A 144,179-nucleotide genomic window follows, 5' to 3' on the forward strand; every position below is an offset into this window, starting at 1 on the left:
GTGTTTCCTGAGGTCATCTCCCAAATAAACTATCTACACCTGAACCTGAAGGGAGGGGCAGCTTTTAGAGGAACCTAAACTAACACACCCAAGTTACAGTTGTTGGTCACAGGGCCAGGGCTGCATAGACCAAAATATATGATGTTTACCAGAACGTACAATGTTGTGCTACAGGCTCAATATCACATTGTGCAATACAGGGGCCCTGAGGGATTACCATTTTTTCCTACGTTGCTTTTTGAAATGACAATATTCTTAAGAGACTTTTAATGTTAGAGGTGCAGACATTAGATGTTCTGCATAGTGCTGCTTTACTAATATTGTCATAGTAGAGTATGTTTTCAAATTCCCCTAATTCAAATTTATAAATAAAAATTCAGCTTCATTCTGTGTGATTAAAGTGAATTCACATATTAGCAAACGGAAGAGTTATACAATAAATAGTGCTAGGACAACTAGGCAATTATTTGGATTAAAATCAAGTTATCCTAACTTTGTATTCACAAAAGGAAAATAAATACCAAATTTATCAATGAATTAAATGTAAATAAAATAAAAGATACTCTAAAGCAACTAGAAAATATTGCCAAGTATTTGTCTTATCTTGGGGTGGGAAGGTGGGAAATCCTTCTTTAAGCATAAATGCAATGAAGCTACAAAACCTTTGTTAGCTATTACCATACACAAATGAAACATTGGTGTCATAATTAATATAAACAAAGCTCAAAGGCAAATTATACAGTGGAGAAATGTTTTAAGAAGTTTTGACAAAAGGGCACTAACTAAAATATAATATTAACATTGTGAGCTTTAGAGATACAAATGAATGAACTCATTGATTCAAGATCTATTTTCTAGCTATGCAACCTTGGGGAAATTAATCATTCTAAATCTTGATTTCTTATCTATCATATGAGGATAATAATAATATCTACCTAAAAGGTTGTTTGGAGTATTAAATGACATTATCTAGCTAAAATACTTTGCAGAATATCTGGAACATAGTAAGAATTCAGTAAAATCTAATTTAAAATATAATTACCTTTGCAACTGGTTTATAACTCTTATGCATGGTGATTGCTTATAACATTATTTTTTTTAAATGACAAACATGATACAGAGAAATCAAAAAAGAACATGAACAATTAAAAAAAAGGAGATTCAAATGATTAGGTGAAAGTATTTATTCTAGGTACCTTAAATGCATTCACTATTTTAATCTTTATAATATCCTTATAAAGTAGGTACTATTATTATTTTCATTTTTATGGGGAAAGGAAACTGAGGCACAAAGAGGCTAAGGAACTTGTCCATAATCACATATCTTGTAGTATAATATTTATTTCTCAAAGAATTTCAGTGAGTATCAAAAAATATAATTTAAAACTGTGTTTGCATATTGTAAAGTACCAAAAACTTTTCAATTACTTTATTATTAATGATAAAAATATTAGCATGTACTGTGATGGAAATTGACTAAATTGTTTCCACTCATGCTCACCAGTCTTGGGAATAGTATAAAAATTACATTTTGTCGAGTGACTTGAGTCATTCTATTTTCTCTAATTTCTCCTACTCAAGAAACTAAAGACATTTGGTCCTTGTGAAAAAGGGAACTGGTGACTGGGGATAGCAGAGGAAGGAAGACTTTCAAGAAGTTAACTCTTTCCAACAATGGTCTAAAATAGCAAATTGTTTATGATAAGATAGTCAAATAGTGGTAAATAAACAAGTTTTTGGAACTGAAATTTTATAGTCAACTTTTAGTTTACACAAAAGGGGAAAAAATCCCTTTGTGAAGTTCAGTTCCACTACTTAGATCAAGATCTGTTGATAATGACTTTTATCCCACTCCTAATGTTCATAGAGAATCTACAACATATGAATTTAGAAATCCAGCTTGCAGGTGACATGTCATTCTTTTCCCCAAAAGAGGAAACATTTTCTTAACTGAATCATACTTAGAAACATTAAATATGCAAGAATCCCTTGCCTTACTCTGCTCCCTCTTGTTGGGTACATGAATTTCCTTCTGATGAACTACCTGTGTTCAGTCAAATGACACTGATCAAATTATGGAGCAAAAAGTATGCACTCTGTCATATTCCTTTATTAGAGAGCTAGCAACTTATTTAATTCTGTTAATAGTTTGGGTTTGGTAATGATAAAACAAACCAAATATAAGTAAACATGTAAGTACACAAAAATAAAATAATAAAATGGAAAACTGGCAACTAAAGATAATAAAAGAGTGGGAGATTCTGCAAAGAAAATTAGCCTACTTGTCTTTAAAAAGTCTCAAGTATGGAAAAGGCACTTCATGCTTTAGGGGGAGAGAAGAGTAAGAGGCTATAAGTGTGGGGAGCTTAACAGCATCATCTGGATCCTGTTGGAATCTTTAGCCCTTTGCACTCGGATGTCGAGTATGACTCTACACGGTTAGCATCTATGTCGAGCCACACTGGACACATAGTTTCACCATGGGGGGAAGGAGGATTTTTGTCTATTTTTCCAGTAGCTTTTCTTGTTTTCATTAGCATGAAAGGACAAGTAAAATGTAAATGCAGAGATGGTACACTAACTTCCAGGGGTAGATTATTATTCAATTAACTTAAAGCAATGTTTAGATGGAAAGCTCCATATAATCACACCTCGCCCTAACAAAAAATACAAAGATTGTGTTGTTTGTTCTAACAGAAAAATCAAAGGAGGAAGAAGAGAGACGATTTATATTTGTGAAACACGTGAATGTGAACCAGGTCTTCATGTGGGTGAATGTTTCAAAAAATATCGCACCATGAAAAATTATACAGATTAAAATTACTCTTTGAATGTATCAATAATTTGAAATATAAAAAAATCCAAATAAATAATTTTGTATGAAAAGATACTCCAGTTTTTTATTCTACTGCTGCACTTTGTAAAATCTGGGGTATTTAAAAAATTAAATCCCGAGTAGAATAAAGGAATTGAGAAAAAAAGCAAGCGAGTGCAAAGGGTTAAATGCCAGTCATCATTCTGCCCCAACCTCAACAGCAAGGCTGAGAGCCAACACTGGAGATGGTGGGGCAGGGTGTTATAAGAAAATGGGAAACGACCTTGGTGCCATGGTGGCTTCCAAGTATACAACCAGACATCCTCAAGGTCACAGAACAGAAAGACTCAGAGACCAAACTAAAATCATCAAAGCTTGTGGTTAATTAAATCAATGTAAAACAGAATGAGAAGCAAGAGAAAAGAGATGGAATGGACTAACATACATAGGAGAAGTTGGAGGATTAGAAGGACCAGGCTGTGGGAATTCTGTGTCACACGAAGTGTCTAGGTCTTATCTTTTGTTGTACCTTATCAGCCCTCTCCACTGTCTGTGTGATTACAAGGACCAGACCAGAGTTGAGGCTGAGCAAGGGACTCAGCAGATGGAAGGTGCTCGCTCAACCAATGGTTGTACTTCTTCTGCCTGGCCTCAAGCTAATATTTCCACAGTAGCTTACTGAGCAACTATGTATTCTATCTGCATGTCTCAGGCAGAGGACACCTGGACCAGAATGGGTGTCACCAACGGGTGGGGATATTTAAAATCTCATGCATATTCAGTGTTTCATGAACATTATACTTGGTATATCTCTTAGCTGATCAACATTTCTTTTTTTTTTAATTTCAGCATATTATCAGGGTACAAATGTTTAAGTTACATGTATTGCCTTTGCCCCACCTGAGACAGAGTTTCAAGCATGTCCAGCCCCCAGATGGTGTGCATTGCACCCATTATGTGTGAATATACCCATCCCCTGCTCCCCGCTCCCACTGTCCAATGAATGTTACTACTATATGTGCACATAAGTGTGATCAACATTTCATAAACCACAAATTTTTGGTGTCTCTTGGTCTTTCCATTCCACCTAAGTTTACCACATTTATGCTCTTCTTCATTTTATGTCTGATACAGCTCACAAGTCATTAACTTGCTATCCATGCCTAGCACCTACTGTGAATTCCCCCAGCATCTCATGAGCTACTTTTATACTTACTATTTATATTTAATGTTTCTTATCAGTTTGGACAGTTCCGTTTGCTTCTCTATTCTTCTAAAAAGGAACTGAATATTTTTCAATAATATAGCAAACACATCTTAAAAAGAGAAAGGTATGAACAGAGACAGAGAGCTTAGGGAATTTGCAGAGGGTGGGTATCTGTGTGTTTGTGACTTTTTCCCTGGTGTGATGTCACTCTGTGGGAGCTGGCAGAGGGTGGGAAAAGGCATTCCCCTTCCCTTTGTGTTTTACCTATGCCCCCAGTGGACTCTAATATCATGTACAGTCCCTACTGGTTTTCCACGATGATTTATAGGCAGACACCGAAGAAAGCTCTTCACATAGCTGAATGGTTCAAAAACAGTCCTTTTATACACTGTATTATGCTGCTTCTTATTCTACCGTTACATCTTCACTAGAACTAATGAATTATTTACTTTATGTTGACAAGCTTTCATGAGAAAAACATACCAAAAATCTGAGTCCTGGAGGACTGAAGAGGGGAATACACAGACTTTCTCAGGCAGATGGATCCTAAATTTTCAAGGTAGAATCAAGATGTGCATGCAAAATTTGATTGTGGGAAGCACTGGGATTCAAGTATCTGAGCCTGTAACACCTAGTGCAGCTGACTCGTGTTTTCTGTTTAAGCCGTACATTTGATTCTGACCATACAATCATGTAAATTCCAGCTGAACTTAGCTGAGTTTAATGTGAGGGAGAAAAATCCCCACTATCACTTACAGTATAAGACTTTCTTCTTTGTTTTTCATCTTGGATCATGGAAATCACCAAAGTTTTACTGTTATGTCTTAAGATTCTGATCCGAGGGAGGGTAGTGCTAATCCAATATTTGGCAATTTCTATTTTTCCAGGCAGTTACGCTGTAATATGCTTGCCATACTAAAACAAATTTTAAAAAGAAATATTTAGCAATTTGAAAAGCCTTACTCAGGTAATTTAATAATCATCTGGAGAGTGTTACTAAGGCTAAAAGCTGAAGCTGTACAAAAGCATAGGTAGCAAAATGCTTTCATGATAACATGCTTTTGTGAAAACTGTGATGTCAATTTCATCACAGGAAATGGTGATAACGCCAACAACTGCACTGTTCAGGATTCCAACACTATTTTAATTCTAAAAGCTAGTTTTAACCAAGATGTATTTCATTTTTTTTTTTTTTTTTTTGAGACAGCGTCTTACTGTGTTGCCTGGGCTAGAGTGCCGTGGCATCAGCCTAGCTCACAGCAACCTCAAACTCCTGGCCTCAAGCAATCCTCCTGCCTGAGCCTCCCAAGTAGCTGGGACTACAGGCATGAGCCACCATGCTCGGCTAATTTTTTCTATATGTTTTTAGTTGGCCAATTAATTTCTTTCTATTTTTAGTAGAGACAGGGTCTCACTCTTGTTGGGCTGGTTTTGAACTCCTGACCTTGAGTGATCCTTCTGCCTCGGCCTCCCAGAGTGCTAGGATTACAGGCGTGAGCCACCATGCCCGGCCTGTATTTCATTTTTAATTTTTAAAGGAAACCAGTTTGCTATATTAACTAAATATTTCTATTCTATGATTATGAGAAAATATTCAAAAAAATTTTTAAATTAAAGATTAAACTTTATAACTGTTTGATAATAAAGCTGGTTGTGTAAAACTATGCAAAATAGTGCTAAATTGATCTCAATGCATTTATGTGACCAAATATTTTAGTATTTGTGTACCAAATAGCACTTTTCCATGAGTAGAAGGAAGCTGAGAGTATTTCTGGGGTGAAGAACTACAAAGGAGTAGAGATGTCAACACAAAGAATAAGTACATATAGGATGTTAGATATAATTGAAATTCAGAGATGTGAAATAGGTTTTGTATCCTGTATAGTTTAAAAGCTTAGCAAAGTGGCTCACATAAGGTTTGGCTAAGCATTTGTTGAATAAATAAATGCAGCATTTTACCTTATTCTTGTATCCATACTTTTGCAAAAGACTTTGGGAGAAACAGGAGGTTCTGTTTATTTCTGCAGTTCCACAAAAAGAAAAAAAAATGATTACAGTCTTCCAGAATTATTCCAAGAACAGCAAGGGTGAAAGAAGGATTATGAGTGATCATACATGACTGGAATCTCCTGAGAACTAAAGCAAGCAATTTTCTACATTGTTGTACTGGGAGAAAAATACCAATTGAGACACTCAAATATTATTCTACCCGAACTCCTCAGTACTCTCCCCCACCAACTCTTATCTTCACTCTCAGTCTCCCCCACCTGTAACCCTCAGCAATTTCCCTCTCTTCTTGCCATAATAAAAATGGCAAGAAGAGAGCTTCTTGCTCTTTAGCTTCTTGCTAATAAAAAATGGGTTGCAAGAGTGTTCAGGTCCAAATCATTGGCTCATGGAGAGAGAGAGAGTTTAAGTAACTGGAGAAGGCTTCACAGAGAAGGTAGAATTAAAACTAGACCTTGAAGTGAGATAGGGATACAGACAGTTGAAGGAAAAAGAACATTGCAAGTGAAAGGATACACATCAGCCAAGCACACAGGGTTTGTGATTTCATCTCTTGCAAAATATAATGGAATATATAGAGTGAGCTTATACTATGGAGGGTCTTTATCAGTAGGTGGTTTGGATCAACATTCAAAAAATCAATAAATGTAAATTACTATATCAACAAGCTAAATAAGAATAAAAAAATATGCACTTGTCAACAGATCAACATCCATCACATTCAACATCCATCATGAAAGAACTCTCATCAATTTAGGAACAGAAGGGAATTTCTTCAACTTGATAAAGGGAATACATAAAAAGCCTACAGGTAGTAACTTGATTAATGGTGAGAGACTGAATGCCTTTATCCTAAAGTTGAAGACAATGCAAAGATGTCTGCTCTCATCATTCTTATTCAATATTATATTGGAGGTCACAGCCAGAGATGATAGCTAAACAGGTGGTTATTTAGATAGAAAATCCTCAAAACTTTATAAAAAAGCTACTAAAAATAATAAGTGAGTTTAGTAAGCTTACAGGATAAAAGATCAATGCACGAATATAATTGTATTTTTATATAGTGATAATAAAAACTAAAAAATCAAAATTAATAGAATGGTACCACTAAAACTAATATTAAAACATAAAATACTTAGCAATAATTCTAAAAAAATATGTGTCAGCTCTGTTTGTTGAAAGCTATATGTAATTAATGAGAGAAATCAAAGAATAAATAAATGGAGAGATACATCATGCATCAGAGAGATCAATATTAACATCACAATTATCCCCATTTTGACCTGTATATTCAATAAAGTCCCAATCAAAACCTTGGCAGATTTTTTAAATAGAAACTGAAAAATGCATTTTAAAATGTATATGGAAAAGTAAATAGCCAAATACATTTTGAAAAAGCAAAACAAAATTAGATGATTCATATCAACTGATTTTAGGCTTACTATAAAGCTAGAGTAAATAAGCTAAAGCAATATTTGTAGAAGGATAGACAGAGACCAAAGGAATTGAACAGAGTCTAGAAATAAAAGCAAATGCAGCAGGGCGTGGTGGCTCACGCCTGTAATCCTAGCACTCTGGGAGGCTGAGGCGGGCGGATTGCTCAAGGTCAAGAGTTCCAAACCAGCCTGAGCGAGACCCCGTCTTTACTATAAGTAGAAATAAATTAATTGGCCAACTAATATATATAGAAAAAAATTAGCCAGGCATGGTGGTGCATGCCTGTAGTCCCAGCTACTTGGGAGGCTGAGGCAGAAGGATTGCTTGAGCCCAGGAGTTTGAGGTTGCTGTGAGCTAGGCTGACGCCATGGCACTCACTCTAGCCTGGGCAACAAAGTGAGACTCTGTCTCAAAAAAAAAAAAAAAAAAAAAAAAAAGCAAATGCATGTAGTCAACTGATTTTTAATTTTTATTTATTTATTTATTTAACTATTATGGGTACATAAAAGTTGTCTATATGTATAAGGTACATGTGATATTTTGATAGAGGCATACAATGTGTATTAATCAAATCAGGGTAATTGGGGTATCCATCAACTCAAGCATGTATCCTATCTTTGTATTAGGAACATTCTAATTCCACTCTTTTAGTTATTTTGAAGTATACCCTAACTTATTGTTAACTGAGTCGCTTGTTGTGCCATCAAATGTTGTTCATTCTATTAACTATATTTTTGTACCCATTAACCATCTCCACTTCATCCCCCCTCCCCACTATCCTTTCTAGACTCTTGTAACGGTTGTTCTACTCTCTGTCTCCATGAGATCAATTATTTTAATAGTTAGCTCCCACATATGAGTGAGAACATGTGAGATCTGTCTTTCTGTGCTTGGCTTATTTGACTAATGTAATGTTCTCTGATTCCATCCATGTTGTGGCAAATGACAAGATTTCATTCTTTTTTTATGGCTATACAACATTCCATTGTGTATATGTACAACAATTTTTTTATCTTTTCATCCACTGATGGGTACTTAGGTTGATTCCAAATCTTGGCTACTGTGAATAGTGCTGCAATAAACATGAGAGTACAGATATCTTTTTGATATTCTGATTTTCTTTCTTTTGGATACATAACTAGCAGTGGGATTGCCGGGTCATATGGTAGTTCTATGTTTAGTTTTTGAGGAAACTCCAAACTGTTCTTCATAGTGATTTCACTAATTTACATTTCCTCTAACAATGTATGGGGGTTCCCCTTTCTCCACATCCTCTCCACAATTCATTGTTGCCTGTATTTTTAATAAGTCATTTTAACTGGGGAGAAATGATACATTATTATAGCTTTGATTTACATGTCTCTGATGACTCATGATGCTAGACCGTTTTTCATATATCTGTTGACCATTTGTATGCCTTCTTTTGAGAAATGTCCATTCAGATCTTTTGCCCATTTTTAACAGGACTATTTGATTTTTTCCTATTGAGTTGGTGGATCTCAAGCAAATATAATTTAAATATTACGTTAGCGTTCATGTTTTAGTGTTACTATGAGAAGAATAGGTTTGGATAAATGTCAGGTGAGAGGCTATTATTCTAAAGGGGATTAAAATGAGAAAGCTGTTCAGCTATGGTAAGAGAAATCAGTGATTGCATGGAAGGGGAGGTATATTAGCATTCTCCAGAGAAACAGACCCAATGGGATGTGTATCAGTAGGGAAACAGTTCTCATGTGATTTAGATTATTGGTATGTCCAAAATCTGATGGGGAGGACAGCAGGAAGAGTTGACATTTGAGTTCAAAGGTAGTGTGCTGGAAAATCAGGGAGAGCCACCAATGCAGATGAAGTCAGAAGGCAGTCGCGTTTGGAGAATTCCCTCTTACTTTGCAACGTCAGCTCTTGTTCTGTGCAGGCCTTCATTCAGCTCATTGGATGATGCCCATCCACATCATGGAGGGCGATCTGCTTTATGCCAAGCCAGCAGATTCAAATGTAAATCTCATCCAAACATATCCTCAAAGAAACATCCAGAATAATGTCTGACTAAATATCCAGGCTCTAGTGTGACAGCCTAACTGCTGGGAGTAGGAAGAAGCTGGAAGCAGAACCTCTGAGCAAGGCCTCTGAGCCAAAAGCAGGGCCGTGAAGATGGCGCCCCATCCCACCCAGAGGGCAGGGGCAGGGCCAAGTAGGCAGTAGGCAGAGGATGGAGTCTGGGTGAGCAAGAAGCTGGCTGCTCTGTAGGTGTCAGATTCCCACTCACGCCAAGTCAGGTGGGCAGTTGTTGGTTCAGGTGGCTCTGAGACTGTGGGGCTCTCCCCATGTTCCTCTCAGAGCCTGCGAGACAGCCAGCCCAAGCGTCTCAGTTCGGAAAGCCCGTTTGTTTTTTCCTGCATGAGAGCCTCTGAGCCAGGACTGGAGTGGAGCCGGAAGCAAAAGCCTCGGAGCAGGGCCTTCGTGCCAGAAGCTAGGGCCATGGCCTACCCGATCTGGAGGGTGGCGCCAGGGCCAGGCGGGAAGGAGGAGTGGCCGGAGCCTGTAGGGTGGATTCCGGGCCTCGCAAGCTGCAGGCTGCTTCTTAGGCACAAGGCTGCCATGGAAGCCAGGTCAGACATGCAGAGGTCATAGCTGTCCATGCCCCAGCCAGAGCCTGCTGAAGCGGTCGCCCAGAGCCTCTTGGATCGGGGCCTGTTGCTCCCTGGGCAATGCCCGTGCCCAGGTCCCGCTGTGCTCTAGGGGCGAAGTGCCTGGCTTTAGGTTCCAGGGTACAGCTCAGTTTGTTACTAGAAAAATGAAACACACACAGTTTACAAAAGCCTAACATGGTAGGTGCCTAGATATTTATCTTCAAGTTGAAGTATTATGGAAAATTAGGTTGGACAAATTTATACTTTCCAGATTTATAGTCTCCATCAATCCAAGTCCCCTCACCCCCAACCTAGTGAGAAATGATCTCCCAACTTTTGTCCTGGCTTAACTTTTCCAGTGTTGAGAAACTTATTTGTCCCCGTGGTTCACTTATTGTTTGGGTCTGATTGACATATGTCAATATATTTCCTTTCCCTTTTGTTATTCAATGGCACTCTGAGGGTTGTTTTCCCTTTTCTAAACCCACACTAAAACAGAAATGCTACCAGAATGAGAGCAAAATTTACCAGAACAGAAGATAATTGGATGTATGCTTGTAAAACAATTCTTTTTTTCAAGATCAAAAACTGTGTCTAGGATGAACATAATCTATATCTTACGGTCTTGTGATGCTAGTTTTCATTGTGGAAGTGGTTTTCAAACTTTGATGGACATTGGAATCACGTAGCTTGTGAAAATACATTCCTCTGCTCCAATCCCAGAGTTTATGATTGAGAAGTTCTGGGGTGGAGACCAAAATTTGCTTTTCTAACAAGTTTTTACATGATGCTGATGCTACGATTCTGGGGGCTAACCTTTGAGAATAATGGACTATAGATTATCCTGTATTTAATAGAGGAAAATGTAAAGAAAAAGTGTTATTAACAATATTTGTACCTCCATAATATGATGAAATAAAAGAAAAAAAATAAAAGAGCTAACAACAACAAAAAAAGAAAATGTGTTATTAATGGTAAATTAAGATTTTCCTAAGTGAATAATTATCTCTCATGACTTTATTCTCATGAGAATAATTATCTCTCATGACTTTATCTCTCAAACTTCATTCTATGGTTAGAATGAAGTTTGTAACCATAATGAAGGAAAACGGCACAAAACATGCCAAAGCCCAATAAAGAAAAAGTTTTCCTCTCACCATGTAGCCTGAAAATTATTTTAGATCTCAAGGAAGGCAACTCACTGGAAGAAGTCAGAAGAGCACTGAGCCCTACATACTAAATAACAGACCAGCCCAGATCAGTGTTAAAGGATTTTCCTGTTGAAAGCTAAGGTGTCATTTTTGTCTCATGCAGCCCACACTTGTTTCTAATTATGACAAAAATATTCATATATAAACAATTACATTAAAAGGGATATTGTTTATCTTTCAAATAGGTTTATTTTGATAACATTTGAAAGCAGGATCATTGACATGATTTAAAATTTCCCAGCTTTAGTTTTGTCTGGTCAAATATTTTGATAAAGTTAGAATTTAGTCTAAAAGTCATGGATTGGCAAGACAATGTGGTTTGTGAATCCAGATCAGGAGGTTTATCCAGTTTGGATTGAAGCCTATAGTGACTTTTGGAGTTGGCATTGGAATTCTCTTTGGTTAAGTCCTTTCCTCATCACCTGTATCTAGCGAGTCCCCAAGTTTTCTCAAATCTTCCTTTCAGCAGCAACTGATATTTCCTCCCTCTCTACTTCTTCATGAAAAGTCTTTATGTTCATTTCAGTGACTCTTCTTTGTCACAATTTGAAACGTCTCCCCATTATACCTTAGAGTCATTGACATTCCCATCAACATAAGCATTTCTTTCTACACTGGCTGCTTCTCCTCTGCATTACAAATGGGCACGTCTCTCCTTTTCAAAAACAATTTATTTAGCCAATCCCCTCTTGTTCAATACTGAAGTTGCTATCAGTGTTTTATATTTGGTGTCATATCCTGCTCATTTTTTTGTCAGTGAATATAAGAGCTTTGATTGTGGCACATTCATGGATGGGATAATATTCACCTATTAAAACAGGTGTCAATCTTGACATGGAAAAATGTTAGATAATGTTTTTGAAGAAAAGCTCTTTATACCAGGCTATAGCATACTTCTTAGTTACAAATTGATATGTATGTGATGCATATATATGTATGTATGTGTGTATCTGTGTGTGTGTGTGTGTGTGTATACATATATAATGAAAGTCCCCTGGAAAATATATGGCAATGATAAACTCTGGGTGGTTGGATTAGAGTAATATTTCTTTTAAATTTAATGTCTAGGTATTTTTGATGTTTTATAATAAATATGCATTATATGTATAACAACAGTTACAAAGGGCACAGAAAACTAAAATGAAAATGCACTGCATATCAAAGTGATTGCCACTAGGGGCTTGGAGTTTGAATTTTTTTTCCTGCTTTTGTATACTTGCCTTCAGTTTTTTTTATAGTAGTGTTAAATAGTACTTAAATTTAATATTAAATAGCATTTAGAATTTAATGGGGTTAAGTAGTATTTACATTTAGTATTAAAGAATATAAAAATTAATGTTTAAACATTTTATTTAGTTTATGTAAGTACATGCCAGCCATGTTTAATTCCAATAAAATCACTTTTCTACATAAATACTCTAAGACTTTGCTCTTTCCTAGTAACCAAAGCTCAAAATTGTTGGCCTGGAACTCAAGCTCTTTACAACATAGGACCTGCTGGTTACTGCCTTTCATTAATCCAAAGCTGTATCTCAAAAAGATTTCAAAGTTCTTGGATGGAGCCTCCACTCTTTTCTGCTTTTGATCATGCTTCACCATTCCCGAGATCTCCCTTACCTCCCTTCTCTGTGTGTCCACTTGCACCTTTCCTACAAGGCCTAGGCCAGATGTTATCCTCCCTGGCCTTGTTCCTATTCTAACCCTCCTAACTCTGGCATCTCAGAGCACTTTGTATTTTGTTTGTCATTTTTAAGGCCTGTTCACTTTCTCCTCTGTAGTATTTGTACACATATGTCAGCTCCTCAACTTTATTACATATGCTTTGTAGGGCATGGGGACAAAGGTTAACCTCTGATAGTTAAACTGGTAAAATCTATCCTCACATACATATGATCAGTCACTTAGGGAGAGAAAAACAGATCTGCATATGAATCCTGCAGTACACTGTGTAGCCACTTGTGCAGATGATGTGTCATAATATCAAATACAGTGGTTTGGCTAAGATTGTTTCTCTACAAGCAACCACTTCTAAGGTGAACAGTCAATGGCTAATAGGAAACTCCGATAATTTCAGCACAGGGCTTCCTTTGCTCCAGTTGTCCCAGACAACAAAAAGGGAGAAAGAGGAAGTGAGGCCTAGGCTTGCATATATCACTTCTTCCCTCATCCCACTGACCGACATTTAGTCCTGTCACCACAATTAGCTGCAAAGCAGTCTGGGAATTTCAGTCTCAACCGTGTGCTCTGCTAAAACTCAGGAGTTGGGTCCTATTATTGAAGGGAGAAGGGACAATGGGGTCAAATAACACTCATAACAAAGTCAGGATTATCAGTCTGAAACACTGCAGTCCAAACACAACTGGGATGAGTTCTTAAAAAGAAAGATCTTGTGAGACCTGCTGATAGCTTCTGTCTGGTCTTTCTAGCACCGACCTTCCATGGAAAGGTGTGTTTCACATTTCTTTTCCTTCAAATGATTAAAAGCTACTTTAGGACAGAGAATCTGTCCACATGTTTTATTTAATTTTGAATGTATTCCTCACCTTCAGCTTTATTCTCTCCTGTAGGGAAATAAAGGAAAGTCCCTATACATAGGTATTGTGTACATTTCAATTGTTTAAGTATGATTCTTGATCATGTGCAATTGAAGTTCAGGACTATGTTATACTTGTACCAAGGTGATAGCAGAAGTCCATGGCGGGTAGTAAACTCCTGCCTTAACATTTGGCTAATTGTTTCAGTTTTTGTCATTAGGATATTCCCTCTGCTTCTACTGCAAACAACTATCAAAAGGGAAGAGGGCAATTGGGATGACCTCACCTCTTTATCATCAGCCCTACAATTTTCTAGAAGTAGTATCTTTTTGGAATTATGTAATGTCATCTGCCAATGATAGTGTATGAATGTCATTACATTTTCTCATGTGGCAATGTACTGTTGTCTGGAAGCTTTGAGGGCCCTGGAGTACATGGTAAATAAAGAAGCATTCTGTGTATTCTTAGATTTTTACTTTTTTATTTTAAAACAGAAAATTTCATATTAACATCTACTTTTAGACAGAATGGTGCATTAATTAAATGCCTTATCCTTACTGTTATAAGCTCTGTTAGAAAAATAAACATCTCACAACAAACTACAGTGTCAGCTTTTTAATAAATACATAAAACAGAAGTTAGTAGTCAATCAGAGTTAGATGAACAGGTTCATAATATGTGAAATTATCATATTCTCCAATCTTCTGTATCATTTAAGGCAATTTAACTTTATGTATATTTTCAAAGCCAGAAATAATAGAAACATGTTCATTGAGAATTTGTCTCTTTCTTAGAGCTATTTTATGTTCAAATATTTTAATTTAAAAATATATTTTATATTAAATTTATTTTTACAAAGGCAGTACATGTTAAGTGAAACAAAATAAGATCATGTTACTGATAATTTAAAAACATATCTAAATTTTTTTGCAAAGGTTTATAAAACCATAATGAAGTAGCTAGTGAATGCAAAATAGCTTTAAAGCTATGTTAAATATACACAAAATGAATTTCTGTATTAATATGTGCAAATTTATATTTTCTTATAATTTAGAATTAAAATATTTTACACTCAAACATTCTTAATAAAATCTATGTACCATGTATCATACTTGTCATTTTGTAGAATTTGTATCAAAATCACATTTGTCTGTGAGACAGTGTAAAGTTGATAAAAGTTCTTCACAAATCACACATTTTCCATCCTTGATGATAGCAGTGGTTTTTTATATTGTTTATTACACAATTTTAACTGAAGTAGGCTGTAGAGTCTAGAAACCTGATTAATAGAGTTAGCTTACAAAGATAAATTTTATGCCTAAAAATATTCCAGGTAGATAAAAGAGTAGTGTTATTATTCTCGGGTATTATATTAACAGCTGCCCAAATAGCTGAACGATTGTTTCATTTAATTCAAATAATTTAAATATGCAGTTTACAACAGTCAGTACATGGGCTTGAAGGTAAATCGATCAGAGCCAAGAAAAAAGTCAAAAGAACAGAAATGATAAAAGAAGAATAAAGTAGGAGGAGCCAGGAGGAATGCTGTTTTCCATAGCACTGATTGGTTTGATCAAATTTTTCTCCTGCTATTGAACATAAGACATGTAAGTGCTGTAAAATCTAATTATGATGGTTTTATGTAATATTTTTTCCAGTTAATTGTTTAAAAGTGAGATGATCTCTTAAAAAGGAATAGAAAGAATAAAATTTTGTTCACAGAACTGCGAGAAACCCACCCATTCTTATAAGTTTGGGTTTGCTGAAATTGTAGCCACTAGCATACAGTGTAAGCAGGAGCCTGAAAGAGCTTTTGTAACCTAAAGATGTGCAGAAAATCTGAGCTAATAATCAGTTATAGGCTCCATACTGAGTTGTATGTGATTCAGTTGTTCTGAAAATTGGCTTCGCATGTTATCATAAATGGGTTCTCAAATATTTATAAGAAAGGGAATGCCCCTATACCCATGAACATTTGAAGTTGAGTTAGTGTAATATTTATTCAAGCATAATTTTAAACACTGCATCTAAGATGCAAACAATTGCAACATACATCACAATTTCAGAGATGTTAAACTGAAAAGGTGGTGTCTTAGAATCAATAAAATATAAATATGGATATGTATAATCAGTTACACATAATAAATTGCTATAGAGGATATAGAAAAGAAAAGGGTCATTATTTGAAAGACTGCTAGTTCTATATTTCTTTGAAAATACATCTAATTTGCATTGTATGAAATGGATTTCTTAAGGTCAATATAAATAAAGATAGTCATAAATTAAATTATTGAAAGTAAACAAAACAGAATATAATATGCACATGATTGAGCTCCCAAGTAACTGTGTTTCACTTGCCAGTTTTATGAAAACATATATCACAAATACTTTAAAATGGAAAGAAGTTCAAACAGTTTTGAAAATTTAAAATTCTCTGTTTTTAATGAGTCAGTCTCTGTTCAGAAGCATAGATTCGAATAAGCTGTAAAATCAATCAGAGATGCTTGGAAATGAAGAACTTCATTATACCATTAAGTTCAGTTATTTTCCACAATTAGACATTGAGCTTGAAGCTGTAAGGCAATCTTTTGGGAAAAGTGAGTGGAAAATACAAGTATAAGGAAAGGAAGAAAAACCTTTGAGTATAATTTATTCTACCAGGTGTCAGAAGAAATATGAACCCATAGGGAAAATTTTTCATACATATTTCAGTGTCTCATGGATGCCTATTATCATATATAAGAATATCTTCAATGGAGATTAAGTAAATATTAAAAATCCATTTGGGATTTATTCTTTGGTTAAGTGTAGCATCTGATGCATCCACTGATTTTAATTTTGAGTTTTGAAAAATTTGGCCTCCGGGGATATCTATTCTGTTTAACCTTAGATTTTTTTCGTTATTTTTATAAACCAAAGGTAAACTGAACATTTAGGACATAATCAAATTTTTAGTGAATTTTCAAATCTTCCAGAGAATGTCTATGGCTTAATAAATATTAGAAAATTTCCAAAAATACATCAAATGCTTATAAATACATGTGCACGGCAGTGTAAAGTTGTCCCCAGAGAAATAAAATGCATATGGTTATGCTGTAGTGTATGTATATATGGCACATTTCTAAATCATTATATACTTTAGGGCACAAAAATTCTGCTTTACCATAGTGGTGTTCAAGTTCTTAATTTTGTTAACAGTTTAAAATTCATTAATCGTGTTTAATACCAATGAATCTCAAAAGGCTCTTGTGGCCATATTAGTTGAAAATAGCCTCTATTTACATAAACTATTTAATCTAAGAATACCCTGTTTTTCCTTACCTTTTAATTAATTCTAACTAGTCAAATATTAATTCTCTTCTCACGAACCATTACACAGGAAAAAAATCAATTATTCAAGTAAAATATAAGCCTAAAATCTTTAAGAATTAGCTTTTTAAGTAAAAAATAGAAAGCACGAGACATCACAAGCATAATCACAATCATCATCTAGCACTGAATTGCCTACAAGGAAGTTTGTCCTTTCCTGGGATAACAGCCTTGGTCCACTATAATGTTAGTGCAAACTAGTGAGCGTATGAAACATACAAACTCTTGATTTTTAAGGATTTAATTTTGTTATGGTGTTTCAGATAATTAATTCCAAAAATTAAGTTATTGTTTATAAACACTGTAACATTCATTTAAAAAACTGACAGCATTTTCATTAATGGATATCTTCCACTTTTTCCTTTTGGGGGTTTGCGAAGCATCCATGTATTTGCCTTGTTAAAAAGGATGCTATGTGTGACAGGCTACAAAATATAGTTTTTACACAATTCTTAGTCATCAAAGGTTTCTGACACAAGTGAGTCAAAGGATTGAATTATGTCAATCTCTTATTTGGGAAGGAACGGTAGCTCCAGTTAGCATCATAATTTCTTGGATGTCAAGGACATCACATGTAGCTACTGTGTTTGTTGGCTTCCAGAACAACTTACTGTAGGTTTTTCAGTCCTCTTTTGGGTAGAATACAGGATGGAAGTTAGTCTTCATCAAAATGCAAGTATGTAGTACTTTAACCCAAGTGCTAGAAAACAGTAAATCTGGGAAGTTAATTATAAGAAAATATTTTAAATAAATTCTTTTGTTATCATAGGCAAAACTCTGCACTGCACACAGGACTGTTGGACTACTGGCCAATGCAATCAGACTAAGTCCATAAGGAGATGGTAATTATGAAAACGTTTCCATTGGGGAAGATAGAGCTCACAGCCCTTATATCGAGATCTTGAGGTGGGCATTGAACAACTCCAGGGGACACTGTTCATACAAGTTATGGTGTGAAGTGATTCCCCTGTGGTTAGGCCATGATGCTACAGTATCTTAGAAGCCGATTAGCAATAAAGACTGGAAGTCGATTAGGAATAATTTAGTTTGAATTATTCTTTTCTGCTTTGCTTTAGAATAGTCTCATGCCCATATAGTTAAGATTTCAGTAAATCACATTTAAAAATACTTGCCAATTGAATATTTTAAAGATTCAAGAGGTAGCATGACATGTGCAATGAACACTGGCCTGGCAACAAGAAGAGGAAAGCTCTTTTCTAATGCTGTCACTTTATCACTTGGGTGTATTTTAAGAAATCATTTAAACATTCCGAGCCTCAGTTTCCTGACTCACTAAAAGGAAAAATTAGCTTATTTCTAAGATATCACCTACCCTCTTCCTATTTTATAGTTTTATGAATTCTGATGAGTTTGGTTGGGATAATTTAGGGAAAGATGTCCTTAGGCTATATTTAAGGGCAAAAATAATATAGCTTTTCATTTGAAAATGCTGATATGTATTTGGAGTTAAAAATCTAAAAAAAAAACAAAAAACAACTCATTCAAAAGCACGGTACTCTGCTTGAGGCAGAATTTCTAAATATCTTGTGAATCAATGATTAGACAATAAATGAAATGGCCAAACAATCCCTCCAGTTTACCAGGTAAGAAGGTACAAAACTCTACATCTGCAAATGATGAAGCTATTCATGTTGTGATGATACTTTACAGTGTCCCTTATTAACATTCAGCTTTTAAAACTAGTATTCTAATAAAGTGACATTGTATTATTAGGTTTTTATGGCAGTAGTAACTTAGCACTTATTTCATCCAGTCATCTGTGACATACATAAATGTATCCTGTAAGGAAGAAAAACAAAACATAAAGGCAAAGAGGAGAGAATGCTGGAATTAGTTTCCACCTTGTAAAAAGAAGAAAAACCGTAAACACACATGCATAAAACTACATAGTTTCAAAAGCAGTATCCTTAATTAAGGTTCTATCTGTTCACCTCTTAAAGGAGTGAAACACTATTTATTCATCTAGCTGCTCTTGTCTATTCAACTATCAATGGTTGAAGTGTTTGGCAACATTAGTATATAACTGCTGAATTATTTTTCTCGTCCACATGTTGGGTGCAGGGATTATTGTACCCTTGTAGTGACACAATGCCAAACTATCTCACAGCATTGTCTCTCTCTGGGAAACGAAGGGATGGCAGGTACCTGTAAAGTGTAATCAGTGCTCTTCAGATGATCTACATTCTATGCTGATCTAAATAAGTTATATATTACAGTAAAGTGCTACAATGACACTAGTCTCCAACAGTAGTAAGACACATTTTTCTCTGAAAAATTCAGCAGCTACGTGAGTCACATGGTGATGAGAATGCTTGTCAGTCTTCATTCGAGTACACAACCAGCAACTGGCACGATCGTGAGCAATTTGTCTCCTCCTGTGACTTTTAAAATTATAATTTTTAGGAGCAATTACTTAAAAAATCCAGTTTCCCATAAAGTATTTTAAAATGTTTTTTAGAAGTTGCACCTGAAAGTTTCATGAGCATTTAATTTGCTGATATCCATTTTTATTTCTTCGGGTTTCTCACGTCGGTAGGTTACTGCTCTTGTGCAAACGCTTTGCAGAATCAAGTTATCCTGGAGGGAGAAGAAATATTATTATTAATTAAGGGCCTAAACTATTGTAACTAGACAGTAACACATGGATAGTAATTCTTTATTAGAATTCACTGACCTTTTTTGAGGCTGACACTCTGTAATCTGAGGAGGACTTAATTTTATTACTATTCCATTGTAGTATCACCTGTCTAATGATGAGGACTTTAAGCAGCCCAATTAAGAATGTAACTATGAATATGATGAAAAATATTCTCAAGTAGCTTGGGCTAGAGAAACATTCTGTAATGAAGCAAACAAATGCATGCATTAAAAAACTGGAATGAGTAAATCAAAGGATTCTATCAATTAAATGGTGTTCACATTTTAATTAATAGGACCAGAGATATTTGCAATCTACATTTTCAAAACAGGGGATTGAAACCACCATTGACTCAAAAAATTAAACTCTCTAATTTTTATTGCATATTTATTATTACAATATTTTTAACAGAAAACTCTCCTTTGGAGACTAGCAATAATTAAGGTATTTAATAATATTCTTTCTTTCTTTTTTTGCGGCTTGAGTTTTAATTATATTAATTGGAATATATCCCTTAGTAAAACATAATTTTCTCCTTGACAGAGAGAGAGAGAGAGAGAGAGAGAGAGAGAGAGACAGTTTTTTGTAGTGTGAAATGTTGATCACTAAGTGGAAAATAGGATTTAAAATATTTAACAACTTCTGGGCATTAACATACATTTCTCTTGTTATCATTTGTTGCAGACCAGTAATGGAAAATAAAGTAAACATCTGCAGAAGCTAAAATCAATATTACTTTAATAGATAAATAAATATTTCCCCTGAAATTGTAATGCAAGTTTTCAATATTATTACACATGGCTTCTCCAGGAAATAGGAGTGTCCAATTTGGAACAATATGAAAATCTCTTTCCTTACTTTTCATCAATTAACTCTTTACATATCTGTTAACAAAATCTATTCTATTTGCCCCTAAAATTTACTGTGTATTTTTCTAAGAACAAATATTACTAGCTGGAAAAACAAATGCCATGTTAAGAGGAGGGACATGCTAGATCTCCATTTTAGCACCAGATCCTTGCCAAACTCTTGTTGGAAAGTCTACAGGCGCTGTTGTTGCCAGTGGTATTACCCTAATATAAGAGGAACACAGTTACACAACAGGCAAGTATTCCACAGAACTCACTAGCTGCCCTGGCTTCATAAAATTACTTTCTGGCCTCAAGAAGAATGTGTTTCTCTGCCCATTCTGCAGACTTGGGGGACCTTACCCAAATGTTTAAGGTCTCCTTGAGAGGGCCATTAGGGGACACTGGCCAAGGCTTAGAACTGTGCATCACCCAATTATGGGACATTTGTTTCTGAATTACCAGTGATGACCAAGTGTGCTCTTGAATAAAGCAAGAACTCAGTGATGGAGGGCAAGAGTTCCTCTCCAAGTGGGAAGACTTAATTAAGCCCCATTTTCTTTTGGTCAGTTAGAAGGCACCTTGAAAGAAAGGTCAAAGGGAGACCCCAGGGCTACAAATTGGAGTGAAAACACCAAATGCCAGGGAAAGTCTCCAGTCATTACAGGTCTCTCAGAAGGAAAATCCAAAATGCTCTGTTTCAAAGGTGGTGTTCCACCTTCAGGTTCACATCACACATGCCCTTTGTTCTGACAGACTGTCATTTCCCTTGGCTGATTAGGACTACTCAATCAGCTACAGTAGATCCTTAAAGAGGGCATATGGTTTGACCCACTTACTGGCTTCTTGCCTGGCAGAAGTGTGGCCAGAGAGACTAAAGAACAGCGTTTAAATGTGATGGAGTGGCCAGATAATAGAGGTGCCTAACAAATGCCCTTTCCCTGGCCTTGCACAATGGTTGTGAAGGGGAGGGGAGCCCCCTAGCTACTGATGCATTTAAGAAATGTTTCTAATAGGTTAGGATAGAGGACATTTTCAGGGCTCAAATCTGCATGCATTTTTAAATATTGTTATGATGATAAAACATCCACCCCTGGCTCATGCCTTTCTTAGTTTAGGTCAGGCCAGGGCTTTTCCTAAGGAGCTTTAAGGGAATACTTTTTGTAACAACACTTAAGTCAGAGTAGTATTTACTTAACATAACAAATGATATGTTGATATTCATTAGAAAAGGCACTTGGCTTTCTGGAGTGATTGCTGCAGCCCCAGCTGGTAGCACATGGGCTCCTTTCAGAGCCAAATTCATTACAGGCTAAACTCAGTGTGGATGCAAGGGAAAGAGGAAACAAACTCTGCAGAAAGTTAATTCTTCTGTACAGTGTCTGTAAGAGCTAAAATTTTTCTTATAGATTGGAGGAGAGATTTGAAATAATAGCAGCAATAGGAATGTTTTCAATGAAGACATAATTTCAAGCTTAATTTCTAATGCATGTGCAGTCCCACACCTTACACCTGTATGAAGTAGGGTTCTGGAGTTTTGGGTTCTCACAAACTTTTTTTTAAAAATAATCTTTGAACTTTGGGAGGCTGGAGTGGGAGGATCCTTTGAGGCCAGAAGTTTGAGACCAACCTGGACAACACAGTGAGACCTCATCTCTACAAAAATATAGAACCATTAGCCAGGTATGCTGGTTCCCCTTTAGTCCCATTTACTCAGGAGGCTGAGACAGGAGGATCACTTAAGCCCAGGAGTTTAAGGTTACAATGAGCTATCATTGGCCTTATCATTCAGACTAAAAGTTCCATACCCTTTCCATTGTGCCACATTTATGATCATTCACCCCTAAACGATATTTATGTCAAAATGCAAAGTACTAGGAGGCAATGGCCCTTTTCAAGTTACGTATTTTGCAAAAGCAGAATTCTAGAAATTTTTGGCATCACCTGAAACATGAAAGTAAATGTTGATTAGACATGAAGAAGTTCACAACTAGAAGCAAGTTTGAGTTATGAAGGAAAATGATGGCTCTATAGACCTTATCTCTTATTGAAATGAATCTACATGGGGACTCATACTTTTGGCTCACTGAGGCCTCTCTGGATAATTTATTGGCTGCTCTTCCATGGAGGTGCCCAACACAGAAGTTTATTAATAGCTGGGCAGAGGAGATGAGAAACCTAACCACTCAACCACATCATGGCAAGCCTACTCTGTTGCTCTGTTGGTTAAGAGTAACACCTCTGGGAGATTTAAAAAATTGAATCACAAACTCATTAAACTGTATATGTTAATATGTGCAGTTTTTGTACATAAATGATACTTCAGTAAAAAATAAAGCAATGTTCTGTAAAATGTATATATGTTAATATGTGCAGGTTTTGTACACAAATGATACTTCAGTAAAAAATAAAGCAATGTTCTAAAAAATAAAGCAATGTTTCATAATTTAAAAAAAATGAAGCCATTAGTACTTTCCTTAGCATAGTTAATTATGGGACCTTTTGGAGAACATAATCTTCTCCAGATACTCTTCATTGCTTTGATTATTGTGCTTTGGTTTACCTGATGTTTGGTCCACATAATGCTGTTCCATGAGAGCACATGATGTTTTACACTGATCAAGTACAGCTTGAGACAGATTGTGAGGGTGAAGGCATTGTGCACAATTCCTGGAAGGGGAACAGAAGTGAAAACATTTATTTTTTAAAAAGAGAGTAGATGTAATATTTTCTGCAAAAAATAAAATGACAAAATAAAAATCACCAGACAGTTCAAATTTTCATTAGGTTCATTTAAAATAACTCCATCACTATGTTGAAATATTTATTTTCCAAATGATTGAAGTAAATGACCATGCATAATTCTAAAAAACTTAATCTACTGATCTGAGAAAGTGAATGTTTTAAAATTTTGAATGAAACAGATTATTTGGATTAGTGGTCTTTGAGCAGATCTCAAATTGTTATTGGAAATTAATTTGGCACAAAACAATATCACTTTCATTTAACATGTCACTTTTCATTTATATATCACTTGTTTCTAGAGTGCTTTTTAGTCACCATTATTATCATTAAAATATTAAACATTAAAGATAGTAATAACAGCTAATATTTATTCTATGATTGCCATGCACCAAGTACAAAGGTGTTTTTTTTTTACATGAATCGCTTCATTTAATTCTTTCACAGAACTATAACAAGGTATTATTGTTATTATTATTATTATCCTCACTTTTGATATCAGGAATCTGAGGCACAGAGAATTTTAACAACTTGTCCTAGATCATACTATTACTAATAATAAACTGGACAGCAGGCAGCCTCTATTTTTAAACACATGTTTCGAGATGTGCAACATTTGGGGGATGGACACGCTTGAAGCTCTTACTCGGGGGAGGGTGGCATGGGAAATATATGTAACCTTAACACTTGTACCCCCATAATACTCTAAAATAAAAAAAAAGAACAGAAAAATAAACAACCATGTTTCAAAAAAGCTAAGGTAAAGAATGTCCAGATTTACTCTGATGCTTCCACAGCTACCTGTGGCCAAGGATTGGAATCCAAGTCTACTATTAATAATTGCTAAAATTTCTTATTTAATTCTTTTTCAGCACGATGGCAACAATATATCTGGCAGCTTTTAAGATTAAAGAAAGAAGAGCAAAAAAAGGACAGAAGCAGCTATCATGAGGGACTGCTGTATACGTGTCTGGAAATAGGGGAATCCTACCAGTTTTCCTTGCAGGCCGCCTGGCAGGTGGGGCAGTGTTCACAGAAGCGGCCGAGGCTCCTGGGGTCAGTGCACTCACACCTGCCACACACACATGTGCCTCTTCCGCTGCACACTTGGCCCTTTGAGTTGACACAGTGCTGGGCGGACGCTGACGGGCACTGGCACCGGTCCCCTTCCCAGCCACTGAAGCATTGGCACCTGCCCGCTTCACACTCTCCATGTCCTGCAACAGAGACACCCCAGGACGTAAGTTATTGGGACCACTGACTCCGCGAAGAGTTCCCAACCATGGTTGGCCCTCCCATCTCCATGGAAACACACTGACAGGCCAGTGAATGGAAACGGCATCATTTTCTACTGGTCTGATGTAAACAATGCCAGGACTTAGGAGTGTCTATTTCCAGAGCTGTTCTACTGCAGATAATCTCCCCACGCCAATATATTGTGCTAACAAGTGTGAAGGGCACCCCTGCTTTGGTGGCTACGTGAATGTCACGGTACATTCAGTGTTAAATTAAAAACACACAAATATAAAGATCCTACAAAGGCTGAAGTAATGTTAACTTTCTGACTTGAAAGCAGAAAAATAAGGGTTAGTTGATTAATGGCTTCCAAAATCTATTCTCTCAGTCTTTCATTATTGCTAAATGCCTGGAGTAACTTTGAAGGACTGTGAGGTAAAGCTACTACTTCAGAGCTGCTGGTACCATGTTTAAAGATAAGATCTCCCGAGAAGTGGAACTAACCTGTGCACATCCTTACTACGTTATTTACTAGGCTAGTGGGGCATACCCTAATCCATGCTGTGAGCTGTTATTAGGTGGTAAAAGGAAGAAAGAATGAATGATGGGGTGTGTGTGTGTAGGGGGGCATATATGCAGATAAATAACTTGAATAAACACTGGCTACACATAATTAAATGAATTTTAGACTGCAGAAAGTGTCCAACATTTAACATGCCCATGTGAAATCTTCAAGAGTGGGTACATTTTACTGTTTCCTTCCTTCCTTCCTTCTTTACTTCCTTCTTTCTTCCTTACATCCTTTCCTTCCTTTCTTCCCTCTCTCCCTTCTTTTATTGCTAAGCACTGAGTAATTGTTCCACAGAGTCTACCGTAGGATCAGCTCAATTTGCTAAGTGCAAAGCTAATGAGGTCCAGGCCAAACAAATGCCTGCCAGACCCCGCTCCAATACGCAGGCTGCACACTGAGTCCCAGCCAGGTGACCCGTGCACATGTGTTTTTACTCCCAAAGGAGACTGGTGGAGAGAATGCACGTCAGCCCTACTTATACTCAGCTCATACTTATACACAAAGAATTCAAAGCAGATTCTCAACTGCCTGTGGGTTGTAGTCACATAGAAGGGCCAGTATATTGATTTTTGTTATTTCACTGCAAACAGAAACTTGCAACAAATATTTGATGTATTTGAAACTTCTTTGACAGAACGACAGCTGTATAAAATGATCTCAGAAAATTCTTTCTTTTCTCTGTATTTCTCTTCTCTGTAAAATATAGCAGACAACTGCTTGTTCATCCTAAAGTCAGCTATAATGCCAGTTACTGCTGAATAAATGTTTGGAATAGAAAATATCTTATGCATGTAATAGAATAAAAAGGCAATTTGCCATCACATCTTTAGCTGATACAGGCCAAATTTTTAGCTTACTCAAGAATAGAATAGTTTTTATAGGTTTGTTACTTTCCATATGCTTATGGCAATGAAAAATTTCCATTCCTCAATAATTTAATAAATATTTATAATATACAAGTATTACAAAGGTGTTCTCACGATAAGTGAATCTAGCATGTTGTCAAAGAAAAATTATCACAGAACTCAAATGACAGGTAATTTAATTAATTTAAAAATAATATTTTTGTTAAAATTTTCAAATGTTGAACAGATGTTCTGAAATCTAACCTCTAGGTGGAAGCAAACTGAATTAACCAAAGTAATCTTGGTATTTTTATTTTAATTCATTTCAGTTTTTCAATTTGGCCTGTCTGTGGCCTCCAGGACAAATCTTTTAGATTACTTAGTAAATCAGTATTTTGTTGACAAATGCTGTCCTTTGTCAATTTTGTTGCTGGTGGTGTTCCAAAAATAAACTAGAAAGGTTTAATTTACTGTAAACTTATAATAGCATCTATAATAATGCATTAAGAATTTTCCAGTGAGTGAAAAAGAATACTTTTATAGCTCACTTATCATCCTGACAAGAATAAAACCTTCTGAGCAAGCTGGAGGGAGTTTACCAGAATGAATCAGATCCTTCTAGAAGAATACCCTGATTCTTCTAGAAAATGTATCAGACATCATCAGTAATTTCCTTGTTGGTATATTTCTTTCCAAGATCAAGGAATATATATGAATAACAATTAATCTTAGGTTTTTATTTTGAAGCATTTTCTGTATAAAATAAGTTAAAATACAAATATTAAAATCACGTGCTATATAAATCTGTTGTCATTCCCTATTAATAGTTTCATAGTTTATAAACCTTTGAATAACAAATTAGGATTCAGTATTGTTAATTTATAAAGATGTGATTTAAAGATATTTTAACATATATGCTAGTGTAGTAGTGATTAGTAAAAACCGCCTGCATATATTCATACTTACCAGCACACATACTTCCATGGTGATAGGGACAAGAAAAGTCATCTTTTTCACAGTATTTTCCATACACTTTTCCAAGCTTAATTTTGTGACACACACATTTACCACAAATACAAACTCCTCGGCCACTGCAAACAGGTTGATCTTTGTGTGACTTGCAGCTCTCGGAAGAAAGTTCATCTTCTTCAAAATGACATTTATTTTCATCACACTGGAAACACTTGGAATCTAGAAAAGTTTCATCCGCGTACTTTCCTTTAGGTCTGTTGTTGTCCTCACACTGACAGCTGCAGTTTCTGTGTATATGAATTTTAGTGGTTTCATTGAAACCAATGGGTTTGATTATTGCATAGTTTTTTCCTCCTGTGACATCACATTTTTTCATTGTAACTGTTACATTGAAAAGAACCTAAATTTAGGAGGAAAAAGGAAATACACTTATATACCTGGACTATTTTTATTACCAATATTATATCTGTTAATAATATTTGAATCAATAATAACCCATCTTAGAGAAATTAATGATGATTTAATATACAATCTCTTTCATATGTGAATGTGATATCTTTTTAATGTTATTTATTTCCTAATTAATGAGCTAGGGAGTTAAAGGGTGCAAGTGCTGCTAATTGCCTACACTGCACCACTAAATAAACCTGGGTGCAGGCCTATTTCAAGCACCTACTTCACCTAGATGATTAATTTCTTAGCACACTTGAGAAAGAATAGACCATTTCCTGTATTCAGTCCTTAAAAATGTAGGGTTTTTGAATATGTGATACTAGGGATATATCAAATAAACCAAAGTAAAGGCCTTCTCTCTGCTAGTTTAAAACCCTGAGATGAGATGTTCAAACGAAAAGTTTTTATATTGTTTCTATTTTTTAGGAGCCCAAGTAAAGTTTCAGAGTTAAACTTTAGTTGATACTGGTATCAATGGAGTAAAACATGAGGCTTTCTCTGATGTTACTCAAGAGAAAAAGGTATAGGACTCCTATTCTCAGATCTTAAAATCTCAATACAAGATCATATATTTATCTCAGTGGGAGAAGCTAGCCCAGAACTAAGGACTTGGGCTGCAGGGATTGCTTTTCCCAATAAAACTACTGTTTCTCAAAACTTTTTCTTTTTCTCTATTTTTGCACAATATGACTCATTTAACATATTTATTTTTATTCATCGATTTACCTTACCATCTTTAGGTTCTTTGGCAAATACAATATATATAATATATATATATAATATATATATTCTTTCATATTGTACTGAGATGAATTATAATTTAAAAATAATTGTGCTAGGCTTTTTTGTTGGAATATATATATATATATATACATATAATGATATAAAAGATCTAAGTTTAGGTTTATATATGCATTAGGAATTAGCCTCATAAAAATCAATATAGTTGGTATTATACTTGAACTGTCATTATTTTTAAGAATGTTAAGGATTAACAGATGCATAAGATAATGTGGTCACTGCCAATACTAGTAATAGAGCAAAACTTGGGATTTATATAATTAAGAGGTCATATGACTATTCCTGAGAGTCAAACTATTTATACTACTTGGTTGAAAGTGAAGGGAAAAAAGAAGGCAAAGAAAAAGAAAAAACATAAAAAGCAAGAAAAACCATTCTTCTAAAATTGAGAATTTAAAGGAAAGAACCACTTCTAAGCGGATAACCATTTTTCAGAAAGTAACTTGGTGCTATCTTTTGCTAGTAAAACGTTTTCTCTGTATTTAATGAAAATCAAATGTGTACTTTGCAAACTGGTAGATGATGTCTTTTGAACAAAATCCAAGGAGTGATTATAGAGGAAACTACAGAATTAGAAACTTGCAATAATTAGTACAGCTTGTAGGAACAATTATACTACCCACAGATTCTAAAATTCCTCAGAGGGAAACGTATATTCTAACTAGAGAGAAAGAAAGTTTCTCTTTTATTTGATTTTGGAATTTTCTATCTCAATAACTATTTTTTCTTTTTCTCTATAGCATGACATTAAATAATTAATTATCATAAAAACTTAGAGGCGAAAGGAAGAGGGATTAGAAATCTTCTAGTCCAAGTCATTCATTTAAAAATGAGGCAACTGATGCCTCGAGAGCTAAATGACTCCCTGTAAATCACTTCCCCCTAGAAGGATTCCCTAAGTGCATGTGTGTGTGTGTGTGTGTGTGTGTGTGTGTGTTACTCTGTATTGTGCCAATCGTTGGAGAGTCCCTGTCTTTAATCCTGTTTCCTGATGCCGCTATAATCTGGATCTCTCCCTTACATCTCATGCCTTTACAGAAGATGCCACTTCTCCTTTCTCAATGTTCCTATGAAATTTCCCTCATTAGGAGTGCACTGGGGCAATCATGCAGCGAAAGATTTTGAAATGCATAGCCTTTATCAACTGTTCCATCACTCCCATTCTTCTCTGTGACTAACTACTTTCAATTTCACATGTACTCTAAGAATTTGTGGATTTGAAACCAAAAAAGCATTATCATCATCTTTAAATGTAGACACTATTTGTCTGAGAAGATGTGATTTCCTATTCTATACTGGTGGTGATGCCTAAGTTTAAAGTAACTATTATTAAGTAAGTGTTTAATATAATATACATTTCTTTATTTATTTTAACTTTAGAGTTTTTGAGAATAATCAGTTGGGTTAGCAACTTTAAGAAGAGACAATGAAAGTTACTTTGAAATATAAATAAGATTCTTGGAGTCGATAGGAAGTAAAGTTTTCCGGAACTATTTGATTTCTCTGTGAGCAAGCATGCCAAACAACTTAGTTGATTTAAAATGGGAAAAACGCACACTGACATACTTCATCATTGCTCGTCACGTTTCCACATCCCTCTGTGCCTGGTTTTCTGGCCCCATCTGGACAGATGGCGGTAATGTTAAAATAGACGCCTTGTACCTGGTTTTCCACCTGAACTTTGACTTCTGAAATGAGTTTCTGCAGAGACACATTTCTTGAATTAATAATGTAATAGTTTCAAATCTAAGCAACACAGTAGAGTCAAGCATATTAAATCATTATAGATCTAAGTTTTAACTAAATCAAAAAGTCTGTCTCTATATAAGGATGAATAAAAACAGTGCTTCTACCTAATTACCCAATTCTATTTGAAATACTTAAGAAATATTGAATGATTATATTATCCACATTTAAATTGCCCTATTTTTCACATATTTCCATGACTGTGCATTTTGATGACTTAAATATATTTCTCACTCAGACTGTTACCAAAATAGTCATCTTTAATCTAGTAATACTTATATTTTATGATCAAGTTTAAATAAAACACTGAAAACACATATATCATCACAAAGGGTAAATCTTGCCAGCTTAACAAATGTAGAACATGCTTCTCACATATTCAGCTGCAGAAGAAATAATTTAGTTTCATATGCTTGTGACTATTATGGAAGCTAAAATGCCTTATTCATACAGAGTTGAAAGGTTCATTTTTGGGAAGTCATTTCTATATTGTAGGCACAAGAATTACCTGAAACATATGGTCCTATAAACTTCTCCAAGAATGGCCTAGGATTTTTGCCAAGTCCCTGGGACTTGCTTGTATCAGACAAATTTGTTCCAATCCCTAACACCAAAATAAGGCCTCTTATTGGAAGAAAACCATTCATTCGTTTATTCACTCATTTATACCCTTATTCAATAAACATTTATTTAATGTCACTCATGTAACACAGACACATACTAATTTCTTCCATCACAATCTCTGAGGTCCAAAGGACCTGGCTAACTTAAATATACATTTCAGATATGTATATATTTTGTCCATACAACTAAGAGTTTACTACATGCAAAAATCCTTAGTTTATACTTGTCAACAAAAGAAAGGGAAAAAATGTTGTAAGTACCTAAGGAAAGAGAGTGAGTAGCAGGATATGAAGAAGAAAAATAATTTCCAGTGGCTTCTAATTCTTTACTTGAGTAATTATTCTTAGATGGTACAATTGATAAAAAAAATGTACTTAATGACCGATAATTGATCATGGAATTCTGGTAGTATCTTTTTAGAACAAGATACTTTCTTCAAATTTCTCAGTGTAAATATTATTTGCATTAGGTGAGACTATGTCAGCCACATTTTTTATCTGCTAGAGAGCCCATACCCTGCAACCATTAACTGAATAATTTAGTAAACCAATAGAAACTTCAGTGGTATACAAATGATGTTGATTTGCAAGTCTGAAAGATTATAAGGAAATACCTAGCACAATGAACATTCTTAGTCTGTCCTTCTGAAATTTTACTTCTTTTAAGACCTTAAGCCAATTAGGTCAATGTTTTTCCAGCAGAGTGTGAATACAAATTGTTAAAATTCTGTTCAGTTTTGGGGATTTAGAAATTAAGCTCCAAACATAAGCTTATGCTTCCATTTTAATATCTAATAGGTACAGAGGCAGAATCTGTTTTTTTCCTGATGTGTAAGTCTTTAATGAATTGTGAATTATTTCTGTTGGACTGTGAAGATAAAATGAAATTTCAGAAGAATTTTGAAAATATAGACATATATAAAATAATAACGAATCCCAACTTAAGGAGAGTAGTTAGCCAAAATAAGTTTTTGTTGGATTTGCTATTATTTTTCCACTGTTTAAGGTTAATCAGAACTACAATAGTCTAAGGCATGGATACATATCCTAGGCAAATAAAGAATTTGAAACCAAATGCTGCTGTCTCCTTTGTCTTTGGTGCAGTCTGACTGACCCACAGATAAAAATCTGTTAACTTATATACCTTGTTTGGAGTGATAAACAGGTTCCTACTACAAAAATGTAGGGTGACTCCTAACAGTATAAGCTCCTTTCTTATTTTGATTATTCTCAGGAACAAACTCCCGATGGGAATGCCCGCCTAGTCCTAATGTTCTTTTATAACAGTGAGAAAGAGATGTCATTTAAGATGTTCTTCCTTATTTTACTCAATGTACTTTTTAGACATAGAAAAAAGCCTCTGCAAAAAAAAAAAAAAAAATCTAGTAAGGTTTCTTTTTCTTTTAAAAGAAGAAAGTTTAAACAAGTTCATTTGATATTCTGTGTCTACTTCCTGCCTCTCCCTTTTATGCCCAGGTTTAAGGCAGGTGCAGCCTTGAGAAAATTACAAGAGAAGAAGCCTAAGGTTTTTCACAATGCTTTAGCCTACAACTTACACTATTAAACTCTACATGTCAGGAAGGGAATCAGAGAATCTGGGAAAGTGAGACTTTATAATTGGCCTATAAATTCAAGTTAGAATAAAGCGTATCTTTTGACACCATGTAGCAAATGAAAAACAGGTGGTATCAAACAGGAGGAAGCACCTGGGGCCTAGAGCTGAGAAACACCTGGATTCTGATCCTGCTTCTGCTGCTTATTAACTGTAAAATTTTTGGTTAATTTGTTCAACTTCTCTGAGCCTCGGTTTCTACAAATATATAGTGGAGTACTAACACCTGCCTTATAGGTCAGGTGTGAGGATTAAATGAGGTCATGTATGAAAAGTGATGGATCTTAGTGGTATGGAAGTAATGGTCACTATTATTGCAATGCCTAAACAGAGATTATCATATCCAAGAATGACCCAGGTTGAGGGAGCAGATGTTTCCTTAAAGTCTTTGCATTTAGTCCTTTTTCTTTGTTTGTTTGTTTGTTTGTTTGTTTTGGAGACAGAGTCTCACTCTGTTGCCTGGGCTAGAGTGCTGTGGCATCAGCCTAGATCACAGCGACCTCAAACTCCTGGGCTCCAGTGATCCCCTTGTCTCAGCCTTCAGAGTAGCTGGGACTACAGGCATGCTCTATCATGCCCGGCTAATTTTTTATATTTTTAGTTGCCCAGCTAATTTCTTTCTATTTTTAGTAGAGACTGAGGCTGGTCTCAAACTCCTAACCTCAAGAGATCCTCCAGCCTCTGAGGCCTGAGGCCTCTGAGAGGTCTCAGCCTCTCAGAATTCTAGCATTACAGGTGTGTGCCACCGTGCCTGGCCTAAGCATTTACTCTTTACAGGACTGATGAATGAAGACAGCTATCAGTTCAATAAAATCGCATATCCACTATGATGATTCTTTTAATCAAACCGTTCTGATAAAATTGCTAAAATAATTGGTTGAAACAATCAAGTGAGATACCAATAGAGGCTTCTTAGTAATCTTTCTATCCCAGACAGTTCATTTCCCTGGCAAATTATTGCTCTAAATAACTGTGGATTTCTTTCTTTATCTTTTTGACATATGAAATTATAAAATATCTTGGCAATAAAGTATAGTATATAGTCATGATTTGATGACTTGGTGAGCATTGGATTTGGAAGGAAATTTAGATAGCCACGAGCCCAATCTTAGTCTATTGTCAAAGAGACAAATGATGCACAGAAGGCTGACATGACTCTTTCCCAAGGTATCAAGGCTACTTAGTGGTAGAGCCAGACAAACTCCAAGTTCCTAATTCCTAATTTCATGTCCTTTCTTCCCCTTCTTTCAAGATGATATGGCACTAGTTTGTACCTTGCCACAGAAATGCGGTTAATAAAAATTGGTTATAATATATACATACCTGATAGGCTTCTACGACCAAATTATTGAGATTTGCAGCCTTTGACTCTATTTCACCAGCAATGGTGCCCGGCAAAAGGGGTAGAAGGTCCTATAAAACATATCAGTAGCATTTAAATAATGACAACGGTAGGTGAGGGTTTAGTAATCAACAAATATTAAACGTTTTCGTAGTTATCAGTGGAAGATGGGCCATTACACAAATGAAAAAATATAAGACATAAGAAAAATAAAAGCAACCTAGTCAGGCACTCAGAATGCATACCCCTGAAATGGTAGCATGTTTATGTGCATGTGCATGTGTATTCATGCATCCTGAATTACCATACATGATGACCTAAAAATCCAATCGAAATATAGACCAGTATCTCCCAAAGTATCTTCCATGGACCATAGTCCCCAGAGATTTAAAACATGACAAGGGTTCTGAAGGCAAAGAGGTTTGGGAAGTTTTGCATATGGTTTCTTCCACTTAGAGACTCAAAACGCACATTTGCAAATTAAAAGGTCCAGAGTAGGCCGGTAATTTGCAAACGATTTAACATTATTTAATGCAACATTTCCCAATACTCTTTAGTTACCAGATTTGATTTTCATGTAACATACAGATATTTTATAGAACTACTGTTCCATGGAATATCCTTTAAAACATGCTGGGCCAGACTAGTGGAAAAATCATAGTCACAACTAGAAGCTTCATGGAGAAGGCGTTCATGATGAATGGTGCCTAATAATTATGGAGAAGACTCTAGGTATTCCTGGGGGGGAAATGAGAATGAGCCAAGGATTAAAGCTCTAGAGTTGTAGATGAAGCAATTAACAGAGAAGAAACCAGTCTGACTAGGGTGAAGGGTGACTATTAATGAAGAATCAGATTATGAAAAGTCTTGAAATCCATTTGTTCACAGATCCTTCTATTCACAAGTATCATTAAGATCTTGTTATATTCCAGCCACTGCTTAGACATTAATAATCTGGTATCTCAAGTTTTAAGGAAAATATACAACTTATAGATTTTTAAAATTCATATATCAAACTTTTGTTGAGCACTTACTGTATACCACTTTGGAGAACCTAAACTGGTAGGCCACATAGTCCTATCTTTGGGTAGCTGATAGTATATAAATGACAACTTCACATAACACTGTACACGTGAAGCAACAGAGATATACCCAGACCCTAATGACAGGGACACTTGGCAAGCATTTGAAAGGTGGGTAAAGTCATCAAGGACTGTTTCCTGGAGGAGGTGGCTTATGAACTTTGTCTCAAAGGATGTGTAAGAGTTGAGATCAAGTAATGAGGGAGAAGGGCGTCCAGGCATGGGGGTAGGAAGCAAGAACAGACACAGAGGAAAGAAACAGCCTGGCGAGTGTATGTGCACGGGAAGATTCGAAGTGTGGCTGGTGGGACAGGTGCAAGGCGGGAAGCAGTGGGGAACGAGGCAGAGAGGCAGGCAGAGACCAGATGGCCTCGAATGCCACATTGGAGACTTAGTCCTCTAAATTAGAGGGCACCAAGGGAGTTCTGTGGTTACACTTGTGATTTCAATAGATTGTCCTGGCAGCCGGGTAAAGGATGGATTTGGGAGATCAGTTATGACACCGTCACAACCCAGAAAGGTGATTTCTAACAAAGATCCTTGGGCAAAGTAGGTGACTACAAGAGCATGGGCAGGACTCACAGCAAAGCCTGTCAGGCTTTGGAGCCTGTTGATTCTTACTTTGTGCACAATTCAATTACCATTAATAATAAACCTGGTTTTATGGTTTATTGGTAAGTGACATATTTTATTTATTTATTTATTTATTTATTCATTCATTCATTCATTCATTCATTCATTCATTCGAGACAGAGTCTCACTCTGTTGCCCAGGCTAGAGTGAGTGCCATGGCGCCAGCCTAGCTCACAGCAACCTCAAACTCCTAGGCTCAAGCAATCCTACTGCCTCAGCCTCCTGAGTAGCTGGGACTACAGGCATGTGCCACTATGCCTGGCTAATTTTTTCTATATATATTAATAGCCAATTAATTTCTTTTTTTTATTTATAGTAGAGATGGGGTCTCACTCTTGCTCAGGCTGGTTTCGAACTCCTGACCTCGAGCAATCCGCCCGCCCTGGCCTCCCAGAGTGCTAGGATTATAGGCATGAGCCACTGTGTCCGGGCAAGTGGCATATTTTAAAAGGAGTAGGGAGAAACTGCTGAAACCAATAACACGATCCAGAAATAATAAACAGCAGAGTAAAAGGAAGCAAACTATAGAAAACTGCTCAGTATTTGGAAGTCAACTATCAAGTCAACTATCAACCTTAGAAGTTCAGAACACAGGATTTGGGTTGTTAGAAAACTTTGGGCAAGTATTCAACCTTCCTAAATGTGGTTCCTCGTCTGTAAAATGGGCCTATTAATAAGACTGCCCTCATTATTCTGAGCCCGCTTACAGGATTAGATGAGTTAATGTTTACAAACTCAGTGCCTGACAATAGTTAAGTATCCAATAAGTGGAAACTGTTTCTGTTGTTAATGAAATGGTTTAGGACATTTAATTTGGGCCAGAGCCCTTCTACTGTGAATGTTAATTTATTGTTGAAATTAAGAAGTGGTTCCATGGTATACAAATTTGGGAAAACAGGAAATTAAAGTTTCACCAAGTTTTCTAAGGGAAGAAGTGATAGGCTTAGAGTAATGCTTTCAGATGGCCAATATCATAAATATTAGGGAAGCTGGGGTTCAAGCATTTGCTGAAGCCAAAAGAAAATGTAGTTTCTCTGAAGTATTAAAATAAAAAAAAACTAAAGGGTACTGGAGTCTGGCCACCGAGGAAGGTGAACAGGTAGGAAGTAGAAGGAAGAAGCCAAGATAGCAAAGAAGAAGACAGCCCAGAGAACAGAGACACACAATGAAAATCAGGATATCACAGAATCATGAAAAGGAAGCAAAAAGAGTTTCTAGGAAGAAAGAACCAAAAAGACTGTACAAAGAAGGCTACAGCAGGAGCCTTCTACAGCAACTATAGAAAAGCAGTTCTATGTTGGTGAGTCCGTGACACCTCCAGAATGACACAGCTGCCAAAAGCCTATGCTGGTCATGGGCCTCATCTGGCCCAAAGGACTCTGGACATCACCAAGATTATTCTCATGTACAAAGGCTTTGGCTCAGTCACTTCCATGGCTCCTCTTGGTCCTTTTATTAGATGACCTAGACCTAAGCTAGGTGTGTTGGTGCTATTGGAAATTAAGCTGATGTTCTCCAACTTGTTCTTTTTTTTTTCTTTCTTTTTCTTTTTCCTTTTTTTTCTTTTTTTTTGATATAGGTCTTACTGTGTTGCTCAGGCTAGACTCCAGTGTCATAATCAAAGCTCATTTCAGCCTTGACCTCCTGGGCTCAAGCAATTCTTCCACCTCAGCCTCTGCTGTAGCTAGGACTAAAGGTGGGTGTATTCCTATGCCTGGCTAATTTTTTAATTTTCTGTGGAGATGGGGGTCTTGTTATGTTGTCCAGGCTGGTCACAAATTCTGGGTCTCAAGCGATCCTCCTGCCTTGGCATCTAAATTTGACCTATTATAAGGGTGTGCCCAGGGACCAAAATATAAGCAGGACTCTGGACATGAAAGGTATAAAGTTGGAACATGAACCACTTTTCACCTGATAAAAGTCTTTCCCATTATTGTCACTTTCAGTACTACCCTAAGTATCAGGCTGTGCCCACGTGTATTGAATATAATTCCCAAATGGCATTTAGTGCCCACGCTTGGTTCTAGGTGTTACAAACCTAAATAGAATTTATATTTAAATTCTAACTTAAGATACTGTAAAGTATACTTTAATTAATACAGTATTAAATTTAGATTGTACAAAGTATAATTTCAGAATACTCATCTGTTATCTCTAAAAAGTGTCCTAATTTCAACTACCAATGTGAACATTTTAATTTTTATATTTTGAGAATTAACATACCTTATACCAATGAAATTGTTTTCCTTGAACTGCAAAAATCACATTGATGTTGTTGTCTATTAATTTTTCTGAAAGCTGGCCTAGTGAGGGATGTTCCTGTAATGCATAATGAAACAAAGAAGGGAGCGAAATTTAGTAGCTCTAACCCACACATATCCAAACACCTATTATGAAGAAAATTATACAACTTACATAAAAATGTCGTTGGGAGGAATTATGGTTTTACTAGAGACATTTAAATTCTTCTCAAAATAACATCAATATCAATGTATTAAGGATATTTTATAGACACAATATCCATGAAAATTTATAAGTTAGAAAAATGAAGCAGGCTGAATTGAACATAGTACAAAAGGTGATCAGCCTGTCTTTAACGTTGGACTCAAAGTGATGCAATTGAAATATAATTTAAAATTCAAAAGTAGAGACACATTAGTGACAATCACATTCTGAGGCAAAATTTAGTCACAAGTATTAAAATGTAAATTTATGTGTGTATACATATATACCTATAAACACATACATATATATGCATATACATGTGACATATAACATGATATAGTATAAATTCTCTTTAGAAATAGAAAATCCTCTACTCAAATCACAGGTTTGTCACTTTACGACAAATACTCTCAGCAACATCCTCTGTAACATGTGAATGAGATCAGCCTTCCATGATTGCTGGCAAGACAAAAACGTAGTAGTGAACTAGTATGTGGACTACTTAGTGTAACTTCTTGCATACAGTAGGCACTCAAAAACTATAGCAATTATGATTTGTATTTCCAACTGCTTGTACAAAGTATATAGATCTTTCAACTCATCATTATACTTAATCTTTTTGTTGTCTGATATAGTATAAACGTATTTTACTTTGACAAATAAAACTATGTAGAGCCAACTGTGACATTCTTTGTGGTAGTGAGAAAGCTAGTGATGAGTAAAAGAACGGGAATAAAATTTAGTTTAGAAAATATGAGAAATCTGACAACTACGGAAATTGCTATCAAAAGTTATACAGATGCAGTATTGGTAAATTTTCTTTCTATACATGTTCTTCTAGAATTTAAAGGGATTGTCTCAAACAAGTTCATAACTAGATACCTATCAGAGAAATGATGTCAAACTTCTTTCACAGTAACCTCTGCCTGTTGGTTGGTACCTAATTGCATGAGCCAAAGATTACGTGACTGAGCCTAATTGGCATTATGTGATTCAAGTTCAAATTACTGCATAGTTGTTGCTCCCCACTGCATGCTCCATTGCTAATTGTGTTTTCTTTAAAGGAAAATTATGCTAAGCCATCTTGACGAACATTCCTGTATGTTGGCAACTATTTGAACTTAGTAAATGAGCTAAATTAAATAGTTTCACTTTTAGCGTAAGTTCTGTGACCCACATATGAAATTCATATATACATACATAAGATACAGCTTTGTGTTTAAAAATACTATCACTAACAAGAAGCCATAACAAATATTCTTTTATTTCTATATTGTCTATAATTGCTGTGATAGAAACAAATTTTCATGAGTTGCATTTAAATGTGATATGAAACCAATTTCTGAGGAAGCTTAAAAGCATTACCATATAGGTTTGCATAAGAAAAATTTTGCCCAGAGTAATTCTTGAGTATACAAGTTAAAAGTAATAGAAAAAAAACTTCTAAAATATAAATTCTGCCAGCTAAATTCTTGTTCCTTATTCCTAATAAAATACATAATCTTAAAATATATTCATGACAATTTGCATAATGCTAGTGAATTAAAGAAAACAAATAAAGGCAAGTAAATCTAGCTGTATTGGGAATATTTTTTTAATGGCAACAACTATTTTTTCAAAGAGTTTTGCTTTGACCAAACTAGTCACAGCTTGGCAAGCACTGACCCTTCTTAATTTTTAAAACTATTCATATTTTAAGGACAATTTAATCCATATGTTTTTAACCAGCTTATACTTAATTCACATAAAATCAGCATTTAAAGAATAGCCTAAAATGTAAGGAGCTTTTGAAGCCTTCCTAATCTCTTTCCCTCTTCCAAAAACAGGAAGCCACACTGACCAAAATATACAAAATTTACATCTAGAAAGTTCTAGTTTGGTCAGAAACTTAATAAGGAGGTTAGTTGGATTTTTAAGCTTAAAAGAACACATTTTTTGAACCCTAGAAAGAAACCTATTTCAAAAGAAAATTCAAGTGCCTTGAGACAGATTTTTAAGAATCACAAATGTGTAACGATGTTTAAATGAACCACTGTTGACAGGAGACCTGTGGATTAATGGCTGTCATCAAAGTCCTTTCCCTCTCCTCCATGAAGCGTCCTATCTTTTAAGTACTTTATCTTTTATGTCCTTTATTTCACTAGCAGGAGAACAAACTCCTTCTCAGCCAGCTTTCCCTTTCTGGTGACGTCACTGTTCCTGAAATCTAACTCCTCCTCTCCATAACCCACTACACGTTTCTCTAAACTCTGAAAGTAATTAATTGAGATAACAGGCATTCCAGGGGCAAAAGGGAGAAGGAACGCAATATGCCAAGATAGCTGCTAAGTAATTAGGCTGTGGGAAGTAACTTATAAATGTCAGAAGGAAAGAGGAGGTAAGAAGGATTCCTGGGGAGCAATTTCAGTTAAAGAGATAACCGTGTAGAGACGTACGGTGGAATTTTAATAATGCATATATCTAGGTAGATGAAAACTGTTTAGACTCTCTTTGTAAAAGTCAGACTTAAAATAAAAATTTTTATAAGATAATATAAAATCTGCAGTATTGAATATTGTAATGAGATATAAAAACCCAACAACTTAAATAAAATACTCCATTGTTTGGATTAGTTTTTAGACTTCCCTTTTTAGAGGGGACAAATAACATGGCAGCAATCTGATAGCCAAGATGTATTTAGAGATGAAACTTTAAATGATGTGTTCAGTCCACATCTATCCCGATGGCTGGTTTTCCATCTACAGTGATAACTACATAGGCCAGGGTTTCTCAACAGTGGGCCTATTGACATTTTAGGCTGGATTTTTTATTGTTGTTGTTGGGAAAGGCAATGCCCTGTGTATTGTGGGATGCTTGGTAGCATCCCGGGCCTCTACCCACGAGATGCCACTAGCACCCTCTTTCCTTAGCTATGACAGCCAAAATATCTCAGGACATGAAAATGTCCTCTGGAGTGCAAAATGTCTCCACCTGAGAACCACACCAAGAGCAGAGGCATCAACTCCTGGCTCTGCAATTATAAGCCGAGTGACACTGGGAGCTGTCATAACCTTCCTGCGATCTGGTTTCCATATGCATAAACCAGGTATAAATACTAGTATCTATTATACCTCTCAGAGTTACAATGGAGATTGAATAGGTCAGGTGTGAAGGCTTTTTACCATATCTATCATTCTGTAATTATTAAGCCCAGGTGAACAATGAGTAGGGCCCCATGTCCTGATGTCACACTGCTTGGTGTCTCCTGTAGGCACTGCTATGTAGGCATGTGGAACTGCAGATAAGGTTCTGATTCCTTTAGTGCTCTCTTTTCTCATTTATAAAATAGAAGTAAAGCAGTAAAGCAGTATCTACATCTCACTGGTTTGCTGGTTGGGGTTGCATGACCATAAAGGAACAGACACCATAGGACCGCTTAAGAAAAGACAGTTATTAATAATAGACTACTAATAAGAGACATTTGCGGGCCATTACTAAAGGATAGAAATGTTCTTGATATGCTGTGATTTACTGCCTCCCTTATTACCCCTTTGTCCCTGGCCTCGGAGGTGTTCGAGTTTGTGGCTCCTGCAAACATGGTGTAAGTGATCATCATAATTATTTAGTAAGGAGGGCATGGACTGACACTCTTTGTAAGTTTTTCAATAAGAGTAGCAACAAGAAGTTTTATGCTTAAATATGATTTAGCCAAAACACCTAATTCATTAGAACATTCCATAAATACTTTAATCAAATTTGAATTTCTATTGCATCACTTTTGCAAACTGTCATTTTATCTCATTTCAGAGGCACTACATAAGGAAAGGCAGGCTACCCTGAGCCTGGCACAGGTGATTTCTACATGCAACTTTTGCTTTTGATTAAAAAAATTCCAACTAAATATTGTTTGCAGAGATCATTTCCTGGCCACTTTTCTGAGAACATGAGATTCATTTAAATTAGGTCTCTTGTAAAATTACTATTGAAATGTTCTCACAATGTTTAGAATTTAAAACAATTCAGAAAATAGCAAGCTGAAATCAGGCATTTTGATAGTTTTTAAAAGCCCCATAAAAGGTAATAATACTTTTTTAAAAACTTCATATCAACTTAAAACTTTTTAGTTGTATTCCATGTCTGGCACAAAAAGAATTAGGATTTTTATTAGTCTATTTTTGAGACAAAGAGCCTGAAAAGCAAAAAAACAAAAACAAAAACAAAAACAAAAACAAAAAAAACCACATTTATCACTTTCTGAAGTTGAGGAGGCTATTTCTCAGTCACAGAGTAGCAAAAATAATTGCTTTACTAAAAGATTACAATTATCTCCTTAAATGGAATTATGTACAATATTGACATTAGTTATAAATGTTTTCCAGACTTTGAAAATACCAGGAATATCCCTTTCTGAAAAAAAGAGTGAAGCACTAAAATAAATGTTATAACTTTATGAAAGTTTGTTAACTCAGGTAGCTAAGTTATGGATTTAATTAGTTAAGTGTCTTTTTAAGCTCTCTTCATTTGTGGTTCTGGAAAAATTGAATATAATTCCAAGTAGTTGAGATTCATGGTAAAAAGAAAGCTTCTTAAATGGCATACTAAAAGTCAAGGACATGTTAAAATTTCCTGAAAAGAAGTACAGTGTGGATTTTAGCCATGAGGAAGACAAACTCTTCAGTAATGCTTAACATGCCTTCTGCACTTCTGTCTCAATACTCCAAAATGCTGATCCATTTGGCAACTAGTCTACCCAAATGAGGCTTTAGGGAAAGGAGTGAACTATGAGGCCAGTGGTAAGGGAATTTCAAGGAGGTGTATGATAGGAGTGACAAAGAGTCACAGCCCATCATGTAATGAGGCACATAAAAAGGTTATTTGGGAAAACACCAAGCCTCACCTAGTCAATACGTGAGAACAAATTGTGTGTCCCAGTGCATGCAATATGCATGGATGGAGAGATCTTGCCTTTCTGAATCACTCTCTTCAGGATTATGAGTCACCCCGACATCTGAAAATCCCATTGATAAGGGTCATCAGATGACCTCCACACCCTCACTCTTTGGTCTCCTTTCATTGTTTCTGAAGGTCGTGGTGCTATTCTTGGCTTCCGCCAAGGGGCGGGGTGAATGGTTTCTGGCCAGGCTCTCACTGAGGTTGGAAATAACCCTGGAGGAGCCGGGTGGGGAGACAGGGTGAAATTCCAGACCTTCAGTATTAAGGACCTATCTTCTACACCATTAATAACTTTTGTATCAACATCTATCATTTTAGAAAGAATGCCATACTTAAGAACTATCATTATTACTAGGTAAATTATAAAACTACATTTACTACTCATTTTTTTTTTTATTCTGGCCTTTGATCTTGAAGAAAGAGTGGTGGAAATGTATTTTGTTCAACGGTGAAACATCATTTGCTAACAGCCATATACAAATATGAACCATGTATAAACATAAGTTGTTTTAGATTATATTAATATATTGTTTTGTAATTTATGTAAGCCAAATCACCTGGGTTATATTCCATAAGTAAGACTGCAACTACAAAGTTAGAGCAGAAATTACACCAAGAACATCAATTCTCTATTTCTTCTACTTTTCAGTTGAGATACCATGGCAAACTGGCTAAGAATACAGAATTTTAATATGAGTGAATTGAAATAGATCCCAGCTCTGCAGGCAACTGATTTAACTTTTCTGACCATTAGTCCTTCTGTTTGTTAAAGAAAGAGAGTTATGCCTACCCAATAGAGTTGTTGTAAAGATAAATTTGATACTGTATGCAAAATGTTTGCTACAGTGTTGTCAGTTAATAGATACTCAAAAGCCTGGGGTTCACATTGACCTTCAAGAAATAACTATGTATACCAGCTATAGAACACTGTCCCATGTAATTTAGACATATAAAAGATCTTTTATCAATTATTTTCTTTTTTTTTTTTTTAAGACAGCATCTTGCTTTGCTGCCCAGGCTAGAGTGAGTGCCGTGGCGTCAGCCTAGCTCATAGCAACCTCAAACTCCTGGGCTCAAGCGATCCTACTGCCTCAGCCTCCTGAGTAGCTGGGACTACAGGCATGTGCCACCATGCCCAGCTAATATTTTCTATATATATTAGTTGGCCAATTAATTTCTATTTATAGTAGAGTACAGGGTCTCGCTCTTGGTCAGGCTGGTTTCGAACTCCTGACCTCGAGCAATCCGCCTGCCTCGGCCTCCCAGAGTGCTAGGATTACAGGTGTGAGCCACCGCACCTGGCCCAATTATTTCCTTTTATAATAAAAGAACCAGAGTCTTGAACCAAGAAGCTCAGATACCACTCAACATTACTGGTACTGGCTGCTGGAAACAAAGCCAGGAAGCAAAGTGTTTGATTACTTGTGTTACACAAATTTAAAAATTCCTCCATAATGGCCACATAGGAGAGGATGGAAGTTATTTTAAAATGAGCATTTAAATATACTTAGAGTCAAGGTAAAGGTGGCTTTAGATATAGAAAGGTTTCAAAGCAGTAGCACATCTTGTATACATAAACACATGGCTAAGAGATCAATCAAAATGCTTCAGCTTCTTTTGTTTTAGGGCAGAATGAAAGAGAGAGAATGAAAATTCTTAGGAAGAGGATCACTTAAAACATAGACCTGGGGTAACTGAAATGAAAATATTCTTCTCAGGTACTACTAACAAACACACTATACTCAACACCACAGCAGTGACACGTGGAAAGGTCATTCCTTTAAATACATGGAACAATGTCCAAGAAGGTAAAAGAAGGTCTCGATGTATTGTCCAATTTCCTGATATCCTAAGAACCCAAGCACTGTCTAAAATCCCACTAGAATTATATTTTATTTCCATAAAGTTCTATGACACAGTATATATCTAAAATTATGACAGCATTTCTTTGCCTCAGGAATCCTCCCTGGATGAGCAACAGCATCCTTTCAAATATAGTTATAGAGGGATGATTTCAGTGACTTGGCAAACCTTCAAAAGAATAATGCAATTTGAGAATAATGTCATTGTTATTTCTTCTTTAAAAAAAAAAATAAAAAGCTCTCTTTGTCTCACAATAGAATAGTTCTTCCTTTACTCTCCTCTGCTCCCCAATAAATAAATTAGAGCTCTAGTTCTGACCTAAAGAGGTTAAATAGAAGGAAGAATAGATAAGAAATGACTAAGTAGGTGGGTCTGCCAAAGTCAGATGAGTCTGAGTAGAAGAGCATCAGCAAAGGGGAAAACACCATGGGAATAACACCAAATCTTAGACTTTTAAATTCAAACTTCTGTTATCTTTTAAAATATTTACATTTTGAGACCACTTTCAGGAAACTAAATTAAACAAGGGTTGAACTTGTTTTATATGATAATACAATTGCCCCTCCAGACTTTCAATCAGTCTGACAGGGTATTCCAGGGTAATTGGAGGTCTGTTTAAAATTTGCATATGAGAGTCACACAAATTTTAGCATAATTTATATGCTTCTAATACTGTGGCTCCCAAACTATGTGTGAGGTGCCTTGGAGCATAGGAGCACACTGCCAAGGGTGGCACAAAATAGTTTATATTTTCAAGGGAAACACAGTGACACTCAGAGTATGTCAGGTACCCATGAACTACTGGTTTGAGGTAATTCACAGTTTTAACATTACGATTGGCTCTATTTCTTTAAATGATACCATATCTTTGTCAAGCTGGTCAACTCAAAAACCAGTGTGGAACAGAAAATGAGGGTGGCCACATCTAATCTGATTATAAGGTTTGAAAAGTTCCCATAAATAAGTTATTTACTAAAACTGATAAATCTCTCTCTCTCTATTTGATTTATTGGTATATTTTTTCAACTCATTACTAAATTGTTAGGATACAAATAATTAAGTTATTTGCATCTAATTACTTAAAAAAACAGAACTGTTAGGTATTTCTTTTGGCCTAAAGGCACCAGGGGAAAAAAATCACTGAGCCACTAGGGTCCCATGAGTTGAGAAAGTTTGAGTCCTTCTGTTTTAACACTTGCAAGAATATATAAACGGGTCAACATCAGAAATGATGCTTTGTGCTGTTGATTTTTCCCATCAAGAGTTAACTAATGCCAGGAAAGACATGATTCTAGAAGATTCTATTTAAATGTATGATTCAGAGCTTACACTAACCCTCAGGAAGCAACTCAGATATCTAAAAAGAGGCTCTAAACATAGATAAGCTGCAGAGGGAAGAAGTGAGATACCAAGTAAAGAAATTCTGCCTTTTTTTACTGTTTTTTTTTTTTTTCCTAGTCTCTATTTAGTTTCTACCTACTGTGCTACAAGGTGTCCTAAAGCCAAATACACTTTTCTTACAGTGGTGCCTTAGGATGTTTGTAGATATCAACACTGTAGAACTAGTCTCTTGGTACAAAGCAAAGGCATCCTTTTATCTCCTTTCAAGGTCCTTGAATTACATAAAAAGTAAGATCTTATATCATATTTGTTTTCCAAAATGATACAGTGCTTTGTAGTTCATCAGAGAGTCAGCTACTAGAGTTATCTAAGTATTTTAGCCAAATAGTTCATTGATCCACATTTATAGATTGCATTGTTCCACAACTTCTCTCTCATAGCCTATCCTGGTTCCATATCTTGCTTTTTAAGATAATTTCTTGGTACAAGAACAGCTGAATTGCCAATTCAAACTTGTACTTTAACCAAAAGAGTCATGGCTACTAAGGGGCTATTGTTTCATTACCATGGTTGTTGACTTGACGTAGACGTTGTTTTTCAGATGGCAGTTTCCGTCATTGGGCACCACTATGCCTGCCAATTTGCTATCAAGAGCAAGATGAGATGTCTGATCTGTCATCACCAGCAGCAATCTTTTAGCTTCTTTTCGCCATCCAATGTGACTCTGAAAAGAAACATGCAATTAGGCTTTGTACAATAACATACATCTGTCCTGTGGTCTTTCCCTCAAGTCAACGTTAAGCTTGAGTTGGTGAACATAAGTCAGGCTAGAACAATGTGTATAAGTACTATGCTGCTTCATAAATAGCATTAGCTTTTATTTGTATATCCTCTGTTTCCCCTCAGCCATTTGTTCCTGGCTAGAGTGTTTTCGCGTTCCACTGGAGGAAAAATAAGCCAGGTTACGGAGTAGGACAACAACCCAATGTGAGTAGGACAACAGTCTACTTCTGGTTCTCCCATGGAGTGTGGTGCATGCAAAGAGCAGCCCTTGTGGAAAGGATTTCCACGTGCATAAGCTATTCTTTCCCTTTTATCTTTTCCTATTTATAGACCTTTTCCCAATTTAGCTCCTCTGTCCCAACACACACCAAAAAATAAATAAATAAATAAATAAATAAAATAACCTTGGTCACGAGTAAGAGATAGGAGAAGAATGTATTCTTCTCCACTAAGTTTTCACTCCATAAACAAAAGAGAAAGTAAGAGTTTTGAGCAAACACTTAATAATGTGAAACCTCTTACCTCACAGACAGCTGCCTGAAGCATGGCATCAAAACCTCCTTCTGGCGTATCTATGTTCCCAGAGATCTTCTGTCTGTGAACTGCCTTCTCAAACTCGGTGATGTTCTCCGTCAAAGACAGCACATGGATGTATCCGTGGGGAGGCATGCAGTCCAAATTGTAGTCACTACATGAGAAAAGAAGAAATGCAAAGTCTATTTTGTTAAATTCCTTAAAAGTTCCAGAATGCTACTAATAGTAAAAATGTGTCGTTGTGTGAAAAGAGTGTGTTTATACATATACAGCTTTTACTTTTTTTTTTTTTGGCCAGGAAATTTCGTGGAATAAAAATCTATACTTATACAATTAGAGAGAAGTTCAATATTGGTGACTGTTTTCTTGTAACTAGGAAATAGGACAATAAGCATTTGGTGTTCAAAAAAATGAAGAAGATTAAACGTTTCTTTAATATGGTACAAATAGGGGTTTCAATATGCTAATCTGCAATGTGAGTTTTTAAGAGGAAATATAAATATTTGGAGTGATTTCTTATCACAGGTGATCGTGGAATAACTGAGAAATACTTTTTTTGGAAAATGTTTTGGGGAATTTAGTTGAAATACATTATTGTTTGATCTCTTTTAAAATAATATACTTATTCTTAAAATGATGTTCAGCATAGAATTATTGATAAACAATCAAAATTCATTAAAATTATTTTGAGAACTCCATGATATTCCAGAAAGTGAGAATCATTCTTCAGGTGTTCAACGGAAAGGCTCATGAAATTTCATTAGGGGATTTATCAGTCCTGTCTGGTACAACAGATAACAGAGTTGTTTTGATGAATTGGAATATATATCGTAAGGTGATCTGAACAATTTGTGAAAGTAGGAAAGATGTTAAAATAAAATGTCTTATAATAAAATAACTATATAGATTTATTTCTCTGAAAATTCACAGGCTAATGACAATATTGTGTGAGAAACTTACAGTTTTAGGGTAAGTTCTTTCATGATTGCGCATGTGCTATATAGCATGAGAATTCCAAAATGGTTTTTAAAAAGATTCTTTCTAAGCAGTCGGATTCTTATCTTTTGACCCACTCTCCATGTGATATATGAGCTTTGTTTGCAGTCACATCGGAAAGAACATAATTATACACAGTCACAATATGGTAATGGGAAGACAGATGCAGTATTGGCAAAGTAAATACTTTGATATGTGTCAAATCTTAATTCAACAAATTTGGACCAATCAAAAAGGAAAAATACAGAATTTCCAAAGAGGTATTTATATACACAGAAACCTAATTATGGGAGGTTTGTTCAAAGTTACAAATATTAGGTAGGGTATTTTTGTGTGTGATAAAAACTGAATGAATGATATTTTAATAAATAAAAAATAAAAAGCCCCAATCTACAGATAATCTCACAAGTTTTCAGATAGGAACAAATCTCTTCCCCCAATATTTTTAATTCTTATTGTATAAGACAAAAATATGAAATTTGGTAAGTTCTTTATATAAAAACAAAGTGAAATTTTATGAGACAAAAATTCATTTAGCATTACCACTTCAAATATTAGATACCTGCATTGATTATGAATCCTTTCAGGGTGAATGCTAATGTACGGTGAAACTGTTTTATCAACATATGAGCCAAATCCAAGGCGGAAGTCATGGGAGAAAAATGCCATTTTTCTTGATAAATCATTTCCAACGGAATTTAATTTTTCTATATTATTGTGCATTGAGGCTGAGACATCAACCAAATAATAAAGATCCACAGGATACTTCTTCAGAGGATGAATTTTCAGCATAAAATTAGCTTCCGCTCCTAGTTGAAAGAAGCAAAGACATCATGTAGTCTTCATTTCAAACATTTCAGGATAGGCTGTCAATAATGTAGACACATATTAGGAACTAGCATGATTATCACAAATTTGCACATAATAAGATTTAGAATATTCTGGTATAATTATAAGGCAATTGGAAAATCATACCAATTTATTAGTCTTCAAATTCTACAATGCATTTCTCATTTCCACAGGCTCAATTTAGACATGATAATAAATGGACCAGCTCAATATAAATGTAATAGGGCATCATCCTATGAACATGTGTTGCCCTTAGTAGCTAGAATAGCACAGCTCAAACCAGCCAGCGGCACTCTATCTCAGGAGAGCGGAGGTGGCTAGGCTTGTGGACCAACTTGAGGAGAACCAAAAAGGTTATCTTAAGAAAAATTACCTCTTATGTAGGTGTAAATGCATTCTTTTGGGTTAAGGTGTATTTACATATGATATGGGAAAACTCTGGTACTGGGTACTACATTAACCTATTCTAAATAATTAGTACTTCTTCATGAATTTGTTAAGATTCTTCCCATCAGTTAGCTAAGAGAAGGAACAAGACAGTGGGCTTAAAGAACGGTACCTAGGGCTATGCCGCAGGGAAGACCCGGAGAGTGGAGAGGGCAGCATTTGTCCAAACACACAGTGGGTGTTCAAGAAACGGATGTTGAAGAGGGGTCACAGAACAAGAAGAGAAGGTCACCACAAGGACAATGTCGAGAGCCCCCTTAAGGACAACTATCTGCACTGCAGTTTTATTTAGTTCTCTTTCACATCATTATTTGATACAAGGACCTGGTTATCCCTGTAGCACTCTACAGACTTAGTAGCTCTACTTTTAATTTTAAGTATATGGTGAAAAGTTATCTATTTAAATGTGGGCAATTTATAATTTGTGAACTTTACTTTTTTAAATAATAAAGCAAATGCTTTGCAAGTTACTAATTATTTGTCCATGGAGAATATTTTGAGTGGAAAACATTTTTTTTAATAAACATCAATGTGTACACATAGTAAGCTTGATTTACTTATTATAATGGATCAAACCATATTTTTGGCATTAATGAGCATAAAAATGGCAATATTTCCTTTCAAATTATTTTACAAATCAAATGTTTTTCAGCCAAATTACCTACTGTATGCAAAATAATAAAGTTTTACTGGTATATAATAATAATTAGGGAGAAAAGGGCCACTCATTCCTAATTTGCCTTTATGTGCAGGAAACACTTTTAGTGTAACATTCCTGGCTCAAGTTTGGAGGGAGAAATAGGCCCACTCTCTTATTCCTTCCCTTTAGGAACTGCCTTCAGAGAATAAGTACTGTGTTCTGCCCTGCTTTAGGCCTCTGGTGACAGAAAGCCTGGCCCTATTGGGAGTGTTCTGCAATTGGGGTGGAGACAATAAATTCAGGAAAATGTTAGAAACTGGTACCCAGGGCCAGATCCATGAAAAATAGAAGGAGAACACAGTTGGGTAATGTGGTTCATGTGCAGGGGCTTGAAACTTACTACGTAGGATACACGGGTTACCATTGTTTCTCTTTTCACTCAGATCCAAAGTATCAACACTCACAAGGTGAACTACTATTAATGAAAAATACTGCCATCGTTGCAGATTTTTAAAATTTTATACATTGTGTAGTTGTTTTTTTTAACTGTTGACTTGGGCATATGGCTAAAGGCCTTAGGCACCAGCCGCATGGTATTTTTATCTTGGTGAATCACTGCAGTTTATGGTGGCTCTATCTAAAGATGAATGGCGATCTGTTTTCACGGAGTCGTTGCTAGATGTACCAGATATTCAGCATATTGTGCAGGGGCCTCAGCAAAAGTATGGGTTGGTGACCTCAGCAAACAAGCAGAGTCTGTGTAGCTTCAGCAAAGACACAGGCCTTGGAGGTCTCAGCATTCAGGCTGCTCCAACTGAATGCTAGCCACACAGAGGCCCTCAGATGACTGCAGCTGCTCAAAGCCTCGCAAGCAAATTCTGGTCTCACTTTAGCAAAGAGGAGGGCTGTGGGCCTTGCCAAATGGTCAGGGTTTGAGGGTGTAAGTGGCTGTGGCTTGATTTGGGATTACACAGATACTGACTTTAGCACATACACCTGGGTCAGCTGAAGACCTCAGGATGGCTGATGCCTCAGTAGAGAAGTTTTCAATAAAAGGGGAATGAGAATCTTTCCATACACAGGCCTTTTAGTCATTGCTGGGGAGAACAATAACCACTGCTTTTACACGGCAAAGGCCCTGAACCTCCTGCGAGGTTCTAGTTTTAATTAGTGAACTCAAGGTAGGTAGCCCTAGATAGGCTGACCCCAAATCCTACTTTGCTTGCTAAGGAGGAAACTGAAAGGGTCAAGCTTGGATTTCTATGTTTTGCCCATGAATTTGGGACATTCTCCGTAATGTGCTCTCAAGTTGGCTTTGGATTGTATAATAATACATAAGGGAGGAAACTTCTCTTGGAGGCAGGTTATCTAGGCACCAGTATTCCATAGTACGAGTAAGTAGAAATACCTTTTCATGGCAATGTGGATACTGTGTCCCTAGTTAAAATCTCCACTTAAAGTTTTCATGTAATCTCATTGTAGAACCACTTATAAACTATATTGGACAAGGTGCCTGGGCATCATTTATGTTGAGAAATGGAAGACAGTATGGGACACGGGCTTAGAGTGACCTTGGAAATTATTTGATTAATGAAGTCCATAACCCATTTCATGGTCTCCTGGCAATTCTTCACTTCTCACCAGTGGTTGTGGCATTATTACCAAAGGAAATATAGTTGACATGGGGATGTGGCTACATGAGAGTGACAGCAGAACTGTCCTGATAGACCACTGATCTCTTCCCTGAAGGGGGCAGCACCTTTAGGCTCACCAAGTGCTTAATGGCTACATCCAGTGGTTTATTAATAAAACAGAGTGTGGGAGCAATGGGGAGGGAAGAAAAATGAGCTGATTGTGCCTCTTTTTCCTTTTTCCCACATACAATGAACCCCCTAGAATAACCCTCCTTCCACATTCACTCCTCCGCAGGGATAATATACAACTTACAAAGCAATTTCACCTATTAGGAAGTATTTTATTAATGTTTCACAATCTATGTTCAATGTACTTCTATTATTACTTTAAAACTATCCGGGCTATCTCAACTATCAGATGTCATTAAATTATAGTCAACTGGATTTGTTATCTAGGCAAGAGTAAGCTTGAACCAGAGAGTACTCTCCAAATATTTTTAGTTGTGAGGTGCCATGGGTTAGTATTGATATTGAATATTAATCAAAGACGTAAGCCAATGAGCCCTTTTAAAATTTCACATTAAGTTAATTATAGCTGCTCTTGTCATTTTAGAGGTTTTGGGTGTTTAAGATAAATGGTAATGATTATCTACATTTCTGGTATCTTTCTTTACCAGTCTCAGAAAGTAACCTAAGTTAATTTTCTACAATGGGAAATGAGATTCTGGTAATGACTAAGTTGTTTTCCTGTTCAAATACTTTGTTGCCATGGCACAAATACTTCTTTTCAACAGCTTTCTATTTTTGGAGTACAGGTAAATGTGAAGAATCTATTTGGCTATGCGTTTATATCTTTAAAATATCATCCAATTCTCCTGGATGCAGAGCTAATTTTCCTTTTTTTCTGGAACTCAAATCACATTATCTCACCATTTTAAGTCTTTTGTTCTTGATTAAACACTCAATTCTTACCACTAAACATTGGTGATGAATGGTTAAGGCCAACTCTGAAGGAAATAGCTGTAACTGACTATAATTTGGGGTGGACCATAATATTTCCCCCTTTTTTTTTCTTTCTTTATGGATGTAGAATTTCTAACATAAGGCAGAATCAGGTTAGTTTTAACACTGTAGTTCAAACTCATTACTGTTGACCCGTTAAAGGGTTTAAGAGTGGGGAATTTGGTAGTTTAGTCTTCAATTTCTTTGCATATCATCCATCAAGTTAAAAATTTCAAATTAACTCCTCTGGCATGCCAGAATGTTCCTAGCCACTATAGTCCTTCTTGTCTTTTGCCTGGATGAGTTCCATAATCTCTTCATTTGTCTACCTCTGTAGTCTCATTTTCCTGCAATCATTACCTATGCCACTGAGTCCATCTTTTTAAAACTCAAAATTGCGTATGTCACTCCCTGTTTAATATTTTCTATTAGTATTCCATCAGATGGGTAATGCACAAAGGGCTAAATATGGTGGATTAAAGTGCCTCCACAATCTTGACTATATGCCTTTAGCTCTAGCAAAACTGCTTATAACTGCTTATAAGTTCCTCACATATATCCCGCAAATACATACTCCTATGCCCTGCTATGTTCCTTCTGCAGGTGGTGTCCTAACCTCCTCTTCTTCATGTAATTACCACTTCAAGACACTGCTCAGTAATCTGCTCCTCCCTAGAGTGGGTTGAGCATCCCTCCTCTGTGTTTCCATGGCAACTGAGACATACCACCATTATAACATTTACCATATCATTATGAGATTCTAGGCTAGGCATCTTTAACTTTTGTTGGAGGCTAAGAGCTACTAAATGAGATAATCTATGTAAAGTATTTACCATAGTATGGGGTACACAGTAAATACATATGTATTTGTAATTATTACCATTAGTACTACTATAATAGATTTTAAGCAGCATTAGGGTAAGAACTGTTTCTTCATCTCTGAAGCCTCTGTGTTTGGCACATGTGTAGTCATTCATAAATGGTTTATAACTAAACTATATTTGAAGCACATTTTGGTACATTTCAAAAGGCCCACGTATTTACTGCAGAATGAAGCCAGTAACTAGGAGTTCCTTCTCACAGTGTAGGAAGAAATTCCATAGGTTTTCTCTAAGAGAGAAAGAATATCATGTGGCCCCCAATGTTCCTGCCACCACTTATGTTATCTCCAGGAAAGCTTCATCCTCATACCTTTTGAGATTCCAAAGATTCAGATCCTTGTTCCCTTCTATTAACTTCAAAGGGAAGAAGTGAGTCTGTGACACAGAATTAGAAAGATGAGTTGCAAGGGAGTCTACAACCTGCTTAGAACTATTGCCAGTGATTGGCTTGAACAGCACAAAGAATTAAAAGTGGTAAAAATGAGTTTTTAAACTACTCAACTAATGGTGTGAGCATCTCTGATGTCCTGCTACAACAAGCATGACTGGACACTAAGAAAAGATAACTAAAAAAACGTTCTGCATAAGATGAAATTGAAAAAAAAAAAACATAGGAAAATGTGGTTCCAAACAAAAAGCCAAAGAACCAGGAAAACAACTCCCCCAAATCAACCCTGACAATAAGCCAATCTCTGTTTATTATATTTGAACAGGGGGAGAAGGGTCCCCACAAATGAGCCTAGTTTAGGACAGCAAGGTACAGACTATAGCACAATTCTAAATTTTGTGGGAAAGAAAACAAGGGATGATGCCAGGAGTAGAGTCAAAGTGTGTGAGTTTCTGGTATTTTCTGTTGTGTTTTTTTTTCCTTTTTAATTTTGAAATTAAAGAAAAGTAATATATATGTGAAAATCTTACTAAATCTATACTAAATTAAAGGAATTTTTCTTTCAATTTTAAAATGAATCAAGTTGGAAACATTTTTTAAGTTAGTGAAGTATAGATTAAGCTAATCTTTATCATATATATTTGTATTATTTCTGAATCAGAATTAAAGAATTCCTTTCTCTCTCCTACCTTCCTAAAGATTTAATTTCAGTGTCCTTAGGGAACATCAACTAGGATTAGTAGTCTATTTATGTTATAATTTTTCCATAAGATTGATATGTAAAAGGAAGGAAGGGTATAGTTTAAAAAATGAAAAGTAAAAGTCAGTTTTTTCAGTCTCATTTAAAATATTCAATTTAAAATATAGTCCTATCAGTATTCTTCAAGAAATCTATTCTGTATATGATGTAATAAAAATGTCCATGAAAAGTGAAAAATTCTTAAAAGATACTACATTGAAAGTCGTGAATTTTATCAGATAAGAATAAAGTGATAATCTATAAATAAATCAAAGCCAACGGTGTGCATGTCAAGCCTTCAACTTCTATGTGTCTCATGGTGGGAAGAACTTTTGACATCATCGAGTCATGTTTCTATATATCTGGAGTTGGTAAAATATAGCTTTATATATCATGCTCCAAAGCTGGTATAGCTTTGATATCCAAATTCATTTTTTAGTGAATTTATTTTCAATTTAATTTAATAAAATATTTGCCATCTTTTAGGATTATAAAGTATAGTTCTGCCATGAAGGAGCTCACAAAGATGACTTACACACAATAGATAATTATGCTAATTTGCATACAGGAATTTAAATAGTAGTGAGAAATGTAATAAAATCAGGTCCCATAATGACTGATATAGAATTAAGAGTTTCTCCCTTCACTCTCCTACTCCCCATGATCTCATCCCTACTGCCTTCACTTAGCATCTCCTGTTGATATCTCCTGCTTCTCTTCCAGCCCCAAGCCCTATCTCTTCCCTGAGCTTCAGCCTCACCTAGCTATGCCTCTACCTCAACTTACGATGTCCCAGTTTGAACGCGACACCACTCCTTACACGGGGAGCAGGTTCCTTACCTCTGCAAGTTACTTGAGCCAGATCCCAGAGTCCATCCATAGCCCATCAATCACCATCTTCTGTGGATTCTATCTCCCCATTCTCTCTCAAGCCCATTCAGCTTTCTCCTGCCTAGTTACCAATATCATTGCTTGTCTAGAGCACTGAAACAATGTGCCAACTTTTGAACTGTTAATCTATAGTTTCAGCACATGAAAACATCATTATATCTACAAAAGAGTCGCAAGATAAATTCACTGAAGTGTATAAATTATATGTAACATATCAATAAAAAAGATACAATTTATAATTTTTAAATATCAAGTATTTTAAAAAGATCAAGACATTTTTAAGAATATAGTCATATTTATTAGAGATAAATAATATATGATAAGCTCCATATATGATAAGCTGTTGAAAATTAGCATTCAATTGGAAAAATATTTGCATGGAAACACAAATCACACAAAAAAGAGAAAGATAAAGATGGTTAATAAACTTAGCCAAAAGGTTCAACTCTTGAGTACTAGGAAAAAGGCAAAAGAAAATAACTAATAGGCTAGTTACAGTTAACAAAATGAAAACATTAAAAAGAATGAGCACAGGTATGGTTGACTCATGAAAAGCTAAACTACATATTTTTCTTGTGAATAATATAATAAAAACCTAACTAAATTTACATAATTTGACTTAGCAAATCTACTTTCTGGAATGTATCCTAAATAAATATGCTGTTATATACAAAGATACATGTATAATAAATTTCAATACAGATTTGTTTTAAAAGGTGCATTTGAATTTGATTGGGATTTTTTTTTACATTTATTGATACACTTAGATTTTTTAGATTTATAGAATATGTTTATAAAAAACTGTCATTGTTATTATATTATCTTCCTATTCGGGAACATGAAATTCTTCATTTATTCATGTCTTCCTTTAGTAGCAATGGATCTTATACATTTTTTTTTTAAGTTTATTCCTAGACAGTTTACATTTTAGGTTGCTAAAATTCAGTAGTTGGTTTTAGTTGAACTGCTTGGATTTTCTAGGAATATATATAATAATTTTGCTTTATTTTTTCCAAAATGTTTATAACTTTTATTTCATTCTTTTATCTAGTTTTGCTTATGTAAAGCTTCCAAAAGGATCTTAAAATATATTAAGGAAGTATTCTTCAATTTTGGCTTTGCCAGGAATGGGCACTAAATTTTATTGAATGATTTTTCAGCATCTATGAAGATAACAATATGTTTTATCTCTTTTTAGCAAACTACGATCATAAAAATACATTAATTCCAAAAATCAACTACCTTTGGTTTTCTAGCATAACCCCATTTTTTTGTGATATAATATATTCCTTCAATATTTGAATGAATGTGAAACATTTCTTTCTATGAATGCATTTAGAACTAATGCCGTTAGGGAATATTTCTTATTCTTTTAGCGGTTATAAATATAAACATGTATTTTTTTTTTTTTTTTTGAGACAGTCTCACTTTGTTGTCCAGGCTAGAGTGAGTGCCGTGGCGTCAGCCTAGCTCACAGCAACCTCAAACTCCTGGGCTCGAGTGATCCTTCTGCCTCAGCCTCCCGAGTAGCTGGGACTACAGGCATGTGCCACTATGCCCGGCTAATTTTTTATATATATATATATCAGTTGGCCAATTAATTTCTTTCTGTTTATAGTAGAGACGGGGTCTCGCTCTTGCTCAGGCTGGTTTTGAACTCCTGACCTTGAGCAATCCGCCCGCCTCGGCCTCCCAAGAGCTAGGATTACAGGCGTGAGCCACAGCGCCCGGCCTAAACATGTATTTTTTTAACTTCTTATATATTCTTAAGTCTCTTAACATTCTCCTTCTTCTTTAGTCAGTTTTAGACATATATATATTTCCTGGAAAATTATCTATATTATCAAGATTTAAACATTTTACGATAGATTTTTATGCTTAATATTTTCTTAATGTTTTATTTTCCAATAACTCTTTCTGTGGTTATAGTTTTATAATTAGGTTATTTGACTTTTGTTCTCTTTTTTAAATTAGGTTCACCAACTTATCTCTTTTATTGGACTTTAAAAAAAATCAGCTCTTGGATTAATATATTAATTTTGTTCTTTTATTTCTGTTTTGCATTTCATTATTTTTTTTTAACTTATGAACTCCTTCCCCTTGTTTTCTTATAGTTATTTTGTTTTTGTTGTTTCTCTATCTTCGTTTGGATGCTTAGTGCATCTTTATCCAGTCTTCTATAATAATAAAAGTATTTAAAGTTTTGAATTTTCCTGAGAACAACTTCAGTCACATGTAATATATTTTGATGTGTGTTTTAATTTTTTTTTCTTAAGGCAAATAACTAGTAGCAATGATGTGTGTTTTAATTGTTATTATTAGTTTATGACTAGTGTTTCAATTTATTCTTGGAGATAGAATTATTTAGGAGGGGCTTTTCTGAATTTTTCTGCTATTTGATATTTGTTTTTCCTTTTTCATTGATTATATTTAAAATTTTGTTGCACTGTACCCATAGATATTGGCATAAAAAACAGTTTTTACTCTTTGGAATTGAGTTTTGTCTAAAATGTGATCAAATTCTAAAAATATTCCATGGGCTTTTGAAAATATTATTTTATATATCAAGTGCTATAAACTGAATTGTGAATTGTATCCCCCTCAAAATTAATACATTTATTGGAGCTCTAACCTCCAATGTGACAGACAGTACTTAGAGATTGGGCCTCAGGGATATAATTAGGTTTAGATGAAGTCATGAGAATGGGTCTCTCATGATAGGATTAGTGTCCTTCTAAAAAGAGATTGTGGAGAGCTTACTTTCTCTCTCTGCCCTGTGAAGACACAGCAAGTCAGGAGGAGAACTCTCACTAGGAATTGAATCTGCTAGCACCTTGATCTTGGACTTCCCATCCTCTAGAACTGGGAGAAAATAAATTTCTATTGATTATGCTACCCGATATATACTATTTTATTATAGCAGCCAAACATACTAAGACACTAAATTTTTTAATTAGGTTTAACTGTTCTATTGTATTATAAATTATATAATTCTTATTCACTTCATCTGTATATATTAAATGGTAGGTTATTCAATTTTCCAATTCTGAAAATCGTTTTGAAGGAAAATGAAGAGTAAAGAGGCAAGAATCTAGAATATGGAAAGAAAGATTTGTAACAAAGATGATATTAGCAACTTACCCTCGAATTTAAGTGTGACTTGGGGAATATCTGAGTCAGAAAGTGAAAATATAATTGAGTTACACAGGTGATACTGTTAATATAGCCTGAAAGGGGGCAATGGCCTGGAATAACATCCTCAAGAATCTTGTGGATGAACAATGGGAAAGACTGCAGATGACGGTGCTGCTGGGGATATGGAAATGTATAAGAAATTGGGGATTTTAGCAGTAGTCTCAGAAGACTCAGATAGGTTCATATAGATTAGAAAAACTGAAATAAGAAAACCTATCAGAATAACAGGAAGAGAAAGACGTAGCATTAAAGATGGTTGGGCAACCGTAACATTAAATGGCTTTATGCAAGAGAGAAACATGTGTAATTATGGGTATACCTAAGGGCAGAGTTCAGTGGACATACTGAATTAGGATTAGGTGAACAAGAGCATATAATTTTTGTTTCTCCCTCTCTCTTTCCCTTTTCTCTAAAAAAGAACTCGTTAGCCAGTCTAAATCATTTTTTGCTATAGAAGGTGGCAAGAGCTGTAATCTTACCAACATAATTACTTTCATATTTTTATATCCATTTCCAACTGTTGCTTACATGCATCCATACTGGGCTGTATCATTATTTTATATGGTAAAGAGCACATTTTTAATTGGAAGTTGGGAATGTGTCTAGGGCCAAGAAAGAAATGGACTTTGTTTTTCTGGTAATCAAAGAGTCTGGAAGAAAAACTTAGCTTTGGAATGGAAAAGGGAGTATGTCAAGAATAGTTATTTAAAAAATTAATGACAGGACAGGACCACACACAATGAAATAATGAAGGCTTGAAGACAATTTCATACTGTTCTAAGCTAAATCCATCTAACTGAGTGGTGCATACCTATATATCTTGACTTATTTTGCTATAAGTCGTTTGTACACTGGGATTCTCTAGCACTGGAGGAAAATGAATACCTTCCAGTGGCCTACAACATGTGCCAAACCCTAGAATAGACTCTAATGGAAGGATGAACACAAGAGAAATATAGGAGAAAATGTGTATATTAATCTCAGGGGCCATCACAAAGCTGCCCAAGGTAATTATGATAATCATAAATTGTAGCTTTGTGCTTAAAAGTTCCTCACAAAGCGTCTTAGGACTTTGTTTAATTCACAACCCCTTCTAATCAATCAATCAATCAATCAATCAATCAATCAATCTAACAAATATTTATGGGGTAACTTACTACATGCTAGCACTTTGCTAAGCACTGAAGAAAGACAGTGAAATAAACATGTTCCCTCTCTCCCAGAGCTGGCAGTAGAGTAAGAATACAATATATCACAACGTGATCAGATTATGTAATCAGAACACATAATTACAATGTAGTGCAGTCAGATTTGCAGAGAGGGTTGGAGGACACACCGATGGCTATAGGCACTATAGGCACTATAAAGACTAGAATTCTGATTTCTTGATGATAAGCACACTGTGATTTCTACTATAACAATACTATTTGCCACAAAATATTAAATATGAACAAATTAGAATAAATTGTAATTTCAATTTAAGAATCATCATAGATTTATTTGAAAATCACCAAACCTGGACGCAGCTGGATTGACACTTCTCCTGGTGTCACCTGGGTATTAATTTCATTTTCAGTTGGTATTATTACATGCACAGATGGGGATTCTATTGAATCAACTGAGCAGCCTTTACTTATTAAATTGGAAACAGTATCACAGCGTTCACTCCTTAATCCACCTGAAATAAAATCCTGTTAAAAGAAGAAAAATCATTGATGTTTTTGAATGTATATCATCTCATCTATAACAAAAAAAAATACACAGGAAATATTGCAAAGAAGCCACCTTCTAACAGAGAACAAATTATGTGATTGTTCAAAATAGCTGCATGTTTCCAGTAAGAGTACTGGTAAACTTGTCTGAATTTAAACTTTAATTTCTAAATTTTATTTATAAAGAAGAAAATGAATTATTAAAGAGCAGATTTCAACCAAGCACTTTAAACATTGTTAACTGATCAGGGTAAGATTATACCAACTTAATTCTTTCTAAATATTTTACTTTCAAAAGACTGATCCAAAAGAAAAGTTAGCCAAAACAGACCATTCAGTGGTTCCAAATGTGAGCCTCAGTTCTCAAAGAACCCAACTGGTATGTTTATTATACACTGTTATGTTTGGAATATGAGAGTAAGTCCTTAGAATCACATGCCTAATTAAGTACTGAAAATTCATAAAAGATTAAACTGGAAATCCAATTTTCTTAGATCATAATGTCCCCCTACTTCTTCTATACACAACATCCTATAAATAATTCATTAAACCAAGGAAGATGCTTGTGATGAGGCTGGGAGATAAAAGATTGCATCTCGAATTCTCCTGACTTTGCAATTCATTCTAAAACTTTCACTATCATTCAGTATTGGTTAGCTGATGACTATCTAGGAGCCACCCAAAAAACTTGGAACTAATGGAAAAGCTTAAAATTTAATTTATCCTGGCTGAGGAAAAAAATTGATATTTTTATTTTTCAGGTAACCATTCCGAAAAATAAATTGTTTTTTCCGCTAACAGTGGAAAATATATTTAAAAATATGGAAATATGTTTTACTATATATAATGTTGCCTGAATTATTTGGGATATCTGGTTACACATAAGCTGAATATTTGCTCAGCAATCTTCTTGGCAGTGGCTGTCTTGATCTGGCATTCAATGATTTCTCCTTCAGTTCAGATGATTCAGAGAATTAGATGTCCAATCAATTAATAATTCAGTCAAAGCATGTTGATTGAATACTTATTTGGGGACAATAGCTTGTTAGGTGCTAAGGATATAGAATGGGGCAAGACAGATAAGAGTTCCTGTCATCAAAGTCAACAGACCATGAGTGAATTCAGTCATTAATAAGAAAATGCAATTATCATGGGAATTAAATTTAGGGGAAGCACAGAATATCATAGGGCTATGGAGACAAGGGGATTATCAAGTTTAAGTAGATGTGAGTGTTGAATATGAGATCACTCATTATGAAGGGCAACATCCCTGGCACTGGTGAGTAATTATGTGGGATGGCGGTATGCATACAAAGAAAATATTCATACAAAGACTTTAATTCCTCTCCCAGTTGAGAGCAGGATTTGGCAAACTAGGGTCAGCAGGACAAATGAAGCCTACAGCCTGTTTTTGTATGGTTTAAGCGCAAAAAAAAAAAAATGCTTTTTACATTTTCTTTTTTTTTTCTTTTTTTTTTTTTTCTTTTCTTATACTCAGATACTGGAGTTGTACTTTTTACATTTTAAAAGGGCTGTAAAACAATAAAAGAATGAGCAATAGCGACAGTGTGTGGCCCACAGAAACTATGTGGGCCACATACTTTTCAGTGCTGATCCTGAATTAGACATTTGTAATATAAATATAATTAAGAGACCAAAGGGAATATACCCCTCTTTCCAATCAGGATTTCTAGGTGTCATTTGGTAAATGACTTCGTGGAAATAGAAAAATTAAATTTGCTTTGCAATTGGCCATACATGTAGATTTTAGCTTTAAGATTAAAACAGTTAAAGCCTTAACTTCCTGTCTACTGATAAAACTTGGAGGTACTGAGTGAGAGATTTAATTTATAAACAAGTTGGAGCTCCTCTGAGAAAGGTGGCAAGTAAACTGCTATTGTATATGTCACATTCCTCCAGAAAGCATAAGGCTGGACGGAGGGTCCCATTTCCCCCAAGCGTGGGGTATAAGGACAGTGCAGAAGGCTGGTACAAGTATGCTTGTTCATGACTCATATGACATGCCACAGAAAAAAGGTACACGCAAGACTTCAAATCATGAAAAGGAAATAAAGTACAAATAGCTCTCATTTTTCTTTTCAGCCAGGGAGTCTGTTATTCGTGTATACAGAATAGAGAAGAAGGGAGTGTGGTCGATTCACTGTCACTATACATCAAGCTATGCCATTAGACCATTGAATGCCAAATCGTTTTGCCGAAATCAACAATATAGTCTCCATTATTTTGCAATGTCTGAGTCAGCATGGCTGTTTTTACTCCAGTATGAAAACTAAGTTAGAAGAGCATTGCCAATTTGCCAATTAGGTTTGAAAACGGAAGAAAAGATCATGGCATCAAAATAAAGAATGGAATGCCGTTCCTGCCCATTGTGGCCTACTTTCCACTTTGTATAAAAGAAAAGCAATTTGAAACCACAGCCTTTTAATTTTTGGAATTTTGTGTCATTTTAATTCCTGCTAATCCTTATGTTTTACTTTTTCTATAAGATAAACACAAACAAGATCCTACTTCAACTTTCTGCATCTAAAATCTATTTGCGAATGAAAAGCCTAAAGTTGAAGTTACTCGGGCTGGCTTTTCATCAGTTGTTACTTTCATCCATTCAAAGTAATATTCTGGGCATATAAATACTCAAGGCTTTTTTCTCCTACTCATGTCTGAGTCTTTTTGACTTCCAAACATGGTGACCTGCAGAGAAATGAAAGGATTTTATCATCTTCCTTTTGGCAGTGAATGCCCTTCATATCATATTTTAGTATAATTGTGCTCCACGGCTGCCCTCTAAACTCTGGCTATGCCATGACACCCTGTGTCAGACATTTCAGGCGGGAGAGGGAGGGAATTCTTCAAAACTTACCAAGTATTTCATAGATGTTAAAAAGAAACATGAGGCATTAAACTAGTTGATATTGATGAGGTCCTTTCTATCCTAATTATTTTCCAATTACTTTTATATAGCATAGAGGATGCATAGAGAAAGCAAAGTGCATGGAATGGCTGATTAATGTGCTATATAAGAATGCAAGAAAATTGAGTATATTCTGTCTAAACTTTCTTGTGACCCTTTCTTTTGACTAGTTTTGAAAATTATATAAACCATATTTATTTTGTTACCATTTATCTGTTCTAATCATGAGCAGAAAAAAAAAATCTGCCTCTTCCTTTCTTCTCCCTCCAGCCTTGCTGGTTGAGAAATCATTGATATCAGTTGCATCTATGCCTAAATGGTGGATGATTTTCCAAAATTAAGTAATACATTCTTCCTCTCGATGATGTCAGGTCAGACTGCAGGGCATGGACAGCTCCTTCTGTTAATGATGTGAGTGGTGGCTGAGTCCTAACACTGGTTACCTCCCTGAGGTTGTGTTAATAACACAAGCAATTCTCTCAGTTTCCTAACCCAGAATGAGGTGCTCCAGAGCCTCATCAAAGTTCTATATAGTCACGACTTGCATTTCTTAAGCAATGCCTATGTGCCAAGTGCTTCCCACATTGCTTCATTTCACTTTCCCAACAGTGCGAGGCAGTTACAGTTACTATTTCCATTTTAGAGGTATGGAAAACTGAGGTTCAGAGTGATTAGGTAACATGTTCAAGTTTATCCCATTAGAAACCAGTAGAACTGGGATTTGAATCCAACTCATTCTCTCTTCAGAGCCTGTTCTCTTTCAATAAATGTAAAATGGACTATACTGCACTACATGGAGTATTTGGGGACATGAACAGCCAAGGAAGTGTCTGTTTTCCCTGAGATCCCAGATGAAGGATGTGGCTAATAGTGGACATAGGTTTGCCTCCTCCCTTCCAGCAGCCACCTCTTGTCCCCTCAGCTTACCTCATTCCAACTGACCACCCATTCCTCTGAAAACTCAAAATCCCTCCTTGTGTGGAAGTGCTGGCAGTTATTTCCAGAGCTGTGACTCTCAGATTTTTTTGGTGCCAGTTAGACACATGAGATGAAGAAGGGGTCCTTCTGGAACCTGACTTTCTATGGCTGGCATGTTACATTTGGATGACAACTGGGCTTCTGAACCATCTTTTAAAGGTTCTTCCAAACTACCCTCACTAAAGGACTCAGCAGCTGATAGCAAGTTAGCACAAACTTCAGGGCTCTAAGGATCTTCCTTAGTGATGCAATAAAAATCCAAAATGGAGTACTGGTTTAGGGTCAGGAGATATCAAGTCATGAAACATTCTCGACAGAGAAAAACCTAGAAGTAAATTCCAAATTCAAGGTTTTAGAGATGAGAAAAGGGAGACTCTGAGAATAGAGTAAATTCTGTCTGGTGTTTTGGCTTTTAGGAAGTGATGGGATTAGACCCAGAAACTCTGGAATTGTCCTGTCTACGGCATTGCCTGGTTTCACAGATTCTGGTGAAGCCTTCCTAGTTCATGAATGACATCTGGTTTTCTCACTGGTGTAGCCCAGAGTACATCTGGAAAGCCTCCCAGCTGTGGTGAGAGAGGCTTACTTTTAAGACATGGCTACCCCTTCCCTGCTTCTATCCAGACTTGCTTCTTAGAAGAAAATATTGCTACTTTTCAACTTTCTTTTTTCTCATGGGGGATGCATCAGGGCAAGCAGTAACAATAGTTGGAAAGAGGATGGTAGGTTAAATCAGAGGAGACAAAGGTGAGATATTTATCACCATGTCAAGCACAAAAGGCTAGTAAAGACCTACTTGTTACAATTCCCAGGAGCTATATGAGTAAATGTAAAATTTACTAGGCAATCTCATAAAAGAAGAAACCCCAAATTAGCAGATGGTTTCTTCAATGCAGTTTACTATAGACAGCAGTTCTAACTTCAGAATAATGGTAAAAGATAAAAACTCATGAAACAACTTTGGAGCAGAGAAAGAAGGAATGTATTATAATTGTTTTACTAGAGAATTTTGTTATTAGAATTTCTTTCTCTTGGTAGAAAAAAACCCCACTTATTTGGAACAATGAACATTTTCTGAATTATTCTTCATTCCATATAATTTAAATGGACATAATATCTCATGAACAGGGCCACATGTCCCAAAGAAATGCACTACATTTTCCCTTAAGTAACCAGGGAATTGATGTACAATGTTATGAAATGGAGTACACAGTACCTTCAAATGGAATACCTTCAACTATTCTAAATAAATACAAAGAAACTAGCTTGTTTTTCTTTAATAAGCAAGCACAAGATAATGATTCAACTTGGATATACAACCTAATGCCTTAAGCTCGAGCAAGAATTTCACACCAAAGCCTACTGAACTATCAAAAGCTACTATCTGTGTTTGCCAATTCTCTCTATAGAACAGATGGAAAACATAAAATGGTTTGCACTTCATTTCAAAATTACCATAATTTTCCTAATAAAAAGGTTATACTCTATTTTATATTCAGCCAGATATGCTGTTTCCAAGCATAAAACCAAATAAAATTTTCCTTATGCTCAGCAGTATCTTTCTTTTTCCTGATGTACCTTCAAGGCACAGAATAGTAGGACAGTGAAATCATGCTAGATGGAAATTCAACTATGAGAAACAGGAAAAAAAAAAAAAAAGGCACACCTCTTGAACACACCATCCACATTCTGGACCCAGCGCAAGGCACTTGGTGCACGATGCTGCATTTGAAGATGCACATCTATTGTCTTCTGCAATGAGGATAAAATGAGGTGTTATGGTTTACTCGCATATTAGAAAGTGTATACAATTCTAGAACAAAGTGTATTTTGAAAACTGAAACAAGATGACCTTTTGTTTTACAAACCAGACATCAAATAAAGTTAATTTCTTTGGGGTAAGTTAACCTGCTCATTGCAATTAATAGATATCTAGATAGTTATCATTTGGTTTTATAAGTTTGGGAGAAAGGAAGGTGATTAAAATGTGATTTTGGCCAGATTTGGGGATTTGCCTTGAATTCTGCTGCAATAATAAAGGACCTTCCAAATTTTTTAGTGTGTTGAAGTTTCACTCTATTTCATATTCTCTCAACCAAGTAGGTGCATTTTGTTCCAGAGTTTTTCCTGTAAAAAAATATCATATGCAGACATTAATCTTAACATGTAAATCCATGTTGAGTCATAGTGAATATTTTGAGAAATAATCTTGATAGACACATTAAGTAATTAACTTTGGAATTCTAATTGTGTTAATATTGATTATTTTGGCTTAAAGAATACCAGAACCAGACATAATGGCTTGGTTCAGTATTTTAGCAGTATTTAAGTGGAATGAGCTGTTTTAGTTGACTCAATTTAATTTCTCAGACTTGATCACGTTAAGATCATGACCAATTCACTTTTCTATACATTCCTGCACATGGTTGTAATATTTTAATAATGTAATTGTGCCTGAAATTTATTTACTTTTATCCCTCTATCCATTAACTGCTTAAACAATTAAAATTATTATAGACTAAAATACAAAATATAATACAGAACGAGCCATATATCATTTTATCATGATATTTTAGTGGAGCAATCACATATTTCATATAGTCTATCTTTTACTATGAGATATCCTAAGTACAGTGTACATCACAGTGTGAGTCTATCCATCTCATTCATAGGCACACGGTAAAATGGGGTAGACATCCTAGATGTAGGTATTGCACAGTCCAAGCGAGGAGAGAACTACAGAAGCGAACCATACAACACTGTATAACAAGCACAAGACAGAGATTTCATCGAACTGCTAGGGGAACACAGGGAAGGGGCTTCTTCCTCTGCTTTAGCAGGATGGGCAAGGGTGGGGGAAGAGGGCCTATTTAAGGATAGCTCCCTAGGGGAAGTAATATCTGGTATCCCTTTGTGCCATATCATATTGCTTTTTTTAACCCGTGTTTGTATCTTTTAAAAAATGTAATAAATGTGAAAGAAAATCGTGTGTGCGTATGTACAATCACACATGGACATGGTAGTTTTGGTAGAGACCACAAAATCTGTAGCTGCCGCCATTCCAATTGGTTTCTTTTTCTTTCCTCTCTCAACTGTCCCCAACATTCTGGAAATACAGGGTCAAAACAGTTCTTACCTGGAGGTGGTGGGACGAGAGAGGGAGGCAACGGGAGAAGGGAGGGAGGAACTGCAGGGGAGTAGGCACAGCAGAGAGGTCTAAATGTGGTGGCAGTGACACCCTTCCCTGCACATCCACAGACACCCAAGGAGTTAAGCAGAAAACATCCTTCCCCATCACCCTTAATGCACTATTGATATGAGCTCCTCTCTGTATCCCTTTCTACCTGTTGTCCCTGACTTCATATCAACTTTTTATATACATTATCCAAATCATCTTCACTAATCTTTCCAGACCTGCTCTAGAATTCAAAGAATTAAAAAATAACTCTAATGTTTTAGGCTCCCTTTAACACCAGCTTGGTCACCCAAGTACAAAGACTCCTTACACTAAAAATCTTCCATCTGGCTTAGCCTGCGAAACTCTAAAACCTGCTTACTCCTCAGATGTTCAAAAAAAAAAAAATAACTAAACATTTTGTTCACTTTTTAGTTTTGTTCCCAGAAAGGAAACCAGTTTAGATGTATAAGTCAAGCACATTTGCAAACTGTTATGGTCTGAATGTGTTTCTCAAAATGCAGATGTGGAATCTTAATCGTAAGTGCCACAGTATCACTATTAAGAGGTGTGCCCTTTCGGAGGTGGCTAGGTCATGAGGGTCCCTCTCTTCTGAATGGGGCTTATTAAATTAAGGGGCTTATAAAATTATAAGAGCCCCACACCTTCTGGCCCTTTTCATCCTTCTGCCCCTCTGTCATGTGAGAACACAGCAAGAAGGCCCTCACAAGACACCAAATGTTAGCATCTTAATCTTGGACTTCCCAGCCTTCAGAACTCTAAGAAATAAATTTCTGTTGTTTGCAAATTACCCAGTCTCTGGTATTTTGTTATAGCAGTTGTATGGACTAAGACACAGACTTCATTTGACCTTCACCAACTCTTAGCCTTGACCCAACTGGAACAAACATGGAATCAAGTTTATTTCAGTTCAGATTTGATCGAGCCTTTCACTCAACGGGTGAGCATTGGCCATTAAGACGGTAGTCTCCTGGAAGGGAAGCTACAGAGCTTAGCACTCTACGGGTCTGGTCTTTGTTCCTAACCGTTGTCTGACTCTGTCTTAAATTAATCCAGATTCAAACTCAGGTCAGAATCCTACTTCCACAGCATATGTGGTAAACAATAATTCACAAGCAAAAATCTGTTTTCTTCGCATCCTGATTCTTTTCTTCAAAATCTTCTAGTGTCAACCTCTGTTCTCACACTTCAGACACCTAATGATGATGACAGAGAGGGAGAGAGACTTGAGTCCTGTCAATACATGCCAGATCCCAGGGCTGACATTTCTCAGAGTTTATGTAACTACAGGAAAAACGATCCTATAAATGGGTCTGGAGGAGCTGGTCCTTACGGTTCCACAGAACTGGAGGAAGGCCATAAATTGAGCTGCATGGGAACAGTGTCAAACATTATTTCTGGAGAGTGTCATGGTTACACTGTAGAGAAGACATGCCAGATACACTTTGGCATGCAGTATTTTAAGGATTTTCTTTCTCATTTAAAAAGGTGAAAGTAAAATACTTAACATGCAAATATCATCAATTACAGACATTCTTTCCAGGGAATGGTCCAATAATGAATAACACTCATTATTATGAGTGTTATTAATCAGTGTGTACTGAGAATTTTCTCTCTCGCACACACATACATACATACACACACACACACACACACACAATCTCACATAGCCTTCTAGGAAAGCAGAAATTTTCTCCACGTTGCATATACATCAATGCATGACCGCTGTTTACAGACCCTGGCAGTTTCTCATCAGCCTCCGGATCTTCTCAGTTCATCTGCCCTCCCACCCCTAACACAGTATCACAAGAAGGCTTCTTTCCAGCGGTGGTTTCCCAGCAGCCCTCTGCACTACACTGACACCTCATCAGAGGGTGTGCCTGAGTGGCTCTTCCTCCTACTCTGCCATTGTGGTTGCTGTTTATTCAGCTATTTGTCTAGCGATGTGGTACTAAGCACCTTATACTTTATATTCTAGCATTGCATTTTTATTAAGGATAAATTTTTACTGATCTCAATGGAAATTCTTAAGCCCCCGGAAGCATCATGATAACATTTTCAATCACGGAGCCTCAGATCATCCTTTTGTGTCCATTTGTTACAACCCTGAGTGCCTCATGAACTGCATCATTTAAAAACTGTGCTGCCTTGCAGGGTTTGGTGGCTCACACCTGTAATCCTAGTACTTTGGGGGGGCCGAGGCAGGAGGATTGCTTGAGGCCAGGAGTTGGAGACCAGCTTGAGCAAGACTGAGACTCCTTCTCTAAAACAAAAAAAAAAAAATTAGAAAAATTAGCCAGGCATGGTGGCATGTGCCTATAGTCCCAGCTACTTAGGAGGATCACTTGAGCCCAGGAGCTTGAGGTTGCAGTGAGTTATGATGATGCCACTGCACTCTAGGTCTGGTGACAGAGCAAGATCCTGTTTCCAAAAAACCCCAAAAAACAAAAAAGAAAAAAAAAAAACCAAAAAACAAAAAATGAAAAAATTGTGCTGCCTTGACAGAAATTGGTAAAGGATTTAAAAGCATATTGCCAATAAGTACATATATTCTAAGTAATTGTATTCCTTGATTTATGAGCATGTGCTGCAATTCTTAGTTTTTCTCATTATGTTACAACTGGAGGTTAACAGATGTGATGAGGTAGCATTGCTAAATGGTTACTGGGAAAAAACTTCCAAGCTTTCATAGCACTGCTACTTACCAGCCATGTTCCCTTAGGCTATTTGTTAATCCTTAAACTCTCTTAAGTTTCCTCCACTGTGACACAGTGCTAACTATACCCATATCAAATTGTTGATATGAGAATGACATGAGGCAGAGCATGCCAATCACAGTGTTCAGGGCATTCAATAAAGGAACTGTTGTAATGCTATTATAATTAATATTACAATAAATTATATGTGTATACATACATACACACATGTACATATGGATACATACATATATGTGTTCGTAAGTATATATATTTTATTCTGGGTTCAACAAAAGAAAGAAATACATGATGTGCATTTAAATGTGTTTTAAATATAATTTGCTGTCTTTGAAATGATAGTCCCTTTGGTCATAAAGACAAAGTTTTAAAAATATAGCTAATATATGAAAATAGCTGGTAAATAAAAAGTTATAACATTTATTTTAATTGTTTAAAAATAATTCTTAAAAGCCAACTAAGTTTAACATAGATCAGTCCAATCTATCACAAATATAATTTTGGCAGCACTACTAATGGAATTACTGAAAATCTCTTAGAATAGCTTCCTTTTATTCACACTTTGAACACTGACTTAAACTGAACACTTTTTAAGAATTATTTCCCAGAATTAAATGTTTACGACACATGTGAAATGACCTCTGTAACCGTCTGTCATAAAGTATAATAAATATCCATCATCAACAGGATAGAATACACAAAAGTCAGGAAACCACATATTCATAACACCTGCTTAGGTATTCTTTGTTTTAGATGATGCCATTTATTCATATTATTTTGAAAATATTTAGTTCATAGAAGTAAGCAGGGGAAGAAAATGGACCAACAAAGCCCCACTCCCAAATGAAAAGGGCAACAGAAATTTCAATTTTCACAGTAAGATTTTTTTTTTTTTTTTTTTTTTGAGACAGAGCCTCGCTTTGTTGCCCAGGCTAGAGTGAGTGCTGTGGCGTTAGCCTAGCTCACAGCAACCTCAAACTCCTGGGCTCAAGCAATCCTTCTGCCTCAGCCTCCTGAGTAGTTGGGACTACAGGCATGTACCACCATGCCTGGCTTATTTTTTCTATATATATTAGTTGGCCAATTAATTTCTTTCTATTTATAGTAGAGACAGGGTCTTGCTCTTGCTCAGGCTGGTTTCGAACTCCTGACCTTGAGCAATCCGCCCACTTCGGCCTCCCAGAGTGCTAGGATTACAGGCATGAGCCACCACGCCCGGCCTGAAATTTCAATTTTTAGATTGGGATCTTTCCATAAGCCAAGTGATTAGATCATTGAAAGTTGCCAGGAAATTTCTAGTTTATTTGTAAAGTCTATACAACAAAATCTCAACAAAGTTTAAAGTATGCCCATAGTAACTGAAAGAGGGAGTAAATAAAACTGATAAAGACTGCAGTCCTTGATATTCAGAATCAATTATTCTAGAGTCTCCTGTTAACTCCTAAATACAGTGATTTGTGAGCAATGCATTTTTTCCAGGCAGTATCCCATTCCTAATTGCATTTACTGTCCAAATTAAATTAAAATTTAATAATTGCATAAAGCTATTTCCTTTGAAAAAAACCCAAAGTAAACACTGTTCTAAATGAATACATGTTCTAGTTTGATAACAGTCAAAACCAGATAAATTGAGCACACTTAAGAGTAAAGTTTAGAGTACAACTCTGGGTTTTCCCTGTTGTAGATATATATAAACATAGTCATGTAAATGTTACAGGTATCTTCAAAATGTATTATCTGATTGTCGAAGCTCTCTTTTACACAGAAATGTAATGTATGCTATTGTTTGATATAAAATTAAAACAAAAAAATTAGTGTTCTATTCACTTGCCTTTGGCTATTTATTGCAAGTTTTGAAGTTTCCTTTGGGCCCCTCCAAAAATAAAAAGACAGAATAGGAGGTTAGGCCTACTTCTTTGAAAATCAGGCACAGCAAACAAAATAAAAGTCAGTTACATTTTAAAAGAGATTTTAAGTAAAGGGCATGGGGGAAAAGGAGGAAGCATGGAAACTTCTGGGAAAAAGGTGGATCTGAGTAGGGAAGCTCTGGAAAGCTAGAGGAGATATATTCCAAGGAAGTGCCTGAGATGGTATCTCAAAACAGGGGGAGCAAGGAAATAGCACATTCAGCTGCTTCTATTCCTCTTTGTCTCCTAGGTTTATCCTTGAACTTCATCTGTACATAATAGCAAACTACATTATTTATTAGTATTTTTCAATTTTCTATTTCATTTAGTATTCAAAATGTAGAGAACATAATTTTACCATTGAAATAGACAAGCAGATATAATTAATGAAATTATAATACATCTGTGGCAAAAAACTTTAGCTACTAAAATAATTTCTATGCAACAACTGCTTATTTGAACTATGCACATATAGCATTAGTTGGAAAATTCACTTTAAATATTAGTAGCTTGCTCCTAAATTATGCATTCAGAAAATGGTACTCTCTAGTATCACCCAGCCTAGATTGGCAAATTCCTCTCCTTTGCCTCTATCATGATATTTAATTTGTTAAAAACTTGTAGCAAATAAGCATTTAGCCCATGGAAATGAAAATGAGTATCTTTATACGGAAAATCATTTATCTAAATAAGTTTGCTTCTACTTTCCCTTGAAAAAAGACACATTACTTATGTTTAGTAAACAACAGTTTGGATTCCTTTCCTTCTTGCCTTCTCTGCTAACTGTTCCAGTGATTAGGTTTGATGTTCTGAAGGCGTATTTGGAAGTAAAGGAGGTAGCATGATAGTATCTGATTTTTATACAGCAGTTCAGGAGAAAGCCCAGGGAATGAGGACATTATAAGAAAAAATAATTGTCTTAATTCCCCCAAGGAAGACCTTGGGATAGAGATTCTTAGCAAGGGATTTACTGAAAAAGGAAGTGAGGTAAGAAGGTCAGGAGAGGGCCAGGCACTCAGCAAGGATGTTGGTACAATTGAAGTCTGGCCTCAGTTTTGATCTCACCCATACCGCTGAGCAAAATGACAGCGTAAAAGTGTCCAACCTTGAGACAATGGGGTCTGTCTTTTGTACTCTGTATCAGACAGTCATTGACTGCAGGCAATGCAGTTGGGGGTGGAGTGGGCTGACCTTCCAGGCATCTCTGTAGCTCCTTTTGGTGGAGGGCAATTCTTCCCAGAAGGCAGCAACTGTGAGCTATTAACAACCAGAACTCAGAGCAGCTGGGAGTGGGTGCACCAGCCCTATAAACAGAGTCTGGGTGGGGCACCAGAGATGTCTACCACAGTGATCTCCCCCAGGTGATAAATAATCGGAGCACTATACAGAAATTGCCACTTGCCTGCCTGTTCTTTACTAACCGAATCCTAGTTGAAGATGGCATTGAGAGGAACGGAAGTGCCATAATTCCCAGCTTCTTTGGCGGTGATCATGGACTTGAGACTAGTTCCGATGGTATGGATGCAGGAAGAAGTTGCTGAATGGGCCTTCTGTGAAAATTTCTCAAAAAAGGGGGCGTCGTGCCCTATGCCCATCCTGATCTTTTCTGCCTGGTACACGGATGTGATGGCTAGACTTTCAAGAGCCTTAATCAGATTTGAGGGAAACCATCTCATGGAAGCCAAGGCTGATATGGCAGAAGAAAAGGGAGCCCGGGCATGTCACGGTACTGTGGAGTCACTGTACCTGTTCCAGGTTGACTCTCAGAATTCTGTCTGATGTGAGAGGAAATTGTACCCTAACCTTACTTAATCCAGTGTTTTTAAAGATCCTCTTACTAGCAGATAAGCACAATTCCTAACCGATAAATTTTTATCTGAGTTTTGAAAGATAAAATAATAAGAGTCTTAAACAGAATAATTGTAAATGTTTTAAAAGAATTGCTAAGCATAAAATCACTTGAATGAAGTAGACCATCCCTACATTATGTGTTGTGTGTCTGTTTTTCCTTGGAAGAGTAAGAATGCTAGACTATTAGTTCCTAGAGGACAGATGCTTAAAGAAAATCATTTTCCTCATGTACTCAGCATATAAGCCTGATACTTGGTACACATAATTATATAATGAATAAATGATATTCTAAGTAGAAGTTCATTTGGCAATTTAATTCCCAAGTTTTCATAGCTTTTGACTACTAACATTTTTTATTTTTAAAAATTTCTTTCTCTATATATTTTTAGTTGTCCAGCTAATTTCTTCCTATTTTTTTTAGTAGAGACGGGGTTTCGCTCTTGCTCAGGCTGGTCTCGAACTCCCGAGTTCAAATGATCCGCATGCCTCGGCCTCCCAGAGTGCTAGGATTACAGGCATGAGCCACCACACCCAGCCTTACTTACATTTTTAAATAATCTTTAATTCCAAAACCTATCTGCTGCAAAAGCAATAACTATGTTTGCTCAATGATACACATCTGGATGGATTCATCTGGATGTGTTCAAATGTTAGAAAACAAGCATACTTAGCATAACAATTTTTATTTTGCATTTGGTCTTCTTATATTGTATAGTTCTGATGATTTATTACAAAGTAAGTCCAGTTTCTTTCTAAAGAACTTTGAGGGTATGATGAAATAATACTGAACTGAAATAGCACCTTTTAATGGTACTATCATCAGCTACAAAACCACCAAATTCATTTATTTTTCCTCATGGCTCAGATCTAAACAAAATTTCAAGTCATCAAATGTTCCTTGCCCCTCTAAAGTTGAGTAATTCCTTACTGAGCAGAACTTCCTTATAATGCCAGTGTTAAGAAATAGCTCTAATATCTCTGCTCTTCATGAGCCAGGTTTTTAAGGCTTTTATTATTATATATGTAACCTTTATGTTTCAGAGACAAATTTGAACCTCCCTGTTACATGGTGAGTAAGGCATGTGATTATAATAGGGTTTTATACTAGTATAAAGATTTTTGGAGAGCAAAATGGGGAAAAAAGCCAATGTGCAACCTTGGGCAGGTTAAGAAATGCTAGGGCAATGCTACACATTCCATTGGTCTGCCCTGCCCTGCCCTGTTTGGGGCAATCCCAACATGAGTCAGAGCTTACAGTGGCCTGGGATGGCACAAGTCAAAATTCTAGTTTGTGATGGCATTTACAAGAAGAACCACTGTGAAGTCACTGATGACCCCCATTTGTGTTGAAATGGGTCATCACAAGAAGCCTGGTCACATGGGATCATATCAGAACTTTTCACTATGATTCATTTACACACATAGGGTGACTCTATGATTTATGATCGACACTGGGATCCTTAATAGTGGCGCTATTAAATACACTGGTGCAACAAGTATATACTGGAATTTCCCAGGCAAGCTGAAGCCCAAGGTCACCCTAAATGCAAATTATTCTGGTGGCACTGATTGAGAAAGTAAAAGAATAAACAAGGCAATCCACGCTGAGGTTACAGTAAATGTGAACAGAGAAAGAGAACACCACCAGTTAAAGATGAAAGATTTTCTCTGCATAAAGGTAGACCTGAAGCTGGTTTTGAAGGAGAAATGAAATGCAGAAATCTGGTTGATAGTTATTTGATTATTTTTAGATTACATCCTGGGTATATCTGGACATATTATTTGATGTGGGAAAGAGATGAGTGAGCATAGGGCTTATCTTTCATGTGCATTTGATTCAATGCTGCAGCTACTCATTTACCTGAGCATATCAGTTTGTCTTCTGACACTCACCTGGTAGAGTCTGTGAGAGAGTGAGAGGAACTCAGGCGGAAAGATGGGGGTCAAAACCACAGCATCTCTCCGTACAGCTTTCCTACTTCAGACTCAGAACTTCAGAAAGGATCAAAATCTCAGGATTCAAGGAGGGCTCCTGAGGCCCCTCACAGGCAAATCCTGGTTAAAGCTGCATTTGTCTAACTTGGAAATGCAATATTAGTCATGTGCTTTGTGTCTTGTTTTCACTGGAACTTTTCCATACATTCCAACTGTCCTGTTTATGAAGCACACTCCCTTTCTATAAAAGCCAAAATATTCACCGGTTTCCCACTCTGTTCCTCTAAATAATGTTTTCAATCTAACACACTGGAGTTCCAGGGGCTCTTCCTATATTCCCTTCCAACTCTTGGCAGGTATGGACTTCCTTTCTCCCACTTAAAAAAAAAAAAAGCACACTGTTATTCATGTCAAAAGTTTAAATGCCATGGTTAAGGAGGTTTAAAACATGCTCTAGGATAGTAGGAATGTATTTTCTACATGGTGCCTTTTAAACCTAAAATCACATTGCAGGTGTGTACTTGATTAGAGCATCAAACCAACATGCTACAGTATAAAAAAAATTTTAGTTACAATTAAAAAGAGTACTAATAAATCAAAACTCAAAGTGAATTTTAGTTCAGTTAGAATTTAGTTTTCTTGTAAATTATATTTGAAAGTTTTAAAAGATATTTATACCTTTTGATTCTGCCACTTGATGATCTGTATATGAGGGCTGTCTGGAAAGTATCCAGCCATGGATACAATGGATATATGGATACAATAGATACTTTCTGGACAGCCCTCATCTACTAGATGATAAAATTAGGGAAAATAAAATAGCAAATATTTATTAAGTGATTACTCTGTATTGACATTTTATACCAAGTGCTTTATGTACATTATCTCATTGAAATTTTACAAAAGTCTCATGAGGAAAGTACTGCCATGCCCATTTTACAGATGGAGAGCTAAAGCTTAGAGAGGCTTAATCTCATCCCAAAGTCACACAGCAGGGAAATACAGAGACCAGGGTTAAGTCCAGTTCTGCCCACAGAGCTTTTTCACACAAAGGCTGTTCTAGATGGAATGGAGAATAACATTTAAAAAGACAATTATTTCAGAGTATGACTGAAAATCCCATGCTAATTAGTAGTATTATTAGTCCCTAAGTGATGACTCAAAAACAATTCCCATGTAGCTCAAGATAACTCTTTAATATAAGTAAGGATGTCATTACTTTTTGCTATCATCAGAGCTAAGGTAATCTCATTTTCCCACTCTAAAGAGGAGACTGTTAGATTCTCCCCAGTAAAATTATTTCTTACCCTCTGAGTCGGAGACCTCTCTAATATTTCTGTGCCCTTTTCATAATTCATTTTATTTCGATGCCCAGGGAAACTCTGAGTTTTCGCATGAAAGCCCCAGCCTGAACACCTCACTGAGCGCATGAATCAGACTGGCTGGCACTTGTTCAGCACAGGGGAGAGCTGCTCCTTTTACAACTGTGTTTCCCCAACCTCTTGCCAGGGGACAACGCTGAGCTGCATGCTAATTAGGCAGTAGCACACGAAATGGTGTTCGCAGTTGCGGTTTCCCTTTGTGAATTTCCAGCTCTGTCCTGGAAGCCAAATCTGGAACAGGAAAGAAGGCAACTTGTTCTTGTCCTAACCATTGCCTATTGTCTGACCTTGACTTCATAAATTAACTTTGCTAAGGCTTTGCTTCCTTGCTGATGAGGTAGGGAAAATGCTCCCCCTTGTTCTGTGCTATGTTCATCCAATGAGCTGTGACATTTTTTAAAGTAGAGCACAAGTTAAAATGACATGACCGGCAGAGAACATTTGCTTTATAGCATGTAAAATTCTATCAGTTTATGGGGCTTTTTAAAGATATAATTTATAATATGAAATATTTATTTTAAAAGGTCACCAAAATTCCTATACACAACAGTTGCCTGTAAGGCAGAATGATTATTCACTATTTTATGTTTTAATGTTGTCAGCAAAGAGGCATGAGCAAACGTCTGCAAGGATGGAAGGGTTCAGTATGTTAACTGCAGCAGAATGCAGTTTCATAGGTCTATGTATCTGTGAAAACCCATCCATTAACACTTTAAAGTGATGCAGTTTATTGATGTAATTATATCAATAAAGTTTACTTACAATTAGCATTGTCAATTAACTTAGAAGGAGTATAATTTGTTAGATAAAGGACAATTAGTGCACAGTGAAAAAATACATTTCTTACCTGCCAGTCTATAGAAAAACATTAGACTGAGTTACATGTTTTTTAGAAAGTGAACTGGTGACAACTTATGTAAATATTTGCACTTACAGATCAGTTAGTGGTTAATTAAAGTTGTTTATTGCTACAAGTATTTGATTTGCATATCTTTTTCTATTCAGATTAATAGGGAAATTATTTTCTTGCTCCTTCCTATGGATTGAGTTTAGTTATGAGACAATAGAATCTTTTCAAATTCAAAACTTATTTTTTATATTCTATTTAGACTTTATTGCTAACTCTCAGCAGTATAAGAAACTCAACAGAGTAGGTAGTGAGTGATACCAATGTAAGATTAGGTATCTTAGTAATGAGTGTATTACTATCACTAATAATACTAATATAGTTTGAAGTATAGGTCAATATTATATTTTATATTCTATTCTCTATAGTAAATTCTCCTCTATTCTCAATGCTAAAGATGATTCTAAATACTTGTATCTTTTCTAATATTCATTTTATTTCAGGGCTCAAGCAAAAGGAAATTCTGGATTATAATCAAAAGATTTTAACCTCACTATATCTTATTATACAGATATTTAATCTTCCATAATACTTTAATTATCTTAAAAATTTTCAAATACTATTATATTTGTTCAGTTTAATTTCATTGGCATTGATTCTATTTTTTTTCTTCATACCAGAGGTGGTAAATTCAGGAAATTTAATATGGATACTATGAACTCTAGTTCAAATTTTCCTATAAAATTCTTATTCCATATTCTCCAGACTTACCACAGTGGTTCATCTGCTGTTTCCCCTACATCAAAACTCAGCTTTATTCAGAGTGCAATGTTCAAACACAGCTTTGACATTATCCTTGCTCTCACTGGCTACTGGCAGGATTCTCCCTCAATCTTACCTTCAAACACTTATCAACTTTTATTCTTTCAAAGTTAACAGTTCTTATTTAATATGCCCTCTCTATCTTTGTTATCTTCAGACACTTTTCCAAATTTGATGATGCATTCATTACCTTGCTCAAGGTTTTTCTGCCATACCCAAACCACCCCACACCTTAATGCCTCCACCATGGACAGAGCCATTAGGACTCCCTGGGGCCAGAGACTGAAGCAGCAAATCCTCATGCATTATAGGGACCACTGGATCACATCACAGAACCATGAAAGATTTTGTACACCAGAAAGAACAAAGGGAAGCAGAGTAAGTGACAAATTCAAGCACAGCCAGAGGATGGGACAGAAGGCAGGATACTGATCAAAGAACTCTAAAACATGGAGTTGACAGTAAACAGAAGTAGGTCAGACACAAATGGGGTGATGCATCCTAAGAAATAGCTTGTATCTCAGTATTTGAAGCTGCTTATGGACATTACCATGAGCCTGTTAAGGACTGAATCTCCTCCAAGTTTCTTTCTCACCTCACCTAGCCCCTAGACCCCACTTTTATTCATCTCTTGTTGACTTTCCTTTTTTTTTTCCCCACATTTGCTATTCTAATTCTTTGTCCTCAAATCCCTAAGCACTTCTACAAAGTCCTCCCACTTAAGATATAACCCTAACTTTATATTACCAAGAATATCTAAATAATGTTCTTTCTTTTCAAAATTGTCTTGGTTCTTTTTTTCAGTAAAAGAAGAGTTTTCCTTGCCAAGATTGGTTCCTCTCTCTAGTGAACTGCTCACTCAAAGGCAAACCATAATTTCCTAGGTACATTTAGCAATTAGCATTTAGCAATGTTTAAATGTCCTCTGCCTTTTAACAGTGAGTAGACACTATTCTTCCATTTTCAAACTACTCCTCTTATGTCTTAGGCTATTTTTACATTTTTCTCTAAACTGCACACCTTGATGGCTCTATGAGCTAACAAGACTTTAAAGCTCCCTTCATGAACATGACCCCAATTTAGTATCTTCAGTTCCAAACTCCTGCCCAAGTTTCTCTCTTGAGTTTTCAACAATCTGCTGGACACCAACTTAGATTCCTGTTTTCAAAAATATGTTTCTGTTCCTGATTTGAATGACATATTTCTATTAAGTACATTGTTTTCCTATTTATTCTTATTTCAATCTTTGTGGTTGATCATGACTTCTCCCTCTAACCACAGTCCCAACAACCTGTCAGTCACCAAGAATATTAGCTTTTGCTTCAGTATCTCTGGCATTCCTTGTTCCCTCTTTCCATGCCCCATGATTGCATCTTAGTTTGGGCCCTCATTATTTACCATTTGCTTTACTGTAACAATTTCCTTAGTCTCTTACAAACAGCATCTACCACTAAATATAATTACATACATTGTTGCCCAGATTCTTTTCCTGATACAGTGTAATCACATTACTACCCCACTAAATAATCAAATTAAAGAAAAGAAAAACAAAACCCTTAGATGTTTTGCGCCACCTGAGAAGTAATGTGTCTTAATCCATTCAGGAAACAAAATACTTTAGAATGGGTACTTTATAAACAACAGAATTTATTGGTTACAGTTCTGGAGGCTGGAAAGTCCAAGACGAAGACACCAACAGATTTGGCTACTCATGATGGCCCCTTCCTCATAGATGGTGCCTTCTTGCTGTGTCATCACAGGGTGAAAGGGGCAAACAAGCTCCTTCAGGCCCTTCTCATAAGGGCACTAATACTACTCATGACAGTTCCACCCTCATGACACAGTCACCTCCCAAAGGCCCCACCTTTAATACCATCACATTGAGGATTAGATTCCAACACGTGAATTTTGGAGGGACACAAACATTCAGACCACAGCATAAAGTTCCAACAAATCTACCTATTTTTAACTCTACAGCTCTTTCTTTTACTCCCCCCCCATACTTTATGTCATGGTCAATATATATGCCCCTCTCTGCCTGTACAGCCATCCTGTGCACTGCCTCTGTTGCAATCCTGCCAGTCCTTCAGTGTTCAACTTACCTCACTTATGCAAATCCTTCCTGCTCCCTTCAGCTGTAGCTGATCTCTCCACTTTTGAATCCTTGTAAAATTTGCATTGTGATCCTTACATCCTACATCCAATTACAGGATTTTTGTATGTATGTTGCTTAGTTATTTGTGTTTTGTTTACTTAGCTGTGTATTATGCATGTGTGTAATTTACATACGACACATATGCAAATACATTTAGTAAGAAGCAAATTCCTCCAGGGAGGATACTATATTAGATAATTTGGAAAGTCTTCCCAAACTCCTTCACTGCCAAAGCATTGTTGGTTTGTAGCAACAATGGAATCTTGAGGTGTTTCTGGAAATACACTATGCCTAACAAAGATGTATTGTGTGTATAGAAAAATCTAAGTAGCTGGAACCTTCAATTAATCAGTGCTCTACACTTTAATTCCTTGATAAAGTACAGGAAAAACTAAAACTAAGTATTAATATTTAGAAAAGACTTGGAGGTCTGTCTTGCATCAAGATACATTTGACCTATTTCCTGTCTGAATCAGAAGTCTAAAGCCCTATAGCACTAATGACCAAGCCACGCACCTCAGCCCCATGCCACTATTTTGTATTTTGTGCTTACACTGTTCCTTAGGGCAAGCTATCCCATCTACATGACACCTTACTTCTCTGTCCCCACAGAAACTAGTCCAATGGCAAGTGCAGGAGTTTGTGCTCAAGCAGTACCTTTTGCTGTATTGATTGAACAGCAACTGTGAGGCTCTGCAAATCTGTTCAAATGATAACTGTGAGGCTTTCCTCAAATACCAAAGAAAACTTAAAATATAAGTGATGTACCAGGACATGAAAATGTACACACACATCTTAAAATATTTTCAAAAGCAAGAGTCAGCATATGAATGGCCATAGAATTTGATTCAGTAAAATACCCCCTTTCGCATGCATTCTAAGTAACTAGGGTTTTACTGGAACTGTTTTTATCCTGCCCAAGGATAACTCTGTTAGTATTATTAAGAGCTGCTTGATTAGAAGGAAGAGAATGGGCAAAAATTTAGTGAAAAGAGGAAGGACATTATTATCTAGGAGTAAAGAAAAGAAAATTTCACTTCTTAAGGAATTCTGAAGTTGTTAAGATTTTGATGGCATTTCTCTACCCATAAATGTTTTGGCAACTATTTAACACCTGGGATTAAGTCATGGCATTGTGTAGGGTGTTAGGGAGAGGGTACCTGCCTGTGTGAAGCTTCTAGAGAGTAACAGCAAAACCTGACACAAGACAGAACCTTAACAAATGTGCTATAAAAAGGAACAGCAGGGAGCAGATAACAGAAGGACGGCACCCCAAGGGGAGACAGGAGGGTTAGAGAAAACTTCCTTAAAGAATTTCCCAGGCTCTTTTATTACATGATTGCATCTCTATTGTCCGCTTCCCAAATATATGCTGTCTGGTAAAAATCACACAGTATTGTTAGGTTGCTGTTGAGAGTCAGTCCCTCAAGCTGGATCAATAAAAACTGGCAAAATCGACAAAATTATCCCCCAATATCCAGCACCTCATGTCTAGTCTTTTGATACCTGAGCCTCTCCATTTCCTACTCAGCTTCACCTTGGACCTCAGACCTCTTTTGTCTTCCAACACTTGACCCCTTCTTGGGTCAAACAAAACACTTCTGCTAAAGCCCCCCAAGCTGCCTTTTAAAATATACAATCAACTAGTATATGGATAAGCTACTCTCTCACCATGTCTGGGACTATAGGATGTCTCCTCACCTTGCCAGACCTACATTGCAATCCACTGAGTACACAGAGATAGCTCAAATCATCTGCCCCTTCTGGCCTGGATTCCCAAATAATTAACAACCAAACTCCAAACACTGAGGTTTTAGGCTTATGTGTTCTCATATGCAGCATGAGTACCTGTGGCTCTTAATTTTTTGTCTCCTGGACAACCCTGAGGCACCCAGATTTCTACCACATTTTGCCTTTGCATGCCAATTATTTAGGAAAAAAAATGAATGAAAGATCTTTTACCAAACAAGCCATGGGTATATAAGTTATTGGTGATGCCCTCTCGGACTCTGGAATTTCCTGACAGTCTCCCAGTGTTCATATGGCATCTCCTGTGGTCTTTTGGATAGAAGAGGTCCCTGTTTAGCTAGGAAACACCCAATAACCTGGACTTCCATTACCAACTTGTAAAGTGTTTGGGAGTTCAAATTCCTCCTAGGAAATTCATGCACAAGAGTATCACTAGGCTTAAGAAGTCGGCTTCCAAAAGGAGAGGTAATTTAGCATTTCTTGGCACTTACTGGGTAGTTAGTTCCCTGCTTGTCAATAAGGACCCCTAACAAAGATCCTCAAGTGGACTGACCATTCGGTAGGTCCACTGCAACCACAGCAGCCTTACAGAACTTGAAGGCCCAATTCTGGTGTACTTTAGAGCCTGAAGTTAACATAGGGATAGAAGCATCTAGTTTGTCCAAAGGGCCAAGAACAACTTGGTTCCACACATGGGCTTTTATTGCTGAAAAAAGTAAATTCAAAAGAATTGATAATTATCCAGTGTAGGAGGAAATAACACAAGCCATCTGGGCAGTATTTGAGAAGTTTACCCCGTGAAGATGAGGAGTGTCACATCCAGTGATGGCTCTGACATTTCTACTCTTGGCAAGTAGTTCAGTCAGAAGTGGCACTTGTCGTTTTTAGCTTCAAAATCAACTCATCTCTGTGAGGTAGAATTTACCCAAAAAGTCCTGATGTCTGACTTTCATAATGACTATATGTCAATCTCTGCCCCCTAACAAGTCTATCACCGGATTATCTCACTTCAGAGAGTAGTGAGCTATGGATCAATGCCATGCTGACCTCTTCGTGGACAACAGTTAGCCCTAGACCTGTAAACTAGTACCATGTGCCCCCTACCAGCGTGCACTGGGCCTCATTCTCCAGATGGACATTGCTGCTTGCAGTGGGCCACAGGCATGTTCTCAGGAGCCCTTTCCCCTCTCCCAGGCCATCACAGTCCCATCGGATGTCACTGAGCATCATGTGGCCTTGAATTCCTCACAAGGCATCAAACATACCTCATTAAAACATTCCTGGCCAAAACCCACTGCACATCTCATATACCTAATAAGACATATTTGGTGTGATTCTCCAGTGCTGAAATGTTTCCACTCTTCCATCCTCCTGTGTTCAGTACCAGCCCGTACTCCTACTTCCAAACTCCATCGACTTTGGCTTGAACTAGCCCTTGACAGCTACTCTGGTTTCTTACCCTGTACTATCTAGGGACTGTGAACTTTTTTGGAAATCCTTTAGAATAAACAAACTGCATCAATACTGATCTGGAATTGCAACAGATGCTGTCTTTGACAAATCCAATAGTATCTGTCAATTAAACCAAGCCAAAACAACAAAAAAACACCTGGCAAAGAGATAAATCATTTCTAAAACCACTAAAGCAATGATGGTTGGCTGACTGATAAGGTCAGCATGAAAAGCCACTTTTAAAGGCCTTATGTGCTGTTTTAAAATATAAACTTTTAGTACTTTGAATAACAGCACTCAAAATCAAAGCATCTTTTAAAATCATCTTAAGAGTATGTATCTGAGAACACCACTGTAATTTAACATTACAATTTTAATTTAATAATCCTATTCTTATTTCCTAAACTAATATTAGGTGGAGAGCTTTTTAAATAACTCAGGGAAGATAACTTTAATACATCTGTTTAATAGGAGTAGTTTCTTAGCAAGAATTTATTCTAGTACTTCTGTTGAAGGGTGGGGCTATTTTAATTAAATTATGAAATCCCAATGGAAGCCTTTCTGACTTTCACTGTTTATTTTGGTGTGTGGATTATATTAACTTACTGTGAAAGTAAAAAGAAGGTCACATTAAGATTGATTTTAAATTGAAAAAGGTAGTTCATTCACTCCATGAAGGCAGTGTGGCTATGTTTTTTTCTACATATCCATTCTCTTATAGATATTAAATATTGAATATACGCCAGCTGAGTAATGCGACCAAATTAGGTCATTCATGTCAGTAAAATGTTCTTTCCTGTGACATGTTTTAGATTAATAGAGGAAAATAAATAAAACTCAATTAAGAATATGCACACAGTGGACTCTCACTATAACACTGTTTGTAAGAGAGAATTTGATGTAATCTCTATACATCTTGGAGCTTACCAAAAAGGATCTGTTACTAAAATAAAAAAGCACCTTGACATGAGGTAGTTCTCCTTATGCAATGGTCTCTGGTGCTTTTGTTGTTTGTTTCTCCCCGCCCTCCCCCAATAATATTTAAGCTAGTAGACAAGTCTACCCCTAAGTTTTTCAGGGCCAAGAGCAAGAGTATACACGGCAGCAAGCAGAACAAGACTAAATCTTTAACAGTTACAAACCAGGCTAAGAGACCAGTAGGTAAAATGAGTTCTATCTTCCTTCCTTGACTAATGTACATTTATAATGACCTAGATGGCTAGGTCTGAGTTTTAGAAGTTAGAATTTCCAACTCTTTAGATTTCTGGCTGGAGACATGGCAGTGTGTGAAGTATTGCCCCTCCAGCCCATGATCAGCCCCTCTTCTCTCAAATGTCTGCATTTATTCTGTACCTGTAGTAGTCTGTCATTTACCTGCGTGGACACTTCAGCCTGCATGTCCAAGCTCTGTTTTCTTCTTCAGCATCAGTTGCCTTTGGCCACCCTCACCTGTGGTTTGGCACACAGGTGGCACGGTTGACCCACAGAAGGCAGGCCCTGAGAGTAGTTTGGGCTGTTTGAGCAGAGACTTATGGAGCTGATCTACAGGGGGTGACAGATTCTGGATGGAGGTCCTGCCTGTGGTTGGGGCCATGGCCAGAGAGGCACTACAGCTGGGCCCTCCAAGGATTCCTTTCACTCGTAGGAGGCAGTCTATAAGACTATAATGAGTGAGAATGCTGACCCAAGCCACACAGGTCTGAAGTCTGTGTCCATTACTTATTATTAACAGCTAAGAGATCTTGGAAAAGTTATTCATTCAGTGCCTCCTTAATTGGTTTTCTTGCCTACAAAATGGAAATAACAGTACATAACTCAGAGAGTTGTGAACATTAAAGAAGATATTATATTTTCACATTATGTGTCCAGGAGGGTGCCTGGCCTACAGAAAATACCCCACAAAGTTTAACTATTGTTATTCTTTTAATTCCAGAACTCAGTATAGTGCCTGTCATAGAGCCTACAGCTTTAAAGTACTTTCATAAAGTCTGAATGAATAGTGATTAAATGAGTTAGAATGCTTGTCTTTTTGTTACTTCTTAAAGTATTTGGTTAAAATTGACTACAAATTCCAGTTTGTGTAATCTAAACAGAAATCAATTTTAAAATTGACACTGAGGGGTGTGTACATTCAGGGCAACTGGAATCTATGCTCCCAGATTGAAAATTTAAATATTTAAAAAATAAATAACATAAAACAAAATAAAATTGGCACTGAGGGTAAAGAATCAGAATTATTTTTCATACTTCATTATTAACAATAAAAATAACTGTCACAGAAATTGTGAAAGCAAAACAAACTTAAAAAAATAAGATAAAAGAATACTAAGTCTCATTTTTAATCTCTGCTAAAGCTTTGCCTGCAAGGTCAAGAGAATGCTTTCTGGAGTGGACAGGGAAAGCAGAAACAAAAGTCTTTTATGGTGTAACCCACTTTTAGAAGAAAACTTTATTTCCTCTAAGTTCAAATTCTAGTGAGGATTAGAGCTGATTAGAGCTTATTTGCTTAGCTGCCCAATTTAAAATTGCTCACTATTGTTCTCACGTCATCCATGGAGTCATTTACTCTAAATAATATATCAGGACCTACTGTGTGCCAGACATCAGAGACACAAAAACAACAGGCACAGTCTCTCCACTCAAGGCAGTCACAGGTGGATGCTGACATAGGACATAAGCAAGACAGGGTTGGACCTGGGGTGTTCTGGGAGAGAGTTTTACCCCATGCTAAGCCTAAAGACAATGGGAAGCCATGGAAAGATTCTCATGGAGAGAGAAAATGCAGACAAAGGTCTGAAATGACGGAGACTACTTAGGAAGCTCATATTATGAAGGAAATTTCAGGCTTTCTCTACTATGTTCAAATCCCATCTCTTCTACTTACTAGCTAAGTGACATTGGACAACTTATCTTGTCTGTGCTTCAGTTTCCTCATTTCAAAAACAAGGACTATATTTCTACCTTTTTTATAGTGTTATGATGAAGATTGGGTGAGAAAATTGGGAGTTTGGTTTTGAATGCTTAAGGGTTCATTTTGCCTTCAGATACACAGTGGAGATGCTGCACAGACAGTTTGCTGTACCCTCAGGAGATTGGATAAGAGGTCAGGACCAGAGATATATACCTGGGAGGTGTCAGTACAAAAGTGGTATTTAAGACCCAAGACTGGATCAGCCCACCTGACTCAGTATATATGGAAAAGAGAAATCCCAGGGACTAAATCCTCTGGGATTTAGGACTAAATGTAGCACTAAATCCTACATTCAGAGGTTGGGAAATCAGAGAGAGAGAAGATTAAACCAAGGGAGTATGGGTCCAGGAAGGCAAGGGAAGAATTGTTTCCAAGGAGGGAAAAGTCAACAGTGGCAACTCACCTACAGATGATAGGTCAAGCAGGATGAAGACTAAGAAATAGCCATTGGATTTGGCAATTTGGAGGTCACCCCAGTCTTAACAGAGTGAAACTGCAGAGGTGACAAAGAAAGCCTAGTTTCAATGGATTCAAAAAGACAGGAGAATTGGAGATAAGAGTTATGGAAAATTCTTTCAAGGACTTACAGTAAAGGGGAGTTAAAAATAGTAGATGAGAGATATTGCAACATATATGGATACTGCTATAGATGATCTAGTAAAGAGGAGAAAATCTGATGATACAAGGAGGGGTGGATCCATAAAACTGAAACTTTAACAATGTATACATGCTGTGATTCCATTGGGATAAAGCAATTAACGGGGAAGTATATTTGTGTTATTTTCTTTTCTTCATATATATGCATATATCAAAAAACTCTCACATTTGCATACTCTTTAAAGAAAAATATTTTCAATGGCACCATAATAGAATGGTTGAAACTCTGTCTTTCCTTGCCTCCCTCTTTTCTATAATCCCTCCCTTTCAAGATTGTAAACATTCTTGTTGCCATACATTTCAACTAAAATCATTCATGCTTTGGGATTAACAGTGTGTTCCTCCTCCAGTAGTAATTTTAATTTGGTGAAATATTCTCAAATATGATTATATGAGGTATTTGCTTCAAAATAATTAGTTGGGGAAACGGGTGATCATGGGAGCAGAGTTGAAAGAAATTGTTGGTTTTGAGTTGATAGTTAATGAAGCCACATGACGGGTGTATATAGTGATTCCTTATAGCATTGATGACTTCTTAACTGATCACAAAGTGTCCCAGATACATTAAGATAGAATTAATTTGGATGCTTATTATGCAACTAACTTGGAAGACTGGATTTTTTTTAATGATGTCTTGGTTCTATTAAATATTCAATCACTCTAGATAAGCATAAAAATTCTGAGAACACTTATATGAAGTATGTCTTGTAGGAAAATAATGCTACAGTCACAAAACAATGCTAATCCAGTTGGTTGTCATTTAAAAGAATAAATAGTTGCTAGCTGAATAAATAGAAGGTTAAATTTCATTACTATAATAGTTACCACTTTTTAAAAGAAATTGAGAGTTCTGAAATTTGTCACACATATTGCTATATAAAAATTTATGTAACAAAAGATCTTCTCTTTTAAAAGGAACAACAGTGTCGCTACATTAACTCTTCAAATATTAACCACTGGTATTATTTATGTCTTCCAGTTACTCATTAACCATTTTATAGTGGTCTTGTTTCTCTAATTGTCAGTAATTTCCACCAGGAACAGTTGAAAAACAAACTGCAGTAATTTTTTTATCCATCAGAAATCTTTTGATTTTATTAATATCATCCCCCACTGCTTACTATATATTCATTATTTTAAAAGTGCACTATGCATTTGAGACCTATAAATTCTAATTCAAAAATTTAATCCGAAGTTAAGTTGTTCTTGTGCAGTTTATGGTCTCTTTGCATGGCTTTATTGCCTCCAGCATTTTCTTGGTGTAAACTACTGAGCAAGGGAACAAGATTTCCTTTGTAACTGATACCTAAATTTCTATTCTGCTTTAAGCATCTAATTTGCATTGTAAAGACATATAATTTGAGACTTGTAGCTATATCACAAAAGTACAACAGTTTACGCTGTTCTCTAATTTTCTGAGTCGTACTAGCTATAATTTACATTTTTTGCATGTTTTTAACTGCCATGCAAATCAGTATACATCAGAAACCTTTGTATATTGACAAAGGCTGGGAAAAGGATGCCTTGTTCTGATTTCAGATAAACATTCCCTTTTCAGGTCTGCAGGTGCAAAGGGGCCCATTCATAATATTTGCTTCAAATCAGTTATAGTCTCTGTATGGAAATGCAATGCTATTTCCCAAGGACTTGATTAATCTTTATAAGTACAATGAATATTAAAAAAATTACTATTATTAGGAAATTCTAGAGGCAAGTAGGACTTTTTTTCTTTGCCTATGTAGTGAGGAAAAATATTGTTGACACAAGTTTTGGTCCCTTTAGTAGTGTATGTTTATTACATCTAGAAAAACACTTTATTACTTACTGAAAACAGTATGGAATTATGCTCAGCGGAAAATGTGCTGCAACAAATGCATGTTCTATTTAAGAGATAACTGATAATGAATGTTACTTTTTCCTTTCTCTGAAGTTTCACTAATTTTGAAATTAAAACATAAAAAAAGAACCACAAGAACAAAATTTATTCTAATTGCCCCCATTTCACACAACTGGATAAATCTCCCTGAAACAAATACTGGACAACTATACATGCAACAATTAAGTGAAGTTAGCTGAATGTTTCCATTATAAGCCCTATTTATAAGTTTATGACTTAACTGTTTTAATTAGCTTCAGGCAGAAACTTGGTGCATCATTCAAAGCGTGGGAGTAAATTTTAGTCTACAGAACAATTAGAACTATTAATTAAACTGTCTTGGAGCCTGAGAGGTCACAGAAAGACTCTAATAGAATTTAAAGGCTTGGTGATCAAACAGAGAAAAAGTGAAATAAGAAAAAAAAATATGTCAATAATCATTGCATTGGCAAAAATACATGTTTGGCCTATATTGAAAACAGAACTCACCCTATGTTGATGCTTAGTACTATTAGTTTTATTGTTTGGCAACAATCCAAGGCTACCACCTTTTATTTGATTGTGATTATTTAAATCGAAAGTCCCCAAACACCCTCTCGTGTACTATTTGACTTGAACTTTCCTTTGTGATTTAGGGAAGGCAGGTGTTATTATCCTCATTTTACAGATGAGGACAATAAAGTTTATGAAGAGGTAACCTCTCCAAATCAAGGTAAGTCTGACATAATCTGGCTTGCTTGGACTGAAAGCTGCCCATCCCACTCCAGCGTGCTCTCTGCTTCTCAGTGGCAGAGACCATCTCGGTGAGGGATCAATTAGCTAGGAAAGCTGTTTTCCTTCTTTCTTTTTCTTATCTTTCTTTTTTTTTTTTTTGTTTTAAATAAAGCCAAAAGGACAGTGACTTAAAAGCACGAATGTTGTGTTTAATTCATTCAGATTCAGCACTAGGATAGAAGAAACTCACACGTTGCTGTCTTTTTCTTTTCTGGACTCAAAAATGGAAGACTCACTCCCATCATAACCAGCTTATTCACAACCTTGAGTCAAATGCAAGTTAGGGGTTAGTAGACCCAAATGCTAGAAAGATGGGGAGCACAGTCTGCACATACGATGCCCTCAAGAATGGGCCAGAACTCCTAAACGGCTTCTGTAAACACAACCCCCTCTTCTAAACTTCTATTACTACTTTCCCAACACCCAGGAGCAACACACAGACTCTCCTAGAATGATTAGTTATTGCTGTTGCTCCGGGGCAGAAATGCTTGACACCTGGCCTCCCGAAGGCAGCCTGCGTTGGAGGATCCTGCCACATTTCCGCCCTTTTGAAGTTCCCAGGGCAGAGAGAGGCTGACCCCGCAACTTACCTGGCGGGGATGCTCTGGCGGGGCAGTTCTTCGTGCCAGCCCAAGACCTTCGGGGAAGAGAAGAAAACAAGACAAGACAAAACAAAACAACTTACCACCTTGGCCCAGTCCAAGAACAAGTGAGAACACCCAGGCCGCCCGGAGGAACGAGGCAGGACCTCGCCGGCAGTTCTGCAGGCAGACCAATGCAGCGGTAAAAAAAGGCAGGGCCGAGCCGCACATAATGCAAAGCAGCCCGCCCCACGCCCGCCGCCCGGCTGCGTTCCGGACGGAGGACGCGCGCTTGCGCCTCTCGGGCGCACCTCGGGGCCTGCGAGCCAAGTGTCGCTAGGACCGTTCCCGCAGGCCCGGCAGGCGGACCCCGCGGCGCGGCGCGAGCGGTGCGGGGACGCGGGCCCGGGCGCCGCTCGGCATCTCAGGGCCCCGGCGGCCCTCGCGGCTCGGCACGGCGGGCTCCGCGGGCTCCGCGAGAAGCGCCTCCTCGGACGGCCGAGGGCTCGGGGCGGCGACGGGGCGAGGGCTCCCTAGCCTGCTCCGGGACAAAGAAAAGAGCTTTTGTTTCTCTCCAGCCGGTGGGGCTTCTGCTGCATAAATCAGCTTAGCGAGGAGCCAAACACAATCAAACCCAAACAAAGCCTGAAGCTGGGGGGGAAACCACCCTAATGTACATTCACTGGGTGATGCTGCCTCTGTGGGAGGGGACGCCGGCGAGGCCGAAGGGGAAAAAAAGTCGATGGCGCATCGATCAGCGCGAGCTTCTTCCACAGGTGGGCAGAGAGGCCAACTCCGCTTAGTTGCACTTTTGCAGACTCGTCGGCGGGGCAGCGGGCAACGACAAGGCGGCAGCGTCCTGGCTGGCGAGGGAGGAAACTCGGGGTGCCAGCAGCAGGGGGAGGCGGCTGTGGGAGCGCCCTAGAAGCACCAGCCGGCACCCGCAGGCACAGAGCGAGGCATTGCGGCTCCCTGCCTGGCGGGGAGTGGAGCGCACGGCCGCCAGCGCAGGAGGGGAGGTCCGCGGGGGTGCAGCAGCCCGGCCCTGCAGGGCGAGGGCTTCGTACCCTTGTCCTTTTGGCCCCAGTGCGCGGCTCAGGCGTCCTGCTGCCCAGAGCCTGGGCAGCTGGCGCGCTCTGGGGTGCACCCAGCGAGGACGCGAGGGAGGCGAGGCCGGTGATAGGCGGGGGAGAGGTGGTCCTGCCCTGGCCCCCCGGGGGGCTCAGGACCTGCTTGTAGCTGGGCTCACACCCGGCCCAGAGTTGCTAGGAAACCGCCCCACGCTCCCGAGCGCCTCGCCCCGGAGGCCGGCAGGCGCGGCGGCGGCCCCGGCGGCAAGCAGCAGCAACAGCTCGGAGCAGCGTGGGCGGGACATTGGTGAGGCATGAAGTCACCGCGGCCCACACTCGCTCTTTGTTTTGCTCACTCTAGCTCTTTTTTTCCCCCTTGGCTCTGATAGTTGCCATTCCTTCCCATGGTTCAAAAGAACTGATGCGTAGCCGCGCAACAAGAATGGCACGCTGCGTTCCCTTCTCCGTCCTCCCCCCGATTCCTTGCACCCCAGTGCTCGCCTAGCGAGTGTGGTGGGAGACTCGCTCAGCACAGGCGGCAGCTGCGAGCAAACCCCAATCTCTCACCCCCGCGCTGCGTGCTGCTTTGTTCAGAGATACTCACTGCCCCGCAGCTGCTGCATACAAAGTGGAGTCCTGGGGCCTCTCCCCGCCCCCAACACCCTCTGCTCCGGGAGTGCGCTCTGCTCACTCCGCTTGCAGAGTTAAGAGCCCGTGCTCTGCTTCATCGTAAGGCTGCCCGGCGGCTCCCCGGCCCTTGGAGAATTGGACCAGTCCGCAGGGGCTGTTCCCGGAGTTACTGGCCCAGATTTCTCGCTGTTCCTTCTCCAGTCGGAGCCTCAGTCCTTGGGTGAACAGTCCTGCCTTTCCCCCAAGGTCTGATGGTGGCTGCGAGCCTTTGCTCCTGACAGTGGGTCTTTTGACTTTAAGCGTCAGTTTCTCAGTAAACGGAACAAAGAAGTTACAGACGGCAACAAAGCGGGAAGGCAGAAGCCAGGGAGAGGAGGTGGGAGGGCATTTCTGCCTGCTTTGCAGCTCAGACATTTAGGTGCAAGCGGAGGAGCAGCGGGTGTCAGGCTGGGCAACTGTCGGGGAAGCGGCGCGCCTCCTCGGGTCCTGTCACTACCATGCTAAACCGAGGGAGGGAATCCAGTCCCCCGCATCAGAAACAAGGCACTCTTCCCGTTTGAAACATAGCGATGGTTCTCTTTTTCCTCTAGGGGCAGGAGTGCTTGGGCTCCCCGTGGTGAAGTCTGACCTCTCATTTTTCCCCTGACAGCTTACCCCACATCTTTAATGAGCACCGCCTCTTACAGGCATCAGACCCGTCCAGCCAGGTCAAGGTGAAATATGTGGGAGTTTCCCTCCTTCTTATTTGTTTGATAGGTTCCGTCTCCTTAATTGTAGTAAAATACCAAGTAGGAGTCTCTCTCTGTCTCTCTTTTTTTTTCTTTCTGTTTTCTAATTGTTGACTGAGTGAATGGAAAGTACCTAGTTAATAAACCACAACATCGAAAACTCCCCCCCTTTTCAGGTGTGGACTGCACATTGAGGCAATTAGCTAGCAAACCAGGAACCCAGTTGGAAAATTAAAAGTACCCTGTATCTACAATGCAGGTCTTTTTGAGAGAGCAAAGGCATGACTCAAACCTTAATTTATACTTGTGAGCACATTCTATAGGCAGTGTCCCCTTATATAGAATTAAATCCAGTTCAGCTTCATTTTCTAATTTTCTTGCCTTAGTTCCGAGTTTGAACAGTTATGGTTTTGGTTTTGTTAGTCTTAAAGGAAGGGCCTAAAAAGTAATTGGGATGGGTGTGAAGACTTGAAAATTTGAACACAAAAGTAACATAATCGAGATATGATTAGTGACTCTTCAATTGGGCAGCATGTTTATGTTCCAGACATTGTCACAGGTCTACAGAATGCAGCCCTCCTTAAGACAGTGCAGTGCTGCAACAAAGAAAAAAAATTAAATCCCTGATTTCCATAAGGATCCATAAGAGTTTCATGACATGTTTTAAAATCTAACTCTTGATGCAGTAATACATAAAGTATAAACTTGCACAAATAAGAAAGGATGTAACTTTGTGAAACTGATGAGATATGTACTAATTTTTGTAACCCTACATTTTTGGGTGTTGATATGTTGTACATACTAAGCCAAAACAACTGTGGAGCAAGAGGAATAAAATGAAACTCATAAATCTGTTTCAGGAAATTTTCAAGCCCTTTAGAAAGAAAGATTTCTACCTTTTGTTATATGAAACACTTGCAAAAATATATGCCAGGATGCCAGTTTCATGGAGTTGTCGAAGAATAAGCACAACATTGTTTATTGCCATTTCCCAGTGGTAAAGAGGTTATAACTCTGGTTATCAAAGTAAAATAAGACAGAATATCCTAGTTGTGAGACTGTGATGCCTGCAAGTTATTTACAAGCAAGTTGTCTGTACATTTGGGCTGTAAAGATAAAAGTAAATTATCCCGAAACCCTGTGAATCATCTGTAGGATTTTCTTACAGTAAATATAACTAGTGGCCCAGGAACAAAAAGTTTGCTTGTGTCCAATAAATGTCACTGGTCCCCATAACTCATCTTTTTTCTTGTAAGAAAATGTACAGCATATTGTAAAGAAATGTAGTATTGTTATCTTCATCTCATTACCTGAAGAATTCTAACAGAGAAAAAGTGTTTTAGAAGATGATGACTTGATTAATTTCAGTTTTTCTATCATGTTCTGCTGTCTTGCTTTGAACTTTCTGACAGCTAATTTTTCATCATTTGTGGTAATGAGAGAAAATGAAATTCACAGATAGTCTAAAAATAACATCTTAGTTATTCATTCCAGCCTTCCTATCATCAGATTCTTTGAGTTGCTAATAAGTCACAAAATTAGATAACTTAAATTTCTTTGTCACTCCTTTAACCTTGACTTCTCACTAAGTCAGTTTATGGTGAGACTGAATATAGGTAGGTAGCAGAAGTAAGAGAGACATCTGAGAGACTGCTCCTTTTTTTTTTTTTTTGACTACTTTTTCTTTTTAGGGAGGGGGTCTCTCTATGTTGCCCTGGCTGGCCTCAAACTCCTGTGCTCAAGCAATCCTTCTTCCTTAACCTTTGGAATAGCTGAGACTATAGGCACCTGTCACTGTGCCCAGCTGTGACTGTTCAGATTTTAACTAGATGTTGTGTAAATTATTGACCTCAGAGTTTCAGCTAAAGCCACATTCACATGTTAATGTTACATATTTCTGAAGTTGGGATCAGAGCTATTCAGTAAGTTTTGAGGGGATGTTTACACATTGTCTGTGAACTTGCTTCATCTATAACTTTCAGATGATGATGAATGGTCTGACCAGTGGGATATATTATTGTGACTATGACTTTTTGCTTTTGCCAATGATAAAGAATATAGTCCCCCTTTCACTGATAAAACAGAGTTTCTCATACTATAGACTGAAGACTGCCTACAACATAATCACCTGTGGAGTAATTCTGAACTCTAATTCCTTGTCTCCATTCCAGAAGATTCTGAATTGGCAAACCTTGTGTGATGCTCAGCAACCTGCATTATGATAAGCTCCTCAAATGGTTCTTATATGTCCTGAAGTTTAAGAACACCCTATTATAATGGGTTAATTCAAAGACTCCTCAAAGGCCTCAGGAGTGTTTATTGATAAAGTCCAATGTCAGGTGCAAATTCAAAGATAAATGAACTGATGGATCCAATGTCTCTTGCCAAAATAATCTATGATGACTGAGTCTATGAGATGTTAATGTTTTCTGAAACAAGACTTCTGTGATTAAGCTTGGGAAATGCTGGGTTAAAGTCAAATTAAATCATTTACCAGAGGAATTTCCAGAAACTCTAATAGGCCAAGTATGCAATTAGATTCTCCATAGGAAGAATCTTTTATTCAGGGAACATCTCACAGACTAATTTCCCTTGAAGCACACTGCTAAACTAGTCCCATTTTACAATTGGGAAAACTGAGACCAAGATTGGCAAAGAAACCGACCTCACTTCAAGGAAATTACTGAATAGGGATGAATCAGAGCTCTGATTCTTCACCTCATATCATGACAACTTTTGGTTTCCATTAATAGAGTCAGATTGTGGCTGTCCTAAGTAAAAAAGGAAATTATTTGGGGGAAAATGGGAGCTTACAGAATCAGCAGGAAGCTGGGAGACCAGGTGAATAAGGCCAGAAACCAAGGGAGACATAAGCAAGTACCAGTAAGTGTCTTAGTCACGAGAATGAGTTCTAATCATCCCTTCACTTTGGACCACTTGCTGAAGATTCAGAATCCTGGTTGGGAATATCTAATTTTCTGAACTTCAGAACTTAATGTAAGTACCCTGGCTTTCTGGGGATGGAGAAAGAGTAGGAGGAGCTCATCTTTGGCTTTCTTAGTAGAAAATGTGGATACTTTTGAATGAAACATTTTATCTGTGCATAATCTAATCCTAGACTCCTGTTATCCTTTTTTAGTATGCAGTAAACTAATGCTTATTTAGCTTTTTACTCATTATCAGAATGATTGTAGAGATGTAATGGTTGAATTAATTTCTTAGTTTTGTGAAATTCTTTATTGACCCAACCCAAGTCTGTAGCAGACACCATCAACGACCTCCATATGTCTGTCCCAGCTCATCACTTTATTGCACACAGCTAGAAGTGTGTGCTGGAAGTGCTGGGAATGAATATTCCTGGATACTGTTTCAACTCTGTACTGACTAGATGGGCGGTGACATGTAACTACCCCAGTTCCCCTTGCTCCATGTATGAAATGATTTGGGCCTTGTGTTCTACACTTTTTTGGACTACTTTTGCCTTTTTTATTTTTACTATGTCATGGATTGATACTTTAAAAAAATAAGACAAAATGAATTATTAAAAAAATGTATGTCGCAAAAATGTCATAATAATGTATTTATACTATTAATTTGTATGCATTTTTCATCCTGGATCAGTTTCAAACAGTAGAAGGACTGGTACTGTTACACATCCCATTTTGAGGAGTATGGAGCACCATTGCTTCAAGTTACCCTGTAGGAGTAAGCTTTGGTTGCCCACAGTGATAATTGGATTCAAACATATCAGTCGCTGGCTGCCTTTCCCTCCCTAATTTCCCCTGGAGCCTTGGTTTATTCATTTATGACCCAAATCCAAAACACTGACAATATCAATTGCTGGTGAGGATGTGGGGTGAAAGTATTTTCATTGCTGGTGAAAATGCAAAATGGTACAGCCACTTTGGAAGACAGTTTGGCAGTTTTTTACAAAACTAGATGATCCAGCAATCGTGTTCCTTGGTATTTAGGAGTTGAACACTATGTTCACACAAAAACCTGCATGTGAATATTTCTAGCAGCTTTATTCATAATTGCCCAAACTTGAAAGCAACCAAGATGTCCTTCAATGGGTGAATGGATACATAAACTGTGGGACATTCAGACAATAGAATATTATTTAGCACGAAAAAGAAATGAACTAGCAAGCCATGACAGACATGGAAGAAGTTTAAGTGCATAGTACTAAGTGAAAGAAGCCAACCTGAAAAGGCTATATGCTGTATGATTCCAGCCATATGACATTCTAGATAAGCAAAACTATGGAGGCAGTAAAAAGATCAGTGGTTGCCTGGGGGAGAACAGGATGAATAATACACAGAGAACAGAGGACTTTTAGGGCAGTAAAACTATTCTGTAGGATGCTACAATGGTGGATACATGTCATTATACATTTGTCCAAACCTATAAAATGTACAAGACTGAACCCCAATGTAAACTATGGACTTTGGGTGATAATGATGTGATAATGGTGTGGTAGGTTCATTGATTGTAACAAATGCACCACTGTGGTGTGGAATGCGGCTATGCATATGTTGGGGCAGGAGGTATAGGAGAACTCTTTGTACTTTCCCCTTAATAAGCTAAGACTGCTCTAAAAAATAAAGTGTGTAAAACATAAACACACACAAAACTACCCAATAAGACCATTGTGAAAATCAAAAGAGAGATCATGAATGAAACATGCTAGAATTCATCATATATTATCCCGAGGGGTTTTGCAATGGTAATTGGGATTATTTTTAATTTCATAATATAAACAGCATTAAAAATACATGAATACTTATTTCAAAACTTGCATATTGTCATAAAAATAACATCAAATATCTTTGGATTTGCTGAATACATAACTTTCCTTTTCTGGTAACTATACAATTCTTTACCCACGTTAATAGATGTAGTGAGCATGTCTTTATATAGAAGTCTGTAATCCTAGCATTCTTTATGACAATCTAGTTTTATGTCTCCTTAATCAAACAAAATTGTTCCGCAATCTTTTCGGCCTGAAGTCATCCTTGTACAGTTTGATATACAACTACATGAAAGCTTCACTTAGTTGTACATGACAGGGTCATGTATATTTAATATTGCCTTTTGTTTTAAATTTAGCATGTTTAAACTTACATGTAGTTAGGAGGGTAAATGAATATGTAATAAGCATTAAATGTTATTGCTTTATTGCTTAGATTTCTAAAATGACAGCAGTGTTAAGGGCCCACAGCTGGTTCTCTCATGTAGAGGTATCAGCAGACAATATAAAGACAACATTTCACCATTGACATAGTTCATCTGTTGAGCCACCGTGGTATGTGGACTGATTTGCACATCATTACACAACTAAAGGACTTTCTGAAACTTCAATAACTCAGAGTGAGACCAGGACTAAAATTCTCCCTCTCAGCATTTTCTCATGATCACATAGCCTCTGGAGAGTGAAGTCACTACAAAATTTAAATTATTCTAATCAAATTCACATGGAATTTTTATATTTGGAATACTGCCATTCTCAGCCCCTTTCTCCAATTTCAAAATTACTTCATGTTTCACCTTGAAGAATGTGACCTTTTAGCATAGTAAGGAAATTCCTCGTAAATCAGGCACAGGATATTCAATTTAAGCATTCGTTTATTAAATATATAAACATTAATTGAACATTTATTATGTGTAAATTGATAGGCTCTATGGAAAACGCAAGCATCAGTAAAACAAACCCCTTTTTCTCAAAGATATGTTAACCTGATTTGGTAATAATATGTAATAATAATAAAAAAAGATGACTCAGTTGGTAAATTGTTAATTGGGACAGTTCAGAAGTAGACCCTAATGTCAATAATAATTTAATATAATGTAAAATATGTTTTAAAAATCAATTAAGAGACGATAGTTTAATAAGTTATGTTGGGAAAATTGTTAGCTATTTGGGAAAAATACTTAAATTTATACCAAAATGCATTCATGATGGGTGAAAAGACTTAGTGTAAAACTACAATACTATACATGTATTGTTAATAAAAGTTCTTTCTAAATGTAAAAACAATTTACCCAATTTCAAGACAGCAAATCAAAAAATTAGATGATTTTTTTAAACTTTAGGTATTTGTAAACATTGCAGAAAAGGGTAAAATGCATACCATTGAATATGCTCTTACAAATGGATAAAAATATTTAGTCTACAATAGATAAATGTGTAAAGAAGATAGCGAATATACATACTTAAACACATATGGGAAGACTCCTGTTTCACTAGTTATCAAAAATACTAATTTAATAAATGAAAAACCATTTTTACCCATCAAATGCTCAAGGTTGAAAATAGGCACCCATTTATAATAGAATTATAAATTCTAACTTTTTTTCAGTCAGTTGGCAAAATGTAATAAAATATTTAAAATATTTGAAATGCTAATTTCATATCTGGCAAGTTAATTCTTAAAAGATTTATAAATATAAGAAATTTATTTATAAAGATATAAATTTCAGCATAATATACAATTGCAATTAAAAAGGACAATAATACTTTTGGTCATTTGAACCCTTTTCAAGCTAAAGTAGCAGAGAAGATTATCAAGTTTTTAAGTATACCCAAGATACTATAACTCCCTTATTTTGTTAGTTTACAAATTATATTAATCCCACCTGACTGAAGTGTCTACAATCTTTTCTTTTCTTTTTACTGTCTTCCTTCCTTAATAAAACTCCTTAGTTCAGGCTTTATCATTTTTTTCTTCTGGAACTCTCAGCCGTTCCTTTTCTACAGTGCTAGAATAATTTTTCTTCTAAAACAAAAATCTACATTTGATATACTCTTCTTAAACTCTTGTATGGTTCATTTTATGCCAGTCCCTGACCTCTCTCCCAGACCATGAAGAGACCTTTAGCATGAACTATGAAACCTTGGACATTCTGACCCCAAATCACATTTCCTGTACTCTTTTCTACGAAATCCCCTACCCCTTGTCAACTCCATCTAGCCAGTGTTCTGCAGAACAGAATCCTGGTTTTCTGCACACACTTTCACTTGCATTTTCATAGGCTTCATTTTTAGCCAGACGTGTTTTTCCCCTTTTTCTTCTCATTGTCCTACTTGATTGTCAAGAATAATTTCTAATACCACTTCTACAAAGTATTTCTAGATTTCTCCAGATATGATCTACAATGTCCTTCACTTTTAAATCATTTTTTTCATTAAAATAGTAATTAATTTTTATTATAGAAAATTTAGAAAATTGATTCCATTTTCATGATGAATTTTATTTGCTTTATATTTATGTGCCTGTGTTCATATGGACTTACCATTTTTTGTTGTATTATTCATGAATATCTTTCTAGGATATATATTATTCCATACTGAGTTTGTTGCTCAGTATACTTGTTTTTTTCTTTCTTTTTTAAAAAATTTATTTCAGAATACTATGGAGGTACAAATGTTTTGGCTACGTGGATTGCTTTTGTACTGCTTAAGGCAAACTTATAAGTGTACTCACCATCCAGATAGTGTACACTGTACCAGTTAGGTATGATTTCACCCATCTCTTCCCTCCCCCTTCTACCTGCATGATTTTCGTTGAGTTTTAGTTCCATCTGTGCACAGGAGGGCTGTTAGGTTAGTTCTAATATAATAGTGAGTACATGTGGTGTTTGTTTTTTCGTTCTTGCAATGCTTCACTAAGGAGAATGGTCTCCAATTCCATACAGATTGTTACAAAAGGAAATAATTCATTTTTTTTTAATGGCTGAGTAGAACTCCATGGTATACATATACCACATTTTATTAACCCACTCATGAATTGATTGGCACTTGGGTTGATTCCACATCTTTACGACTGTGAATTATGCTACAATAAACATTTGGGTACAAGTGTCTTTTTGACAAAATGACTTTTTTTCTTTTGGGTAAATACTCAGTAGTGGGATTGCTGGGTCAAATGGTAGGTTCACTTTTAATTTTTTGAGGAATCTCTGTGCTATTTTCCAGAGAGGTTGTACTAGTTTGCAGTCCCACCAACAGTGTATAAGTGTGCCTTTTTCCACACATCCATGCCAGAATCTATTATTTTGGGACTTTTTGATAAAAGCCATTCTCACTGGGGTTAGGTGGTAGCTCATTGTGGTTTTGATTTGCATTTCCCTGATGATTAATGATGTTGAGCATTTTTCCATATGTTAATTGGCCGTTATATATCTTCTTTTGAAAAGCCTCTGTTAATGTCTTTTGCCCACTTTTTAATGGGATTATTTGATGTTTTCTTACTGATTTGCTTGAGTTCTTTATAGAGTCTGGTTATCAGCCCTCTATTGGATGCATAGTATGTGAATATTTTCTCTCATTCTGTAGGTTGTCTACTTGCTCTGTTGACTGTTTCCTTGGCTGTGCAGAAACTTTTTAATTTAAGCAAGTACCATTTATTTATTTTTGTTATGTTGCTCAGTATACTTAAATATATTCTGTAATTCCACCAGATTCTTGGCAGTGAAACATATTTGGTGTACTCAAATTGGGTAATTTAAGGAGAATTTGCTAATAAAGGGACTATTTATAAACATGTGATAAGGTATCAGGGATAGTGCAGTATCCCTGAGTTAGAAACAGTGGGTGGTAGGAAGGATCAGTGTCCTTAGCTTCAAAGGCCAAAAGAAGGATGCATCACTGGACCCCAGAGAGATTGAGTTGTGTGAAGAGGGTCACCTGACAAGCTCTTTTACTTTTATTCGAGAGTCACAGCCAGACTGAGGTATTGGAGAGAGAAGCTGGTGGGGCAGACAGAAGATACCCGGCATTTCCCTATGATGGGATGTGGCTTATTTATAGTTTTTGACAATCATATTAATAAACATATTTGCATACATCTTTATCCAAATTTTTTAATATTTAGGGTTCTTTCCTTAGGAAAAGTTTCCACTATAAAGTTACTGGGTCAAAGGTTAGATACATTCTTAAGACTCCTAACACTACCAAATAGCTTTGCTTCTCCAAAAGATTGTGCACATTCATCTTCCAAACAGTAAAGTATGAAAGCATCTCTTTCATTATATCCTAAACCCTGGGGGCATGTAAGACTCAGAAAAAGCTTTCTGACAACTAGAGGAAGAAGGAAAGGGTGACTGTGGTTGGTTTGGCTGGGAGGAGAGTTGCTAGTCTATAGGTAAAAGAAGACAGGGCAAGCCAAAAGACTCAGAGAAATAAGAATTAAAGGACTTGATGAAAGGCTCTTCCCAGTTAAGATCCCAATACTGGGAAATGACTGTACTTTTAAATAGCTTTTACAGTTAGGCTCCCAGCAGGAAACAGAAAGCAGAATCAAGCTAAGTAATTGAGGCCTGTAGGCCAGGTTTGAAGTAAAGGAATAGGTAATGGTATAGTTCCCTGGGACTTGTAATAGTGGGGAGGCTTTAGTACCCCTCGCTTGAGAGGACAATAAAAGAGGCAGTATTTCAAGGGACGTGTACATACACTCAGACAAGAAGGGATGAGGAACTCTGTAAAGAGGCCCTACAAATAGAGAGAGGGAGTCAGTGAGTGCACCAGCAAGGAGAAAGCAGGGCTAATGCATGCCTGATTTCCATTCCTTCCTGTCCTTCAAACTCCTGCCAGTGCCTTGCCCACACATGGGCCAAACTCAGTGGAAGGTAGAGGCAAAGTAGCCACTCAATGCAATCTGCACGGGCCAGCTTCCTGGGGCACCCAAAGGGTAGAAGGGAACCAGAAGGGCAAATGGAAAATATCCAACACATTTAGCTTTAAAGGCCAAGGAAATTTGGCCTTATTCAGATAACCATAATCTATCCTTACAAGGTTAGCAAAAGAAACATACAATATGCTCCTTAGTCTAAATTTCATATATTTGTGTAATTATTAAGTGTTCTTATTGTTGCTAACTAATGTCCCTTTCCTCCTCAATATACTTCCACTTTTTTGCTTGGACTTTCTTGATCTTCTTGATTGACTGGGAAATACAAGTCTCAGAATCAAATATGAAGAAAGAAAGAAAAAAAAAGCTATTGCATAGTTCTAAAACACTATTGTGGAGACCAGCAAATTAACAGCCCATGGACCAAATGTGATCTGTAGACTTTTTTTTTTTTTTTTTGGCTCTTATGGTATCAGCCCATAAAGTGGTTTAAAAAAATTAATGATTGTTTTTTGCTAAGTTTTGAAAATCAGGAGATTTTATAAAATCCTATTTTCAACTTTTCTTAAGCTATCAGGATATTGGGCATATATAGGCCTGCATTTCTGCAAGGCCAAGAGCTAGAGCTGTTTAACTTCTGCCCTCTGAAAAAGGGGTCCAGGTTCTCCAGTTTGCCACAGTCCTTACCACTCTCTGTTGTCTCCTCAAGAGTTAGTTAGTTACCATTTCTCATTGTGATCATGTTATTGCTTTTCATATACCCAGGCTAGGTTCACTTATAAATGTTACATGCCCAAATCGTAGGCATTTAAGTTTGAGATATCTGCACTAGTGTCTCATGGACAAAGGGGAGAGGGCACAGCCTCTGATTCTTTATTTCCTTAGGATCAACTCAGCAATTGACATCAGTGCAGCAGGAACATCATTATGGCCAATGGAATGTGGCATAACTAAAATTACCAACAATCTCTCCATAATTCCTTTTCCCGAAGAGAAACACCCTGTTGCCTGTTCTGTGTATCAGCCCTTACCTCTTTCCATTATCTATCTTTTCTGTGTGTTTTATTTGGCCTCCAGGAAGAAGTTTCAAATAATAATACGTTCTCTACTGTTAAACTGGATTTAGTTTTATGCAACTGAAACTTTACTATCACTTGAGAGCTTTCTTTTCCTTGATGTTCAATTAATATTGAATCCTTCAAAATACATTTTCCCTATTGGACCTTAAGATGACTGATGTTTTCTGATTTTTAGAAGGTATGATTTATTGAATTATTAATTTTCCTGAGAAAAAACATTGCATTTCTGCTTGTGAATAAATATCACTGAATCATGTTATGACATCTGTTTTTAACTTACTAACTTGGCTTACTTAGCCTAGCAATAGCTTCCTGATGCTTATTACCTACCACCAAATTTTTATCAAAAAAAAGGCCTGTAGTCCTAGACCTTGCCCAGTTGGTTTTGAGTCTTGAAACTAAATAATAATAATATGGCTTCTCCATCACTCTATCATGGATGCTGAAGATAGTATCAGATACTCAAGAGATGATGTACCTATACCTAAGCAAAAGCAAGTTTTGTTATTTTCAGAAAATGTTTAGTAAGACATTAGGCCTAGCACCTTTGAGAAACTATTAAAAATACTCTTTAGAATATTAGAAACATTAAAAGAGAATAGGGTTTGAAGAGATAATGGGGCCAATTAAGATACATTAGACATTCTGTTTCGTAGCAAAAATTATGTCTCTACAGAAAGGAGAAAAATAACAACTTGAAGCATCATTGCCATACAGCCTTCTTTTAGATTGATGTCAGAGCTTGAAAAATCATTCCAAAAACTTTACTCTGTTTTGGTAAAATAGCATTAGAGATCAGTTTAGGAGTATATGAGGAAAACTAATATATTCTGGGGAAAATAATTTAGAAACGGCTTAAGTAATTTCAGATGGAGATATCTAAAACGCAGTTGAAAATATAGGACTGAAACTTAAAAAGAAAAGTATGAGCTGTCAATACAGATTTTAGAGTGAAAATATGTTTATTCATTAAGTACATCTTACGTGTCATGGACTATGCTAGGCATTTTCTATTCATTGTGTCTTTTAGTCCTCAAAGGTAATTAAAACTCTGTGCTATCATCATCACGAATTTTTAGAGGAAACATATAAAATAATATGCACACACCACATTGCAAATGGAGGACTTAGGATTTAAACTTAGGCAATATGACTCAAAACCTATGCTCTTAAATCATGACTATCTTCTAGCAGATAATGGACATACACACTGCACAATTAGCATTCAAAACTATTAAAAAATATTCAGCTTTCTTTTTATTTATTTTTTTAAACATATATATATATTTTTTGGAGACAGTGTCTCGCTCTGTTGCCCAGGCCAGAGTGCCCTGGCATCATCGTAGCTCACAGCAACCTCAAACTCCTAGGTTCAAGCGATACTTCTGCCTCAGCCTCCCGAGTAGCTGGGACTACAAGCACGTGCCACCATGCCTGGCTAATTATATATATATATATATTTTTTTTTTTTTTTTTTAGTTGTCCAGATAATTTCTTTCTATTTTTAGAGACAGGATCTCACTCTTGCTCAGGCTGGTCTCAAACTCCCCTGACCTCAAGCAATCCTCCCTCCTCAGCCTCCCAGAGTGCTAGGGTTACAGGCATGAGCTACCGTGCCCGGTGTATTCAGCTTTCTTTTTAAATATAGTGAGCATAAATATGATATTAAGGGTTCTCTCTGGTTTTGGATTTAATGAGAAAGAGTTAAAATAGTTACAACTTGATAACTATTGAAAAATTTATTAAATTGGTGTTTTCCTTTGACAAATACATTTTGAAAAGAAAAACAGTTTTGATTTTTTTCTTTTTACCACAAATGTAATACAGTAATAACATGTTCAGGAAAAACTCATTGTCATGATTATTAAATAACACATTTTGCTGAGGTAATTGTTATAATAATGGACTATTTCATATTTTTTCCCTTCTCCATCCAAATCATTTTTTTTAAATGAGCAGACTTTTATCTGCTTAGCAAGTGAGACGATGGCAATGCATTTGCCTAACTGCAGTTTTGTTTTGCGGGGAGGGGCAGGCAAATCCTATTTAGAAAAAGATCAACCTCAGCAGAATAAGATCCTATCAGCAACATTTTTCATCATCTTAAACCATGTATATATACATAAATTATTTGATTTAGCTTGACATTCCAGTAGTAAAATTCTAAAAATATTGAGTGATGTTTTTTATATCCATCTCAGTTAATTAATAACAAGTCTAGTAAATAGAGCTGATTTTATTGATGGAGAGGTGCACAGCAGACCAAACCCATTATGCCAGAATTGGTTGTTCTGCATTCACTAAGTGGTACTACTTACTGGCTTAACACATTAACTGCCATGTGAGTTGTATTTAACTCATGCTAGTTTTGAGCCCGGGGCCTCATGAAGCATATGAAACTCACACATGTCCTCACCTCAGGAGCTGTGAGAACTATTTTTCAAGTTGCAAATGGCACACACAGAAAATAAAAAATAACAAATATTTCATTAGAAAGTGTAGTTTTATTTTCAAAGTTTTTGTTCTATTTTCATAATAAAACACCATGGTCCCAAGGACAATTTTTTTTCCTAGTGTGACAGTCAATGTGTTAGCAAGAATCAATTAACTCTTAGGATTTGCTTCTGCCTCCAGTAAGTGTGAAAGAATGAAGGAAAAGTCTGCCTCTGGTCTTTTTCTTGCCAGAATACGGCAGACTAATGCAAAGGAGCAAGTAGGGTGACAGTTTTCAGTGGGGAGGGGGGATGGAGGGCCAGGAGAATCACCCATCAGGATTTTCCAATTTCACTCTCTAGGCTTCCCCAATGCCCTTCTCAGTGACCTAACCTGGGACACATTAGGAGTCACAATCTTCAGGTAAAGGGATCAATGCCTCTGTTTCTCCTGTTGGTAAAAATCAGAATTTTTAAATCAGAATCTCTAGAATTGGTGATTGAGGATTGATATTGGGTGGAAAAAAATAAAAACATTTCAAGGTATTCTAGTCTATAGCCATGGTTGAGCACCACAAGCCCACTTGTTTTAGTCTGTTCAGGCTTCTATAACAAAAAGTACTTAGACTGTATAATTTACAAACAACAGAAATTTACTTCCCACATATATGGAGCCTAATAAATGCATGATGAAAGTTCTAGCAGATTCACTGTTGAGGGCCCATTTCTCGTAGATGGCACACTCTCACCCTGCCTTCATATGGTGAAAGGGCAGTAAAAGGGCTCCCTCAAGCCTCTTTTGTAAGGTACCAATTCCATTCACGGGAACCCTCATGACCTAACACCTCCCAAAGGCCTCATCTCTTAATACGGTCACGCTGGGGATTAGATTTCAACATAAGAATTTTGGAGAGACACAAACATTCAGACTTCAGCCCTGGGCAAGTTGCAAATCCTCATGGTTAGTCCTGATATCCCAATCCTCCTCATTACCCCCCAACACACACCATTTCTTCAATTCCTGATTCAGAACCCTTGACCTACATGATGGCAAAGAAAGTCATGGGTGAAAACTGAGCACCTCACTGCTGTGGACCAGATCTAGGTCAGAATTTCTCAATATTGGCACATTGTTAGGCTTGATGATTTTTAGTTGCTGGGGGAGGGGCTGTGCTGTGGACTGTAGAATGTTCACAGCATCCCTAGCCTCTACCCACTAGATACCAGTTGTACCCCTCACCCCAGCTGCGGCAACACTTACATGTCTCTAGACATTGCCAAATGTTCTGTGGGGAGCAAAATCACTCCTGGTTTTGATCTGAGCAACTACCTAAAGCAGGACCCAGTAAGTGGGTCTGGGCTGAGGGTGGATCTGGCTGGGTAGAATAAGAAATCCTTAAATGCAAACTGAAATGCATGAAGGTTTGTATGAGACCTTACATTTTATCTGAAAAGGTTGTAGAAGTGTTTGGAATTTGTTCTGATTACTTATTGCTGCATAACAAACCGATGTAAAACTTAGTGGCTTGGAACAGTGATGCATTAATTTTATTCCCAAATCCTAAACTTGACCAAGACTGAGTGAAAGAGCTCATCTTTTGTCTACTGGGGTGGTCTAAAATGTGGGGGCTAGAATTATCTAAAGGCTCACTCACTCTCATGTCTGGTGGTGAATGGCTGGCTGTAAATGGGTGTTTCAACTGGAGCTACGGCTGAAAGACCTACATGTGGCCTTTTCATGTGGCTGCCTGCCTTTCCCACGGCTTGGTGGCTAGATTCCTAGGGCAAGCATCCCAAGTCAGCCAGGCAGAACCTGTATCACAGTTTATTAATTGGTCTTAGTAGTCACATAGCATTACTTCCACTGTAATCAAAAGTCTTCCCAGATCCCAGAAGAGATAACATAAATCCCATTATTTGATAGAGAGATGTCAGTGTTAACTTATAGGAAGAAAACATAGAATGGTATGTACTGGCATAGTCATCTTTGAGAAACACAATCTACCTCAGAGTTGAACAAGCAGATCATGTAGGATGGCTTACCTGGGGTCTACCACAGTGGTCTCTAAAGACTGTTCAAAGGAACACCTGTAGCAATCAGCTGGGGAATGTTTGTTTCAAATGGCAATTTCCTGACCACCCTCTCAAGGATTCTCACTTGGCAAATCAGCTGTGGGCATCTGGTATTTGACTTTTCAATAAGCCCTCAAAATAATTTTTATTCCTGTTAAGAATGTTCTTGTCTTTATACTAATGCTTTAATCATTGGCATATTTTTCTTACACATTTCCACATTTTCTTCCATGAAACAAAGTGGTGATACAGAGATAGCTTTGAGTAATATAGCTATTTTGAAGAGCCACTTCAAACATTGCTTTGGATTTGTAATATGCACATGTTATTTGTCAAAAGACACTTTGAAAATAGTGTTGCTGATTAGGGTTTTGTGGACGTTCGATTTGTTTTAGTTTCCATATCATGTCAAAATGAGTAAGGGAAAGAGATAACATTATAGTTCAAGACAAAAAAAATTTGGAATTTTTTTAGTCTGGTTTTATTGTTAAATTTTATATGCTTTTCTGCTACATCAGAAAACTATACTTTAGGCATCAAGTAAAAAATCAACATTTATAATGATATAGCTGTAGTTGTATCATAAGGATCATTTATAGAAACTTAAAATTATAATGTGTATAGCAATGTGAATTTCATTTTCAAGGAGCATTATGAAAATGTGGGAAATAGAATGCTAGTATAGGGACATTTTCCTCACTTGAATGTTGCTGATCAAGCGACTTCAGTGACCTAAAATATACTTGAGAAATCAGCATGTATAAAAGACCTGGAGCAATCAAAATAGAAAACAAAAGTTCATAACCTTTAGTTGGAGTCTAGTTACTATTAACTTGCATGAAATTCTCATAGTGGGGTTCCCAGCTTTCAGCAAAGGAAAAACAACATGTTAGAATGGGTCAGAAGTTGATGGCTACAGTTAGGCACAATGAGAACTAAGAAAAACTGAGGCCACAAAATATACATTTTACTATTTCGAAGCAGGGTAGTTTTCAGTTTTTCACAGTGGGGGAAATCCACTTTTGTATCTCACTATTACTAGGGGTACCACTATGCTACAGAGGTATAGTATTTTTTTGTCTTGATATGCCTGAACTTTTGACAAGCTTAACTTATTTTAAATATATTCTGTTTAAGAGATCAAGGAAGTATTGAACAATTGAAGTCTTTCAAAATGGGTAAAAATAAAATGAGCTTTGATGCTTTTACTAGATAAACTGTCATTATCTATAAAATTATTGTTTGTGGGTTACTTCATTTATAGAAGACACTAAATTTTAAGTGTTTCTTTCTTGATGTACAAATTAGTCACTCTATTAAGATATTATCTTTAAAAACGTTTAAATTAATAGGTTAAGTGTGACATAAAATCAAACATAGAAACTTTAATATGGAAAACTGTCAGCATAGCTGGGAAGAAACAGCAGAACCAAGGGGTTCTGCCTCCAAGCCCTGTTGAGTCTAGCTCCAAAATTCATCTCACATGTGTTCCTTTCTCTTTGCCTCCTCTGCCAGCACCCTTGTGCATGTCACTATCATTGTGATCTCTCTCACTGTATCTCTGGGGTAGACTTTTGTCTCCCTCTTCTCTTGGCTGTCTCCAGTGGCTTGTTCCTTCAGCCATCAGATTGGAGTGACTTTCTTCTTTAGCCTGCCACCATGGCTTTCCGTGCTCTTTCTAATGAAACCCCAAGTCCTTATGATGGCTTTCAAGGCCCTGCATGAGTTGATTCCTTCTTCTCTAATCCCATCCTATGACACTCCGTCTGTTCCCTGGGGTTAGTCCCTTTGGCCCTCTTTTAGTGTTTGAGCTTTTGCATGCACACTTCCTTCTGCCTCTTTCCCTCTCCATCCTTTGCAGAACTGGCTCTGTATTCTTCAGGTCTCAGCTTAAAACTTTCTCCTAGGAGAGGCCTTTCTTGATCTCCCTATCTAATGAAGGGCTGTCTCTCCCCAGTGTTACTCTCTTATCACAATACAGTGTTCAGTTCCTTCGTAGCTAGTATCATTAATGTGTTTTGATTATTTATTTGTTTTTTTTTTTATTCTGTCCTCTTCAGGAGCTCTATGAGGACAAAGACTAGTCAACTTTATTGAACACTTACAATAGCAGGCACCTGGCACATATTAGGTGCTTAATAAATAGTTTTTGAATTAAGCAAATGAATGGTGTTCTATAAATAAATCTAGGACTAAATACATAGTCTCTCCCATGGCAAGTGCATGTTCTAACACAACATGTCTATATGTTTAACAAGAAGTTGGGTGATTAGTAGATGCTCTATCCATATGAGTTTTCAAATGAGAAGTTTGCAGAGGTCATAACTAACTTTTCACTATGGTATTATAAATGGCACTGACTCGATTCTCCAAACATGACTTCATCAGAGCCTAAGTAGGAGGTTGGAGGCATCTGGCTTGATTCAATAAACTATTTCTTAAGAGGAGAATAAAGGGAGTGAGAATCAGATACGGAGCAGGGAACCATTAATTCTGATATCTCATTTACTTTCAATCATAATCAAGAGATTATACCTGTTGTTAATATTCTTTATGGAATTTGAGGAATTTAACATAAACATTAGACTCAAACATGGCTCAGTAAATATGGATTTAATTAAATTCACCTTAGAAAGTTGGAAATGTGAAACATTTATCTTTGTTCAGGCTTCTCCTAAATTTACTTGGTGCATCCAATTAATGATAATTCTAATACAGATTATGACAGAAGTGAAGCCAGCTACCTACATCAATAACTGGTACATCCTTCTCCTGGTCAGAGACCATGATTTAAATATTTTTCTATTTCTGGCCTAGGAGTGAAGTGGTACACTAAAGACACATTAAGTAGTTTTGAATTAATGAAAAATTCTCAACTTAGACAACCTATTTTAAATTGCTTTTTTTGGACCAAATAAATTGAAATATCAATGTAATTATATATGTTACTAATTCAAATACATAAAAGTGAAATAAACATGCTGAAATAAGTCTCTTTATCCTATACTTACATAGAAACATGCAATGATACAGGTAACAATTTTATTATAAAAGGAATGCACAGGTCTTATGTAAAATGAAACAAGAAAGAAACCTTTAGGTGGCGGCCAAGAGCTATGATTATGAATTCCTTAGTCTGCATTTATGAGAATTTATGATCGTGTTTGAAAGTTGTCATGTAAAACAGGCTATTTAAACCACAATAAATTCAGTGCAGAATTCAGAAACAAAATTAGGCCTGGGAAAGAAATGGATTTGAGTGTTAATGTCATCAAATAATCAATCTAATCTTAAGTTTGATTTGATTTAATAACTGGTATCATTATTATGAATATTAGAGAACCAGATCTCAGAAGACAATAGTATTGCTATTGAGTTATGGGACAAATTAGTCTTCACACTTAAGTAATTGTTTTAATCTTTAAATAAATCATCTTTAAACAAAATGGTAGCTTTTTAGGAACTCAGAGAGTATAATAAAGATGTCAAAACTGTCTAGATGCTCATTATGCAATTGGAAACTGCATTCAAAGTTGACACAAGGCCCTAGAAAAAAAGGCCAATTATCTCATTCATTCTTGCAACATCTGGCAGAAGCTATGGCTTCTTGGAGTACTAGCATGTTTTTCCTCTGTTCTTTCATTGCTCTGTCAAATAAAAGTTCACAATCATATCTGCCATATGCCCTTTCAGTTCTAGAAAAAAATAAAGGATAAAATATTTAAGAATAGGCATCAAGATTTTGTGATGGCATGCACTATTTTTAATTCCCTGTTTGTTCTCCTCATTAATATGAATTAATCTACTAGAAAAAAACAATTTTAAACATCACTACTACATACTATTTTATAGTAATTTTTATTTAAAAGTTTTCTCTTTAATGATGAATTTTGTTAGCATGTAGACTCATGATATACACCTTTTGATAAGGCTTTTTGTCAATGTAGACTAAATTTGGGTATTTGCTTCCATTACTCAGGGCTCTTGTGATGAAGTGTCTCTAGTTCAAATCTTGTCTCCTTACCTAACACACAATTAATATTGGCTGTACACACAGCCAACATCAGGGAGGAAAGAAAACAAGTAAATAGAAACTTAGTATGCTAGGAGTTGACAAGCTCTCTAGATGCAACAGGAGAAGAGAAACAAATTAAAACACTACAGCAAAAACCATACATTGGTATTAAGTAATAAAAAAGAACAAAAGGGAAAATATGGGTTGATATTAATAAAGAAAGATGATAACTAGAATCTATATAGAACTCAGGAAAATCAACAAGAAGAAATCAAACAACCCCATTAAAAAGTGGGAAGAAATTTTTCAAAAGAAGACAGACTAATGGCCAACAAACATGAAAAAATGCTCAACATCTCTAATCATCAGGGAAAAGCAAATCAAAACCACAATGAAATATCACTTAACTCCAGTGAGAATGGCCTTTATAAAAAGGCCCAAATCAACAAATGTTGGTGTGGATGCAGAAAGATAGGAGCACTCATACACTGCTGGTGGGACTGCAAACTAGTACAACCTCTGTGGAAAGCAATATGGAGATACCTCATAGAGTTATAAGTATATAGCAGCACAATTCACACTTGCAAAGATGTAGAAACAACCCAAATGCCCATCAATATATGAATGGATTAATAAAATGTGGTATATGTATACCATGGAGTTCTACTCAGCCACAAAAAACAATTGTGATCTAGCACCTCTTGTATTATGCTGGATGGAGCTGAGCCCATTCTACTGAGTGAAGTATCACAAGAACGAAAAAACAAGCACCACATGTACTCACCATCAAATTGGTATTAACTGATCAACACTTATGTGCACATTTAGTAGTAACATTCATCAGGTGTTGGGCAGGTGGGAGGGAGGGGAGGGGATGGATATATTCACACATAATGGGTGCGGTGCTCACTGTCTGGTGTATGGACACACTTGAAGCTCTGACTTGAGTGGGACAAAGGCAATATATGTAACTTAAACATTTGTCCCTCGTAATATGTTGAAATTAAAAAAAAATTAAAAAAAAGAAAGGCTCCACAGAGAAGATGAATAAACTGGTGTAGTTTCCCAATGCTGGGAAACTAAACATTTCAAACATTCCTAAGTTTAAACATTTTAAACATTCCTAAGAAACTCTATTTCCATTGCTTAATGTCAATATTCCACAATTATACTGTAGTGATATAGATGCCACAGTACCATTGAACAGTTCCTTTTCTAAATATTTTCCACTGCATTAGACAATGAAGATGGTGACATCCTTTCTCAAAACACTATTTAGTATGTTATTGGATTACACAGAAAGTTGCACACAGAGAATTATCCCGAAATTATTTCAGTCTTCTAGTAGTTTGCAATATAAAATTGTCTAGGAATAAAATTAGGCCAAAAACCTAGAAGACCGTATCTATAGGATGTATATGGTAGAAATGTAATATATTCTATGTCACCAGGAATGTCTTCAAAATGATTTTCCTGATGCTAGGAATCAGGAGAGCCAGCTTGAATCCTGATACTTAGGGTGTATTTGGTGATAAAATTGTGGTCAAGATATATTATTCCTCTGGAAGCATCTTCCTTCTTTATAAAATGGAAGAGGAGAACCAGATGATCTTGAAGTTTCTCCTCAACTCTATCTAAAATGTTACATTTCATGATTTTTAGAGAGTAAAACCATGTATAATTCAATATTATCAGAGTAGAATTTTTTTTCCATCTGATGAGAAAACTCATGGCATAGTTTCAGAGAGGATTGCAAAATGAATCCAACTGTACACAAGGCCCCACACAGCTTGAGAATGGCTCTTTAGGACTGTGCCATGCTCAACCCACATGATTGTGTGGCCTCTATAATTATGTCAATTTAAAAAAAGAAGATGCAATTTCTCTCAACTAAAAATTTTATATAATAATAAGTTAGTTTCCAAATCACTTCCCCCCCCCAGAACCTGGGGTCTTAAGCAAGATAAAAACTATTAAATACAAAGGAATAAACTAAGAAAAACAGATAGAACAGATATCTTAAGTGTGGTAGGTGAAATTGATTGCCTAAGGCTCTGAGTATATGAAAGCAGTATATATTACGAGGCATCAGGTTTTTTTCATAAACTTAGAAGAGATTCTAAAATAGTGGATGAATGTCCCTTTTAGGTAGTTAATTAAATCTAAATTAAAATTTAACTTCAAGTATGGCAAAAGCATAAAGAATCTGCCACTATATGAAAGTACATATATATCTATATGTATATATCTCTCTCTCTCCAGGAAGAATTCAGATATCAGAATATGTATCTCTTTAGTTTAAAGCAATGCATTTAAACCTTAGTGGACCATTTACCTTCCCATGCAATCTATTATTGCACACTTTTGAATACTTTTTGAAATTAGGCAAGAAAGATGAACATTCAATTTCCAAAACTTACAAAACCAAAAAGCAACTGAAAGTGTATGCTCATTTGATAACAGGGGTCAGAGATAAACTGCATATTGTAGAAATTTTAATTATTCTATTTCTTATGTGGAATAACTGGTATAAAATGGTGGAAATGCCTTCTGCCTTCAACATCCATATGAAATTAAGTAATAGAAAAAACGTGGGTGTCTTGTCTTTCTGTAACTATTGCTCCAGTACTACAATTAATCCAGGCCATACCATTATCCTGCTGTTTGCTAGTCCACCATACAATGTGTGAAAGTTATTTCATCTTGAGTGGTGCAATTCAGCAGGATGGACTTAACCTAATTTGAGTCCTTCTCTTCACTACATGATTGATTAAGGTGAATAATGGCTGATGTAGACGTGTAGGAAATAGCGGATCTCATTGATTTTATTCCCCATGAAGCTATAGAGGGAACAAAGAGAGTGGTTTTTAAAAAAAGGCAGTCTGGCATTTAGGATGTGATTTTCTAAGGCAACTCTTTCTTCTCATCTTTCATTATATTAAAGAAATACTTAAAATTGCCTCAATCATAATCCTCTGCACAAACTCACTGGGACTGGGATTTAAACAATCAGGGAAAAATAATACATGAAAGGAGCAAGGAAAGGAAGTCATCCAGAACAATACATTAAAAAAAAAACCCAAAAGATGAACCAAACGCATAAGCTTCTAGCAGAGGGGGTGCAAAGAGAGGAAGAAAAGGTGGTAAGAATGAAAATAGACTAAAGATGGAGAAGCATACTGAAAGTAGGGATTAGTACAAAAAATGCGAAAGATTGAAGCAGGAAGAGAGTAATGGACAAGAGTGAAGCCTGACAAAAAATGGCAAAATGTAGAACAGGAGCAGCGGAACAAAATAGAAAACAGAAGAGGACAGCAAGCAAGGAAAACAAAGAAGTAGTATTAAATGGAAAGGGAGCAAGTGTCTGAATTATAAAGTGTGTGTGTGTGTGTGTGTGTGTGTGTGTGTGTGTGTGTGTGTGTGTGTGTGTGTGTGTTTGAGAAGGGAAGGGCAACATTAGGGGCCAGGGAGAGTCCTGTGTGACAGCACAGCAGAGAGCTGCCAAGCCCAACCATCTTGCTTTGTCTTTTGCAAGTGAAGTTTATGCCACTCTACTGGAGCTTGCAAATAGATGTGAATTGTTATACTGGTGTTCAAAGTCCTGCCATAATGTTGTTAGGAATTTGGCAGATTAGTGTTAGCCTTAACTAAGGCACCAACTTTCCTTCACATTAAACCAAAGCAGCTAAATTTACATGCTTCTGCAGTTTGCAAGCTTTTTTCACATGGCATAAACTGGAATTAGGTGTGCTAGGAAAATTCTGGGCATTTAGAATAAGGAAGAAAGAAAGAAGAAAGGGAATCTGTTTTTATTTTTAAAAGATCTTATACTAAAACTATCTTATTGTTTCAGTTTGTAGTATTTTTTTTAAATCGAATCTACTTAAATTTAGGCAGTTTCATGGAATTCCAAAAAATTTTCAAATATGAAAATGCAAATTGCTCTTACAAGGACCAAATTGCTAAAATAAAATAAACCATCAAATCACCAGCAAAAAGGGCCCTTGTCTAACTTTGGAAATTGCTTTTTGGAAGAAAAAAATTCTGCTTAAAGTTGCTTCTAATGATACCAAGTATGACTTGTTACTTAGCAGGTCAAAAAAATCAGAAGTAGTTTCTTAGCTTTGAGCTAGAACTTGAAACATAGATATATCTTCTGTTTTTCTGTCTCCTCCATTTCCTTCTTAATAGTCTTTTGAGTAAATTATCCACTGAGTGAAGTTTTATATCTTCAAGTTCAACTCTCGTTAGGTGTTCAGTTTTGTTTCTCCATGGGAACAAACACATTGCCATGGAAACTGGGTAGCATAAAATATAGACAGTGCAAAGGTTTATAGAAAGAATCAAGCTCATAACACAATGTTAACTACATAATTAGTACTAGCTGGATATTCCACTACCTAGCATATTATGGCATCTCCAAATGAATAACTTGCTTTGTGCCTTATCAAATTTTGGAACAATAAAACAAAAGGAAACTATATTATTTTCTCAGTAAAGAAAATGCAAAGCCTTGTTTTTCATCAAAACAAATTTAGAAATCACAAAACAAATTAATTGTGGTGATTATTTACATTGATTAAAAAAATGATACATTAAAGATTTCCTTCATGTATTGAGTGCATTTTGTACACTGACATTATCTTACATACCATATCTGCTTTCAGATATGCTGGGCCTTAAGTCAGGGAAAGAGAAATAAGAGGGGAAAAGCAGGTTGAGATTAAAGGTCCAAAAGTGGGGTGAGTCACCAGCATTACAAATCATAATATCCCCTGGGAGTGGAACTGGATTTCTGGGCCAGGAATGACTTAGGGCTGGGAATCTGGTGGGGAAGATATGATAATAGTAATTCCAAGCAGTCCTGGGGTTTTACCTCCATGCAAGGGAAGGAAAGAGCTGAGCCAGCATCTAGGAAACAGGGTGTGAAATTCAAGGCCAGATACTTGTCAGGGATAGAGTTCCTGTTCAACAGGTGGTGGTTGAGCTTAGGGCACCAGTCGCAGTATCACAAGTAGAGGATGTCGGCAATGATAGTCATCCAAAAGTGAGGTTCAGGCAACATTTTTGTGTGGGAAAGTGGCTACAGCTTGCTGGACACTCCAAAGGACACTCCAGATACTGGGCCGAGGAAGACATGGGTATTTCCAGACTCTGATTAATGATTGTGGCTAGAGCTCTTAATATATTGTTGCATTAGGAGTGACTCTGAGCATGGATGATGCTGGCACACACAGCAATGGAAAACAAAAAGGGGACTTGATTTGCCAAAAATCTACCCACAATAAGAATTCTGCATTTATTGTTTAAAAGTTGGCACAATTGGACATAGAAAGAAGCATTTGCAATTCAGTGGCAAAGGAAGAATGCTCATGCGGGCCCCACATTTGATTTTACATTCTTAATAGTATGCTATCCTAGCAATCATTGTGTGCTACCTTTAAGTGAGAACATGTCCAATGTGACACCAACCTCTTTAATAAAAACAATAAATAAACTTCAGTGAAAGCACTAACATTATTAAAGAAAATGTGCCTATCTGCCATCTCCTTATCTTGTGTTTTTCAGTCCTGCAGTGGCTGTTTGGCAGAAGCTGAAAGCTACTACTGCAGGGAACCAATTTGAACTGAAGTTCATGAAGTCTGAGATCAACGGACTGGCAACTCTTCGGGCTTCAGAAATAATGTGGTCATGCTGTGTGTGTCTCATTGCACTTCTGGGTTACGGTTCACTTAATTCTATGGGATAAAATAGGCCTCTGTTTAAAATAGCATTTTCACCTGCAAGTTAGAAACAAATAAAACAAAACTAATTTTGAAGTAAAAACCCTGTCTCTCCTATAACTTGCCTATAAATTCCACATGCTAAAATTATAGAAATGCTTTTACTAATACAAAACAGAAAATATGAAAAAACAATTGACAGTTGTTATTTTAAAAGGAAGTGGAAATCCAAAAGAGGAAGACGTGAGGCTTAGCAAAACACTGGACTTAAAAATGATGCAAACAAAGCTAGGAGAGAAGGAAAGTAAACTGGTAAAGAGTTTTACAATACTTGTACACTATAAAATGTAATGGAATGTGTGATGTCCCTATTATGATTTGGAATTTAAGACAAAAACGAAAGCAATGCGTTAGATCCACTCCCCATGACCCTGTTCATAGTAGTCATATAACTTGGTGCTCCCTTTCTGTGCACGCAGGTACTTGAAGATTGCTCCTAAGAAAATGCCACTTCAGTGGTGGACGGGTATCTTTCTGGCAAAATATTGTTTAATTATTTTACCTTATTAACCTGCGAGTGAAAAAGAATGTTTGCCATTTCTAATACAGGGACAGATCTGGGCACTTGGAGTACAGAAATGAGCACAACATAGCAAGCGAGAGTGATGGTTAAATGGACGATGACAACGCAGTGCTTTAGAAGCAGGTGTGAATGCTGTCAAAGATAAACCAAGTTGCACACTATTTAAAGTGGTAAGGATCGATTTTAACTCATCATATATTATTGCAATAGGGAAAAGAGTCCGGTGTGAACTGCACTCAACTTCGATCTGTACAGAGGGGACCAGGTGTTTTAAAGGGAGAATGAAGGAGTAGAGAGAAAGGTAAGTGGGGACTCAGTAAAGTTTTTAAAGGAAGTGAAATATTATTATAAGTAACAGGAAGGGGGACTGGTGCCTGTGAAACTGATCTAGGTTTGTTAACTGGTGCTGATCAAAGTTCGGCTCCTACCCGCCCACAGAGACTGGAAAACAGTGGTTTTGTCTTCAGGTGTTGGCTGGAACAACCATAAATTCTTTTGGCAGTTCTTGAGTTTTCTCATGCAGGTACTTTAAGGGGGGACAGGGTCATCCTAACTGTTAGAAACTGTATTAGTGTTTGTTTGACCTATAAAAGCCAGACTTGAGGCATAGTAGAGAAGAGAGCTCAGAGGGGCCTGCCTGGCATTTGGTCAAGGAGAGAACCTTTGTCCATATCATGGAGAAAGGTGCCTGGCTGGGGTCCCTGAAGATTTCACACATAAAACCTCTGGAGAGAGGCCTAAGAGTTTTCCCAGAAGACACAATGAAGACGTGTGGGGCCAAATGCCACATCCTTTGGCAGGAATGTAGTCAGGACACACAACGTGTAGGACAGCAGGCAAGGTAGTCGGGAGAAAGGTTACATCAGCCTATTGAGTTTGGATTTTATCCCATAGTCTGGTGCTTCCCCAAATGTGGGACTTGTTTCTGGATAACATTTTGGTGATACAAAGATGAAGCATTAGATCATATTAGGTTACATGATTAAAAAAACACACCCATTTTCCTTTCAGTTATTAAGTCCTCTAATTAATTTAAGGAGAAAGTCTTAGGCTAAAGCTAATCTTTATCTTAAATGGTATCTGCTAATCATCCTTTTTAACAAAGAGGGAGCAGATTTTTGTTAAAATAAAATGAGATTACTTTATTTTCATTAATTTTTAAAAAGTTGGTTCTTTTCCTTAGTAACTGATAATCATTTTCCATTTCAATAAGTAATGTGAAGTTTTTTTCCAGATATATTTGTTTAAGTAAAGCATACTGAGTCTATTGAAAAGCAAACATTTAAAAGCAAACCTCCAGGAGGAAGAGTCACGATGACTCCCTTGTTTCTGGGTTTCTCAAAGAGGGCAGTGGTAGTGTCACTACTGAGATAGGAGTTACATGAAAAGAGCCGGAGGAAAGGAAAGGAAAATAAAAATCAAGAGTAAGAAATGTCTTGCCTGTTATTACTGGATTTGCAACAAACATTATTTAAACTAAGATCCCATAACTTTAAGGACATACCCAACACACCCTCACAGCCTCTCTCTGATATGGCCAATAAAAGCATGTCATAAAACAACCTTGTCATTTGCACAACCTGCCTTCTCACAGCCTTGCTTCACCCCCACCCTGCTCAGGTGACTATTGGTTCTGCCAGAAATTAACCCTAGGTTGTGTTTTTGGTTTTCAGTGCAATTTCGTTTTGACCTTGAACGTCAGAGCTTTCTTTGATCTTTATTGTATTGCTTTCACTTCTGAGCACTTTTGCAATGTGCCAGTCAGCCACGATTTTGGATCCTTGTGTCTCAGATCCTGACACCTGTGCTCCTTCAGTAACAAGCAGGCTTATACCTGTGTTCTCTCCCTCAGAGGATGATCCTCCTCCACCCCCCTGCATGGGGGCTTATTAGTGAGACTGGGTAAAACATGGCTTTTTATGTGTTGCACATTAAGATAGCAGAGGTCAGGAAAGTCAAAGTTTCTTTTTCGAATATCAACCCATCATTCTCCTTTTTTTGAAATTATTTAAAACAAATTCTTCTTTTGGAGCAAGGCCTTCGACGTTTGTTTCTTTCATTTGAAGTAGATTTCTTTTCCTTTTGAGCTTCTTTTTGAGGCATGTATCAGAAGCTATTTTCCCTGTCTTCTGAGATGCTGTGCTTTGTCATATTAAAAAATGTATGCTGTGTACTGTGTAGCATATCCTTGAAAATGGTTTTTTCCTGCTTAACGTTCATGGTGAAGTCAGTCTGCCCTTTAATAATTTCAATTGACGCTTTCAAATTGAGTCTTAGAATAGCTAAATCTTTAAGTACAAAATTAGGGTAGTCACATTTTCAATTAATCATACTTTATTTGTAATCAAATATAGTACATACTTCTTTATTTGTATATTTGTATAGTACTTCTTTCTTTGCAGTCAAATATAGTACCTCTTCAACAATTATGAGAATTTCGTTCCATTTTGGAGATATAGTGTTACAATATGTTTAAATAAGTAAAGTTTTAAAATTTCATATAAAACTTGTAGATATAATTAAAGCAAAGAACAGGTGTTCCTTTCTGTTGATAATTTACTTATTTTTCAGTTAAGGGTTTATTTTACTGAAATTTTGACAAAGAAACTAAAAAATTAAAGTCCTGAAAATGGATTAGATTTATAAAAAACACAAGTTCATACTTCCTATATTATATATAAAGAAATATTTTTGTCATGGAATATTTCATATTAGCTTTAACACTTCCATTTTTTAAAAAAGATGAGTCATTTCCTCTGTCTGGTGGATGACTATGAGAGGTAAAAGTCTGGGTACATATGTTAAGGTCACAGAAATTTGTGTGTGTACAGGATCCACATTCAGTTTCAAATTTCATCTTGACTTTAAAATAAAGTAATGATGTTACAATAAATTGATTAAGGGATGACTGACTTAGTAGACAGACATTTGACTGTTTCACCTGTTATTATCTCGAGTAGGAATAAGTGATATCCCCCAAGCCTTGCACTTTGAAACTCTCATCTTTGGGTCTATAATAAACCCAAATTCTCATTAAGCCAAATTCTTCTTACCTAATTTTTGATCAATCTGTGCATGCAAGAACAGGAATTTATGTTGAAGAGTGATGCCATAGCTATAACAAAAGAGATGTTTAGAAACACTTATCTGTGCCAATCTTTAACTCAGCATTTTAGCAGAATAAATGTGGGCTCCACGTAGCTTACTCAATAGCTGTTACTCAGCCTCCTTCAGCCTCAGGATTCCCATTTGTAAATGAGAGATTATAACACTTACTTTATTTCTTGTGAAGACTAAATTAAAAAGCTCATTAAATGTGGTAATAATTGCAAAATGCCTAGGATGTCACCTAGTATATAGTTTGCTTGTTCCCAAGCCTCCCAACTCATTCCCTCATCTTTTCTTTCTTGGAAGACAGAGAAATGTTTTTCTGTTGAGTGTCATTCCCTTCTTAATGGAAGATGACATGTTCACTCTACGAGGATACATGACAGATAAGAATGAATATTGATAGTGACAAAGACCAGATTATGATCTGGGTAAAATACCGACCCCATTAAGCAAATTGTTTTCTGCATTCACATTTAGTACGCACATGATGTGATACAACAATTTTACTTGCTTAGTAGATGGAGAACAGAATTTATTAGGAAAGCTCTTGATAAATTTCTCAGATGAAGCAAGTCTTTGCAGGTATGGTGTTGGTCACCTAGGGGTTCAGAAATCACTGTGTATGTGCCATCTTGATGTGGTTGTTTGCAAACAAGGGAGAAGAAAAGGACAGAATTAAGAGATAAGATGGATGAGAACAGGAACAAAACAGAGAAAGCAGGAGTTGGAAGAAAGCTGTTCTGTGGATAACATTAATTTCCCAGGCCCACTGAAGTTACTAGACTGACAGAATGTTTCTTGTGAGTAGGTTCTTACGGATACCAGAAAAGGGACAGTTTCAGATCTAGATCTATGCCAGGTTAACAAACAACACTGATTTTAAAAAGGAAATAATAGGGACCGAAAAAAGCATATCCTAATAAATTTATAGACCTCACAGGGAGGATTTGGAGCATCAAGCTCAATGTGATTGTTTGAGTGACACTCATGTCTATCTCTGAGAGTGAAGGTCTTACATGACATTTGCATTATACATGGTCACATGACATCATTATGTAGAGTGTTTGGGTTTATATTACCACATATATGACACTCTATGATGTAACATCCTCACTGGAATAATTTAAATATAGAAATGCTCAGCACTTACATTTTTCATAGTAAATATCTTTTCCATAAATTAAATAAATAAAGCAAAGTCCTTTAATAGAGTTCTAACTCTGAGTTACACTATAGGTCAAATTGTATTTTCCTATCAGGACAAGTGGAAAGCTCACCTTGTTCCTCGTCACCAATATTTTAACAACTCTTGTCCTTGGTGTCATCATGAAAAGTCAATTCTATACACTGACATTTCTTGGCTCACAAAAGATTTTTCAAGCTTACATATATATCTGTAAAGACAAGGATATTCAAATGACTAAAAAGCCTGTCAAATGGAAAGAAAAATAGGGGAGCAGGGTGAAAAAAAGCTGTTATGGATGGTGACGTTTGGATAAGAATAAAGAAATGGTTGATGTTCAGTGCCATGGTGGTTATTGATTTGATATGTCATTAAAGATATTTGACTAAATTTTAAAGAAATATGCATTTTTCATATAATACTTAAATCAATCCAAAGAACCCTAGAGGTGTCAGATTCTTACTTTGAATCTTAACAGTTCCACATGGCAAAGGCATACTTTTTAGAAAATGTTATACCTTCTTTCTCACTGCCATGACCCAGCTCAGGTTGGGAATGTCTGGATTTCTTTGACAGCCTACTACTGGTCTCTCAGTTTCTGAGCTTTCTCTCCTCCAGTATATTCTCCACAGCTCTGTGAGTGAGGTCTGTAAAGTTGTGCACTTCATTGCTGTCAGGATTGAGACAAAACTCCTCACAAGGCTTCCAAGGCTCCTTGTTCATCAGTCTCCTTTGTTTGTACTTATGGATATAGTCACATTTTATCACACCTGTGCTATGGATGCTCATGCATCTTTGGGCTTTTATGTGAGCTGTCGTAAACTTTCTTTCCCATCTCCTCATCTGTTTTCCCTTCACTCTTTTTTTTTTCAGTTCCAGTTTCTAAATCCCTTACTTCATTCAGGAAATATCCCTGAGTCCTCAAGAGAGTTAGTAATAGCTGGCCTTTACTGTGCATTATTAGAGGGGCTGGAGATGTTTTCATTGAGGAGGGGACATCTGAGTTGAGTGTTAAAAGACCAAAGGACCAGGCTGCTAAAGTGGAGAAGGGGGTTTCAGGCAGGAGAATCGATCTCTGTCACCAGGAAAAGGAGGTGTGAAGAGACAAGGAGAGTCAAAGGAACAGATAACAGTTGGGGGAGTATACAATGTTGGAAACGGGCTGAGGGTGGGAATTGTTGAGAATAATGAATGTCAGATTGTGATAAATGTAGAGAGGTTTTAATGCCTTGCCAGGAATTCCAACTTACATATAGGTCATAGACATTCATTGACAGAACTTTGAAATTTGCATCATATAAGGCAACATGCTCAGCCCTATTTTAGAAACGGAGGTAGGAATATATGGGTATATATGTGTATTTTATGTACGCATATATATTTTAAAGAGGCTGAGAATGGTAGCTGGGAGGTAAGTTTTTGAATCAGGCCATGAGTTGAAACATTTGGAGAGAAAGTGAGAGAAAAAGAGTAGTCACAGTCTTAAAAGTGAATAACAATCTGTGGCAGTATAGAAAATAGTCATACAAAAAATCTTGGTAACAAATGCTTGTAGGATTTTTAGAAAGCTATATTTTTTTCTTTAAACTTTCAGAGGAATTACTGAAGGAGATATGAGATGATGACAGTGTATTGGTTCAGTTTCTGGCTAATAACAAGATTCATCTCAAATGGTTCAAATGATGGGACATTGATGTAGTGGTTCTCAACCTTGGCTGGACATTAGAATTGCTCAGGGAGCTTTGAAAAATACTGGTGCCTGTGTTCTACATCCAGAGGCTCTGCTTTAGTTGGTCTGGTTTGTGGCCTGGCCATGGGGATTTTTTCAAAGCTTCCCAGCTGATTCTAATATGCAGCCTGAGTAGAGAACCACAGCTTTCATGAAAGCATTGCTCTCAGAGGTGTAGGCAGTGTTAAGAATTAAGAGGTGGAAAGACGCCAGCACCAGTTACAAGTGAAGCTATGACCACGCTTATGGCAAAGGAACAAAAGAGACAATAGAGCGACCTAGTGAAAATTGGGCCAGTATTAGAGCTATAATATTGGGGTTGGGGGGAATGCAGTTACTTCCAGACACTCAGAGCTGAATCAGAGTGTATTAGTTAGGGTTCTTCATAGAAACAAACATGATAGGGTGTGTGTGTGTGTGTGTGTGTGTGTGTGTGTGTGTACATGTGTGTATATGTGCATTTTTTAAAAAAATGTGATTATGGAGGTTGACAAGTTCAAAAACTGCAGGGTGGTCCTTCATGCTAGAGACCCAGGAGGAGCCAATGCCATAGTTTGAGTCTGAAGTCAGAAGGTCATTTGTTGCCAGTATTTCCTCTTGTTCTGGGGCAGGCCAGTCTTTTATTTTATTCAGGCTTTTCATTGATTGGATGAGACCCACCTACATTATTGAAGACAATCTATTGTACCCAAAGTTCAGCAATTTAAATTTTCAGTCTCATATGAAAAAACTCTTATAGGAACATCTGGAATAATGTCTGGGTGGTGTAGTCCATCAAATTTGACAAATAAAATTAATCACCACACAAGGAGGGAGTGGAGAAGAAATAGCTCAACTTCTTTCTCTTCTCTTTCTCCTTCCTTTGGCCAACAGCCTCCTAGAACAGAACTGATAGAGAAGAATGGGTAAAGGGTCTGGAGGGCAAATGAGTGATGTCCTACACCTGCTTATTTATCAAAGACTTGACCATTATTGGGGAAATTCATTTTTTGTTGTCAGAATTCCAGTTTGGTGAAGTTGAGCAATATTATGACAAACTCATGAATTTATGTTTCAAAAATTATGCTAATAACCTAGTGGTTTGTGAAAGGATTTTCTGATAATGTTTGCTGAAATGGTTTCTCTTTAGACTAGAATAACATAGAGAAGTTTGTGCCACAAGCACAGATGCAGATTTTACTAACCAGTAAGAGCAATACTAAGATTTTATTTTCAGTTTTAAAAAGATTCTATTCTATTTAATTTCATATTAGGTGGTATAAATATTTTTTTTCACAATTATAAAAGTTTTGTTCTATATTAAGTATTTTAAATTTACAGAAGGAAAGGGCATGAGGATAAAAATTAAAGGTGTAAAGAGGCAGTATTGACTATACAATCTGCATGGCTACCACGATAATCCAGGTGAGATGCGATTAATGTTTGAGGAAGCAGCTGCAGAAATAGAAAAGAGAACTTTGACTTCTCTGATATTTAGTCTAGGAAGCCTCACCTGTACCTTGCTTGTATGGTATTAAATCTATTACATAAATAAATGGAGAAAGAGCATGTTGATATTGATGTCTTTGTGGTATATTCAAGCAGAGCTATTTGAGCAGCGAAGGAAAATCTTGTTTGGAGCCCGAGAAAATGTCATGGGTTTGATGTCTATGGACAAGGCAGTCCTTGTGCACCACAAGGGTGAAGTAGCGGCAGCGGATGAGCCATGTCAGAAGAGACGAGTGTGCAGAAGGAGAGTAAACACCACGGGACATCTGGGAACCACTGATGTCTAACAGGTGGATAGAAAACCTAACAGGGAATGATCAGATAAATGAGAGGAAAACTAGAAGAAAGGAGAGTCAAAACAGCCAAATAAGGAAAGAATTTCAAAGAAGGGGTAGTAGCAGGTGTTTAGGAAGACAATGTTAATCTTAGTGAGAATAGTTTCACCAGTTGAAGTAGAAGCTGCACTGTAGCAGGGTGAAGAAAGAGTATAAAGTGAGCAACTAGAGACAGCGAGGACAGATAATTATTTTAAGGAATGGGGCTATGAAAGAAAACAAAAGGGAATGGTGCTAGAGGGGGTAAAGGGAATTTTCTTTTTTACTTTTTTCTTCTTTTGTTTTTTTGACGACACAAAAATGTTCAAATAGAGAATCCATTGAAGATTCTGGAGGTGAGTTATTAATAATTCCAAGGGTTGACTAGCCCCATGGTATGATGTTGTAAGTGCACTATAGAAGTTGCATGGAGGTAAGGATCTTTGGCATGGAGGAGGTCAATTGAGAAGGTATGATGTAGGATAGGACGTTGGATAGGTGAGGATGAAGGCTATGGGTCAGGTGACAATGTTCTTGTTAAATGTCAGAGAATTGACTGATGATTAGAAGATGAGGGCAGCAGGTATGGGTAAAGGGATATAAAGCCAGACAGCATAAGCTTAAAAGGAGAAGGGGCCTCTTGAACAAAAGAAAATGTACATGAGTAGGAAGTGGCATTAGGAAGCCAGGAGGATTAAACCCTGAAATGTTGACCTAGGGGAGAACATGCAGCCACTATTAAAGGAGAGAGACTTAAGAAGAATTGATGTCCTGCCTAACTGAGGTTTATGTTTTATTAAAAACAGCATGCAGGACGTGCTCTGGGAGAGGTTAAAGATTTAAGGATGTGCAAGATATTGGGTTGCTTGTCTGCTTTTCACAATGGAGGATTCCAAAGACCAGTGAAAGGGTCTGGAATGAAAACAGAACTAGAAGCACTTGAAGGGAAAGGAACAGAGGGAAGGTGGGATACTAGAGCCAGAGAGCTTGGCCTGTGGTGACTAAGGGGGTTAGAGAAGTAGGGAGCTATAGGTTAGAAGTGACATAGATGGGATTCCACAAAATGAACAGAAATTTGATTTCAAGTAATTTCATTAGTGACATAAAACTAAGTTTCCAGCTGTCTGACTTCATAGGTATGTCTTCTATTGCTACTGAACTGACCCAGCATACCAGGAAGACATGATGGCCATTAGAGCCTCCTGTTGCTTCCTACCCCCTAGCATGTGCCAGTTGGGACCAGGCTTTAGGGGAATGAATAGTTGTTACAATTAGTAACAGCCAGTATAGTATGTGAGACTAAGTGTGGTTATTGTATTTTCGCCACTTATCCCAGAGTAGGACCTATGGGAATCCTCTAAATGCTCATAAGAAACCCATGGTTGATTAGTGGGCTTGTTGAGGGATGCTTGTTTCCATCTCTTTCCCATAAGAGTTAGCTGAAATTCCCCAGTTAGCCTCAACAACACAGAGAGAGTCCCTTTCCCTAAGAGGAAAGAAACAGGGATTTTCCAGGGGAGGGAAGAATCCCCTTTCTCTGCCCCACCATTGTTCGTAATCATAAACAAGGGACAAAATTCCTCAGGTCAGGGCATGTATTTTGTAGCTCATACCGGAACACATACACCATCATTTCAGAAACTACAGCCAGGTATTTACACCTTATTGTGGTTTTGTGCATTGATTTCATTCTTAAATGACAGATTATGATTCTTTTAAAAAGTTCCACAGATATATCATTTCTTTTTCAGATGTGACTCTCATAATACTTACTTCTTGTTTTTCACTGCTTGCTTTCCCCTAATATCTAAGTTGGGAGAGCAAATACTTTGGACAGTACAGGCAATATTTCTAGGCAAGGAAAATACTTTCTGTCAATGGCCATTTATGAAACCCCATAGGGGAAGCACACTCCTATTGTGTTTGAGATGGAGGATCATCAACTAGAATAATTCATAAGAAAAATGCAGCGAATGGAATTGTTAGCAATCTTCAATATCAACTCTTCAATATATATATATTGGTACTACTTTTGGGTATATTGGTACTACTATTGGGGATATTTTGGTACTACTGAGAAAAAATGTAAAATTATATACATGTATTGAGCAAAAATAGGACAATGGTCCTATATCATATTTCATCTTCAATTTAGAAAGTATTTGATGAAATTTTATTCTTATCCCATTAAGTCTTTGTATTCATCACAAGTATAGGAAGCTATTGATGGCCCTTAAAAAGGCTTATTTGGGCATGAGAGGATTCTGGAAAGATAGCAGAGTAGAAAGCACCAGGAATTCATCTCCCCATCCAGATAGCAACTACAGTGGCAGAATCTGTCTAATGTAATTATTTTGGAAATCTGGAATCTATTGAAAGTTTGAAGCTTCCAGAGGAAGGTTTGCATGATAAATTATGGTTAATTTTATTCAATGCCAGTTGTCAACTTGGCAGCAACTATGCATCCCACACTCCTCTCTTTCCTGTGCCAGGCAGTTGAGCATGTGTTCCTGGAGCAGCTTACACGGAGCTTGCAGGAGCCCAGGGAAACAATAAGGATTCTATCCCCCAAATATTGGAGATCTGTGTTCTAATCACCGATTGCTGCTTCTGATTATGGAGGTACAAACATAGAGACAGACATCTGCATTGTTCGAAGCCTCTTTCCTTTCAGATGAAGTGATTTCCAGGAGATTTAAAGGGTTAGTAGTCTTTCTCCATTCATTATTCTACTTTTACCCTTTTGAGAGTCAGGCATAAAAGAGTAGGATATTCAAAAGCAACTGCATACATGGGAAAATCAGAAAGTCATCATAATGCCAGGGACAAGAGGAGGCTCTGAAAAGACCTGAAAAGACCTTAAATTTACACATCAAGTTTGATCCATAGCACAGAGACAGCCCACAGCAATCAAAACAAAGCAAAAACTCCAACAAACTCTGAATAAAGGAAAGAATCTGATTTTCAGAATTACCACACTGCTAGATTCAAATGTCTAGTTTTCAACAAAAAATCACAAGGCATACCAAGGAACAGGAAAGCATTTTCCATTCAAAGGAAAAAACAAACAGAAAATGAACGGATGGCAGATCTATACAAAAACTTTTTAAAAAAAATTATCTTAAAGATACTCAAAGAACTGAAGGGAAGTTAAGAAAATTGACATATGAACAAAATGAAAATATCAACAAAGACTTGGAAAACCTAAACACAGACTAAAAAGAAATTCTGAAGTTGATCAGATTAACAGAATGAAGGAAAAACTCCATATGGTCATTTTGATAAATGCAGAAAAAGTATTTCATGAAAACACATTTCATGATTAAAAAACACTCAACAAACTAGCAATGGAAGAAACCTACCTCAACATAATGGAAGTCATATATGAAATACCCATAGCAAACATCATACTCAGTGGTGAAAGATTGAAAATGTTTTCTCTAAGATAAGGAAAAAGGCAAGAATGACTGCTTTTTTCAATTCTATTTATCATAGTACTGGAAGTTCTAGCCAGAGCAATTAGGCAAGAAAACTATATAGAAGGCATCACGATTGAAAAGAAAGATTTAAAAAGAATTGAAAAGGAAAATAACAGAAAATGATCTGTTTCCAGATTACATAATTTTATATTAAAAAACCAAAAGGATTCCATAAAAATCATTAGAACTAATAAATAAATTAAGCAAAGTAGCACAATACAAAGTGAACACTGAAATGTGTTTTAATATATACTAACAATGAACAATTCAGAAAGAAAATTTTAATTGGCAAAACAATAACATCAAATTAACAATAACAGCAAAAAGAATAAATTACTTAAGAATTAATTTAACCAAATAGGTGAATGACTTGTGTAATGGAAACTACAGATCATTATTGAAAGAAATTAAAGAAGGCATAAATGAATGGAAAGGTGCCTTAAATTCATGGATTAGAAGATTTAATATTGTTAAAATGCCAATATTACCCAAAGTGATCTACAGACTCGATTCAATCTTGATCAAATTCCAAATGATGTTTTTGGCAAAAAAAGAAAAATCCATTCTAAAATTCATATGGAATCTCAAGGGACCCTGAATAGCCAAAACAATCTTGAAAAAGAACAAAATTGAGGACTGTTACTTCCTCATTTCAAAATTTATTACAAAGCTACAGTAATAAAAACTATGTCACTGGCATGAAGACAGACATACAGACCAAGTGAATAGAATAGAAATCTCGGAAACAAATCTTCACACATATGGTCAAATAATTTTGACAGGAGATCAAGACCATCCAATGGAGAAATGATAGTCTTTTCAACAAATGGTACTGGGAAAACTGGATATCCACATGCAGATGAAGTTGGTCCCTTATTTAACACCATATACAAAAGTGAACTCAAAATGAATCAGAGACCTACATCTATAAAACTCATTGAAGAAAACATAGGAAAAAGCTTCATGACATTGAAGCTACACTACAAAAGTGTACATTTCTGTAGTGTGCACTTCTACACGCCTACACTAACAAAAGTGGCATATTTGCTCACCATGAAAAGGACTTGTAAAACATAGAAGAAATGAATGTGAAAAATGTATTGAAGAGATTCCTATATTCCTGAAAAATGAAGTTATGAAACAATTTAGGAGCAAGCTCTATAGTTGGACAACCTGTATTTGAATCCAGACTTCACTACGTGCTTGGCAAACTACTGCATCTCTCTTCCTCTTCCATTTATCTAAAAGATCAGAGAGAAAATAGTACCATACTCAGTGGGGCTTTGTGATTACCTGGATATGACACAAAAAACATATAGGCAACAAAATAGAGAAATCAAAAAATATATATAGAAATATAAAAATATGAAAATATATATACATATAGAAATATAAAATTTTTAAAAAGTTGTGCATCAAAATATACTCTTAACAAAGTAAAAAAAGCAAACCACAGAATAGGAGAAAATATTTGCAAATCATATATTTGATAAAGTGTTAATATCCAGTATATATAGAGAACTTCTAAAACTCAATAACAACAAAAAACAATATGATTAAAAAATAGTCCAAGGACTTGAATAGATATTTCTCCAAACAAGAAATACAAATAGGCTGGGCGTGGTGGCTCACGCCTGTAATCCTAGCACTCTGGGAGACCAAGGTGGGCAGATTGCTCGAGGTCAGGAGTTCGAAACCAGGCTGAGCAAGAGCGAGACCCCGTCTCTACTATAAATAGAAAGAAATTAATTGGCCAACTTATATATATAGAAAAAATTAGCTGGGCATGGTGGCACATGCCTGTAGTCCCAGCTACTCGGGAGACTGAGGCAACAGGATTGCTTGAGCCCAGGAGTTTGAGGTTGCTGTGAGCTAGGCTGATGCCATGGCACTCACTCTAGCCTGGGCAACAAAGTGAGACTCTGTTTCAAAAAAAAAAGAAATACAAATAGCCAATAAGCACATGAAAAGATGCTCCATATCACTAATCATTAGGGAAATGCAAATTAACACTACAGTGAGATACCACCTCATGTCCATTAGGATGGCTACTATCAACAAACCAGAAAATTACAAGCTTTGGCAAAGAGATAGAGAAATTTGACCCCTTGGGCACACTGTTGGTGGGAATGTAAATTGCTAACAGTTGCTTTGGAAAACAGTATGGAAGTTCCTCAAAAAATTAAAAATAGAATTATCATGATTCAGCGATTCCATTTCTGGGTATATACCCAAAAGAATCAGAAACGTGGTATCAAAGAAATATTTATAGACCCAGGTTCATAGCAGCATTATTTGTAATAGCTAAATTGTAGAGTAAAATGTAAAGGGAACCTGAATGTCTATCAGTGGATGAATGGATGAGTAAAATATGCCATACACACACACACACACACACACACACACACACACACACACACAGAGAAAGAAATACTATTCAGCCATGAAAAGGGAGGAAAATCTTGCCATTTGAGACAACATGGATGCCCCTGGCAGTCATTTCACTAAGTGAAAGGAACCAGACAGAGAAAGACAAAAGCAGTGTGATTCCACTAATATGAGGTACATACAGTAGTTAAAAATTATAGTGATAGAAAGTAGAAAAGTGGTTGCTAGGGGATGAGGGAATGGAGAATAGGGAGTTATTATTTAATGGGTATGGAGTTTCGGTTCTGCAAGATGAAAAGATGGAGATACATAGTGATGATAATTGCACAGCAACCTGAATGTACAAGTGACTCTTGAACAACACAAGAGTAAGGGGTGTCAAACACAGTCGAAAATCTTCATATAACTTTTGACTCCTCCAAAACTTGACTGCTAATTTCTTACTAGTTGATATCTATTGATCAAAGCCTTACTGGTAACATAATAATCAATTAGCACATATTCTGTATACTAAATGTATAATATACTGTATTCTTATAATTAAATAAGCTAGAGAAGATGTTATTAAGAAAATATATTTACTATTCATTAAGTAGAAGTGGGTCATTATAAAGGTCTTCATCCTCATTGTCTTCTTGTTGCCTAGGCTGAGGAGGAGGAAGAAAGGAGGAACTGGTCTTATTGTCTCAGGGGTGGCGGAGGTTGAAGAAAATCTGCATATAAATGGACCCACACAGTTCAAACCTGTGTTGTTCCAAGGTCAACTGAATTGAACAGCACATTAAACAGATTATTCACAATGGTCCAGTGGGATTTATTACTAGAATGCAAAAATAGTTCATCATAGGTAAGTCAGTAAATATGATACACCATATTAACAGAATAAAGGCCCTGAAGGCCCTGGATGGCCTATAGCTGCCCATGAAATGGGAGGCAGGGTTATTTGCTGAAGATGAGAGTGAGAGTAATGATCTAGAAGACAAAATAAAGAGATGAGGTTTGGGACAGTCCCTGAGGGAATGTGAAAGGGAGTTTACTAGGAGCAAACTAAATGAAACGGAAAGGATTGATGATGAAGATCATTGTGTATCTAAGTTACAGTCTGCTGTCAAGAACTCATTCAGAGATGCAAGCACTTTGCCTACACTAACAAAACTCAATGGATCTGGAATGTAGAAAAGAAAAAAATCACTAACAAATACAATAACAGTTTTATTTAACTCATGTCAATATTGCTATTTACAACTCTGACCAACATGTAGAAAAAGGGAGTTTACTAGGAACAAACTAAAGGAAAAGGAAAGGATTGATGATGAAGATCATTATATATCTAAGTTACAATCTGCTGTTAAGAACTAATTTGGAAATGCAAGCACTTTGCCTACACTAACAAAAGTGGCATATTTGCTTACCATGAAAAGGACTTGTAAAACATGGAAGAAATGAATGTGAAAAATGTATTGAAGAAACTCCTATATTCCTGAAAAATGAAGCTATCAAACAATTTAAGAGCAAGCTCTATAGTTAGACAACCTGTATTTGAATCCAGACTTCACTATGTGCTTGGCAAACTACTGCATATCTCTTCCTCTTCCTTTTATCTAAAAGATCAGAGAGAAAATAGTACCATACTCAGTGGGGCTTTGTGAAGACTATGTAATAATGTATTTATTTTTTAAACAATGCTTGACATATTAAACACCGAATAAATTTTTAGCTATTCTTTATTAGTTCTGATACCAGTTTTAAGGAAAAGTGAAGACAGGAATCTTTGTCCTCTCATGGGATATTCATACAGACAATATTTTTCTTGTTCCTGCCATGCTTTTGTTAGTTTATGGAAAAGCTCCTCTTACCCAGCAACGCAGAGTGTGACCAACAACAAAAAGAGGTATTTTCCTTTGGGCTAAATGGGGGGACTAATTCTAGTAAAGAAGAAGAAAAAAAGACTTTTCTTAGTCCACATTCTTGGATTTCCAAGGGAAAATAGGGTCATGGTTAACCCATAGTTTTTTTCCTTTAGAATCTGTACATCAATGAGTAAAGCTTTGAATTTCTAAGAGAGTAGAAGAACTGAGAGTAAAAGTCTTTTTCTAACTTCCCAAATACTGAATGAAGGTGGAATCAAGAAAACAATGAATCACAAAGCACAAAGTGAGGTTTTGTACACTGGGAAGACTTGCACACAAAATGACATAATCTGAGCCATACTTGGAAAATTCTTTAAAAATTATTTTCTTTCTTTGGGTTTCATGCTCCAGAAATTAGGTTTGACTATTCTTATTCCTCAGGTTCCTTAAAAGTTTTTCTAGATCATGAGCATTGTCATTTATTTATTGATTTAAAAATTTTTTTTACAATGAGCTATTGGCATATTGATGATCATAGGGCTCTGCAGGGAACATCTACTGAGACAAATCAAGACAGAAGGTCTGAACAAGATTCTGCTTGCATCATTGTGTGTCCCCCTCCACATCATCGAATGGAGCAATGATACAATGTCCAAGGAAACACTCTGATTCTTCTAATTAAGAAAGCAATATGATAGACCAGCAGGTGCATTAAACACAGAATTAGAAGACCACTAAAATGTCACCTAGTCTCTTAAAACTTCAGTTTTCTCACAGTTAAAAGGTCATAATACTTCTAGGGTTGTGAGTTTCAAACAGGATAACGTGTTATGCAAACACTTCATATCTGAAGAACTATAAAGTATTACGATGAAAATATTTATTAATATCTAGTTTTAAAATAAGTTTCCAATTTAAGAACTGATCATATGAAGAAGATTTTCTTCTCATAAAAATGTCAATGTCAAAATTGAATTTTTGAAAACACACAGGGGGGACGCTTTCAATAATTTTTATAACATAAAACCAAAAAAATATGAATATTCACAAGTTCCAGTCAGTGGTAATTATTCATTGTCTAAATCTTATGAATGTAGGTTTTCAAAAATGATCTATTTGTAGTTAAAAATGGCAATCTGAGTATATGTGCTTTCCTCTCTTGTTTACCTAAAGGCCATTGATATGATAAAAATACACAAAAGAATAAACCTATAACTCTAGGACATAATAAAGACAACCAACAGTGAACAATTTCTGCAAATAAGGAAGAATTTACATTTAGTCTCAAGGAGACACCAGAAGAAACACACAAGTTAAACCATCCTCCAGTAGACACAGGAAAGTGTTGGTAAAGGAAAGTAACCTCCTGGAGAAATTCTAATCTCCTAGACAGCAAGTACAAGATGGTGTTTGCTCTCAAGCTTTCTCAAAATTCTGAGAAAACAGCTTTATAAAAATAATGAGGATCCCCTGGGGGTGGAGAAAGAAGGAGGAACTCCTAGAGCATTGCTGGTGGGCATAGGAGAAGTATTTCAGAATGCCATTAAGGTCTCAGGGTAGGGGGAGAAATCATCTAGCAAATAGTTTTTCAACTTCTATACTAATGATATTTTGGAATGGAAGACTTTTTCTTGGGGAGGGTTGTCTTGTGCATTAGTAACATATTTGGCTTGTACCCACTAGAAGGCAACAGTCTCCTCTTCCCCCTATCAATTGTGACAAATAAAAATGTTTGCAGATATTGCCTGGTGGGGGGGAATCCCCACCTCCATTCTCCCCAATGCCCAAGTGGAGAATCACCAACCTCACAGAGAAGGTTGTTAAAGGCTCCCATCCCACAGTAAACCCTCTCTTGTTCTTTCTTGGGTACTCTTGCTAGGGTGGGAGTGGTGCCTAATTGTCTCATTGATTCTGTCCATGTCCCGCCAAGAAAAGCCCACTGACAAAACTCTCAATTCAGAGAAATATTTTTCCATCATGTCTTCTATTATTTTTTTCCACTACATTTTTTCTGTTCTCTCTACCTGGGACTTCAGCTGAATGTCATGGGGCATATATTAGTTATCCACATAGCTTATCGTTTCCTTTCATAGTATCTACTCATTTGTCCTTTTGTTTTACCCTTTTGAAAAATTTATTCCACTTTATCTTCTGGGTTATTAGTTCATTCTGTTATTCAATATTCATATTAAATATTTTATTTTAGCCATCATGTTTTTAATATATAAGTATCCTGATTTTTCCTTTTCTGGGGCAGCCAGTTCTTGTTTTGTGGATGTAGCACTCTTTTGAATCTTTGTGTGGACAGTGATTTTAAAAGTTTTGAAGTTCTCTTCTTTTTCACGTATTAAAAGTTTCCTCCAAATTTAGATGTTTGGTTTATTTATCCTAAACCTTCTCATGCGTGCTCTTGTCTTTTCTCAAATATTTTGTGATCCTTGGTGATCTCTTCATAGTTTTCACAGAGTGACGAGAATGATTGGTAGTCAGAGGGTTTGAATTTCCTCTACAGGTATGCACACATATTTCCCCAATAACCTTTTTACCTGACGGGAGGGCTATTGCGGCACTATGGCTGTGAGGAGAAGGTACTGCCTTACAGACTTACTCTCGGAATTGGTGGGCACAAGGTAAACAGGCAGTCTAAGGGTGCTCACATAAAAAAGAAAAAAACAGGACTTTACACTGGGGGGTGGGGAGAGCCTCAGTATATATTACTGTCAAGCAAAATTGTCTTTCATTGTTGAAATAACTTCCTTCTCATCCATTGTGAACTTTCTCAGTTTCTTTCAGGATTGTCCTCTCTGCCATTGATACCCAACATATGAATTCACTCGAAAAAGATATCGCATGTTATTTTAGAGCATGTTACAAAGTTTATTCTAGAGGCAAACAGCTACAGCCCATAGCCTAATATAATGGGGAAGGGGGAAAGTATTTTTTGCTCCAGCTACCTTATAAGGATATCTTGAATTAAATTATCTTCAATTATTTACGTTAGCTAATTAATTAGTTAATATACAAATATATATGTAATAGTATATGTTATAAATTAATGCAATTATTTGGATAATAACCCCTCAATTCATTTTTCATCCCTGTGCTCACTCAGTCTGAGCTTGGAGTTTTTTCTCACCTCCACTAGGAAGAGAGTTCTCACGTCAGGAGTTTTTTTCTGTAGACTGTGGGTTTCTCTCTTTTGGTTTCTCCGTCATTCTTATCCCATCTACTTTCTATTTACAGAAATCCCTCAACATTTTTGGTCTACTGCTGATACCCTTTTCTTTGTGGTTTGAATCTTGAAACTTCCTTTTTTTCCCATCATTTCAATGATTTTTTGAGACAGGCTACGCAACGGTTGAGATCCTCTGTATGCAAAGCAGGGTCAAGCAGATATCTCACTGCTTTTGAGCTACTCTCCCTCTTGAAGCTGTGGAACTTTATCTTTGCATATTTCCTAGCAATTACTTCCTGCTGAAATGCCATATTATTTTCCCAAATATTGAAGGTCTATATTAAATTTAACTTCCTTTAGGAAAACAGCTCCATGGCCACCTCTCTCTCAATTAATTATTATTTTCTCACCTGAACTGACATAACTAACACTCATTGTTTCTTACTTATTTGGCATTTATCATGCTTATCTTGCCTCTTAACCTTAGTTACCATCTCAGATCTATACACTAATATTCCCTACAGAATTTCTGTCTTTTGGAAACAAGTACTCTTTTAAAATTTTTAAGTTTTTATTGTTACAAACCCAATGCCTTATGCAAAATAAATGCTCAGTAAATATTATAAAAATCACCGTTTTTAAAAAATTATATAATTATTTTGTTGTCTCATAAGAGTTAACTGTTACTAAGCATTTAACTTGTAAACAATACAATTAAGTTTGGAGAATGATGGTAATATATGAATATAAAATATCTTGGATTATTATAATTGGTGAATAAAAGATCTCTTTATGGCAAAAGCTTAATTATGCCCCTCTCAGGACTCATACTATCCTTGGGATTCTAAGGATATTTTGAATCTACAAAGAATGTGGTATTTATGCCAAAATGAATAATAAAAAGACATAAATGTAAACTTCAACCATCTGCCTCTATAACTTATTTTTCAACAGAGCTCCCTTTATTTTTGCAAAATGTTGGATGAATCCCATTTCTTTCAGGGCTTGAACTCTTTACTATTAAATAGTTTCCTTCTTCTCTAGTCTGTGTTGTCTTCAAACCCTCATCACTGCTAGATTTCTAAAAATAGACAGTACAAAATAAATAAAACACCAGAACTGGCAACAGCTAAAGAAAAATCAAATACAAATAAGAAATCAAAGAAAATTCAAAGCATACACCAAAATTTCAAGCCAAATAAACATACTTACAATAATAGGGACATTTAAATAAGATTTAAAAATCCATATATAGTCCTCAGACCTGGTATATCAAGGTGAGAAATTCAGGTGTTTACTTTTTATAGAAGAGGCATTGTAACTTAAATGACCAGGAAAGAAAGAAAAATAAGAAAAATGCTTGAATTATAACAGATTCTTGATGTTAACTAAGTTACAGTTAAAAAATGAGCTATAATGAGGGGTCACCCAATATCTTGATAGATGGTGATTCTTATCTATCTGTAGTTTGTCTTCTCCTGAACAGTTTGATTGACAGCAGACATAAATGTTATTATTGGTTGTATTCCAAGACTTTATGGTTGCCCATGTGCTTTCCTTTAGATTAACTCATTTGCTCCTATAGACAGAACTTAAGGGCATGCAAATCAAGTGTTAAGTGAATATTACTGGTTTTGTATATGAGAAAACAGGGATTCTTTCATTTTACTAGTCTGAGTTGTATAGTAGATTGCATTAGCCATGTTAACCTTTATCTGTTCACCCAGTGCTCTAGTTGATCACATGACTCTATCTTATTATAGCCACAGCTTAAGGAATCCATAGGTTGACTAGCTACCCATGATAGTCAGCTGTGAAAGACTCTGGGCAAACAGTGAAGATAGGAATGATCACATCTTTTCCCCTAGAAATTTGGAATCAAGATATTGAGGAAACTGAGTCATTCAGAATTTAGCCTTAGAACTTACTGGTGGTAATATGAAGTAGGTTTGTTGCCATAGAGGAAGGTGATAAAAAAAATTACAGATTGAGAATATTCAGAGACTGAAATAGAAAAAAAGAAAGAATAGAAAGAAACAGTAAAGGCACTTTCTGAAAGACAGTAAGTAATCTCAGTTTCTGTACTTGCAGTCCCCAATCACAAGAAGCCCAGCTATATTTTATTTTGTATCCTGGGATTCTGGATATTTTCATATTCTTTTATAAACCTCGTTCTTTTGTTTAATTAGTTGGAATGGGCTTTTGCTTTTTGTAAACAAAGGACCCTTATCAAGAGAAAACATTTTGATAATCCACTGCCAGTTACAGCATTACTTGCTAAGTGCCCACAGTGAGAAAAACACCAATATTATATGTTAAAAGAGGCAATGTTATATAAGCTTATACCTTAATAAGTACTAAAGTTAATTTTCATACAGTTAGTGTTGGAAAAGTGGGCATTGTTTTATTAGAAAACAAAATACTATGTATTAACTGGAGCCAACAGTAAATCAAGCCTAGCCATTAAATAATCCACAAGTGATGTCATGGCCTTTATTGCTCTTGAATTGTCTTCCAGTTTAGCCCATAATAAATAATTTGGTCAATTAAGGGGCTATGAGAATTTCAATATTTCAATTTCAATGTTTCAATAATATTTCAATCTTATACTCTGTATAATTATGCCTTAGAGAATTGTACAAATTGAGACATATAAAATATAATGGGGATTTTCTAGAATCTTGAAAAGCAATTTTTTTCTTTCTCAAAACAAATATATTGTAATAAGAGTAGATAGGAAATTTTAGCTTTAATATTCAGGAAACATGCCTGTATCATCAATGAGTAAACTATGTACAAAACCAATAACACTTCAAGTAAACAAATAGTGGGTTTGTTTAGTAATTTGATTTCCCATCTCTTTCTTAGAAAAAATTGGATTCAGTCTCTGGATTTCCCCTAAGATTCCTCCATCATGTGATTAAATATCTTTTGCTAAAACATTGTTGGCTATGTTGAATAGAAGTGGTGACAGAAGGAAGCCTTGGCTGGTTCCAGTTCTAAGTGTGAACGCTTTCAATTTTGCCTGTTAAGTATGATGTTAGTTGTGGATTTGTCATGTATGGTTTTTATCATTGTTAGATAAGTCCTAGATATGCCTATATTGTTCAACATCTTTATCATAAAAGGGTGCTGACTTTTGTTGAATGATTTTTCTGCATCTATTGAGAGGATGATATGGTCATTGTTTTTATTTCTGTTTATGTGGGGAATTACATTTATAGATTTGCGAATGTTGAACCATACCTGCATCTCTGGGATGAAACCCACTTGGTCGTGATGGCTTATTATTATTTTTTTTTATAAGCACCGGAATTCAGTTTGCTAGGATTTTGTTGAGAACTTTTTCACCTTTATTCATAAAGGATATTGGTCTATAGTTTTCTTTTTATGTTGTGTCCTTTCCTGGTTTTGGTATCAAGGTGATATTGGCTTCATAGAACGTGTTGGGGAGGATCCCTTCCTTCTTGATGTTATGGAATAATTTCTGCAGGGTAGACACCAGTTCTTCTTTGTAGGTCTGGTAAAATTTGGGTGTGAAACCATCTGGTCTGAGACTTTTCTTTAATGAAGGTTTTTTATTGCTGCTTCAATTTTGGTACTTAATATTGGTCTGTTCAGGAATTCTATTTCTTCTTGATTAAGCCTAGGGAGGCTGTGTGTTTCTAAGAATTTGTCCATTTCCTCCATGTTTGCAAGTTTATGTGCATAGAGATTTTTATAGTATTCATAGATGATATTTTGCATTTCCGTGGTATCAGTTGCTTTTTTTTTTAATTTCTGATTGAGCTTATTAGAGTCTTTTCTGCTTCTTATTAATCTAGCCAGAGGCATGTCAATTTTGTTTATTTTTTCAAAGAACCAACTTTTTGTTTTATTAATCTTCCGTATAGTTTTTTTGTTATCAATTTCATTTAGTTCAGCTCTGATCTTTGTTGTTTCTTTTCTTCTGCTGAGTTTGGGGTTGGTTTGCTCATCGTTTTTCAGTTCTTTGAGATGAATCATTAGATTGCTGATTTGTGATCTTTCTGTCTTTTGGATGTAGGCATTTATAGACATAAATTCTCCTCTCATGATTGCATTAGCTGTGTCCCACAGATTTTTATAACTTGTGTCTTTTTTATCATTTAGTTTTAAGAATCTTTTGATTTTCATTGTAATTTTCTCCTTAACCCAATAATCATTCATCAGAAGGTTGTTTAGTTTCCTTGACTTTGTGGGGAGATGAGAGTTTGTGTTGGAGTTGATTTCTAATTTTATTCCACTGTGGTCTGAGAAGATGCATGGTATAATTTCTATTTTTAAAAATTTGTTAAGACATGCTTTCTGGCCTAGAATATAGTCAATCTTAGACAGTGTGCCAGGAGCTGATGAGCAGGTTGCCCTCTATCGCCCCTTCTATTCAACATAGTGCTGGAAGTCCCAGGCAGAGCAATCAGACAAGAGAAGGAAATCAATGGCATCCAAATGGGGACAGAAGAGGTCAAATTATCACTCTGCTGATAATATGATCTTATTTCTAGAAAACCGCAAAGATTCTGCCATGAGACTACTGGAGTTGATAATAAATTCAGCAAAGTCTCAGGTTACAAAATAAATGTACAGAAATCAGTAGCATTCCTATACACCACCAACAACAGTAAAACTGAGAACCGGATCAAATACTCAATATCTTTCACAATAGCAACAAAGAAAATAAAATACCTAGGAATATGTTTAACTAAGGAGGTGAAAGACCTATACAGGAAGAATTAAAAAGCACTGGAGAAGGAAATGGTAGAGGATATACATAGGTGGAAAACCATACCATGCTCATGGCTTGTCAGAATCAACATTGTTAAAATGTCTATACTACCCAAAGTGATTTAGAGATTCAACATAATCCCTATTAAAATACCATCATCATTTTTTGCAGATCTAAAAAAAATAATTCTACACTTCATATGGAACCAGAGAAGGCCCTATATAGCAAAAGCAATATTAAGCAAAAAGAGCAAATTTGAGAGGCATCAATTTGCCAGATGAAAGCTATACTAACTTACTATAAGGCTATAGTAACTAAAACTGCACAGAATTGGCACAAGAACAGAGATGTAGACTAATGGAACAGAACTGAGAACCCAGGAATAAAACCATCCTCATATAGCCATCTAATTTTTGACAAAATAGACAAAAACATACACTGGGGAAAAGAATTCTTATTCAATAAATGTGATGAGAAAATTGGATTGCTACATGTAGAAGACTGAAACAGGATCCACACCTCTCACCTCTCACAAAAATCAACTCACAGTTGCTAATAGACTTAAACGTAAGGCTTGAAACTATAATAATTCTAGAAGAAAATGTTGGAAAACTTTTATAGACATTGGCCTAGGGAAAGAATTTATGAAGAAGACCCTAAAGGCAATCACAGTAACAAAAACAAACAAATGGGACCTGGTCAAGTTCAAAAGCTTCTGCACAGCCAAGGAAACTATCACTACAGCACACAGACAACCTAAAGAATGGGAGACAATATTTTCATGCTACACATCCAGCAAGGGGCTGATAACTAGAATCTATATAGAACTCAGGAAGATCAGCAAGAAAAAATTCAAACAACCCCATTAAAAAATGGGCAAAGGACATGAACAGAAACTTTACAAAAGAAGACTGACTAGTGGCCAACAAATGTGAAAAAATGCAAATATTTCTAATCATCAAGGAAATGCAAATCAAAATCACAATGAGAAATCACTTAACTCCAGTGAGAATGGCTTTTATCAAAAAGTCTCAAAACAATAAATGTTGGCGTGGGTGTGGAGAGATAGGAATGCTCATACACTACTTGGTGGAACTGCAAGCTAGTACAACCTCTATGGAAAGCAATATAGAGATACCTCAAAGAGATACAAGTAGAACTACCATTTGATCCAGCAATCCTGTTACTGGGCTTCTACTCAAAGGGAAAAAAACATTATATAAAAACGATATCTGCACTTGAATGTTTATAGCTGCACAATTCACACTTGCAAAGATGTAGAAACAACCCAAGTGCCCCTCAATACATAAGTGGATTAATAAACTGTGTTATA

General features: G+C 36.5%; 1 protein-coding gene and 1 non-coding gene across 2 annotated transcripts; both read right to left on the bottom strand.

Annotated features, from left to right (window-relative positions):
- Positions 1-14,441: 14,441 nt before the first annotated feature.
- ITGB8 (integrin subunit beta 8) lies at positions 14,442-93,494 on the bottom strand. The gene is made up of 14 exons (XM_012781000.3): positions 91,528-93,494; positions 66,221-66,306; positions 60,452-60,626; positions 48,832-49,078; positions 47,262-47,427; positions 46,522-46,680; positions 37,599-37,694; positions 33,642-33,731; positions 29,904-30,038; positions 27,078-27,483; positions 24,451-24,676; positions 23,281-23,387; positions 19,906-20,069; positions 14,442-19,808 (listed from the first exon to the last, which is right to left on the bottom strand). The coding sequence occupies exons 1-14, from the start codon at positions 91,652-91,654 to the stop codon at positions 19,686-19,688; spliced, it is 2,307 nt and encodes a 768-aa protein (XP_012636454.1). The 5' UTR covers positions 91,655-93,494; the 3' UTR covers positions 14,442-19,685.
- On the bottom strand, positions 50,641-50,711 carry LOC142873196 (small nucleolar RNA SNORD56). The gene has a single exon (XR_012921239.1). It is a non-coding gene; the product is annotated as a small nucleolar RNA SNORD56 (small nucleolar RNA).
- Positions 93,495-144,179: the final 50,685 nt, after the last annotated feature.

Source organism: Microcebus murinus, chromosome 9 (assembly GCF_040939455.1).
Source record: "Microcebus murinus isolate Inina chromosome 9, M.murinus_Inina_mat1.0, whole genome shotgun sequence".
In the NCBI taxonomy this organism is placed as follows: domain Eukaryota; kingdom Metazoa; phylum Chordata; class Mammalia; order Primates; family Cheirogaleidae; genus Microcebus; species Microcebus murinus.

Coding starts and splice junctions, on each gene's coding strand:
- ITGB8 (XM_012781000.3), bottom strand. CDS start 91,654: ATGTGCGGCTCGGCCCTGCCTTTTTTTACCGCTGCATTGGTCTGCCTG. Junction 66,307..91,527: donor TCTTGGACTGGGCCAAGGTG/GTAAGTTGTTTT, acceptor TCCTCATTGCAG/AAGACAATAGATGTGCATCT. Junction 46,681..47,261: donor TTCAGGCAGCTGTCTGTGAG/GTAAGAGGTTTC, acceptor GTTTCTTTTCAG/AGTCACATTGGATGGCGAAA.